This window comes from Leopardus geoffroyi, chromosome B2, assembly GCF_018350155.1.
Source record: "Leopardus geoffroyi isolate Oge1 chromosome B2, O.geoffroyi_Oge1_pat1.0, whole genome shotgun sequence".
In the NCBI taxonomy this organism is placed as follows: domain Eukaryota; kingdom Metazoa; phylum Chordata; class Mammalia; order Carnivora; family Felidae; genus Leopardus; species Leopardus geoffroyi.
The window spans coordinates 102,222,018-102,351,447 of NC_059332.1; the positions used below are offsets into that span (position 1 = coordinate 102,222,018).

Here is a 129,430-nt window from a genome sequence, read left to right on the forward strand (position 1 = left end):
GGTCTTCAGAGGTTAAGGGTTAAGGGATGGGGAGGAAGACAAGAAATGAACAGATGAAACAGAAGAGATTTTTTGAGCAATGAAATCATTCTGTATGATACAGCAATCATAGATACATCACAGCATACATGTGTCAAAACTCATAGAATGTACAACACATGGAGTGAACCCTAATATAAACTGTGGACTTTAATGATAATATATCAGTTTTGGTTAATCAGGGGTAACAAATGAACCACACTAATGCAAGATGTTAATAGGGGAAGAGGGCAAGGGGAGAGGACGTGAAGATGTATAAACTCTGTACTACCTCCACAATTTATCTGCAAACCTGAAGTTGTTCTAACAAATTAAGCCCATTAATTTAATTGAAAAAATATATGTATGTGTATACATACACACACACACACACACACACACACATATAGCTGAGAGAAGAAAATAGCTGCATTCAAATCAGTTAACACTTCTAACTAATTATCTACATGCCCATTCTGCTATTCTATACACACATATACACACTGCGTTCCGGCCACTATAAAAAGTTCTGAGATTAAAACTTCATAAAGGGGGTTCCTGGGTGGCTCAGCCAGTTCAGCGTCTGACTCTTAATTTCGGCTCAGGTCATGATCCCAGGGTCATGGGATCGAGCCCCACGTAGGGCTCCAAGCTCAGCATGGAGCCTGCTTGAGATTCTTTCCCTCTCTCCCTCTCTCTCTGCCCCTCTCCCCTGCTCACACTCCCTCTCTCAAAAAACAAACCAAAAAAAAAAAAAAAAAAAAACCAAACAAATGAACAAACAAAAAACTTCATGAGGACAGGAATATCTGCCATTGGGATTTGTGTCATTGATGTATCCCAAGTGCCTGCTGCAGATAGGCCTCTATAATTAATTAGTAATATAACTTTCAATTAATGAATAAATTAATACAAATATGCAATAGAGAATGGAACTTGGATAATGATCAGAAAGAATCTGGGGTGCCTGGGTGGCTCAGTCAGTTAAGCATCCGACTTTGGCTCAGGTCATGATCTCGCAGTTCATGAGTTTGAGCCCCACATTGGGCTCTGTGCTGACAGCTCAGAACCTGGAGCCTGCTTCAGAGTCTGTGTCTCCCTCTCTCTCTGCCCCTCTCCCATTCACTCTCTGTCTCTGTCTCTCTCTGTCTCTCCCTCTCAAAAATAAACATTAAAAATTTTTTTAACTAAAAAAAAAAAGAAAGAATCCCCAGTGAGTCTAGAAATGACTTTTCAGTAGGACAACAGTGTTAACATCAGTGAAAGAAAAAAGGAGGGATCACACAAACTAGAGTGCATTGGTGAGAGGGTTGTCTATGTGTCTGTGGAAATTAGCAAAATTGGGACCCATGAAAAGAACTTGAGAAGCACTTTATCTATTTAGTCAGGTGGGTGAGGACCAGGATATACACAGATTTGGACTCTGTCACCATAGAGAATTTAATTTCCAAACAAAGTTACTGTGTTGATGGTTAAGATAGGTATATTCCTTACATAGGAACTTTCTATTGAGATATTGCCGTGGTAACAGTTTCTGCTCCATATTTCACATATGAGAGAGTGCTAAAAACAGGTCGGGTGAGACCAGAAAGAAGTAAATGAGGAAAATTTCAGGGAATTTTTATGACTGTGTTGACATTGGCTTGCCTGAATATAAGAAACCCTCTCTTAAGATGCGTAGCTTAGAAGAATTGAATTGTAAATGAAGGAATGTTACTATACAAGTACTAGAAGAAAACACAAAAGAATCTTTAAATAAATAAAGCCCAAGAGCCACAGAGGGGGAGTATGACCAGTTACCCATATCAAATTTAAAATGTTTCTATGATGAATGAGGACACAAAAATATTAAGACATAATCACAAAAAACATTTTCAATTTCAAACATTGGGCTAATATTCATTAGTCAAATAATACAAATAATTTGAAGAGAACAAGTAGATCATTCACAGAAGAAGCAAATCAAAAGTTCAACACATTCTAAAATGTTCACTCATTCCAGTAGTGGAACAATGCCAACAGGGATTATTTTTTAAAAATCTATTAGATGAGTTAAGATTTAAAAATTATTCAATTTCAGTAAAATTTAATTTCAATAAATTAATATTATTCAACTATCCAGGGCTCTAAAGAATGTAGATAAACAGACTTACACGAATATTCTTAATGAAGAATAAATTGTTTCAACTTTTAGAAGTTGAGTAGGCAGGTTTATCAACAATAATGATACCCAGTACTTATTATATGCTATGTATTTTTAAACGTATTCTACATTTATTTATATTTAATCTTTACAGTGACTCTGTAAGGTAGATACTGGTGTATTCTTCCATTTTACAGATAAGAAACTCAAGCCATGGAGATGTCAGATAACTCACTTAGTAAAATGTTCACATACCTATGAAGTAGAGACGCTGGAATTTAAATCCAGATACTCTGGCACCAGAGTTCATGACCTTAACCTCTCTGTAATACCACCGCACAGTGTTTCATATATTGTTTGAAAATGTACCTGGGGATTTTGTTTGTATTCAGAGATGGTAAGGCTAACGAATCAAAAAACAATCATCATTGAAAAGACAGTTTGTTCAAAAAGCAGAATCAGGCCTGTAAGCATAGAAAACAAACTGATGTTTGCTGGAGAGGAGAGGTGTGGGGAGATGGGCAAAATGGGTGAAAGGGAGGGGGAGACACAGACTTCCAGTTATAGAATGAATAAGTCATGAGAATAAAAGGCACAGAATAGAGAATACAGTCAATGTTGCTGTAATAGTGTTGCATGGTGACAGATGGCAACTATACTTGTGGTGAGCCCAGCATAGTGTACAGACTTGTTGAATCACTGTGTTGTACATTTGAAACTAATATGACACTGTGTGTTAACTGCATTCAAATTAAAAATATTAATTTTTTTTTAAAAAAGGTATTTGTTAATGACAGTTCCCAAGAGGAACGGGAAGGCGACACTGGCAGATTCACAGGGAAGCCCCAGGGGCAGTCAAGACGCAGAAGTGAGGGTAAGGTGTGAGCAAGAGACTTTACTGTGGTTCTTGTAATAAGGGATGGCCAAGGCAGGGTAAACAACTTGAGCAGATCTAGGATTAGGGAGTTTGAATACTTTCAGTAGGCTCTGGGCTACAGGATATTTGAGGCAGAGGAATACTGGAATCCTGGAATATAAGAACCAGACAGAGTTCATGTATGGACTCTGGATTTGGTTGATTTGCATATCAAAGGTGTGTTTTCAGGCAAGTTGTATGCTATCTCTTAAAATGAAGTAACCCAAGAAGGGACAGTCTCTCCAGGATCAGCAAGGCCCCAGATGCCAGAGCATCACGAATACAAGAAATAAGAAAATATATGACTACACATGTGTATATATATATATATATATATATATATATATATATATACTCTTTGTTTCAGCAATTTACCATTCAGGAATTGATACTGTGGAAATGCACACAAAAGCAGTGATGTATAAACCACAAATACTCAGTGCAGCACTGCTTGCAACTGTTCAAAGTTTCTATTAACAAACATGGGATTCTGGTGTTTGTGGAGGCTAAGAAGTGAGGCTGTGACTAAGAGAAAGAAGTTGGGGCTCCAACGAAGCACCATTACAGGTATGGGTGTTTCTGGAGAGTTTTAACAACTAAGCAGAAAATGACGACAGTGATTCTTAAACTTCAGTGGGCATTCAAATCACCTGAAGGGCTTATTAAAACCGAATCCAGATCTCTGCTCCCGATCTCTAGAATTTTCTATTCAAAAGTTATGGGCCCCCAAAATGCACATTTTTACCAAGATCCAGGTGATTCCGATACTGCTGGTCTAGAGACCACACTTTGAGATGCACTGCCTAAGAGGAACAGCTGTTGAACCAGGACATCAATTTGGAGAAGGTATTCTAACAGCTCAACTCAACTGACCTTGACAGAGGAGCAATCAACCACACCTGTGAGACTGCATGAGCAAAGCTTGCCACCAGAGGGCAGTGCTATAGGTCTTGGGCACCCTAGATTGGATAGAGATACTATCCTAATTAGACCTGACTTAATTGGATGACACATTTCCAGAATCATTCACTTTTCAAGTAAGGTTGGGTAGCGATTCTTTAACACAGCTGTTTTGAGCAACTGGCTACAAGATAAATATCTGAAGGTCAGTCCTAGGTTTGGAATGCTCAGATGGCCAAGTCACATGAGTTATTGAAGACCCCAAAAGAGGAGTTAAAAACCTCACAGCTTAAAGCCCCGATGCCAGGAATATTATTCTACAAAGACATGTTTCAACTTCTCTATGTGGTCTCTTCAATATTCATTTGTATACATTTCTGTGGAACTTGACTCTGTGAAAGGTAGCACTACATATAACCCATGCCCCTCCCGCCCCCCTTTTGTGGGGTAACGCCATGAGAGTTGCATGAGAAAATATATCATTTTCTCATGAAAAATAATGGGAAATATTTCTTGAATCTTTGTTCCAAACTTTAGCCAAATTCAGTCACGAAGTTCGATTTTACTTTTTTTACTTCCAGAATTATAGACCAAATTGTGAAAGGAATATCAGAAAGTATGTAAAATACCTTGCATATATTTTATAACCTCAAATCATAGCTTCTATCATAAATTTGGTATAGAACTAATCTCAAAAATAGTGTAATCATACTGATCTGAATTATAGAATAGGAACTGTGAGTTTTCTTCAATTATTGTCACTTAAATGTAGCTTTTACAATACCAATTATTTTAAAAAAAATAATAGCAACAAAAGGAATATTATTAATATATGATGTGTTATAAATAAATTCTGGGGCGCCTGGGTGGCGCAGTCGGTTAAGCGTCCGACTTCAGCCAGGTCACGATCTCGCGGTCCGGGAGTTCGAGCCCCGCGTCAGGCTCTGGGCTGATGGCTCAGAGCCTGGAGCCTGTTTCTGATTCTGTGTCTCCCTCTCTCTCTGCCCCTCCCCCGTTCATGCTCTGTCTCTCTCTGTCCCAAAAATAAATAAACGTTGAAAAAAAAAATAAATAAATTCTAAAAATTGAATTAAAATAATACAGTTTCAAAACACTAGAGTCAAATATTATTCCCATTGTGGAATACATTACAAAGTAGAAAAACAAATTTTCTGGTATTATCAAAAGCCAATAACTGTTTTCTGTCGTTCAATACTTAAATCAGAAAGTTGTCCCTTCCTAATCTGAGAAAGTAAGAAATTTTTAGGTAATGACATCACTTCTTTCCGAATATGACATGCCATTTTGTTTGATTTTAGCAATAATCTATAATTTCAGTGACTAGATCTTACATCACAGATTCACATACTATCACTGAGATGGTTGATAAAGGGTGGCAATGGTTGGCTAATAGGGACAAAGAATACAGACCAGTGAATATTCAGGTTAAACAGATTGCATTTACAGTTGAGCAGCACATTTCCCAGCTATTAATACCAAGGACTAATCATAGTTCATACATCCTCACTCTTCACAGCCTGGCAAAAGGCTTTGGCAGCAGAAGGCTGAGTCATTTTTATCTCCCGTTGCCATGGGATCCTATTGCCCTGGAGACCCTTCTACCAGAGCCTGCAGCACCAGCCACAGCGTCACTCACACTGAGAACTCTCCCAGGGCAGGAGCTGAGGTGGCCCACCAGTGATCCCTTTTCAAAATCAGAAAGTGTCATTTCTGCAGTGGTTAAGTGAGTTTTCCTTTTTCCATGAGTAAGCTATTTAGTCTGGTCATTTCTGCTTTTAAGCTAATGCCAGGAGGTGTGTGTGTGTGTGTGTGTGTGCGTGCGCACGCGCCAGTATGTGTATTTTAAGTGTAACTGACTTCTAATGCAGCAATAGGACAAATGAATTACTATATTGACCTACCTCTTCTCTGAGCATAGAATGTTAAGATTTACGCGATTCAGTCACGAGTTCTGCCATTCTGTCCCACGCTAAAAAAAAAAAAAAAAAGAAAAAGAAAAAGAAAAAAGCATAAAATATTTCAACATAATGAATCACCAATAAATACTGAAAACACACATTTAAAATGCATGAAATATGTATATTTTATGTTTTAGGGTTAGGAGTAAATATATCTGTTAGCTAAAATTTCCACGAAATAGCGTTCATCTGTTTCTGTTGTAAGATTGTTCAGGGTCTAGACTGAAATTTAGCTTTTACTTTCAACAAGGAAAATTTTTTTTAGTAAATTAATAATATTATAAGCCTGATAGGTGATGTTTAAACTTCTCAAAAGTACGTATTTTTTCAAATATGCTAGAACAACTTAGAAGGATTGATTTACACTGAAATAACTTGTATGTTCATATCATTTTTATCTGCCTGATAACATTTTATCTGTTTTTGCTAAAGATTCTTCTATAATAATTCATTAACTTAACTGAAAACTTTGTGGTACATAAAAGTTATTCAACAGCATTTTTTCAGAATTTATATTTTATAGTAATTTTTGCAAGAATTAGTCAAACTGAAAGAGACGAATAAGACTCAAAGATGAATATTATGTTTCTCTACAATTCTATGATAAAAGAATGATTTTATGAAAATATAATTTTTTATTCAATTAACATTTATGGAATGTCTACTATACACAAAGGGCATTGGCTGCTGTGACAGAAGCTGGTAAGTACCTATCTACTATTCCTTCTCTGCGTCTCACTGAATAGCAGAACCCTGCTTTCTGTTGCGTGTGGGTGTGACAGTGCGCCAAGCTGAGAAACTACATTTCCCAGCTTCCTTTTCAGATAAAGATGGACACATGAGTGGCCAATAGAGCAAAGCAGAAGGTATAGGTGGGGTGACTTGGTTAGGTGTTAGCCTTTCCACCTTTCACAGTCTTGTTGCCTAGAACACAAATATAAGGGCTGAAGCTCCAGGATAAGAGCCAGCATTCAAAAGGCCGGAAATGAACAAGAGAAGGACACTGGAAGAGTGGTGACTATATTAGCTAGGGGGTTCTCCAGAGAACTAGAACCACCATATTCTGTTGTTAAATATTTAAATGACATATATGCACACACACACACACACACACACACACACACACATATATGTATATATACACATATATAGATATATGCATATAGATATGCATATAGATACGTATATCATATCTATACAATATCTATACAAATGACCATGTATATGCATATAGATATGATTTATCATAAGGAATTGGTTCACATGATTATAAAGTCCCAAGATCTGCAGTCTGCAGCAAACTGAAAACCCAGGAAAGTTGATGTTTCAATTAGAGTCTGAAGACTGGAAAAAAAATGAAAAACAATGTCCTAGTTTGAAGGCAGTCAGGCAGGAGGAGCCCCTGTTACTCAGCCTTTTGCTTCTATTGAAACTTCAATAGCTTGGATTCGGCCTACCCACATTAGGGAGGACAATCTGCTTTACTCAGTCTACCAATTCATATGTTAATCTAATCCAGACACCCTCACAGACACACCCAGAAAAATCTTTGATTAAATATCTGGCCACTCCGTGGCCCAAGCTGACACACAAAATTAATCATCACCGTGACATTTGGCCACCACAGATCTTGGATGGCCTGGACAGCAAGCCTCCAGGCTTCTTTTATGTAAAAGAAGAATAAATCTCTACCTTACTTAACCCATTGTTTTTCAGGTCTCTCTTACAGCCAAATGCAGTATCTAACTGATATGTGATTATAAACACTTCTAAATATGGATTTCCCATAAATATTTTAAATTTTCAAACATTATTATCACATGATAAACTCTCAGCAAATGTGTCCTAAGAGGTATCTAAGATCAGGACATAAAATCTTTCCGAAACCAATTTAGGGGATGATAAACTATAAATGTGACCACACTGAAATGTATAAATATTCTTTCTTATTGAAAACATTGTCTCATTTTCTTTATTTTTTATCCACTTCACCTGGCTAATTCAGATTCATCTTTCATAATTGAGTTTACATGTCGACCCTTCTAGAAAGTCTCCCAAGTTATCCTTTATCAAACTTTATTCTTTCAGTAATGGTTCTTACTGTATTCTACTATATGAGTACGTAGTCATTCCATGAGCCCTAAGAGAACTGGGTTTATGTTTTATGGAGGTTTCTTTTCTTCTAAATAATTTGGTCTTCAAGTGAGGAGAGATGGATTAATCTTGCTTCCAAGTTCATTGCACATTGTCACACTTGGGTCCTTGTAAGACCACCCACCACTTAGTTTTACCTATTTATTTACTCATTTATTTAATTCTTTAATCTCTATATAATATTCCAATTCCTCTTTGCCATCACATAGGCAATCTGTGTAATATGACAACAGACACTCTTGTAAATGCTTCCTGGTTTATGTGCATATGTTTTTAACATTTTTATGAGTGGTCCTTTTATCATACATGTTTTAATTTGGGGATTAAACTTATTCTGTGTTTTGATTTGTTTACTTAACTAAGTTTTTTAAATTCGTCCATGGTGCTATGTGTACATTTAATCAATTATTTCCAACTGGTGCATAATGTTCTCTGGTAGACAGCTGCCACAGTTTACCTATTTGTTCTCCCAAGACATTTACTGTTTGTTTCCAAATCTTGATTACCACAATAATGGAGCAGCAAGCATTCATTTACGAGTCCCCTTTAGATCTTGTAAGAATTTCTTTAGTATGTGTATGTTAATACTGTCTGTGTGCATAGTGCATACATCTATATACACATATGTTAAATACATACATATATGTGTGCGTGCATAAATATAAATATTTCCTAAGAGCTAAATTGCTAGGTCACAGAAAACTCTCATACTTATTTGACAATGTAGTGCAAACATACTCTTTCCAAAATGGCTTAATCTGTCAACCTCTTACTAGTAGAGCATGAGAATATCAATATACTCACAGCTTCTCCAACATTTGACATTACTTACCTCCCAAATTTTGTCTCACTAACAATGTAAAATCATATTTGTTTTTAATTTACATTTCTCCAATTACTAATGCGTTTGAGAATCACTCTATATATTTAGCCTTTTGGAGGTTCCTCTTTTCTACATCATCGTCCATATTTCTACTGGAATTGCTGTCTTTTTGTTGGTAATTATTTTCAGGTGTTTCTGTGTATTCGCCATCCATTCCTAGGTTTAGACATTTGAAACATATTTTCCCAATTTTATATCTGCCCACTAATTATAGTGCCCACTAAGTCCATCACTAAACACGGGGCACCTGGGTGGCTCAATCAGTTGAGTGTCCAAGTCTTGATTTCGGCTCAGGTCACGAACTCGTGGTTTGTGGGATCAAGTCTCACTTCAGGCTCTGTGCTGACAGCATGGAGCCTGCTTGAGATTCTCTTTCTCCTCTCTCTCTGCCCCTCCCCACTGAACTCTCTCAAAATAAATAAACATTAAAAAAAATAAAATAAATCCCTTACTGAACAGAAAATGCTTAATTTTTTGATGTAAAAATAATCAAGGGGCATCTGGGTAGCTCAGTTGGTTGAGCATCCAACTCTTGATTTCAGCTCAGATCAGGATCTCACAGTTCTGTTCATGATTGATTCGTGAGGTCAAGCCCTGTGTAGGCTTCTGCACTGACAAGAGTGGAGCCTTCTTGGGATTCTCTCTCTACCTCTCTTTCTGTTCATCCCTGGCTTCTCTCTTCCTCTGTCTGTCTGTCTCTCTCTCTCTCTCTCTCTCTCTCAAAATAAATACACATTTAAAATAAAAATAATTAAAATTTTCCCCATAGATTAGAATTCATTTTATTTAAGAAGTTCTGCCCCACCCCATCACAAAGATAGCTCTTATATTTTCTTTTATTAGCTTTATAATTTTGCCTTTCATATTTAAGTATTTAATCCATCTGGAGTCTATCACTATATATAGGATTTTTTCTCCATACAGTGAATAATTATCATCCCAACATAATCTACTAGAAAATTAACTCTTTCCCCATTATTTATGATGTCTCTTTATCACATATGCATATACTAGCCTGTTTCTGAGTTTTTTGTGTATATTTCTTTTTTTTAACCTGTTTTTATTCATCATATGGATCTCTATATCCTTGGAACCTAGTGGAATGCTTAGACTTTATTTGTGGAATGAGTGATGATAAGCTACTCATAACAGATCCAAAGCTGTTTATCATCTATGGTACTTATTGTTGCAACTGTGTAATTTAAATGTTGCATAAACAAATGAAATGGGAGAACAAAGAGAATTATTTCCATAAAAACTACTTTGAAAGATTTTGATAAGGAGAATTGTTAAAATAATTCTTGCAAACTAGGTGTGGATTAGGACACTATGAATGACTGGGACAAGGGGGTGGGAATTTTAAAGATACAGAGGAATCCACCACTCAGATGGCTTTAAGCTCCTCTCCATTATAGAGAAACCAAAACTAAAAAACATAGATGATGCCTTATGGACATGGCCTATACAAGACAGATAAATTGGAATTATAAACATAGCATCTATACTCAAAATGAAAATCACCCTTAATCAAAAGATTGACACAATAATGTATATGTATATATTTACATTGAAATAAAATATATTCATGTGTCATTTTAATAATTCCCTGTTTCAACAAAGTTTTCAATTTATCAACCAATTATGGGATCAGATATGAGATCTTCTATAAAGCAACTACCTAAAAATGGTTACAAGTTCTAAATGAGCTGCACATTCAAAATTTGGGGACACATCTAGAAAAACTATTATCTGAGAATATACTTAAATCACTCTGAAACATATTTAAAATCAATACTAAATACTTGAACATATTTAATCACCTGCTTTTCTTAGATTATTAAAAGTAGAGGTAGCACAGTAAAGATTATTTCAAGATGGGGGTTGAGCACATACATCTTTAAATGTTTTTAAAAGGTAAAAATCCACAGCAACAGTGACAAACAGAAAGAATGCCACCAGCTCCTGGGAAATTTTGAGGAATTCCTGAAAGATAGGAAGCAGATGGAGTTAGAATGTCAGGGAAACAAAATTAGAGAAAACAATAGCCCAAAGCACACAGATGAGAAAATTACTGTTAAAAGCAATTGCATATATAAACAACCTCAGAGTCAACAAACAAGAGGGCCTTAGGAAATAATCAGAATAATCAAAGTGCCATAATCTGAATAACTAGCCCAATTTGACCCCTTTTATGCCCACTTATAGTAAGCTACAGATGGTAACTATGATTCTTCCACAAACCCTATCTTTAACTAAACCTCCGAAGAAAATATGGGTTCTTAAAAAGTGAGTTATCTTCCAGGATAGGATTCTTAGCACTGTGATGGGAATAGAGAGAAAAACAGAGCAAAGTCTGAGGAAACATCATCCTCAACTAGGAAGCCAGAAAAAGAAATAAACAAGGAGAGCAATAGACTTCAGCTTCCCATGCTAAAGGACTCTCTAAAATACAGGACTTTCTGGAGTGTATATTTTTGGTATAAAAGATTCCCAGAATAAATATTGGGCCTAGATAAGTAGAGCTGTTCCCCAACTAATTAAAGACCACGGAATGAATAGAGAGCTCCTACACTCTGAAAGAATCTTCGTGATCTGGCAGGACCACTCATCCTTCCATACATTTCTACAGAACCCTATGTTAATCAGATCATATATTCACAAACAATTAAATATTGATTATCACGTGCAAATATGAACAATCAAGATTCACTAAAGATTTGAGGGAAACCAACACCACACCAAAGGAGGCACCATATTCACCAAATAAAAGAACACCCAACACAACCAAGTTGAAAGAACAAACAGAAGACAGCTCATATAAAATGTGTAAGTATAATTAGTAGGGATAGGGATAGGGATAGGGATAGGGATAGGGATAGGGATAATAAAACATCCTCAGAATGTTTTAATTGATAACACATCCATAAGACAAAAAACAGGATTCTATGAAAAAGAAACAATTAGAGATCTTAGAAAAATAAAAATTCAATAAATGAGCTGAGCGGTGTACTGGACACAGCAGAAGATAAAATATATAAGCTGGACTATGTCCCTGAGGGATACTCCTGGAATGTAGAAGGAAAGGACAAAGAGATGACACATGTAAGAAAAGTTGACAAATCCTTGGACTAAGTATATGCATTTTGCCCATTTTAATTTGATCATTACAGCCACCTGATGAAGTAGATTTAATTATTATTTTCAATTTTGCAGATGGGACACAAAAATCTAGATACAGCGTAATGGAGCAAGTCAGTGGCACTGTCCAGTCTAGGCCTTGGGTCCCTCAATCATAGGCCAAGCTCTTCTCCCTGGCTCAATATGTGGGTTATTGTTAAGCTGGGATAACTGGGAAATGCCTGTTTTAATACATTATAATGCTGAAGATATCCAAGAGAGGAGCATGAGCATGGCTGAATCTCAGGCAAAGTCAAGGAGACTGAAGACTCAGAGAAGGCTGTTGGATTTGACCTTCAGGATAAATCTTGAGAAAGGTTTTATCAGGACGGTGGTCCTCAGAAGTCAATATTATTAAATAGGCACCGTGAGAGCTTATGAAGCTGAAGAATTCTGGGCCTCAACTCCAGAAATCACAATCCAGTTCACATGGGTGGCTTTAGAATCTCCATTTGAACAGGCACCCCAGGTAATTGAGAAGCAGGTTCAAAACTGAGAGGAGAGGGTTGAAGATACAGATAGACCAAGATAGCTAGAATCCCCAGGGCAGAGTACCATAATGGAGAGACCACTCTGGACACCTACAGAAAGTTCTCTTCAAATCTTCAACTAAGAACTGAACAACACATGCCTGTGAGGAAATCACTCCAGGCTGGGGAAAGAACCACCAAAACAGTTGGAACAATTTTTGGAGATCACACAAGACCAGGAATCAACCAGAGTGAAGGATTTCCACAGTACATAGGGCATTAAGTAGGGTACTCAGAAGGGTACTGCCTCCATAATGGAGAAAAATTAGCCTGAGCTCAAATGGCATTATTGTCCCATCTAACAACAATAACAAAAACTCTAGCCTTGAATCGTTCAAAATGCTTCCAAGTAACTTCACTGCATCCCCAAGAGGCTCAACAATATTTAACAAAATTCCTTACTCAAAAAGATAAACTCATAATATGTGCATCAAATAAAAAATTATCAGACATGTAAAGAAACAAGCCTTGGGGCGCCTGGGTGGCGCAGTCGGTTAAGCGTCCGACTTCAGCCAGGTCACGATCTCGCGGTCCGTGAGTTCGAGCCCCGCGTCGGGCTCTGGGCTGATGGCTCAGAGCCTGGAGCCTGTTTCCAATTCTGTGTCTCCCTCTCTCTCTGCCCCTCTCCCGTTCATGCTCTGTCTCTCTCTGTCCCAAAAATAAATAAAAAAAAAAAAAAAAAAAAAAGAAACAAGCCTATAAGGAGGAGAAATACTTATTAATGGAAACAGACTCAGAAATTACACAGATGATAAAATTAGTAGACAAGGACATAAAAAGTTATTATAACCATATCCATCTATTCAAAAAAAAGTAGAAGAAAGCATGCACGTACCAAATGAGGAAAGGAAGGTATATAAAAAGAGAACCTCCAGAGATGAAAAGCATAACGTCTGAAGAAAGATAAATAATGAGAAGGATAAGGCCTTCCTCATCGTTGCGTCAGAATCCAGAGTAAATGCCCAGAACACAGTCTAGGTGCAATGATTCTTTTTTTTTTTTTTTTAATTTTTTTTTTCAACGTTTATTTATTTTTGGGACAGAGAGAGACAGAGCATGAACGGGGTGGGGGGGGGGGCGGGCAGACAGAGAGGGAGACACAGAATCGGAAACAGGCTCCAGGCTCTGAGCCATCAGCCCAGAGCCCGACGCGGGGCTCGAACTCACGGACCGCGAGATCGTGACCTGGCTGAAGTCGGACGCTTAACCGACTGCGCCACCCAGGCGCCCCAAGGTGCAATAATTCTTTGATGAATGACTGAATATATAGATTCTTTTCCTCCAATCAATGGTTGGCTTAAGGGGTATGGTTGTGTGTTTACAAATAAGACAATTAGAACTGGGAATAAAATTATAAATCTGAGCACAACTATCACTTTATACAGTTTCCCAACGCCATTTTGGCATGTAAGAGCAACCTTTAAAAACTATTAAGTTATAATCCAAGGAGGAAAAAAGTAGAAATGATGGAAGAAGCAAGAAAATATAACATTCTTTTAAATTCTTCTCCGAAACAGGGGCCAGTTAATGTCAAGGGAAAGTCCCTACGTCCACTCTGGCATTTGGCTAAATCCAGTCCTGCTTTACCTACAGCTGGGTGAGTTTCCTTTCATTTCCTCTGTTCTTCATTCTCCTCACTGGGCCTGTCCTCCCATTAAAGTCACCAGAAAGCAGATGGATGTCCATGGAAGCAAATCCCCAGAGGGTTCCGAGGTCTCCAAAGTTGTTGTTAAGCAGTCTCAGAGTGCAGATGGCAGGGTGCGAAATCTCACAAGCTGCCCAGAGGCCCAGCAGTTGAGTTCAAGCCCTAATGAATAAATCATGCTTCTTCTCTCCATAATCTGGCGTTGGGGTACTGGGCAGCATTTGTCATTCACCTGAGTCCTGACCATCTCGTTATAGAACTGCAGAAATTTCTAATGATGTATTCTCTAGGAACAGCCTATATGCAACACTTGGGGCTTCTTGGGTATATGTACATCTGTGCAAGGAATTCTATACTTGCTCTTGGTGGAATTGCCCTGACAGTGACAGAGCCTCCCACCTGCCCCTTAATAAAAGGGTGCATTTGGCTCAATAATAATTAGCATCAATAATGGGAGAGCTCTTTGCAAGGCCTGAGCCTGGCCTTCCCAGGCTGCAGGTGCAGAATTATCCCCATGACCTTTTGCTCCAGGATCGGTCATTGAGGAGAGGAGCGGAGCCGTCAGGAGGGAATCGCAAGCCTGTTTATCTTCCCTAAGAATCATTGTCTGGCCTCTGCTATTCATGTCAGCAGCAGCATTTTCCTCTTGGGAAACCTACAGGAGAGGCCGAGACGCCTCATCTGCATGCGTGCTTGCTGGAGCCTGGCAAATGGGCACCTGGTTTATTTTCTGGGTATCTTTATGCTCATTCGCAAAGAAAGAAAATCCACTTTATTACAAGGAACAAAAACACAATGGAAAGAACCCAGGTGGCTGAAGGCTGACTGACAGGCAAGGACGTCAGGAATAAGATGCCAGACAAGGGTCCTGTGTTTCCAAACGGCAGACTCTAGCTGCCAGTGTACACATGGAGCCTGCTACCCGTGGAGGGAAACTGCCCCAAAGTAAGGAAACACCAGCCCCCTCCTTGCTCGCATGCTCCAAATTATGGAGGTACGGTAGTCCCCCCTTATCCAGGAGAAATACATTCCAAGACCCCAAAGCAGTGGACACCTGAAACAGCAAATAGTTCTGCACCTTATACCATCTTTTCTCCTATGCAGGTACACCCATGATAAGGTTTAATTTCTAAATCAGGCGCAGTGAGAGATAAGCAACAAAAACGAGTAAGAAAATAAAACAATTACAACAATATACCGTAATAGAAATTTGGGAGTGTGGTCTCTCTCTCTCTCTCTCTGTCTCTCAAAATATCTTACTGTACTGGACTCACCCTTCTTACGACGCCACGGGATGAGAAAATCCCTACGTGATGAGGCGCCGCGAGCGCCGCAGGGTGTGGGGTATCCCTATTGCTAGGCTATATTGACCTTCCGCAGATTCCACAGACGGAGGATCATCTGGTTCTCGCCTGCGACTGCGGTTGACCAAGGGTAACTGAATCTGCGGACAGCGAAACCAAGGATAACGCGCGACTGTTGTCCTACAAGCTACTCTGCGGGAGCTTGTCTTTTCCCTCGTTTGCTTTAGGTTCTGGCTTCATATGGATAATAAAAGAAACAAAAATTCAAAAAGGAACTGTGACCCCCTATCCCTCTGATGAAGTGATTTTCGAATTCTGTAAGATCAAATTCTTGCTGGCTCGTTTTCATTCTTGGTGATAAACAGAACATCTACTGAAACCGTTCTCTGTTTCCCTGATCCCTTGCGGTGCTTTAGAAATAATTTTGTACCTTCGATCACCATGATCTGAGCCCTGTCAGCCCTCCACACAAGCTGCTGGAAGGCAGAACTGGGTCTGGTCCATATTTGCCCCTCCCACAGCCCTTCCAGCATTCCCTGAAATTGGCCAGGAGCTGCAGAGGAAGAGGAAGGACCCAGTATCCAGAAGAACTTGTACCAATCAACCGAAGCTTCAGATTCTAACTGTGGCATTCGGACTGATTAAATCTTCTTCATTTCCTATAGTCACCTTTTCAGTGATTTCCATCATCAGAAACTTCAAAAGCCCTAACAATTCATATTGCCATTTTTTGCTTTATTTTGTTCTGTATCACGGTCTAAAATACTAGTTAGTCCATTCAGTGATCTTGAATATTGTCCATCACCTCTATTAGTATAGAAGCACCATGATGGCAGGGGTTTTTGCCTGTTTTGTTTACTACTTTCTTCCCAGTGGCTAAGCCATGCTTGGCACATACTAAATCCTTAATAAGTATCTATTTAATTAATTAATTAGTTAATTAAACACATCAAATTCCTTGTATATTGTGAGTACTTATAAATTATTTACTTAAAGTGACTTTGTTGAGCAGCGCCTGGGTGGCTCAGTTAGTTAAGCGTCGGACTTCGGCTCAGGTCTGATTTCACCGTTCGGTTTGTGAGTTCGAACCCCGCACCAGGCACTGCACTGATAGCTCGAAGCCCGGAGCCTGCTTCAGATTCTGTGCCTTCTTCTCTGACCCTCTCCTGCTCGCTCTCTCTCTCTCTCAAAAATAAACATTAAAAAAAAATTTTTTCAGTGAATTTGTTGAGTTAAATTAAATTTACCAAAAATGTCTATGTATTTGTAAAAAGTTATTTGATACGTCAAATGTTTAGTCATGTTATGTCTATTAAAACTGTAGTTCCTAAATGTAAAACAAAACAAAACATATCTTTTTCCTTGTTCAAAGATACTCAGAGTGGCATTTGTATCACTAATGGCATAAGAAAGAGAGAAGAAGGGGCGCCTGGGTGGCTCAGTCGGTTAAGCGTCCGACTTCGGCTCAGGTCATGATCTCGCGGTCCGTGGGTTCGAGCCCTGCGTTGGGCTCTGTGCTGACCACTCAGAGCCTGGAGCCTGTTTCAGATTCTGTGTCTCCCTCTCTCTCTGACCCTCCCCCGTTCATGCTCTGTCTCTATCTCAAAAATAAATAAACGTTAAAAAAAAAAATTAAAAAAAAAAAAGAGAGAAGGAGATCAGACTCAAATTAATAGACAAATTGTAAACCTTACTCATTTATTTGTTTGCAAACAAGGCTGAGCACATCATATGAATACACTTTAATTGTGAGGTCTGGGCTTCTAATGATACATAGGTTTGATTATTTCAAACATTCCCCTCCCCCCTGTTTTCACTGCATCTACTGTCATTAGGATAATACTTCATATTACCAAGCCTGAAATATGTAGCTAGATCATGTTTGGCTAATTCCCCTCATGATCTGACTTAAGCCACCTGTTGTAGGCAGAATAATGGCCCTCTAAAATTTCCACATCCTAATCCCTAAAACCTGTGAATGTTACCTTATTTGGCGAAAAACCCTTTATAGGTATGATTATATATATTAAGGACCTTGTGGTGGGAAGATTATAGTGTATTATCCAGGTGGGCCCAAACTGATTACATGGATCTTTAAAAGCAGAGACCTTTTCCAGCTCTGATTAAGGGAAAATGCAACAATGGAAGAGCGGTCATGGAGATTTGAAGGTGGAGATAAGGGGCCTGTAGAGGCTGGAAGAAGCTAAGATACGACTTCTCTCTCTCCTCTAGAAAGAAGCACAGCTGGACTGGCACCTCAATTTTAGCTCAGTAAGAGTCCTGTGAGACTTTTAACCTAGAGAACCATGAAATAATACATTTGTGTTGTTTTAAAACACTAAGTTCGTGGTTGTTACAGTAGACATAGAAAACTAATATGTGGTCTGGTCTCATTTCCCACCATGTCCCTCGATGCATTTTATTCCAAGAGCTACACTATCTACTCATTGTATCAAAAATTGACCATTGAATGGAAAACAGAGACTTCCATAACTTTACTCTTACTGTTCCTTCTATTGGGTATCATGTTTCCATGTTTAAAATCATTGCTCATCATTCATGGCCCAGGTTGAATCATTCCCAAGCCCCAGGTCTAATGTAATCTCTCCTTTCTCACTACTTTCTTGAGTTCTTACAGACTACCTAACAATTTTTTCACTTTGCCTTGTATTATATTTACTTTTTTCCTCTCCACAACCATAGCTCCCAAAGGACAGGGCTCTGTATTTTTCATCTTTGTATCTTTTACAGATCCTGGCTTAGACTCACACACATAATGCCCACTTGACATGTTTTCAATGATTAAGTAACTGCAGAATGAGAGGCGGTCTATTTAGAAAAATTCACCAGGAATAGTTTTATTCAATTCTCACCTGAGTTTGGTGGAGAATAAGTCTTAGATGCACATTAAAAGTTAGAGGGTAAATATGTATTCCCAGGTGTCAGGAAGTAAATTCAATATAGGATCCTGTAAGTGGGTGGAAATGCTTATAGAAAACAGCCTGAATGATTCTGAATTGCTATTAAAAAGAAAAAAAAAATACATAATGTAATCAAAGACTAAAAAACTGAATAAGTAACAACACAGGTGGCTGTATGACACAAATCAAAGAGAAAAGGGCTAGCTTCTAAAGGGCAAATAAATCAGGAAATCTCTTACCAAGGAGAATGATAAAAGACACAAAAGAAGCAAACATATCCAAGAAGAAAGGATGAGAACACAGATAAGACACAAAAATGGCAGATGTCTTCATTATTCACCAGGCTCAGAAAATTCCCTGGGCAAAGAGAACATTTAATTTATTGTTTTCATTCAAAAACATTATGTATGTGCCTAACATTTAAATATATATTGTTAATATTTCCTGGGGATATGAAATTAAAGAATGCACTTCTTGATCTAAAGTTGCTCACAGAATAATAAGGCTAGGGGTAGTATACATGGCATGAGTATGAACATGGAAAAGGGGACCACTAGGGGCGCCTGGGTGGCTCCGTCGGTTAAGTGACTGACTTCAGCTAAGGTCATTATCTCACAGTTCATGAGTTCGAGCCCCACATCAGGCTCTGTGCTGATAGCCCAGAGCCTGGAACTTGCTTCGGATTCTAGGTCTCCCTCTGTCTCTTCCCATTCCCTGCTCATACTCTGTCTCTCTCTGTCTCTCAACAATAAATAAATGTTTGAAAAAAAATTAAAAAAGAAACAGGAAGCACTCAGCACTTAAAAAAAAAGAAAAAGAAAAAGAAAATCCAATAAAAAATGGGCAGGAGGAGACCTGAATAGATATTTTCCCAAGGAAGACATACAGATGGCCAACAGACACATGAAAAGATGCTCAACATCACTTATCATCATAAAAGTGCGAATTAAAATTGCAATGAAGTATCACCTCACATGAGAATGGCTAATATCAAAAAGACAAAAAACAAGTGTTGGAGAAAAGGGAACCCTTGAACACTGTTTGGGAGAATGTAAAATGGTATAGCCACTGTAGGAAACAGTATGGAGCTTCCTCAGAAAATTAAAAATAGAAATACCATACCACTCAGTAATTTCACTACCATTTACCCAAAGAAAACAAAAGCACTAATTAGAAAAGATATAGTGTTCACTGCAGAATTGTTTATAATAACCAAGATACGGAAGCAACTATAATATGTAATCTTGTCTACACTGAGCTAGTTTCCCACAATTCCATTCTGTATAGGTTTCTAGTTAGGGTGGGCCACAGAAAGACTTTTCTGTAAGATTTGAAGGGGAGGAATGAATCAGCATCCATGCCGTAGCTTACACACATGATCCTGATACACTGGCTCACCTCATTGGCATGGAACAGTATCTAGAAGTTTAACTGTTCTACTTTTTCCTGGAGTCAGCTCCTCTGACTCCTAAGTTCTGAGGTTTAGCACTAAAATGAAAGATGCCAATATTTCCAACAACTGACATGCGTTTCAGTCCGTCTTCATGGGTTCCAGATGATGCTCAGGGTTTCCAGATGATCCTTGCTCTGCCTTCTTTACATCTGTATTCCCTTTCTGGTTTCTGGTTTTGTAGACTTCAAATTCCAGTAGTAGACATAAAGGCAGTCTTACAGGGGCACCTGGGTGGCTCAGTTGGTTAAGCGCCGGACTCTGGCTCAGGTCATGATCTCACTGTTCGTGGGTTCAAGCCCCATGTCAGGCTCTGTGCTGACATCTCAGAGCCTGGTGCCTGTTTCAGATTCTGTGTCTCCCTCTCTCTGTCTCTGCCCCTTTCCAGCTCACACTCTGTCTCTCTCTCTCTCTCTCTCTCTCTGTCAAAAATAAATGAACATTAAGAAAAAAAAATTTTTTAAAGAGACAGTCTTACAGAGACTGTTCAACCAACTCACTTATATATGGCTGGGAACCAGACCCCTCTAACATTTAGCATTGTGCGAAAGGCACTGACCAAAACAAGCAGAGAAAAAACTTAGATGTATATAATTTTTAAATTAATAATATACAGGGAATCAAACTCTATTTGTAGATATATGATTACATGCTTAGAAAACACAAGAGAGGGTTATCTGGGTGGCTCAGTGGGTTAAGCATCCAACTTTGGCTCGGGTCATGATCTCACTGTTTGTGAGCTGGAGCCCCACATTGAACTTTCTGCTGTCAGCACAGAGACCACTTCAAAAAAAAAATTAATGTTTATTTATTTTGAGAGAGAGAGAGAGGGAGAGAAAGAGAGAGTGAGCTGGGGAGGGGCAGAGAGATAGGAAGACATGGAATCCAAAGCAGGCTTCAGGCTCTGAGCTGTCAGCACAAAGCCTCAAACCCACGAATCTCAAACCCACAAATCGTGGAATCATGGCCTGAGCCAAAGTCGAATGCTTAACTGACTGAGCCACCGATGTACCCCACATAGAGCCCACTTCAGATCCTTTGTCCTCTCTCTCTCTCTCTGTCCCTCCCCTATCTTAAAAATAAATAAACACTAAAAAAAGAAAACACAAGAGATTATACTCCAGTTTATAAAAGCAGCACAAAAATAAAAAAAATATATCTAAGAATAAACTTAACAAGAAATTCTTAACACCTACATGAAGCAAAATTTTAAAATACTAAAAAATCCTACAGCAGACTTAAGCAAAGAAAGATATGCTGTGTTTTTGCATAGTTTTTTACATCAGAAAGACATTGATTTCCCCAAATTTAATTTCTAAATTTAATATGATTCCAACAAAAATCAACATGGGGGGCAGGGTGTGAATAGACAAGATGATTTTGAAATTTCCATCGAAAATTAGACAAACGAAATTGGTGAGAAAAACTCTGAACACATAGCTGGGACTATACTAAATAAATACTTAAATAGATTATAAAGATTTAACTTTTAAAACAATTTCAGAGTGACACATGGACAAAGAAACACTAATGAAACAAAATAGAAAATCCTGAAATAGACCCAAATGCAAACGGTAATTAATTATATAATAAACGTGGCAATTTACTACTAATAATACTGGGACGGACCTGTCCTGCACATTAGGTTAAATCTCAGTGCTTCAGAATTTGAATGTGAAAAATATTAAATCCTGAGAATACTAGAAAAAAAAACATGAGGAAATGCCTTGATAATCCTAGAGAGGTAAAGGATCTTCTAATTGACTTGAAATAATCCATAAGTCATAAAAAGACACAATTATACATTTGATGTTACAAAATGAAAACTATTACATGGTGAAGGAGGAGGAGGAGGAAAAGGAAAAGGAGGAGAAGAAAAAGCAGCAGCAGCAGCAGAAACAGCCACAAATCTGACACTTCATCATAGACCAAGTGCCTGTCTCCCAAATTTATAAAGACCTTCTAAAAAAGGACAAAAGCAATAATGCAGTAGAAAAATGATCAGAGTACAGTTCACAGCAAAGGAAATACAATGGCTCTTAAACATCAGAAGTTGTTCAACTTCCCCTGCGAAAAGAGACATAAAGGTTAAATCTATACCGTATTACCATTTTTTACCTATCAAAATAGAAAGTATTTAAAAGTTTGAAGAGCACTATTGGAGATGCTATCAGAAGCAAACATCCTCAAACATTATTGATGTGAGGACAAGTGGGCCATTAGTATCCACATTACAAATGTGGGCAGTCTTAGACACAGCAACATCATTTTCAAGAACTGTATTTGTGTATATGGAAATGATGTGCATAGAAAATGACACTGCAGCGTTGTCTGTGATAACCTAAGTTTAGCCACAACCCCAATGGCCATCTGGAGCAAACAGGTTATACTAATCAGGTTACTTCTAATCAACTAAATACAGTTGTAAAATATAAGATGTGGCACCTTTCTGTCATGGTGTGGATATTAAATTAAAAAATTAAATTAAATAAAAAAAAAACCAGGAGTTATAAGACAATGAATATCATGTGCTAAATTTGTACACATTTGAAGGGAAAAATAAGGATATATGAATGTTTTTTAGAATGTTAAGCATTAGGGATGCCTGGGTGGCTCAGTCAGTTAAGCGTCTTACTTCAGCTCAGGTCATGATCTCAGTTCGTGGGTTCGGGCCCCACATCAGGCTCTGTGTTGACAGACAGCTCTGAGCCTGGAGCCTGCTTTGGATTCTGTGTCTCCCTCTCTCTGCCTCTCCCCACCACCCCCCAACTCACACTCTTTCTCTCTCTCTTTCAAAAAGAAACAAAACATAAAAAAAAAAAAATTTTTAATGGTAAGCGTTGGGGCACCTGCGTGGCTCAGTCGGTTAAGTGTCTGACTCTTGGTTTCAGCTCAGGTCATGATCTCATGGTTTGTGGGTTCCAGCCCTGCATCAGTCTCTGCACTGAGAGCACAGAGCCTGCTGGGGATTCTCTCTCTCTTTCCCTCTCTTCCTGCCCTCCCCCCACCCGTGCTGTCCCTGTCTCTCTCAAAATAAATAAAAATAAAATAACTAAATAAATAAAATGGTAAGCATTACATGTTATGGGTTTTCCTTTTTTGCTTACACATTTCACGTATGAATATATTTTGGAAATTTTTGTTTTTTAATACAAAGTACCTTAAATATTTGTACTTATTTATTTTTTTATTAAAAATTTTTTTAATGTTTATTTATTTTTGAGACAGAGAGAGACAGAGCATGAACAGGGGAGGGTCAGAGAGAGAGGGAGACACAGAATCTGAAGCAGGCTCCAGGCTCTGAGCTGTCAGCCCAGAGCCCGACGCGGGGCTCGAACTCACGGACCGTGAGATCGTGACCTGAGCCGAAGTCGGACGCTTAACCGACTGAGCCACCCAGTCCCCTAAATATTTTTAAAAATGACCTATTTTAAAACACCCTATGACCCATTCAGTATATGTGAATGTTTATTGTATGTTTATGCAAAATAAATATTACATACCCCTTGTATATTTATGTAAAATATTGTTTACTTTATAACCCAAAACAGCAGCTCCTTGTGGTAAAGTTACCTATCTCGTACTCTTTTCTACTTTGATCCTGGAACACCTAGCAGAATGTCTGGAACGTATAAAAAAATAACAATATCAATAGTACTGATGTCAATGTTAATGATGATTAAAAGTTGTAAAATGACTGCTATTCCTAATAAGTTATATTTTACAAATGTAACTCAATGTAATCCTTAAAACAATCTTCTTATGAGTCAGGTGCCTGAGGGTTGGTGGGTTAGTTACAGCTTCACAGAGCCTGTGCCCTTCATCCCCACCACCCTTTATCTTGACCTCTTCTAAGCACTCAATAAACATGTGATTTGTTGGATGAGAAAACAAATAAATAATAATTTGCATTGCAAAGGAACAAAATTGAGATGGTGTCACTCAGCCTAGCCCAGTCCTGGGGAGCCATGCAAACGTAAACAATTAAAATGGAACCTTTCCTTAGAGAGCTTGTCAGTCAGAAATCCTTTGTTTGAAAGCAAACTGGCAGGAGAAACAAAAGGGGACAATGGGTTCACACTAACAAAAAAAAATTCAAGGGGTAGGTCAGACACAGCTAGATGGAGGGTCACAAATGCTGTCGTCCTGGCTGGCTCCCTCGCTCCCCCTGTGCTGCCCACTATTTCATGTTCTCTCTGTTTCCATCTGTCTCAAGGCCGCCTTCTCTTAGGTTGACTTAATTCTCAGTCTGACTTAATTTTACCTAAGGGACCATAAATCACTCTATAAAATCTAACTTTTCTTTCCTCTGTTCACTGTTTGGAGGTGAATTAGACTTTCTTGTGACTTCATTTGACATTTTATTTTAGCTTTACGACTTGGGGCCACATGTTTGCAGAGGGAAAATAATATGTCCGTGAATTTCTACAGAACAGTGCCAGGGAGGGCTGTAAAAACAACAAAACCTTACATTCCATATCAGGAACAGAATATTTCAGGGTAATGCAAATTTTTTACCACAATAAAGGGGTGGGGAGAAGAGGTCAATTTAAAAGCAAAACCTGTTTTTCTGAAGAAAACTTGCTGAAGTCATAACTTCTAAATGTCATACCAGCCTTTTCACCTTTCACTTCACCCACTGAGGCCACTGAAGAAGAATTGAACTATATCAGCTACCATCAAAAAGAAAGGGGAGAAGTTTGGATGGCATATGCTTTGGTGACCAGGTCAAAAGTTCTCTCTGTGTGTTACTTGTTTATCTTCTTTGTTGTTAAAAAAAAAAATTACTAGTTTCCAAGCCAAATTGGAATAAGTAGTGGAGAATAATTCCTTACATTATCACAATTTAAAATCAAGGAAGAAACTCTTTAAGAAGAAAGTCCTGATGGTGAAAACTGGCTACTTCCTCCACTGAGTCTATTTACAGTGAATCATCTCTCCCAACATGAAAACTCCATTGCCCCAAACACATTTAGCATGAATCCATTTGGATAAAATTGCTTTGTTTTCTTTCCCTGGAGATGCCTAGGATACTACATCCCACTGTAGGACAGGGAGCGGGCCTGACATAAAAACACAAAGTCATGGGGCGCCTAGGTGGCGCAGTCGGTTAAGCGTCCGACTTCAGCCAGGTCACGATTTCGCGGTCTGTGAGTTCGAGCCCCGCGTCAGGCTCTGGGCTGATGGCTCAGAGCCTGGAGCCTGTTTCCGATTCTGTGTCTCCCTCTCTCTCTGCCCCTCCCCCGTTCATGCTCTGTCTCTCTCTGTCCCAAAAATAAATTAAAAAAACGTTGAAAAAAAAATTAAAAAAAAAAAAAAACACACAAAGTCAGTTAGAAGGATAAATCTATATTTAAAGGAAGAACACTCATAGGGTGACTAACTTGTTTGCCTGGAACCTCCCCCAGTTTCAGTTTTGAGGGTCCTGTGTCCTAAGAAGCCCCTTAGGTCACAGGAAATTATTCTCTATTTTTTAGCCATTTTGGGGTTGAAATTTAAAGCAGAGATTAGAAATTGGTCACATAAACTCCACATTAATACTTAATAATTATTTACCTACTCTGGAGGAGGAACTGTCGACAATTGCACATTAATCTATAAGTGCTCATTTTTCACTCAGCCTTCGGAGCTCCAAAGGGACAATGTAAAAAAGCCTGCTAAAATGACCAAAAGTTAAATATGTCCATAAAATACTAACGTGGCCAACTAATGAGACAAAAAAAATTCCATGAAATGCACAAAGAAGGAAACTAAGCTTTAGCAACTGTGTGGTCTATTGACCAAAATACGAAAGTGCCGTTATAGATTTCTCCAGTGCTCTTCTAGAATTCCTGACTTTAAATGCCAAGGAGCGAACATAATGAGAAATCTGATAGCCTTTTTGTTAGAGAAGGCTCTGCAAGCGGCTCAACAGGTACACTAACTGTTCTCGGCCAACCTGACTTCACATTGTATTGTCTAAATCTTGCCGTTAGGAAGAACTGACTTGTTCTTAATAAGTCATGCTTTGTTTCTTATGGTGTGTTTGGCAGACAAATCCACTTTGACTAGAGAGCAAAGTAAGAGTGGGTGGAATAAGAGAAACCTTTTGTAGGCTACAGGGAACGTGGAGGGGATGGTCTCTGCTACCAATCATCCACGCGCATTTTGCAGTCTCCCCCGTAGTTAGGTGGGAGCCACGTGAGTGAGAGCTCACGGATAAGAATGTGAATGAAAGCCCAGTGCAGGCAGGTTAAGACAGATGTGAATTATTCATTGACTCCTTGGCTGCAAGTAAAGAACTGTGAAATGGAGCCATTTGCAAACGGAAGCAGCTGGAATGCTGAGACATCGATGGAGGGCCACTGAGCCGCTCACACCTGACTTGCATCAGATTACGATGTGAGCAGAAATAAACTGTGTTCGCTCCATAGTGTTATATTGAGCCTCTGAGATTCTGCAGTCTGTGCTACAGACTTGTTGAAATGGTGAAAACTAAGGTTCTCCATAACCGCATCTAAAATTTCCTTTATTCTGAGAGAGAGAGAAGGAGCCGGGGAGAGAGAATCCCAAGCAGGCTCCATGGTCTCAGCGCAGAGCCTAACACAGGGCTTGTACCCATGAGCCGTGGGATCATGAAGTGAGCCAAAATCAAGAGTCGGACGCTTAACCAACTGATCCACCCAGGCACCCCTAAAATTTCCCTTTTGAAAGAAGTCTGAACTCTGTATTGCAAAGTATAGGTGGGCATCTTCTAGCATAATCAACTCAAGAATAAGTGTCATCATCTCTTTCTGCCCTTAGTGAAGGTATCATTTGAAACAATATGTGTGCTCAGAGTGGCTCAATTTGCAATGCAAAGACATTACAAATATTTTTCCTGCAAGAGACAGCTAGTCTGGATCACCATTTATTTTGTCCTTTGTCCCCTCCACTTCTCTAACCCCCTCTTCTAGCTTTTACTTTTTTTTTTTTTTTCAACGTTTATTTATTTTTGGGACAGAGAGAGACAGAGCATGAACGGGGGAGGGGCAGAGAGAGAGGGAGACACAGAATCGGAAACAGGCTCCAGGCTCTGAGCCATCAGCCCAGAGCCCGACGCGGGGCTCGAACTCACGGACCGCGAGATCGTGACCTGGCTGAAGTCGGACGCTTAACCGACTGCGCAACCCAGGCGCCCCTTCTAGCTTTTACTTTAAAAAAAAAAATTTTTTTTTAATGTTTATTCAGTTTTTGAGAGAGACAGAGAGTGAGGGGGGCGGGGAGAGGTAACAGAGAGAGAGGAAGACGCAGAATCCAAAGCAGGCTCCACGATCTGAGTTGTCAGCACAGATCCGGACATGGGGCTCGAACTCATATACCGTGAGATCATGACCTGAGCCAAGTCGGCCGCTTAACCAACTGAGCCATCCAGGCGCCCCAAGCTTTTACTTTTCTATTCAACATCACAGACTGTCATGTTACATTCAAACAATCATGTTGATTATTCATTCACATGAATATAGTAGTACTAAAATAGAAAGAAGAAGCATGGCTCAAATCCAATGCTTTCTGTTTTGGTTTGTTTTGTCGTTGTTTTTACGATAACCCTGTCCTGGGCTATTCCCCCAATCCGCCACTGCAGCTGTAGCGTTGCGAAATGTCGATCCAGAAAACGCAGAATCAAGCCTGTGCCCCACCATTTAACCAGCTGTGCCACTTTAGGAGCGTACTGTCCTCTAAACCTCGGTTTTTTATCTACAAACTGGGAATGCTGATATCTACCTTACAGCTATTTTTAGATCCGTAAATGAGAGAAGAGGGGTGGAAGGGAGTACTGCCGTATCTGGCACGGAGTGCTAAGTCAATACTTAGTAAGTGAACGTTTTTGAATGTATACAAATAGAAAGCATAAAATAACTTTCATCTTAAATGAAAAGAGCTGTGCACAGTGGTATGCTGGTAAGTATTCACAAACGGCTTTCCTGGGGCGGGGTGCCGATCTACAGTGTTTGCGTATTTCCATCGTGCAAACACTCCTGTCTCGGGCAGTGTCAAGCTCCCAATGTGAACTCTTTGTGCAGCAGAGAAGACACGCGCAGTGGCACACCGTCATCGAGGACCTCCACCTTACAGATCCGCTGACACAGATAATCGCAAGAGCAGGGATAACGGTAAGCTGCAGAAAAATAATCAAAAGGCGATAACGTGTCAGTTTTCATTACCTTTGCTTTTAATATAAGTCATCAGGTTTTAAGTTTATAGAATTTGATTTTTATCGTTGCCTACATGCGACTGTCATTTACAAACGTAACACTCAGCTCTCGCGAACTGAAACAAGCCATCGCCAGCACACGCTGTAGGTGTCTACTTAAGTTTGCTTAATTAACCCTTAGTAAACGACACATGGTGTATTCCATTGTGTGAAACTCAGTCTTCCTATGGTGAGGAATCATATGCTACAGCAGGGAAAATGAGCCGAATCCTAGCTCTGAGATGTATAAGCTCTGGGACCTTAGACAAATGACTTAACCTTTCTGAGCTTCATTGTCTTCGTCTTTACAATTGGGCACCAGGACCTAAATATAATACTTAACTCATATTTGTTTTATAAATCAAAATAATTCATGTAAAGAACTTAACATGATGCTTAACACAACATATGAATTCAACGATGTTAATACCATCCTTCTTTTTTTCTCCCTAGTCCTTTTTTTGGTCTTTATAATGTCTAGAGGAGAGATAAATTAATCAAGGGACCAAACAACAATACCCCTTTGGGCCAGATAAAGGAAAGTCCTTGAACCAGGTAACCCTACCCAGATTGTGTCTTTTTGTGTCTTTGTTCTCTGGCCAAGATCAGGTAACTAGAATTACCTACACTTGGTGCTGGAACAGGAGCAATTACTATTTAAGTGAAGCAGTCCTTACATCCATGTGGAGATAAGAAACAACCTTCCCTGAATCTTTTGAAAAGACTGGGTCTTGAATGTGGGTCAAGTGGAGTGTTGTGTCTGGGTTGTCACTGTGTATGAGAAAAAAAGAATTTTGAAAACGCTAACATGTTGAAAGAGAATTAAAGATTCCAACTGAAAACTTTTCACAAATCCATTCCTGACTTCTACTAATTTCAAGACAACAGGTTGATAGTTAACATACAAATATTCCTAAATAAAGAACGAATCATGTAAATGGATGCACTGAGTATATAAAAATCACTCAATAACATTAGCCATCTTTTCTCTTTCATTTACAAAAAGGATGGGAGAGGCTTGCTTTAAAGTTATCCATAAAAGATAATATGAAATCATGACATGTATTGACATCTACCGCATCAGATATTACTAACAATTTCTAGGTTAAGAAAACCTCTGGGCGCGGGTGAGCATCTGACTTCAGCTCAGGTCATGATCTCCTGGTTCATGAGTTCGAACCCCGCATCAGTCTCATTGCTGTCAGCGTAGAGCTCACTTCAGACCCTCTGTCTCTCTCTCTCTCTCTCTGCCCCTCCCCCACTCATACTTTCCCTCTATCAAAAATAAATAAACAAACAAACAAAGAAAATTTAGGGGCACCTAGGTGGCTCAGTTGGTTAAGCAATTGACTTTAGCTTGGGTCATGGTCTCACAGTTTGTGAGTTCGAGCCCTGCGTTGGGCTCTCTGCTGTCAGTGGGGAGCCTGCTTCAGATCCTCTGTCTCTCTCTCTCTCTTTCTCTGCACCTCCCCTGCTTACTCTCTCTCTCTCTGTCAAAAATAAATGAAGATTTAAAAAAAATCATCCTCCAAATATATAATTTCTATCACTGAATTGTGATAAGGCTATGAGGCTGATTATTTCCTTGTGCCTGTGTGAGTTACCTCGTATCTCATGTAAATATTAAATGACAACATGTTTATGTTACTGTGTGGAAGGGCACTGATTACTAACATGAATCATAAGAACAAACTCTCTAGGAGTTTCTGTAAAGAGTGAAAATAAAATGGGACAAAAGACATCTAGAATGGAAAGCATGGTAGATTTAGTGACTGGGCTCTGGAATTCTACTGCCTGCTCTCTGTGTAGCCCCCATGACCTTGGTAAACAATGACCCATCTGATCTTATTGTCCTCAACTGCAGACTAAGAACTAGACTAGCCCCATCCAATTTCTGTGACCCGAGGTTATAATTTCATGAATAGCGTTTACCTAGAAGAAAGGGATGGGATTTTGTCAGTGGGAAGTGGGTGGGTATTTATGAAGGCACCAACTCCACAGAGAGAAAAAATTTAGGACCAATAATAAGTAGACCAGTTATCTTAAGGTAGACCCCTGAAGGAAAAACATTCAAAAAAGTCTGAAGGTAAACCATACAGAATTTCCAAAGCCAGCGTAAGAAAAGAGAACTTAGACTCTAGGTCAATGGTTCTCAATACTCCTGCTCCCCAAAAGCATTTGGAAATCTCTGGAGACAGTTTGTGACAAGTTTTCACAACTAGAAGAGGGAAGGTTGTGATTGGCAGCTAGTGGGTGGAGGCTAGACACACTGCTAAACATCCTAGCGTGCACAGCTCCCAGAGCAGAGAATTATGTGGCCCACAGTGTAGGTAGTGCCACAGTTAGGAAACCTGACTCCAGACAGCAGGGAGCAATTCCAGATTGATGATTCAGTTAGTGGATTGCCTCTCTTTCTGTTCTCAGCTATGCATAATATCGATGCACTTTAATCTAGAGAGTTGAACAATTTATACTCTGTCCTCTGATTTTGCATCATCCATGGTTATGCCTATTTAACTAAAAATAATCACTACAGTGCCAGGGAATTTGCATGACTGATAGCCTTCAAGTTGATGCTTTATAGAATTGTATTTAGCCTTGGAAAGAGAACGGCAATTAGTGGGATGGACCAACCTGTTCTGATTAAATAGAATGTTAATCTAGAAGTGACCTGAAAGTGAACTCTTTTGGAAGCCAGGAATGTGTTTGTACTAATTTGGGATTTTATTTTCAATTTCCCTCTGACATAAGAGATGTTGAAATAGTAAGAGCCAGAAACTGTCTTCATTGAATATCCATCTGGAAGAATAAAATGATAGAAATATTGGAGTAACTCCAGCCTAATTTTGTAAATTCAAGAGTGGAGCTGTGGAATGAACTATTGTTTCTGAAACCCCTGGAACTGGGGAGGTTTTAACTGAATGTAACTTCCTCTCTTCTCTTCTTTACCTGTTCTGTGAAAAAGTATGCCTAGGACAAATCATCCTACCCTCTTGAAGCGGACATACATCTCGCAGGATTTGTGCTTTTCAAAATTGAGTCCAATGTATCATTTTTAAATCCCCCAATTTTCTCTTTCCCACTTCCTTTAGCTTAAAATAGGATCAGGACCATGATTCAAATAGCTATCAAGAAATATGCAAGGATCATACTATGTGCATGACATAAAGCTTTGTCTGCCCTGCAAACATAGAGGCCGCTGGGCATTACTGGACAAAGTGAAATGGAGTAATAAATCTGAGGATATGATGTCTTGTGATTTTGTTTTTTGTTTTGTCTCATGGCATTGAAACCTCAACTATACTCTGATCACTATGAGATTTCTAACCCCGGGCCAGATCTCTCAGCTGAATGCCAGGCTCATCTAGTCACCTGTTTCATTGGCGTGCCTACTTCAGTGGCTACATGATATTGCACACCTCCTGTGGAAAAACCAAATTCCTCATTTTCATCCCCAAACCTGCTCCTCTGGTGGCCTCTGTATTTCAGTTGATGGCAAATCCATCCTGCCAGCCGTTCAACCCCAAATCTCTCGCTGTGGTCATTTAAAAATATATACAGAAATCAATTTTATTCTTGTCACTTCATTCTTATCCTTGCTACCCTAGAGTGACCTTTTCTCTTCTTTTTTTTTTTATTTTTTATTTTTTTTTTCAACGTTTATTTATTTTTGGGACAGAGAGAGACAGAGCATGAACGGGGGAGGGGCAGAGAGAGAGGGAGACACAGAATCGGAAACAGGCTCCAGGCTCTGAGCCATCAGCCCAGAGCCTGACGCGGGGCTCGAACTCACGGACCGCGAGATCGTGACCTGGCTGAAGTCGGACGCTTAACCGACTGCGCCACCCAGGCGCCCCTGACCTTTTCTCTTCTATTGAAATCACTATCTAACTGGTCTCTGTGCTTCCACTCTTACCCCAGGGTCTATGCTCATCAGAGTCACCGGGATAATCTTTTAAAACATAAGCCAGATAAACCCCCCATTGGCATTCCATTTCACTCAGGATAAAAAGAAAACAAAACAAAACAAAACAAAACTTTAAAATGGCCTTTACCAGGAGGCTCACATGTTTTCTATACAAGGTGAGAGAGTACTTTATACTTGGTGGGCCAGATGGTTTCTATCTTAACTAATTAACTCAAAGCAGGAGTGACAAATATAAATGAATGATCATGGCTGTGTTCCAACAAAATTTTATTTACAAAACTAGGCAGTGGGCCCGATTTGGCTAGTTGGCCGTAGTTTGCCAACCTCTGCCTCATAGTCTCATTTCCTGCCTTGTTTGACTCCATAGCATTTGCCACACCTGAGGGGCCACTTACTTGTTTACTTTGTTGCCTCTAATTAGCATACAAGCTCCATGAGGGCAGGCACTTTGTCACTTTTCTTAATGCAGTATTTTCAGTATCTAGAATAATACCAGGGATACCTGCATAGCAGCTATTCAATAAATATGTGTTGGATCAATAAATAAGTGAAGATGAAGATACGGCCGTGCAGATAACGTATCTGCGGCCTGATGTGTCTGTGTACGTGCACAGAAAGAACTAAAATACACAATCTGCTGCACATACGGTGATGCCCACCCTCACAACACTGGCAAATATTTCCCAACACGGCCATCTTAATTTTCTGCTAATGAGTATAGCTAAAATCAGGATAACAGAAGGGTTTTTTATGTTTCTGTAACACCACATTTTTCTTTTCAACGTTTATTTATTTTTGGGACAGAGAGAGACAAAGCATGAACGGGGGAGGGGCAGAGAGAGAGGGAGACACAGAATCGGAAACAGGCTCCAGGCTCCGAGCCATCAGCCCAGAGCCTGACGCGGGGCTCGAACTCCCGGACCGCGAGATCGTGACCTGGCTGAAGTCGGACGCTTAACCGACTGCGCCACCCAGGCGCCCCAACACCACATTTTTCAAAACCAGTCTCCATATCTACGATTTCATTTCACCTCGACAACAGTCCTTAAAGGAGTCGGACAAAAATTTTATTATCCACATTTACCAATGAAACATACAAGGAGAAGAGGTTAAATAACTTTCAAGGGTTGAAGAATTAGTGAGTCCTTCACAGAACCAAGCGGTAAATGAGGTCTAAGCTGGTCTCCGCAGAACACTCACTTTGCCACGGGCATTTTTTTCTTCTTGTGCATCTGATTCTCGGTCGTTAAGGTTTTATGTTTCATAATAAAAGCGGAATGTATTCAGGAAGGGAAAAATGAGAAGAACTTTGTCCCTTGAAATACTTTGCAAAGTTGTGGGAGAAAGCAAAGCCGTTAAATTCACCCATCCCTGAAAATAATAACTCTCTAGGCTTTAACAGGAGAATTATTGGGTGCTAAATGACAATTTGCTAGTAAGAATGAAGAATTAAGGCAATATTTACTGGGAAGGTAGTAAAAACTTTTCAAAAATAATCAAACTTTTCAACTTCTGTGACCTCTGTCTCCCGAGAGACTCTCCCACTGGGTTTTGGCAAGGGTACTCACGGTCTCGAAAACTCTTCTGCATGGTCTTCCAGCTTCTTTCTTAATCAGGGGGTTGGGGAACCAGTGTCTGTTTTCTTAGTGGCAAAGAGGCAGGCAGGGAGGTTTCTGAATTCCTATTCTGAGGTCAACCATATCCTAAGGGAGAAATGGCAATGTGGAACACTCCTTTTTCAGCATGACATTCTGATTTACGACATTTGGTGTTACAGCTTCGTTTCCTTGGGAGATAGTATCAGGGTAGACTCAATACAAACACTCCTTATGTCTTCCAAACTCACAGCTGAAACACATAGTCAAGCTCTTAGCACCTGAAGCGTAATTTATGTATAAAAGAAAATTTCCATAGCCCTTTCAACAGATTTCCGTCTTTGAGGTCCTCCCTTCCATTCGTGATCTCTAACAGCCTGATCAGAAAAATCTTTATAATTAACAAGCTACCAGTCAAAACCTCTTGCTGGCATCCCGAAGAATAAACTCTCATAAACTCTTCTTTATGAAGAATAAACTCCAACTCTCTGTTGGCAAAGGTTCGCTAAGCCCTGGACTGAGCAAGAATCTGGAGCTGCTCTGAGCTCAGCAGGAAGAAGTGGAGAGGTTGTGGAATGGGTAAGCAGGGGGCCACTGGCACTGGTTGGTCATCCCAGAACTCTGCCCTACATTTTCAACCTACGTTCTCATCGCTGCCCTTCAGCTCAAGCTCCCTCACGCTGCCAAAAACATTCCAGAGCCATGCTTCCCCTTCCTAAAAGGTTGTCCATTCTGCTCTTTTCCTAAAATGCAGCCCCCCCTCGTGCCCTAGAGCCCTGCTGGAGTTCTACTCTCTTCTTAGTTACTATAATCTCTCCTGCCTTCAGAGCTCACTGCACATCTTGGTCTGTACCTTTTAACTGATACTTTAACTTTACTTTTTAACTGATATTTTAGCTTAACACTTAGATATTTCACACATGACATGGCAAGGCTAAGGACTTGAATTTATTTGAATCCTGCCATACTGCATTCTATACAGTGGAGGATTAAATATACTTGCCGTGTAGGGGCGTCTGGGTGGCTCAATCGATTAAGTGTCTGACTTTGGCTCAGGTCATGAACTCGTGCTTCGTGAGTTCAAGTCCCGCGTCAGACTCTGTGCTGACAGCTCAGAACCTGGAGCCTGTCTCTCTCTCTCTCTCTCTCTCTCTCTCTCTCTCTCTCTCTCACCCTCCCTCTCTCTCTCTCTCTCTCTGGAAAACAAATAAACATTAAAAATTTTTTGAAAAAAAATATACTTGCTGTGAAAAACTGATGATTCATTAACTTTTTCTTTGAAGTCTTCATATCCTTTGAGTCCTTTGAGCTTGTAGCTGCCCATGAAATAAAATTCAAACTTTTTAGCATGACACAAAGCCCTTCCTGATCTGGAGCTAGCCTGCTCAGCCAGCCTCATTTTGCACTATTCTCCATGCTGGCCCTTCATCTACTCCTAGTTCTGTCCCACAAACACATGCATACACACATGCCTTTGGTTAGAACAGTGCTCACCTACCTTGACATTCCTCAAGTGTGCCTTGTTTTATATCATACATTCTTTTTTTTTTAATGTTTTTATTTATTTTTGAGACAGAGAGAGACAGAGCATGAGCAGGGGAGGCGCAGAGAGAGAGGGAGACACAGAATCCGAAGCAGGCTTCAGGCTCTGAACTGTCAGCACAGAGCCCGACGTGGGGCTCCAACCCATGAACGATGAGATCGTGACCTGAACCGAAGTCGGACGCTTAACCGACTGAGCCACCCAGGCACCCCTCATATATTCTTTGTATTTCATAACTGTATTCTTTTGTTCGCATGGCCCTCTTCTCCCTAATCTACGTGGACCGTCCGTCTATTCATCCTTGAACCTCAGCTCAGTGACAATTGCTCTGTGAAGTTTATTGGACCCCTATTCCCGCCCCATCAAACCTCGAGGTGCCACCACTGTGCCTTGTCCAGTCTTCTACACCTGCATCTATCACAGTTTAATGATAAAAAGGACTCGTTTGTATGCCTTTCTCTCCTGCTAGAGGAGGAGATTCTTGACGCCCGTGTCACATTTGTCATTGTTGGTCAGAAGTGTTTAATTGACATGGAACACCATTTGAAGTCCTGAAGGGAATTTTTTAAATTTCAAACACAGAAGGAAGGGTATTTAAAAATTATTTAGGTGGGTTAGGTATGCATACATTAAGAATACCTTTAGGGGAGCCTGGGTGGTTTAGTCGGTTAAGCGACAAACTCTTGCTTGATTTCAGCTCAGGTCATGAACTCATGTTCAGGAGTTCAAGGCACACGTTGGGCTCCTCCCACTGACAATGCAGAGCTTGCGTGAGATTCTCTCTCTCTCTCCCTCTCTGTCTCTGCCCCTCCTGAGCTCTCTCTGTCTCTCTCAAAATCAATAAATACATTTACCAAAAAAGGAATACTTTTAAACAACTTTGTATCAGTTAGGATCCTCTCAGGAGATAGAAACCATATCAGTACTTTGAGTAGGAAAAAGTGACATAAAGAAATTCGTAAAAGATGGTTAGTTACTAAGAGGAAGCTACTTAAAGAGAACTCCAAAAAGTCCAGACTCTGCAGGTGCAAAAAAAGCAGTTACTACCTCTTGGCTGAGGAAAAGTATATAATAAAGGGATCTAAGACTTAGACGATGGCCTCCCCGAGGCTCAGATTCAGATCTCTTCAAAGAGGATGTGGTCTGAGGGCTCAACCGAAGTTATCACAGAGGTGGCCCACAAGAGGTGCTCAGGAGGAGCCCCTGGTTGAAGAAAGTGTGTCCTGAGAATATGGCTGGAATTGCTAGATGCTCACACTGGATTAACAAATGGAGGGTCGGAACCCGAAGGACAGGGTCTGCCTGCTGCTATCACCTTGCTGTGTCCCTCTAGTACCCTCTATTGGCAAAGCCTAGCTAGCATCATGCCAGCTGCAACGGAAACTTTTTTCAAAAATGTTTGTATTTATTTTTGAGAGACAGAGAGAGGCAGAGCATGAGTGGGGGAGGGGCAGAGCGGGAGGGAGACACAGAATCTGAAAGCAGGCTCCAGGCTCTGAGCTGTCAGCGGGGCTCGAACCCATGAACTGCAAGATCATGACCTGAGCTGAGGTCGGATGCTTAACTGACTGAGCCACCCATGTGCCCCCCAGCTGCAAAGCAAAAATGCTTACAGAGACCATTTGCATTTTCACAAAGCATGGCAGGGAAGGGTGGATTTGGAGCTGAAGGACAATAATTTGATAACTGACATACGTTTCAAACCAAAACTGAATTAGAGAAATTAATATATAAAATAATTGAAAATAAATATAAACATAAATATTAATATAATATGGAAGTGCAGTGGGCAGTTGAGTCCATCATATTTTATTCCTAAAAGAATTCCTTACGTTTAACTGATTACAGGTTTTTAAGTTCCACGAGTGAGACATATTCCTTTTTTTTTTTTTTTAAGTCCTAGTGTCAAAAATAAAAAAGCAGCTTTATGTAACTTGAAATTATGAGTTTGATGAGTTTGGAGTATTTGAAATATCATCAAAATTATCTCAGCCTATTTTAACAGAACCTGCAATAGAAAATATTTTTCACAAAATTGAGTTCCTTCTTTCCTCTGCTTTAGAGAAGTAAGAAAAGACAGAAGGCTGAAAAACAAGAAAGGGAGGTAGAAACACATTAATATGTTTAATTTTTGGCAGATAAGCAATGATAATTTCACTTAATAGAATGAAAGAAGAAAATACATTTATATCATAAAAAAAGACAAATCAAATTTACCTATCAGATATTGCATATAGGACAGAGGATATCAGAGGACCATCAAGTCACAATTTGGGCTGGTTCTCCTGAAACCTGGGAAGTATAAACTATGTCTGTTTTTCTCTAAATTGTTCCATTACCAACATGGATTCAGATATTGCCAATGTGGTTCTACATATTGTGTTTCATTTTCAGGATGTGTAATCTAAAAACATGAAATCAATTATGAAAACAAACATTGTACTCCAGGGTTCAGAAGATAAGAACACTTAGAAATCTATTGAACTGACAAATTGAAAAAGCTTTCTTAATGCAACTCGTACTGAGGACAAAGTTTCTTAAATATAAGTGGAAAAATATTGTCAGACAGATATTTATTTCTAGCTGACACAACGGTGGTATTTGAGACCTGACAGACAATGAAGCCATGGATACTAGAGCATTGGCATGACGGATATCAACTTTTGGTTACATTTTTCCCTACAGACGTTTGCAGCAAGGACCATAACAATCTGTGACGTGACTTAGCCTGGTTGGTTTCTCTTCAGTTTAAAATCAGCACCGTACATCCTTAGTGTGTTCTTTCTTCCCTATCTCCTCCACATCTGAAGATTTCTTTCTTTGATTTGCCTTGGATGACCTCCAGATACAGACCACTGGTTTTTACTAAGGGATCGAGCACAACCCATTAGAAATGCTTATTTTTTTCTGGCAGAAAGGCACCCATGATGCATTGCTTCCTCTCACAGAGCTCACTAATCACAGCACATTTGCCACAGGACTCATCTTGAAAGGACAGGTCACTGAAAGCAAGTTGTTCTTTCTCTTTGGGGAGCATCTGGGAGTAATATTCCTATATGTCAGATCTGTTAGCTCCTGTCACACCCACACCGAGGCACCTGGCCACCAGATTCACACAGCAGCTTGTCAAGTCCTGTCGGTTCACCAACAGTACAGAGGGTCTTTGGATTGGGGTGGCCCGAGAGTGGAATATCTCAGAGAAAATATCTCCTTTTATCCATTTTGACTGAGCAATGATCATCAAAGAAATTTAATCAGCCAACTCTGTTATTTTTCTTAGTGTCTGGTAAATGTGCACCTCATCCCAAACCATTTTGTTGAGCATCTATTGGAAACATGAACTAAATCATATTTCTTAAGACTTTCATGGGCACCCAGGGGTAGTTTTCTCAAAGTAAATACAGACAGCTTCCATTCATCCCTGAGCATGAATATTCTTGCTGTTTTTGATAAGATTCATTACATGATCTGGGAAGGATTATTTATACGCTTAAAGTGCTAGAGATTTTTAAATGAGGCTCAGGTACTTCAGCTATTTCTCGAGAATGCATTGTGGTTTAAATTCAAACCAAGCTGCGCTCATCAACACATGTTTCTTTGATGAATTATTATTTACGTGAACTGACAAAGCAGTGTGATTTTTCCATCAGTCATCAAATCTGCCCTTTCACAGTTGGCAATAAATGTTTATTCTCTTAAGTAAGAAAGATCTAAATAAGCTTGCAACCTGCTGTCTGTTATGATTGCGTGTGTGTGTGTGTGTGTGTGTGTGTGTGTGTGATAATGGTAACTTCTTTTTTTTTTAATCTGATTCAAACATTAGGTAGCTCTTGAATTCAAAGCTAGGAAAGGTAGCTTTCTGCAATTTTACTCCAGTGATAAATACTCACCAAGTCGCCAATGATGCTGGATTGCTTGATCTCAACAGCCACTCCAGACTCAAACACACCAATGGAAATTAAAGAAGATAAGAAAAGAATATCCTGGCCAATGATAGAAATAAGATATAATAGATCACCTCTTGATGAACATGACCAAATGGAATAATCAAGCAGATATGAATAAAAAGGCTTCTTAAAGGGGCAACAATTTAGAAAAGTTGAGGAACTCTGCATTACACCTCACTCAAATTATGACTACTACAACACTGGCTGTTCTCAAGTCTTTTCCTGGTTTACAAACCTCAGTGTTTCCCTACTAAAGACAATTCCCTATTAATTTAAAGAACAAACTCACATTGGCCTAACAGCCAAGCCCCCCTGTGCTCTTGAAACAATTTACCATTTTAGCTTTCTCTTTCAGTTCCATTTTATCACTCTCCTGTTTAAGAAAACTAACCTTGTAGGGCACCTGGATGGCTCAGTCAGTTAAGCATTCGACTCTTGATTTCGACTCAGGTCACGATCTCGTGTTTCTCAAGACTGAGCTTCACATTGAGCTCTGCACTGATAGTGAGGAGCCTGCTTGGAATTCTCTCTCTCCCCCTCGCCAACTTTGCGTGCACACATGTGCGATCTCTCTCTCTCAAAAATAAACTTAAAAAAAAAAAAAAGAAGAAAACTAACCTTGTCACTTTTTAATCACACCCCAAGTGTCTTTGCCCTGTACCTTTGTTTTCACTGTTTCCTCCTACTGAGAAGTTGCTTATTTTTTTTTTTTATTTTCTCCTTTGCCTCTTTCTCCAAATTGTATTATCTTTCGAGGCCTGGTTCAAATGTCACTTACTTCCTCAAGGATCTCCATATTCGCAAGAGTAAGCTAAGAAGTCATCCCCCTCGTCTGAACTTCTAACCAATAATTGATGCTTAGCCCACTTTATCTGGAATTAAAGTTATTTGGGATTCTGTCATATCTACCAATTAAATATAAGTTCCTAGAAAAAGGATTGAGCTTTTCCCTATTCTGTATACCACCCAGATGGCCTAACATAGTACAAACATATGAAATGCCCAGTTTTATCAACTGAAAAAAATATTTTTATCGTTCGTATCTGTTTTTTAGGAGAAAATATTGTACTTTTTGTCACAGCTCAATTCATGGATCAATGTGGGGTTAGTTAGGGTCCTTGGTGAGCTCTTGCTTCTTGCTTCTTCACAAGTGGTGATGACCACAAACTATCAGTTTGGGGAAGATCCACAGATCCCTCTTCTGCATTGGCCCAGAACAATCCCTTTTATCTTTTTCATTAATATTAATTATTAGGTGTGTAATTATGAGTATGTAAAGTAATATACAAGTAGTTAGTTATATCTCAGGAAGTTAGGAAGGATTGTGTATAAATATGTGTCCATGCCCTCGGTTATTCAGGTGTTGTCTATTGTTTCCAGGACCAGCATAGCTTGTGTTAAAACTGGAAAGACAGATGCCTTAGCAAATGCTAATAGGCTCTTTAATGCATGGATGATGACAGTATGGATGATTTCTTGAGTTCCTTTAATGAGAGATATTTTCCTGAATAGTTTCAGTAAGGGGCTAGAATACCAGGGAAGCTTTTTCTGCAACAGATACAGTAAACACCAAGCATCCGGCATTCTGAATCAGCGTGGGATAGTTGGCCAATGACTCAGGAGATAAATAGATCGTTCTGCCATTTAAGAAGTCTAAAGCTTAGTTAGGGAAAAAATATCACTAAAGTCTTTTCAAAATCACATATCTTGTAAATGGCAGAGTTGGAATATGCACGACATCGATCTGATTTTAGAGATGGAAAACTTAGGCCATGCTCTCAACACATAGCCCTCTCCTGCCAATGCCTTCACCATTCCATCATGCTTTTCCTCCAAAAGGCTTCCCTTCTGGGCCAAGTATTAAAGTAGGTACCTTGTTGGTGGGAAAAGTACAAAGGATAAGGATGGGTCCCAACTTCTCAGTATAGTCATCAGCGATGAAAATCCTCTAAGTGCCTATAACCATTAGTCCTAGCTATAAGAAAAGATATATTTTTCATGTTCTTCATTGGTATTACTGTTCCATTAATCCGAGTTGTCAAACCAGGGAATGAATTTTTCAGAAAGGTGGATCGAGCATCATCCCTGGATGCTGGACCAGTGTTCGTTGGTCCTTAATGGTCAGAATGGCTTCAGAATAGAACATCAAGATGAGACCTTCTGCCATCATATTTTGTCACTCATTTTTAATTGGATTAATACCTTTCTTAAATAGGTGATCACACCTATATTTTTAAAGTTCTTTGCATCCTCAATGTAATTTATTTCAGTTGTAATTTATTTATAGCATCCATAAAATTATTTCCAAAATTAAATTGTATCAAAATATATACCTAATGACACAAACGTGCTCATCCACTCCATTCACTGTGCTTCTGGTGTCTTGATTGCAGCCTTCCAGGAGAAACAATGACAGCAACAACAACAACAAAGTACCTCTGTGGGGGCGATGTATATAAATCCCCCCAAAAGCATGCCTTTATTCTTTACTGGTGGAACAAGATCCCCTTCCCAGTTTCCAGTGATGGGGGGGAAAATGAGATCAAATGTGTAATGGTGTTTTTGTTAACAGTATAAGTCATCAGCCCCTCCCCTGTTTCTCAGATTCATATTTGGGAAAGAATGTGATTAATGTCTCCTTCAAGAAGCTCTTAGATATAATCTGAAACTTGAGACCTGAGGGAAATGGAAGAGCAAGAGGAACTTGACATGGGCCATGAGGAAGCATTCCTATTTCACGTCTAACTGATAGCAAAACAATGAGTGTAAAATTTTATATCTATGTAGACACACACAGTAGCTGTTTTATTTGCTTACTTTGTGTAGAACATAGCATATCATATGCATCTGTGCTTAATATATTGAACCTCAAATTATTTGGAATTGAAACCAGAATGTAAACGTTTAGAAGATTAGTTCTCTCCCACCTATAACTGATGCCTTGATTACCCAAAGTAACTGTAAAAGCCTGTATGGATCTTTATGAAAGATCTACTTCTATTATGTACATAGAGATACATCCATTAAATATACCCTCTATATACGCATATGTGTGTGATTTATGCCTACAATTAAAGACAACTCTCAGTGAAGCAAAATAGTTACCACACTACTCCACTTCCTAACCATTCTAGAAAGCAGAATTTAACTTCTAATAATTTTATTCAACTTCACATTATATTTTACTATAAAACTTGTGATATATCTCATTTTACCAACAGAAAATTTGTATAAGTGGGGATTTCTGGTTTTACTCCACAAAACATAGACGAACCCAGATACCAAACAGAGGGGCTGGAAAAATGGCTGGTTTATTGGCATGTTTGCCTGGATGTTATATTCTTAGCCTAACCTCTGTCCACAAAGGATTGGAAAGGACTCACAAAAAAAAAAAAAAAAAAAAAAAAAAAAAGAGCAATAAAAAAGATGAAAGTAAAAAGTGGGATTGTATTTCTAGAAATGTAACTAAGAACAGATATGTAAAACCAAATTGGGATAAATATCATGAATATGGAGGCTCTAAGGAACTATGTAGTTCCATGGTCTAATCTTAATTCCTTAGAGTTTTTTATTTTCTTTTTGGCAGTGGAAGCAAAAAGAGATAAAATGACTTGCATGATCTTTTTGGCTGCAGTGAGTAAAATATTGATGTAAACTTCCCAATGCTTCAATTTTGAAAGAGGTTTCCCCTCTGAGTGTTGCTAATAAAATCTGTAACAGTCAGTGTGATTTGTCAGCTGTGAAATATGTATTTGTGTCCATATATATCTATGAAGGTTTTTATACACACACAGAAGACTTTGGAATATCTAAAACTTCAATTAAAGTGAACTGAAATTTCACATAATGAGGCAAATCTATGTTATCGGATATGGTAAAGGAAATCCTAAACAATTATGTTGTATTGACCTTGGAGGAGCACTGTCTAACTAAAAAGGCGGTGTTCCTCCCACACCAAGGTAAGAGAAGGCTAATGCCATAAAAGCTGGCACAGTTTTACCCACTACCATCCTGGAAAGAGAGAGAGAATATTTGGCCTTAAAATAAAAAGAGATCCATGTTGTTTTGGCCACAATACTGCACCAGGCGCTCTAAGAAATTTTTCTTCATATCGTCCATCTCTCTTGGCTCTGCTTCTGATGTTTCCTTAGCAAACTTAAGAATGGCAGAAAGAGCAGACTCCAGACAGAGGGTAGATTAGGAGTCAGGCTTTTAGAAGGTTGATCAGAGTACGCTGGCCTCACTGAGTCTGATCAACTCCAGAACACGGACAGTCCTGTGAGAATTTTAGTAGAAAACCATCTTGCTTTGGAGACACCCAACCTCATCTTTATTCTCCATAAATAACATTATCATTAGAGAGAAAGAAACAAGTTACTTCATCCCCCCCCAAAAAAAAAAATTCTTAGTGCTAATTCTGAAAATTTTCTCTGGCTAAGATTCTTCACTGTGTATTCTAGCCTAACTAGCAAACATCACCAGAAACAAAGATGGCATGCAAGAACTGTGCAGGTAGTTTCATAGTATCTTTCAATTAAAAACTGAAGATGTGCTATTAGAGCTTGGGAAAAAATAATTCTGAATGGGGTGTAGATAAAGTGGACTGAGTAGAACCACTTTTCAGTTATCCTGCCTGATAAATGGGTGGAACTTTGAGTGGCTTTCAATGGTCCCCCAGATAGTCATTTCTTCACCAGCGCTTTGGGAAAAGGGACTGGAGGCAATTCGGGACTACATTCTCCATAGAGAGTCTGGAGTCTGGAGGCAGAATTTAGAGTCCACAGGGAGAGTTGGAAGTCTATATCCTTAGTTTATTGGTTGAGGGAGCATCCTTCACTTTTGGATTTGGGAGAAGGAGCAATTATTCAGTTTCTAGTCCTTTATGGAAAGAAAAGAAGGAACCAAGACCCCTGCCTCAAAGGAGAACTGTTCAGCGTTTATATACAGCGTGACTTAAAAGATAACTAATGGAAAAGTAAGTACCTATTTTCAAGCAACTGTCTTCAGTCTGTTGTAGGAAATAAGCAAATGGCTGACTGAGCTCCTCAAGATCTCCTCTAAGATGCATTTTACCCAGAAAACTTTCAAAGCAGAAGTTACCATGTAGATGACCTGGGTCTCTCTTTCATTGTGTCTATAGAGACAAAGCCAGGAAATATGGTAATGGCGGGACAATGCATAGATTAAAAGAGTAAAAGCTATTTGACTGAATAAATGTTAGGATTTTACATTAAAATCACCATGTGTTAGGATTGTATTTTATTCACTGATTTTATCAAGCTATATCACTCTGTTACAATGAACAATTCATATTTCACTACAGTGACAGTGGTCATTATAAATTAATTTCAACTTCTTCCAAGTTTCTTGCTCACAGTCTTTATTTGATGCCCAAGGTCCAGTAGAAATGTGAGGATTTAACAATCTGATCACTTATTTCTTAGAAATGGGAAAATAATTTAAAATTATTATTCTTTTGGGGCACCTGTGTGTCTCAGTTGGTTAAGTGGCAGACTTTGGCTCAGGTCATGATCTCCTGGTTCGTGGGTTCACGCCCTACATCAGGCTCTGGGCTGACAGCTTAGAGCCTGGAGACTGTTTCGGATTCTGTGTCTCCCTCTGTCTCTGTTCCTCGCCCACTCACATTCTGTCTGTCTGTCTGTCTCTCTCTCTCTCAAAAATAAATAAATATTTAAAAAATTTTTAATTATTATTCTTCTTATTACATAATTTATCATGTAATTACATAATAATAAGGCATGTTTGTTGTAAATATACATAAAATGTAGATGAAGATAAAATTTTAAATCACCCATAATCACAGCATCCAGAGATAACATTTAGGTTACTTTACCCTCCATTACAAAAACTACGTTGTGTAAAACACATCAAGGAGGAGAAAGAGCGTATTGGTTTAGAACAGTGATCAAGAACCACCTCCCAAAGCTGTGTCTGGATATTCGCTAGCCAGGTGACCTTGAACACACTGCCTAAACTTTCTCTGCTTATATTCTTTCATCACTAAACTCGTCATATATTAGCTATAAATGGAGTCCTCACAGACCTTCTCACAAGGCCAAGTCTTGTATAGCTGATAAAGGAGGTAAAGTGCTTTTTTCTCCATTGTCCCTGTTTTCATCTTATTTGTCCTGCCTTCATTATTTCTTACCGCCCTTCATTCCTCCTTCTCTCTTGATTTTTAAAATTTAAGTTAGTTAGGGGTACATGGATGGCTCAGTCGGTTGAGTCTGACTCTTGGTTTTGGCTCAGGTCATGATCTCACTGTTTGTGAGATTGAGCCCCACCTCTGGCTCTGTGTTGACGGTGCAGAGCCTTCTTGGGATTCTCTCTCCCCCTCTCTTTCTCTCTCTGACCCTCCCCTGCTCTCTCTCAAAGTAAATAAATAAACTTGAAACATTTTTTAAATTAGTTAACTAAGCCTATTTTGTTCACAATAATCACTCTTAAAAGTTTTTTTATGCCCAAACCCTTTGAGCATATAAATGTAAGTTTTAGACTCTCTTTTCAGAAATAATGGTTATAATCATAATTGCATATGGAATCATATACACAGGTATCTACATAACCTTCCAGGCTGTTCGCCAGTCTACCCCGTTCCCCAAAGAAGTTAGAACCTCTATTCAGGCATTCCTTTCTTCCTCTGCCCCAGTAATTTGATTTTCTTGTCTGACATTACTCCCAATAACACTTTGGAAACTTTCCTCCAGCCACGGGCAGGACAGACTTTCCATTTGTTCTTGCAACTCACAGTTACCAGCTGTGGGACTTGTCCATAGGGGTGGGGGTGGAGGGGTGGATGTCCTGGGGGGAATGGGGAGAGTACCTAGCAGCAGCAGCTTCCTATGACCTGCTGGACCCAAGGACGATCAATTTAGTCATCTAAGTACAGTCAGTTTGAAACGTGACAAAAATATTTGTGGATCCCAGCCAGGCATGTGAGGAAAGAAAGAGAAGGAGTACTATAAAACAGTGAGAGAACAGCCCCCAAACCAGCAGAAGTTCTGCTCAATATGGGAAAAACTTTGTGTGGTTCTGGCTACCAGATGCTTGCTGTTTAAAGATCTAGTTCCTGGGCAGCACTCAGAAGCCTGAAATCCTGGGAACTATACTAATAGCCTTTGCAGTCCATCTCAAACCAGGAAGCTTGCAAGAGAGCTCCTGGCCATGCCACGTGAGCTCAGCCTTTTGCTTTGTGCATGCAGCAACCTGATCACTTGCTTAAGGGAGGAAATAGGGTGTTTTTCAACCTTGCCTTGAAATCATGAAATTCCTGTCATAAAAATAAGAAATCGTATATGAAGCCTTGGGGTCAGATCACCCAGTGGTTTCAGGAGTTTTCAATAGAGTTATTATGTTTTGGAGCAACAAGGTAAGAGGAGATTATGGTTTCATACCAGTATTTGAATTTCCTGATATTTGTTTGCTTGTGAAAGACCCTTATCATCACTGAAATGCTTAAAGAATTGAAAGACCTGGTTTTTTTCCCCCAAATCCAATTTTTGAAATAGAAAACTCCAGGATGGAATGAAATAGCCACAGAATTGAAAAGTGTGTTTTATATGTTATTTTTTATCTGGTAAAAAACACTAATCCAAGGGTTCAGTTTTGATCATTCTTCTTTTCATACTCCAGTAACATACTTAAATACTGGAAAATACTCACTTTAGCAGGGAGAGAAAAAAAAAAAAAGATAAAAGATCCTCCGACACATGATAGCCCATGATATTTTCTTCCGTTGTTGGTCACATTGTATTTTTGGCTGGGCCCCAGAAACCGCAACCCTCAATTACAGTTGCTTTCAGACATGTGGAAGAAACACATGCTAAAACAATTAACAAAATTATGACATTTATATTTTTTCCCAGACTGTCAGACCCTGTGATTCTTCACCATGTGATTCTATATGCATCAAAACAATGATCATAAATCAAGCTGACCACATGTACCCTTACTTAGTGCTTTGAAAATGTCAGAAAGTAAGACAGAAGAAAACAGTGTTTCCATGGACTAAGCATGCTCCACTCCCTGTTGGTGGCCAGAGACCCATGTGACAATGGCAGGGAGGCAGAGCATCCAATCGTCTCATCCCAAGGCATCAACCTCAGTGAAAGGCCAACTGCAGTTTGATTACTGGTAGGTCTGAGCTGTCTTATACATCCTGTGTTTATTGCTCTTTCTGTGTTGACGTACTTTAGTGCTTATTGAATAGAATGTGTAGGATAACCTGAAATTGATGACCCTTAGGTAGGAAATGAAAAAGGAAGAGCAGGTTCTCATAGCATAAGACTTATAGCAATGGTAAATGAAACTTCTATCAACCCATATGCAATAAAACATCTTAGAGGCAACCAGAATCGGTGAATTTGTTTATGCCCCTGTCCCCAAATTGATCTCTGGGACTTCGATAGTGGTTTCCCATTGACTTCATATATTTATAATTCCACGAGCATTTGTTAATCACCTACTATGGGTCAAGCACATAGATACTATAGGTATAAAAATGAGTAAGACACAGCCCTTGCTCTCAGGGAGCTCACCATAGCAGAAAAGATAGACATACGTATTAATGATTGTGTTTAATGGGATGTAAGTTATAGGCAAGCTAGCAAAACATTCTATGAAGCACAAATGAGAAACTCTTCATCTGCAAGTCAGAACAGGGCCCATGACCCTGACCACAGTCAAGAAATATGTCTTTGGTAACTGTGCTACATATCTCTTGCTTTTCCCTCTAGATCTGCTCTCTACCTTTTTGCACACTGTTCTTGCCCCAGAAAGTTGACCTCCGAGGACTGGACCAACAGACTTTTTTACCTTCTTGGCTAGCGATAGGCGCATGGGAAGAGAACGAGGTCAAGCTATTCATTCTCCACTACTTCCCTACTCAGTTTCTGTGGATTGGTTGCGTTTTTCTTCCAGAGGCCACAGTTCCTGTTGGGTGCTCCCCTCCACACCCCTCCCCATTCCCAGTTCCCAGATCCACCCTCCCCTTCTCCCTTCTGCTATAAGAGAGGCACTATGCTATCCCTTGATAGATCCGTAAACTCTGCCCACACCTTTTTTTTTTTAAAAAAAAAAGAAAAAATCTGTCTTATTAAACTCTCCCCAATTACCTAGTTTGAGAACATTTTCTGTTTCTTGCCAGAACGGACTACTGTAGTGGCCCTCTTAGCATTTAAGGGATTATATTCTTAGAGAAACCAGCTCAGAAGCATAGAACCAGGGTTTTACTAGTCACTGCATGTCCTAAATTAGCTACCTGTCCAAATAATGCCAGTTCTTGCTCTCAGGAGAACCATCTGACACAGGAACAGACCCCATGTCATCAATTCTGCCATAGGCAAGCCATACCAACAGCCATCACTTCCGGTGGGGCCTCCCAGGCTCCCAGACTGTGGTATTTACACATCGTCCCCTCAAAATTCAATCAGATGTTAATCTAGTGACTGTTGCAAAGGACTTTTGCAGATGTAATTAAGATCCCAAATCAGCTCTCCTTAAAATTGAGATTTTCTGGGTGGACCTGACCTAATCACATGAGCACTTTAAAGCTTATTTGTTCTCTTTATTTTGAGAGAGAGAGAGAGAGCGTAAGTAGGGGAGGGGAAAAGAGAGAGAGAGAGAATCTCAAGCAGGCTCCACACTATCAGCATGTGTGGGCACAGAGCCCAACATGGGGCTCAATCTCACAAACCACGAGATGGTGACCTAATCTGAAATCAAGAATCAGATGGTTAACCAGCTGAGGAACCCAGGCACCCCCGCATGAACTCTTTAAAAGCAGAGTCTTTCCTCCAGCTGGTAGAACAAGAAAGTCAGAGCTCCACGCTTCAGCGGGCCTGGCAGATGGATATTGATTTCTTAGTTACCCTTCAAGGAATCACCATTATATCAGTGAACATAGACTAGTTTATGTCACGGTACCAGAACACCTATTTTCTCAGTGTCTTAGAACGGGACAGATTTACTGATTGGTCATATGGCATGCCAGTCGTGGATGGGGGCTCTGCTCTGCAGCACCATGGGTCCTCATTCCAGGCAGAGCGGAGCGGTCCCTACCTGGAAAGGTGCTCGTGACCACCACAGAAGGGAAAGAGGGGGGCAGTAAAGCACAAAATTACTCTTAAAAGTTTCTGCATGAGGAGACGCTCCTACTCACGATTTCCTTTTGTAAATCACAAGCCTCATTTCAAAGGAGCAGGGAAGTATAACCTCTCCCAGTGAAGGAAAGCAGGCGCTGGTAACTGATCATGCAATCTATCAGAGCCCAGTAAACAATCGATGCTTATAAACTTAAGCAATCTGAGTAACGAAGAAACAGTTAAATGTTTCCACATATCCTTCATTCAACAAATATTTATTCGATTCTTTAAATATTAGGCAGTCTACTAAATACTGTTTAATAAGGCAGATAAATAGATAACATATATTCATCAAGTGCTTGCACTTCGAGGAATACGTTTTATCTGAGAAAAATGCATGGATGAGTTTTCAGAAACCGTAGGTCAGCATCTTGGCATGGAGTGACTGCCTTCTCTGCTCAGTCTTACCAGTCGGAAACAAGGGGTCAGCTCCGTCTGTGATTCTCATCTGGAACGTAGGGTCCTTGCTGGCTGTTGGCAAAAGCCATTTCCTTGTGGTTGTAGGACGGAGGTCCTTGTTTTCCTGCTAGTTATTGGCCAGGAGCCACTTTCAGCTCCTAACGGAGCCCCTTTAGCCCTCTTAGCCCTTGGCTGGGGAGTCCCCAGGAAGGTTCCCAGCTTCTCCTCTGGAAAGCTCCACCTCTTGCACTGGCTACGTTATCTCCATCTCTTTCTGCGCTGTCACCTCTAAAGGTATCCTTTTAAAGTATGGGCTTCTTGTAACTCCTGCCTTATTTCATACACAGCACCGGGCTTAGGATCCTGAAAGGGGGTCTGTACAAAACAAAAGCATGCGTGGGTTTTGTCGAGAATTCTTTTCCACTTCTGGATTATTTTTATTTGCTTTCAAAGCCATGGTTATAGCTTATGGTTTCACCTTCATATGGGTGAAACATTAATTATAACAACACACAAACTTGTATTTAAAAAAAAAAACCTATGTACAAAATGTTAAACAAAGCTCTGGTTTAAAAATGGTGGACCCCAGAAAGTCATTACAAAGTAGCTATCTCTTATCAAGAAGCTCTAAAGGCCTGTGAGTATCACAGTGAGACTCGTTTCAAACACCGGACTTTCACCTTCACATCACACCTTATTGCTTGAACTCCCAATGTTGAATAGTAACTGGTGTCTACAATGCTTTCCCTGCCGCAATGATGGGGAGATCATTTTATGCTCAGTTAACCATTCTTATGCTACATGCTGTAAGGATTCAAAGAGTTTAGTTTTTGCCCTTCACAAACTTCTAAAGTTTTCCAAGCTTAAACTTTCCAAATTGAATTTTTAAAATTCTCTTCTACAATAAACAAGTTAAAAGGTTTAGAGTATGAGGAAAGGCAAAAGACATTGCTTAATGAGAATAACAGCCGTTGAAAATCCATTTCCATCATTGTTCTGAGCGCCAATGTCTACTGTTGAAACTAGTTCACAGGGTTGAGGGAGATGAAAACAGCAATAATCATCCCTGCACAAGCAGTTTCGGACACTCTTCCTTACATAGTAGTCCCCCTCATCTTCGGTTTTGCGTTCTGCAGTTTCCGTTACCGTGGGCAACCTTGGTCCAGAAGCAGATGATTTTCCTTGTAGCTCCAGAAGGTCGGTAGCAGCCTAACGCTGCATCACAATGCCTACATCATTGTCTCCACTCATCATGTAGGCATTTTATCATCTCACATCATCACAGAAGAGTACAGTATAATAAGATATAAGAGAGAGAGAGACCATATTCACATGACTTTTATTACAGTACCTTATTATAATTATTTTATTATGAGTTATTTTTGTTAAGTTCTTACCAATGAAATTAAACGTCATCACAGCTATGTATGCATAGAAAACAAACATAGCATATGTCGGGGTCAGTATTATCCACAGATTCAGGCATGCGCTGGGGGTCTTAGACCACATCTCGCGCCGTTAAGGGGGCACTGCTGTCCTCAAGTAGCCGTTTCCCTGTAAGTCCCACTTTCCTTTCCTCTTAGACCAAAAGGCTCTTATACTTATGAGGACATATTTCCTATATTGTTTTCCTTGATCACCTTCATCCAGTTTAACTTTACTATATTTGTTCCTTCTCAGAGCCCCCTAAAGACTTCCAGTTTCCTCTCAAATCAGATAAAAACTGGCCAGCAGCCATTACAAGGTTCTTTGTCCAATGACCACAGAGCTTCCCTGTCTAAGCAGAAGACAAGTTTCCACTGGGGCCTTCAATGTGGCACCAAGAATAGGGCCCTTGCCCTGTTGCCCCAGGTCGTGGTCCTTCACTTCTCTTATGAAACATGAACTGATTGACATCCCCCAGCATGACATTAAGGATTCCATAATCTTGCCTTTCTATATCAGACTTCTACTCTGTTTCAATCCAGATATCCTGGTCTCTTGCTTTCCCCTCAAAACTCCCATCTGAGTTCACGTGCTTGATTTGTTTCTCTCACCTGGAATACCTTTCATCTCTATCCTTTACTTTTTTCAAAGACCAATTTATCCTCCTTCAAGGCCTAGTTCAAATATCATATTCTCTGTAAAGACTTCCGGGTCTATTTTAACCCCCTGTGACTTCCCCTGCTCTGAACACTCTATAGTTTAATTGACAGCTTCAATCATTATGCAGAATGGAGTCATTTTTGTCTCCCACGAGGCAGGTACTGTGCAGGGAGGGTGAAGGGCTTTGAAGACCCGCAAGGTAGTCCTTGCAAGGCTTGCCTTGGTGTTAGAGACAATGAGACCCACATTCAAGAAGATAAATATCAGTATATTCCCCCAGTAGATGCCACCTTCTGGCATACCACACGATATGCTCAGGCGATCTGTGTCACTCATTTGATGGTGTTTGCAAAAATACACACATGATGACTTCTGGCAAATACTGAGCCGTTAGTTAAGACAGGAACCTCTCCTCAATAATCTGATTTGTGAGGCCAGGAAACCTAATACACGGCTTTGTGGCTCTACGATTTCCAAGGCCAACACAGCACATACAGCATAGGGGCGAGATGGGCAATGCAGACTCTGGAGGCAGAAGATCTGGGCCTGCATTACAGCTGAGCCACACTCACTGTGTGTTCCTTCTTCATCTGTCAAATGGGGGTAATAAATGTACATACCCCACAGAAGTTTTGAGAAAATTAAATGAGCTAATGCAGGTAAAGCACTCTGCATAGTGCCCAGGACGCAGTAAAAGGTCAATACATGTTAGATATTTGTATATAGTACCTATTTTATGTACCCTCAGCACCACTGACACTCTTAGGGCAAACAAACAAACAAAAAACTCTTACACTTAAAACTTAGTCTTCAAGGGGCCCCTGGGTGCCTCAGTCAGTTAAGCGTCCGACCTTGGCTCAGGGCGGGATCTCAAGGGTGGTGAGTTTGAGCCCCACATGGAGCTCTGTGCTGACAGCTCAGAGCCTGCTTTGGATTCTGTGTCTCCTTCTCTCTGTTCCTGCTCACTCTCTGTCTCTCTCTCAAAAATAAAGATTTTCTTAAGTAAAAAAAAAATTTAAGTAAAAAAAATAAACCTAGTCTTCAAAAGATTTTTTTTGAAATTTTTTTAACGTTTATTTATTTTTGAGAGCGAGAGAGAGAGAGAGAGAGAGAGTGGGGGAAAGGCAAAGAGAGAGAGGAAGACACAGAATCTGAGGTAGGTAGGTTCCAGGATCTGAGCTGTCAGCACAGAGCCTGAAGCAGGGCTCGAGCTCACAAACTGCGAGATCATGACCTGAGCCCAAGTCGGACACTTAACCGACTGAGCCACCCAGGCATCCTCAAAAGAATTTTTTTTAAACTCTATTTCTTACTGTGAGGGATCTAGGGCAGGATTCTGGTGTAAGCCATCCCCATGCTGAGCCCTGGGCAGGGAGTTTTCTTCGGGGAACTCAACTCCACTTTTGATTCTGCTGGTGTGAACAAGGAAGAGTTCACACAAGCTGGCTACGTAAACCCTGGGTTGCCGGAGACCTGCCAAGCCACCCTTGTTGTCCTGGTGTTTTTATCATTGCATATCTGTGGCTCTCTCAGACTTGTTCTGGTTTAGACAATCAATTACTCCGCCACCCCAGTGACAGAGATGGCTTTCCAGTCTCTCCTCCAAAGAACAGAGTGTAAGGGCCAAAGCATGCAATGGGGTCAAACCTGGCTTTGCGGCTCATTAGCCACGTTTCCTTGGGCAGTCGCAGACTTGGCTGATGGTAAGTTTTGCTCACGGGGAAAGTAGAAATAAGGATACCCACCCACCCCACCAGGCTGTTGTGACAATTGCATGAATCCACAGGACCTGGCACACAGTAGCTGTCCAAAGATGTGAGTTCTCTTTCCCTTCTTTTCTACCCTGGGTGTGTGCTGTGAACAGAAAACAATCCCAGCAGCGATTTTTTGAGATTACGTTGCATCTGCGGGGGGCCGGGGCCCCTGCTCCATGCACAGGGTTCAGAGGCCCTGGGGAGAGAAAAAGCCCTTGTGGGGTATGTCCCAGGGCTCTCTGGAAAGAGAGACCCTAGGTCTCCTGCTTATAGTCTTCAGCTGTAATCATTCAATTACACCCTTTTATGTTCTATTTTACTGCACCTGAAAGGAGCAGAGATATCTGGATATCTAATAGCTGCATTTACAGGGAGGTGAGCTGCTAAAAATAGCCCCACACTCTGTGGGCTGGTTTCCAGGAAATGCTTGACTTGTTGGAGAACTGCAAAGAGAGTGTATTAATCAAGCCCTTCATCGGAGTCGCTTTCCCATGCTGCTTTTAGAAGGTTGAGGGCTTAGGTCTTGTTTTTACCAAGTGAAATAGAATCTTAAAACAATATAAGCAATTACAAAGGGAGTCGAAGATTGGTACTGGGCCACTTGTGGGGATCCTACAGGAGTGACTTTAGCCAATTATATTTTATTTCCCTCCACATGAGATTGTCTCTAGAATTCCAAGTCCTTGGTAGTGATACATGTTTTCCATTGTTGATCCTCTCATACTTAAGTTGCAGAGGCAGGGATCTATACTTTTTTTTTTTTTTTATGAGAAGCAAATATGGTGAAACTACAACTTCAGAGATGGGTGTTACTTGCTATAGTTCAGGTTATTTAATACAGAAGATGTCCCAGTTTCTTGCGATTCTTACAAAGGGCAGAGACAAAGGCTGATTAGGATAAATTTCCTTTGTCAGAATATTAAAGTCTGGCATTTCCCTTGAGTTTAAATGCTATATTAATAAATGTTGAATATAGTTGAATGCCACTACTTTTTCTTATTTGAATGGAAGTCAGTTATTAAAAGGTCAAACATTACGAACGATTCTTAGGGAACAATATGATGGAAATGAAATGCAATGCACGTATAGTAAACGCTTAAAAAAAAAAGTTTATACGTGCCTTTAGTTAGCATTAAAGAATAAATGATAAAACTGCAAATTGAATTCGTCCTTGCTTTTGAACTTTAATACAATAAATAAAAATACAATACTGCTTCCCTAGCACCGTGTGATACACACGCACACACACACACACTATAACACTGTCTGAAATTAAGAGTATAATTACTCATCTGCTGGAAACACAAAATTAAGGGTTTCCTTTTTGTATTTTTAACTAATTGAACTATTAATTTAGGATATGCTAAGACATTTTGTAAAAAAGTTCCTACTCTACGTTTGACAAAACAAACAGTGGACTTAAGGGGATGTTATGGAAGAGCTAACAAATGTTTTGTCACGAGGAAATAAACACCTTCACGTGTAGTAGACGCGACTATCTTGAAGTGGCAACTGATTCCATCTTACTAGTTCAATTCTGTTTCAGATTGTTTATTTCTGTAAAAGGCGGGAGGGGGTATTCTTGACAAAAATCTTTCAATCAGCTATTAATGAATAGCTGGTGGTCAGGTTCACAGACAAAAGCCTTTTTCTTGACTCAGATGGGTCAGGTTTCCAGATTTTATGCCTGCTCTCATCCCCTGAAGACAAAACAAGAGGAAAACTGTTGGGGGGGCCATACATCACTGCAAGTTTGCAAAGTAGGGGCAGCAATCCAGAGATTTGTTTCAAAGAGGGGATCTAGTTCCAAGTTTGCCGTGAACAATCTTTTTTCAATCTTTGTATATTTAAGGCACAGCATTCTCTTTCTGCCAGAGATGTCACTTTGGGGGCACAGCTGTAAGGGAGCAGTGCTGGGGTGCAGGGCTATTCTGGTCCTAATTTGACCCTAAGTGGCCAAGTGACATCTTCCAAAATTCTGAGTCATTCTTTCTGCCAAATGATGGGTAGACAGGCTTCTTCTGAGGTCCCTTTCTGCTAATCCCACCTATATTTTATTTTCTGCCATGTATACATATTCATTTTTTTTAATTTTTAATGTTTATTTATTTTTGAGAGAGAGAGAGACAGAGACAGAGACAGAGACAGAGACAGAGACAGAGACATAGCGTGAGCGGGGGAGGGGCAGAGAGAGAGGGAGACACGGAGTCTGAAGCAGGCAGGCTCCAGGCTCTGAGCGGTCAGCACAAATCCCGATTCAGACCTTGAACCCACAGACTGAGAGATCATGACCTGAGCTGAGGTTGGACGCTGAACCGACTGAACCATACAGGCGCCCCTATACATATTTATTGAAAATATTTAGATTTATTTGAAAAAAAATATATATATATATGTTCAGGTCAGATAATTATATATTAGTAAGAATTAAGAACCATATTATTTGTGATAATGAAGTTTCAGATTTCAAAACAAACTTCTTAGCTCCTTCTTGGTCTTCTTACAGTTTAATTAAGTCACCTTCTGACACCCTTTTCCTGAGGTTCCAACCTTAATTTTAATTACAAAGGAAGTGGCAATTTGCAGGACCAAACATCAGAAAGTAATATAAATGCTAAAAACAAAAAAAGAGGCGGGCGAGGAAGGAAACCCAGGGTCAAAAACGTGTGCAATTTCTTTTCTTAAGCAACACCATGATGTTTAGTAAATTAAGAAGCAGTTGATACACCCACTGTGCTGTGTGGAGTAGTCTTGAGAGAGGATTAAAGGTCAGATGTCAACCATTTGGCTGTGGTTTTTATGTGCCTTTCACATTCATGGCTCTCCCATAAAAGTAAAATGTTACAAGTTAAATAAGTGTTGCTAACACAGGATATTGACGTTGTAATGATATAGCAGCACAGTGAAGAAGGGGGGGGGGGCGCGGAATTCAGAACTTATTTCACACATTCCTTTCCCAAATAAGATGGAGCTATTTATTTTATCCTTTTAAGAAAGGAGTCGCTTAGAAATGATTTGGGACATATTCTTTTTATTTAGGGAGACAGGTAGGTAGATACGATGAAACTAAGTTTTCATGAAATTGCTGAAACTACGTGTATGTTTGAAATAGAAAATTGTCCTCAATTTTGTTTGTTTGTCTGCAGAAGCATTGCGTTGGGACGGCACTGTGTAGCTGAGCAGGCTGGGGTCTTAATTTCATGTCGTCAGTTATTGTAATAAGAGATGAGCTACTGATATTCACACATGTAATGAAAAAACCTGCCTAAGACCTTTGCTCAGATGATTCCTCCACTGGGGAAAGGCAATGTGGCAGCGCAGTTTCAGCACCCAGAGAACTGGCTTCTGATGTATTGCTGCAAATGGGACTTCTTCATAGTCTCCCTGGTTTCTAAGCACCATGTCTACAAAGCAGGGATAAACAATTACTAAAAACAGAAGACCTGTTCAAAAGCTCCTTGATTTCCCGTGAACGTGTCAACTCATGGCTACAAGGCACTGAAAAATAACCCCGAAGGTCCTGAAAGGCAACAAAACAAAACAAAGCTGCAAAGGAAAAACAAGCCAGCCCTTGGCACCCTCAGGAGGAGTCATCATTGATTTCTCTCTCTCCCACTTCCAACCATGCTCTGGTCCCGGTGTCTTTCCCATTCTCCCCCTCTCGCTGGCCAGTCCAGAGGCTTGTCAGCTCACACCAGGGGACTAATAGCTGTCCCTCCTGCCTCCAGGCTCTCCTCCCTCTCCACCTAGCACTCATTCTTCCTAAAAACAAACTGACGTCATCATTTCCCCAGCTCTCAAGTCTGATGTGATAAAGCTCCGATTCGGTCTGGCACTTAAGACTCTCCCTAATCCAGCCTCATTTGTCCTTTTCAGAAATACGGCCCTCTATTTCCTGACCTACAGAAAGTCTTGGCTCCAAACAAATGATATTCTTCGCCAGCCCCGAATTAGGGCACGATGTTGCAATCTTTTTCACGCAGGTCTCATTCTCCCTCACAGGGTATGGTGCATGGGGTCAGATAGGTCCTCTCCAACCCTTGCAGTCTTCTCGAGCCTCATGTCAGATTCAAATCCCACCACTTCTGTGAAGTCCTCTGTCGCGCCTCTGAGCTCCGTCAGTAAGCCAGGTCTTTATTAGTCATCTTGCCTTCTACATTTACTCTTTTTGTTAATAGTTTTACTTTCCACGGACTCCTGTTTCTTCCCTCAACTAGACCATAAGGTCTTTGAAGAATGGACCCTACACCTCGTCTTTCTCTGTCTCCTGCTCACTTAGTTATCCAAAGCCTGAGTTCAGGACTTCTTGAGTGATATAAAAGCAATTGTGAACTGTGTCCCTACTCCCTTATGTTATGCTTACATTTAAAATCAAATGGTCCAGGGGCGCCTGGGTGGCGCAGTCGGTTAAGCGTCCGACTTCAGCCAGGTCACGATCTCACGGTCCGGGAGTTCGAGCCCCGCGTCAGGCTCAGAGCCTGGAGCCTGTTTCCGATTCTGTGTCTCCCTCTCTCTCTGCCCCTCCCCCGTTCATGCTCTGTCTCTCTCTGTCCCAAAAATAAATAAACGTTGAAAAAAAAAATTTAAAATCAAATGGTCCATCAATTTGAGTATTCTGTATTCCTTGACCAGAGATGTCATCACCTGAAACATTCTCACTTGGTGAAGCGTGAAATGTGTGGAAACTCAAATATACTTGTATTATTCACTCTTAGATGTCAACAGCCTTTCAAATCTTTACATTTAGAAAGATCAATGAAAACTGATAAGCAAGGGTATTAAAGTATTCTCTTAATTTCCATTAAAAATATTAGACAGAGATCTGATCTTCAGTCATAACATTTATCACAACGGTTTTCAGTACCAAAAACATCTCCAAAGATATTTGAGTATCTGTTTCTTCCTTTGTTCCCGTTTTAGCCAGCACTAATTGTTTTTAAGTAATGATTCTACAATCATCAAACATTCTTCCTTGTGATTCAAAATTAAAATTTTATGTGACCTGCAATTTTTTATAGCACAAAACTCTGGCAAAATGTAAGACAAAGCCTAAGTGGCTCTAAGGGTGACATTGTGAGTATGGAAAATGGCCATAATTGTAGTTGATTACGAACTGTCTGTAAAACCTAGTTTTTGTCTTCCTTTTTTTTCCCCTATAATAAAGTGAAAGACCTCTTTCTAGGAAGTCTAAAGGTCTGAAGTTTTAGGAATTAGTTACATACCTGGATCATCCTTTGTTATACTCTATCTTGTTTTTAAATTACATTTCAACCTGGGAGGGGGAGAAAAATAGAAAACCATAATGAGGGAAAGGTTGATGATGTAAGTGGCTTTCCTGGCTTTTCCTCTAGTGAATTTCTGATAGTGCACTCAGGGCCTTTAAAATGATGGGGAACGTTGTCTCTGGAGCTTCCTGGTGAAGTGCCCAGGAAGAAGGATCCATGGCCCCTGGTGGTGCTCCTACCTGAGACTGTCACACTTTCTCCAAGCTAAGCACTGTTTATGCCTCTCAAGGTCCCAGCCTGAGAGCTGGGAGAAGAAGATGCCTGTAGAAGTCTCCCTCCTGTATTGTTTTTAGAGAGCACATTTGCCTGATTTTCTGAACGTTTCTTAATTATCACTGTTTGAGTTAGAATATTTATTTATTTTTTTGAAAAAGGGTCATAAAGTCTGATCCTTTAAAAAAAATTTTTTTAAGTTTATTTATTTTTGAGACAGAGAGAGACAGAGCATGAACGGGGGAGAGGCAGAGAGAGAGAGGGAGACACAGAATCCGAAGCAGGCTTCAGGCTCTGAGCCATCAGCCCAGAGCCCGACGTGGGGCTCAAACTCACAGACCGCGAGATCGTGACCTGAGCCGAAGTCGGACACTGAACCGACTGAGCCACCCAGGCGCCCCTTTTTAAAATTTTTTTAATGTTGATTTATTTTTGAGAGAGAGAGAGTGTGTGTGTGTGTGTGTGTGCGCGCGCGTGAGCAGGGGAGGGGCAGAGAGAGAGGGAGACGCAGAACCCAAAGCAGGCTTCAGGCTCCCAGCTGTTGGCACAGAGCCCGACATGGAGCTCGAACCCACAAACCACGAGATCATGACCTGAGCTGAAGTTGGACGCATAACTGACAGAACCACCCAGACGCCCCTGAGTTAGAATGTTTTAAATAATGGATTTTTAAAATAAATTTCCACTTCACCTGCCTTTTGACACCATCAAGTTTTTTCCTTAAAGCTTTGTTTGCAAATTCCCCGGTAGGTGAGTCTTGAGTCCCGCATGGCACACAGCACCTGGGACAAAGTCTTTTTGGCCAGGCCCCAAGAGGAACTTGGAAATCCATGTCAGCCCCAAGGGGTATGCCCCGAGAATGGGCAGCTGAAAATGTTAGCTTTCAAACAGAGAGACTGACTCCAATATAAAGAGAGCATGCCTGATTTATGTTATTTATCATCATGCTGTTTTGTCAGTCTCAGCCTATTGATAACAGTGCTGTTAGCTAGAAGTGCCTAGGGGGTTAACCTGGACCAGACTATTCGGGGTGATCCCCCACCGGCCCTCCCCCAACTGAAGCCAACGTGGTTGGACCAGTCCTTGAGGTTACGGTGATCGCAGGATGCACCAAAGTGGAAACCTATCAGGGAATTTTGAAGGACAAGATTTATTACCCATGGTTCCTAGAGAGCATACAGCACACCTACAGTATACAGTATACGGGCCACACAGTGAGGTCACAGCAGAGAAAGATAGAGAGAGTGCCAGTCAGGGTCTCCACCTCTACTGGGGTTGAGGGCTTCGCAGATTCACTCTGGGAAAATTTTTAAACATAGAAGCTGGAATTAGGGCATGGAAAGGAATAAGCGGGGTGACTCAGGCGGTCAGTTATCTAGGTTCATGAGAGCTTTCTAAAAGGGGAACCTAGGGTTCCTTATCTGGTTGTGTTGCCAGTGGCCCTGCCACACAGCTGGTAATCACTGATTCAAGATGGAAGACTGTGAAACGGATGCCTCCGCAACCAAAAGCTTAATGTCAGGCACTTACATCACACATGCTAATTCTTCTCTTCTGCTATCATGGTGTGAAAAAAGTCCTTACCCATCATCTGTGTTCCTGAAATCTCCTAAGGAGGGCACAGTAAGTTCTTCAAGCCAGTTGTACAGTTGTAGTTTCAAGCCTGACTCTCTAGAGCGCGGTTATGAGCACCGAAGCAGTACTTCATGTTTCAGGAACATTCGTTCTAGATAACTTGTTGGAAATGATTTTCTTCAGATGTAAATAACTTTGAGACTTCTCCGTGAAGAATATTGTCAGTGTTTAATGTACCAACGGTTTCAGTGGGAACACATCGTTCTTCTGTTAGTTTTCTTGATCCTATAATTTCCTGGGATAAGTCTCATCTAATAAGTGGCTCTCCAGTGAGCCAACTCAAAGTGGTTTCACTAGCCCTAACACTGACCTCACAGAAAAAGTCGAGTGCATGTGAGCTATATTCTCCACGGGGGGAGTCACAGAGTCTATTTGTTTATTAAACTCTTGAGAATTCCAGGGGTGCAGAAATGTGACTGTCCTTATGTAACAGTGTTTCCCAAACTTATTTGGCCAACAAACTTGTTTCTAGTCAGCATCTGGCAGAATTGATATTTCCCAGAACACACTTTGAGAAACAGTGGGTTAGGTGTCTTTCCTTCTTTCCTTAAAAGAGAGAGAGAGACTTGAATTTTTTTCCCTCATGAAGTACAATGGAAATTAATAGCCATTTCACTTGTATCCTACAATAATTTACCATTGTCTAGCTAGCTATGGATTTCTCCCTCATATTTCTAAAGGCCTGGTCTCGGATACTCCAAGTATCCATCTCTCCTTTTAGTCCTGTTTTCAGGGATATGTGTTCAAATGTGACTAACGGTTCCATGCTTTGCCTGGAACTGAGAAGGGAGACATACCACATGGGTTTCCACACACACACATACTCTGTTCCATTCCAACTTTTTCTCTTCCTCCTTACTTGAGGTTTTCTATTGAATCTATAATTGTTGAATTCTTCACAGGGGTATTGTCTTTTTTTCTTAATGTTTATTTATTTTGAGAGAGAGAGAGAGAGAATGTGCACAAATGGGTGGGTGGGGGGCAGAGAGACAGGGAGAGAGAGAATCCTAAGCAGGCTCTGCACTGTCAGCACAGATCTCGACTCGGGGCTCCATCTCATGAACCATGAGATCATGACCTGAGCTGGAATCCAGAGTCAGATGCTTAACCGACTGAGCCACCCAGGCTCCCCGAGGTAGTAGGTGTCCTGATGCTGACTCCACAGGACACAGGCCAGATAAACTTCTCAAACATTCGACAGAATTTCCAATAAGATGATTGAAGCTACACTCTATCAAATATTTAAGGTCCAAGGGGCGCCTGGGTGGCGCAGTCGGTTAAGCGTCCGACTTCAGCCAGGTCACGATCTCGCGGTCTGTGAGTTCGAGCCCCGCGTCGGGCTCTGGGCTGATGGCTCAGAGCCTGGAGCCTGTTTCCGATTCTGTGTCTCCCTCTCTCTCTGCCCCTCCCCCGTTCATGCTCTGTCTCTCTCTGTCCCAAAAATAAATAAACTTAAAAAAAAAAAAATATTTAAGGTCCAAAACAACAGATTAGGAAATAACTTTCCTACACAGAAACCACAGGGGAAGAATTTGGAATCAATGAGGATAAAAAAGAAAAAAAAAAAAAACGCTTGAAAGCAAGAGCTGCAGATTTGAAGGTGTTTTCTTCATGAGCGCGCTCTGCCACTGTCATAATTTCTGGTTACATAAGCCATAGGGCAGAAAGCAGACAAAACTGTTGGTCTGGGTGTCTTAAAAATACTAACTTAACAGTGGAAACTCCTTCTCCTCTGAAAGGAATGTGGAAGACACAGGGGAAGCAGCAGCCGAGTAATGCTTTTAGAACAGAGTGCTAGAAATCCCATGACCTGTGATTTCTTTATATCACCAATGCCAACTTGTAGCCAGAAAATGGTGGGTCCTCCTCTGCAACGCAGAAATCCATAATCCTCTGGCTTCACTTGAATTTTTTTCCTTCTTAATTTTTACTTTTTTATTTGAGAGAGTGAGAGAGACAGAACCAGTGGGGGAGAAAGGCAAAAGGAGACAGAGAGAGAGAGAGAGACAGAGAAATAAAGAGAGCAAATCTTAAGCAGTCTCCACGTTCAGCACGGAGCCCAATGTGGGGCTCTATCCCGCGAGCCTAGGATGATGACCTGAGCCAAAATCAAGAGTTGGACTCTCAACCAACCGAGCCACCCAGGCATCTCTGGTTTACTTGAATTCTTAACAAACTTCCAGTCACTAATTTCTGCGACACCGAAGTTTTGCTTTGAGAGGTATAACAGTCTTCATAACTCATGATCCAAATACTCTGGTAGTTCAATGTATCATAGTTGCAGGTGTGGTCAGGTTGAGTTAAAAGAAATAACCCAAATCTCTCACTCGCATACACACTCCAGTGGAGTCTTTTCGAAGTCTGTTCTGGATGTTTCTGGGAATCGGCAAAGCTGCCTTAAGTATGCCCCTGTAATGGTCTGTAGGCTCTAGCGCATTCTTTCCTTATGCTCTTATACCCCTCACCAAAATGCTACTTTACCACCATTGCTGATGGTGCCCTTGGTGCTCCTGGAAACAGGCCCAGTGCACCCAGTGCTGCCGGCTGTAGTGTCACCAGGGCGTGCTGTCCTCCCCAGAGTGGAGAGATCATCCCATCTCCGAACCACGTCACCCTTAGTCACTGCAAATCCCTTTATCCACTCCTCTCATGATCTCACAGAGACCTTCCCACTTCTTCAGTTTTACTCAAATACCCTGGACGAGGATGTTAAGGGACCTTTCTACCACACAAAGACTCTCGGAATACCTCCACCCTCCCCTTAGGCCAAATAAACCCACAGGGAAATCAACTTGTGGCCACCGACTCCTCACCTCCTCAGACAAATGCAAGTTTAAGTCTCAGTTTCCCTTAGACCCACCCTGGACCCTTCTGGCTCCACGTATAGTTACAAACACAATAGCTCAAGCTAACACACCCACACTCCTTGGGCCACAGATGTGCCCAGTGGGCCATCTGTTTCCCTCCCTGCTCCACTTTAAGCCTGACCTGGATATTCATCTCAACCACATTTTGCTGAAAACGTAAGAAGTTGCTCCAGAGATGGACTTGCCCCTTAGTGGAGGGGTCCTCCCAGAGCTAGGCCCCACGCTCAACCAGGACTTGGAAACTTCAGAGCACATTCAGAGAGATGTCAAAGAATGATTAAATTTTTAAAGGACTCAGAATAATGGAAGAAAGCAAAGGGCTCTGGAGTCACTGGCAGCATCCCACAGGAGACACAGCATGGGTTTTATAATCAGAGAGACCTACATTTAAATCCCAGCTTTGTTTCATAACCGTGACTGTGCACATTTGTTTTGCTTTTCCGGGTCCCAGTTTCCTTGCCTCTGAAATAGAAATTATATGTAGCTTACAGACTGGCTATATTGTCTCATATCTAATAAAAATATGAAAGGCTTAACGGGAAGAAAAGCTTTGTGAAATAGAAGTTCTATTTCTTCTTGTTCACAGTTAAAGGAATGTTGGCCCCCCCAAATTTGGAAGACTCGGGAACTAAAACTGTTGAATTATAGAAACAATAGAAATGACACCACTCTCCTCAAACATAAGCTTGACACTACATAGGAACTCTTGAACCAAAATATCTCTTAGGGTCTTGAAATACAGAAATATTAAGACTGGTCACATCAGCTGTCCTCTATCAAAGAGTTCCTTCCCTCCACCTTCCAGTTCTTTGATGATGTAAATCCATGATTTTCATGAATTAAGAATACCTAATGATCCTGCATTTTAAGGTTAATACATGTCAATTTAAGATAAGCAAGCAAATTTAATTTAAGATTAGCAAGTAAGGTTTTACATAAACAAGTGTTCCTTTTTATACCTGGATTGAATTTTAACTTATATTCACCACTATAGGACAGAAGAAGAGAGAAAAAATATGTGTATATATATATATATATGTATATGTATATGTATATAAAATATGTGTATATATATGTATATGTATATATGTATATGTATATATATGTATATATATATATATATATACACACACACACATATATAATATTTATATTGTATTCTACATAATATGTAATAATATATCACAGTAATCCCATTGTAGTTAATTGATATTTTTCTTGAGCTTCTGTTTCAACTAAATGGGTTTGTTGTACCAAAGGTATTTTTGATTTGCAGGGTATACCTTGTATTTGGAGGACCACACAAAGGAAAAGAAACTCTCATAAAAATTAAGCAGTGTTCTTGTTATATAATTAAAGCTTTTGTCTGAAACATCTCCAGGAGGTAGTAATAAATAGGAATGTCGTTATATTATATGTAAATAAAGAAATTCCACGGAATGAATAATATTGGAAACTAGCAAATTGTGCTGAGCTATGGTAAGAGTTAATAGCACGTATCTTAATGGTTGTCTTAAGAGGTGGCGGCTGTCAGAATAGATCAGTTATACATGCAGCAGGGGCCCCAGGTACTTCTCATTTTACCCTGCGAGAATCAAATAAAGCAATGTACCATAAGTAACATAAGCTCTGGATGCAATCCTATGCACATTCTGTACGCTTAGTCCTTACAGATTAGAGATCATAAAAGAGATGTCTAAGCCAGGAAATATATGCCAGGTATAAATAAATATGATTTAGGATATAAATGGTCTCAATTCAACTGTAAACCCTAGATTTTATAAAATTGTCTCCCCATAAGGGGAGTTTCATGAAGCTAACTCGTTTCAGACATAAGTTTTGAGAAACAAGTTAATGTTTTTTCCCAAGGTCATCAAAAATTTCATGGTTATGATATAAATTTTAAATTTGCAAATTGAAAGAGTCCCCAATCCATAAAGTGCCCATGGCATTTCCAGAAACGCTTTCAAAATTTCTACAGTATAAGTTGAATATGTATTTATGCACTTCCCAATGGATTATTCTCCCTTGTTAACTAGACTGAGAAAGGGCAATAAAATATTCAGCTGCCTACTGCACTCTTTCTGATAGAGAATTCAGCTGTAACAGCTATTCAACCAGCAAATGTCTTATTCAGGGATGACCCTAGAAACTCTCATCCCACTAATCTGCGATAAAAATTTCCCTACTGGAGAACGGCAAATGAATGAAAACTGAAACGTATCAAATTTGTCTAGATAATCAAAGAGCAGATTTGCATTGTCTTTTTCAGAGGAGAGCTTCTATTAACCAAATCACTTTGTTCTGCCTGTACTTTGCATTTTCTCAAGTCACAAGGATTTCCCTTTTGGAAGTTATATTAATTTAGAGCGATAGAGTCCTAAAGAGCGCTGTGTGAAGATGCTAGACGAATCTAGCAGTATTCTCTAATGATTTGAAAAAGCCCATGCAGCTGTGAAAGGGAACTCTTAGAAGAGGGCCAGCATCTTACAGAAAAGCTGTGGAGAGCCGCCCAAAGCACATTCCCAAAACTTGCCCGAGACACTGCGGCAAGTCAGGACCTCATTCCCAATTATGCACCCATAATTGTGTGCACTTATGCACATTATGATCTTGGGTGACACCAAGAGCACAGAGAATAAAAATCACCAGATAACCCTGCCATCTCGTTTAAAAAATTTGTTTCAAGTTTCTCTTTCCAAGATTTTCATTACAGCTGGTAAACTTAAAAGAAAAGAAATGTGACTGGGGTAAGCTTCTTTTTCCTACTGGTTGCTAAAGGGAAAAAGAAACGCAACATACGTGAAAAGAAGAAAGAAGGAACTATTTAATCTGTGTCTGAAAATCAGGCTCGGAAACATCAAGAGACAGATATAAATCTGCAAATGGGCAAATAGAGCTGGGAGTCATTCTTTTTTCTTATAAAAACCGTAGTAAAGAATATAAAAACATTTTATCCTTTAGCCTATTATTTAAAAAAAAAAATTTTTTTTTTTTCAACGTTTATTTATTTTTGGGACAGAGAGAGACAGAGCATGAACCGGGGAGGGGCAGAGAGAGAGGGAGACACAGAATCGGAAACAGGCTCCAGGCTCCGAGCCATCAGCCCAGAGCCTGATGCGGGGCTCGAACTCACTGACCGCGAGATCGTGACCTGGCTGAAGTCGGACGCTTAACCGACTGCGCCACCCAGGCGCCCCTAGCCTATTATTTTAAAATTTAAATGATATGTTGGTTAATTGCTGCTAATTGAATGCGATTCAACTTTGGATCTCACAGTACCTTGCAAAAAAAGAAAAATTTGATGAATATTGAGTTCCAGTCTATTGGAAAAGCTATTTTCTCCCAGCCTCACTGCATCCCCTATGCTTGGTAAACTGTGGATGAAAACCTCTCTCATCATTTATACTCACAGTCATCTCTCCTTGCTTCTGAAGTCATTAGTGTCTTTAACCCTCACTTGTCATGTTTGCATATATTGTTACATTGCTTAATATTTCTTAAGTCTTTTCTTTAAATAATCTCAGGGGTGCCTGAGTGGCTCAGTTGGCTAAGCATCCGACTTCAGCTCAGGTCATGATCTCACAATTTGTGGGTTCGAACCCCACGTCAGGCTGTGTGCTGACAGCTGGGAGCGTGGAGCCTGCTTTGGATTCTGTGTCTCCCTCTCTCTCTGTCCTTCCCCTGCTCATGCTCTCTCTCTCTCTCTCTCTCTCTCTCTCAAAAATAAATAAAACATTACAATAAATAAATAAATAAATAATCTCATTCTCCTTGTAGATACGTTGTCCCTTCCCAAATATATTTCAAGCTTTTCAATATCTGAGAGTCTTGGTATGTCCCAAAGCATATGCCAGGGTGGTGTGTATGTGTGTGTGTGTGTGTGTGTGTGTGTGTGTGTGTGTGTGTGTGTGAGCATGTATCAGGGAAACATTTAAATGCACCCAGGCCATTTCCCAATTCCCCAGAGCTCCAGGAAAAAGGTCAGCCTACTAAGGCACCCTCAGTTTGATCTAAACCAATGCTAATGGTAAGCCCAGTTAAACAACTCCTGACCAGCTCTGGACAGGGACCTTTTTCATATTCAACTTCTAATATCATTTATCAGGCCATGATACCAAGAAAAGTGGAATGAGGAAGGGGTGCTCCAACCTCCCAGCATTCCCATATAGGCCACTTCCCACATGCTCTGTGTCTGGTGGTGGGTGGGCAAGACAGGTAAGGGAATTGAGACCAACCATATTTTCTACTTTTCATGTCTTCCCTCACCACCTTCATCCATTTCCATAACAACGGGGGTATTATATGCCTCTCACTAAAGGTGGAGTTCAGGAATGCACCTGGAAATGTAGATATGGGTTCATTTATTCCATCATCAATTATTCGTGGAGAGCTGCTGTGCCCTGGCCCTTATTCTGGACTAGGACTGCGATGAAGAACAAAATGGGCAAGATTTTTGCTTACGCGGACCTTCCATTCTAGCAAGGAGGGAATGACATGACAGAAAGCAAACGACAAACAAGTGTGTAAGGAAAATGAACAAGCCATAATATTTACAAGGGAAAAAATGCTCCAAATCACATCAAAACATGATGATATAGTAGAGATCAGGGGTGTTAGGGTGGGTGCAAATTTAGGTAGGAGGTCACGTAAGACCTCACTGAGAAACAGACATTTAGACTGACACCAGACTGACCCGAAAGAGCCAGGCCCCCTGGGGCAGAGCACTGGCTGCTCCAGAAAGAGCATGTGCATGACTGAATCTCGTGTTCAAAAATAGACAGCAACCCTGTGTGACTGAAGCATGGTGAGTGATGGGCAGAGTGGTACGAGAAGTTTAAGATGTACGACATGCCAGGGCATGCAAGGCTTTGTAACCCCAGATAATTTGGGATTTTATTCTAAGTGCCGTAGGAATCCGGTGGAGGATTTAGCCCAATTGTGATGTACCTGGAGACTGATTTGGGCTAGAACAGAAGTGTGGAAGCTGGGGACATGCAACCACCACGGCCAAGCCGGCTTGAATTAAAGTGACCATTAGACATGGAGAAGAGGAGATGGCTTCAGGGTATGTTTTGCAGTAATGCTGAAGAATCGGAAGACAAGGAGTAAATGGCAAGGAGAGTCAAGGACAGCTATTGGGGGCTGGGCTGAGCAACCAGGTGGACAGTTATGCCAACTACTGAAATGGAGAACCAGCAGACCTGGGAGAGAGGTGGAGACTTCTATGTTGCTGTGTGAAGTTTGAGACAATTACCATACTTCTGAGTGAAAACTTCAAGTAGGCGGGCGAGATGGTTCAGAGGCACAAGTGGCTTCAATGATCAGCATGTCGATGTTTGGAACGGTAGGTATGGAGGGTACGGAAACATATGACCCCGTTCCCTTGTTTGAGGAGGCATCAGGGCATTGGGGAGATGCTCGTGTCCGTAGCTGAATGTATTATAGATAATTGGTAACTGCTGTAACAGGCCCCCAAGAAGAACTTGAGGAACATGGAAAGGGAATGGCTAATTCCGACTCGTGTCACCAATGATCCCCCACTGCTGTTATTCTGCTCTTCTGTCAAACTTCTCTCCCTCACACTTCACTTCCTTCGGGAGAGACTCCATTACTCTTCCTGGCCCTGGATCATTTTCTAAAGCTAGTGAGGGAACTTGCAATTATTTTTCCATGGTTAATTCCTTAATGCCGTCAACATTTTCCAGAGTTACAGACTGTCTGTGATGGTGTTGGTACATTGGGCTGCTTCCGTGGATCTCCACCTTTCATATTCTAGAGGGTTCAAAAAGCTTTTACAGGTTAACTATGAGAGAACAGGCTCAAAGCAATTCTAGCACTTTTTAGCACAACATCTATGCTATTCCGTTTGAACTGGGTCAAGAACCATATGATCTGTGGTGGTTGAATTCTCAAAGCATCCTGCAGTTCCTGATGGAACATCTTCATACATAATTTCTTTATTGAATGGGTGGCTTATTAGTATTCAGAAAAGTAAGTGGGTGGTGAAACCAAGTAAGTTTATTTAACTTTAATAAAAGTTTACTTTGGTGCAAAACAATTTTCCATTCATCGTGCTTTTCTTAATGGGAGGTTTTAATGTGTCTTAATACGTATTTAACTATAGTCATTATAGCCCATAAAGTCAAGAATCTGTGAACTAACTAGGAAAAATTTACATTGTAAGTGGGATAGGCTTTAGAAGAGCCACAACAAGACAGTGACCAAATAACACAAGGACACACACTCGTACCAAACTGTGCTGTGAATGGTGTTTCTCTGTAAATACTAAACCCTTGGGGCACCTGGATGGCTCAGTCAGTTAAACATCCGACTCCTGGTTTCGGCTCAGGTCATGATCTCGGGGTTCATGAGTTTGAGCCCCACATCGAGCTCTGCACTGACAGCGTGGAGTCTGCTTGTGATTTCTCTCTCCCTCTGTCTCTCTGTCCCTCCTCAGCTTGTTCGCGTGCTTTCTGTCTCTCAAAAAAATAGACATTAAAAAAAATAAAAAAGAAACACGTCTCACAGATAAATAAGTACAGATTCCAATCAAAAACATGCTTTTTAGAGAAATGTGGTCCTTATCAATAGAAAACCACATATTTTAAACGCTCAGCACTACTCCATAGCTCCCTGCCCACATGACCTCCTGTGCCCTTCCCCATTCTCAAAAAGCAGTACCCCATTAGAGCATAGAATATCAGACCTAGAAAGAACTTTAGAGATCATCCAAGTTGGCCAACACCTTCATGTGAATACACACACTTGTTTGACACAAACACATATTGTGAGCCCAGGAAGCTTGGTGATGTATGCATGGTCATATCACTGGGGCAAGAATTCTTCAAGTTCCCAGCCATAAGCTGCTGAAACAAATCCTCAATCGCCCGATCAATCAATGCCTTACTTTCCTTTGTGCAGTTGGTATACAGGTAGAGAAAATAACTTTATTAAATGAATCTACCCTAAGATATGAGTCCCCTTCTTCCAACCTTCACCAGAATTATTTGCTGAATTGTTATTTAATTATTAAATTCATTATCATTAATTATTTAAATTATTATTAAGGAATTATTTACTACTGGGGTGCCTGGGTGGCTCAGTGGGTTGGGTGTCCAATTCTTGATTTCAGCTCAGGTCATGATCCCAGGGTCATGGGATTGAGCCCAGAGTTGGGTTCCTCACTGAGCTTCAAGACTATTTAAGATTCTCTCTCTCTCCCTCTGCCCCCTTTCCCTGCTTGTGCTCTCTCTCTAAAATAAAATAAAACAAAATAAAATAAAATAAAATAAAAATTTTTTAAAGAATTATTACTATAAATACATTTGTAAGGGGTGGTATTTCAACAATGAGACAGTTTAGAGGCAAGGAGTCTTTTCCAGAACAATTTAGATCACATACTTAACACTGTATGTTTGAGACCATAGCAGCTGAAAGGAAAGGAGAATTTCCCTGCTCCCTTCATTCTCCATACAGAAGGAGGGACTGGAGTAAAGTCTGTCCCTGGTCCTCTTCTCCGCCCCCCCCCCCCTCCATTATTTGTTGTTGGTTGCTCAGGCCCAGATGCCTTAGCCTAATTCTTGCTCTTCAGTGATGGTGACAATAACCACCTTAGGGTAAATAAAGGGCTTTGCATACCAGGGGCTTGCCCTGTAACCCATCCCTACGTGACCTATCCCACAAAATTGCCAAGGATGCAAAGAATCTTGGATGCCTGTGCCCTAGGACACAGACCCAGGTATGCCCAGGAGATTCCCAGGAGAGTTTACAGTTTCACTCAGTTCAGCACTGCCTCCCTATTTCTCTAGTTCAATTCTCTCATTAGGAAAAAGAAAATAACAATAGTAATTTTGACAACTCTGTACTTTCCTATAAGATGTACCCTCCAACCCCCTTTCTTTCTCTCTTGGAAAGAGTGTTGCTATGGTTCACTGGGTGAGCGTGGACCCAAGACTGGCTTCCTCAGGGGACTCCTCCAAGTGAGTCCAAGGGAAATCCTGTCCAAGGGAAGCCACCCTCTGTCCCAGCCTCATCCTGTAGAGGAACATGGGCTCTGCCTTTGGGGAGCTTGGGGATAATATGCAATTTTGAAAGGCAAATATGGTGGACTATTTTCTTAGCCTCCAGCAGAACAGGGCTCCACTTTTCATTTATCCCTCAGAGTCTGGTGGCCAGTTCAGAAAACAGAGGCATCTGCTCCCATTAAAAAAAAAAAAAAAAAAAAAAGCGTATTAAGTTCAGCTCTGAAAAGAAAACTTTAAATTTGGAGAAAAACCTTTGTTTAATCACATCAGGTCTATGTCACAAGCTGAAAAATGCCAGGAAATTCCAAGCTAAAGGTAGATACTTCATCTATAACTCATGGCATGGGGCTTATTTTTATTCTTTCATACGCCTGCAAACTGAGGGTGAAGGATTAGAAAAACTGAGTTGTGTGTGTCTTGTTTTGGGTTTGGTTTTGTTTTGGTTTTTTGGTCTTGTCAGTTCATGTCATAAACTTGGCACTACTCTGTGTTTTTTTTTAATTTAATAAGAATATGAGATTATACTGATCCTGCTCTCCAATTTCTCGTTAGTGCTGAACAAGCACTTTTGGCACTCACAACTCAAATTGCTGCCATGTTGCTCTGTGCCTTAGTATGTTTGGCTATGAACTCAAGTGTCTTGACCTACCATCTATCTTAAAGGCCTGAGAAAGAAATCATTTTAGCATTCCTGCTCTTAGCTCATATGTATAAATCTATGATCTATGACATGCCTGCGGCTCTGAAGTTAGCACAAAACTATGAAGAAAAAAAAGAGCAGAGGGGATGGGGTGGGGGTGGGAGGGTGGAAAAAAAAAAAAAAAGCAAGAACAATGAAGACCCATAAGCAGAATAGTATAAAATCTCTTGTTTTGTGCCCAGCCATAGGTTCTGGATCTTACGAATGGGATAAAGAATGTACGTAACTTCAAAAACATGTAACTCTTTCTCTTTTAAATGTGGGAAATGTTCATTTTTCAATCTGAGTGCCTTGGATTTCTGTATTTGTTTAAGAGTTGTGGGGTACGTAACAAAAATACGGAGCCTGCCACAAATAGGCAGTTCACCTTTCCAAGGATTTGAAAGTTTGACCACTACAAATGTCTGGGAATAAAGAAGAAAAAAATGAAACATTAACACCAAGCATATCCTGGTAGTATGATCATGATTATGATTGCCAGTCATTATAACAGAAGAACAAAGCATGCCAGGGAACAGTGATAGAAATATTGCTTTAGTGAAACAGACAATGCTCTGTAATAGATTAAACTTTAGCATCAGTTCTCAACCAAATAGTAAGTATTTATTGTGGGCCAACCAAGGAATGCTTCGTTTACTAGAAATGTAAACGAATGGGACCTACTCTCAGTTAGCTTCTAATCTGGCTTCAGTAGGCCAGTATAGGGCATGGGATAGAGGATAGTGCACACGTAACCACCAAGACTTGAAAATTCATGTGCAAGGATTGATCTTGGGAACCCAGAAACCACTTCTGCAGTGGGTGAATCCATGGCTCTAGACTTGTACAGACTTGAGGTGAAATCTTACTCCAATTCATTCTTTCACCAGTGTTCACTGAGTGCTCACTCGGCAGCCATGTCTGTGGTAGGAACTGACGGTGAAGCAGTGAAAGAGAAAGAGATACCATCCCTACCCTCACGGAGCATAATGAGTGCAGCACTTGGGACCGAAATGATCTTGTCCATGAATCAACCTGCCTGAAGTTCAGTCTCCTCATCAGTAAAGCTGAAGACGTTAATATCTACCACAGATTTATATTAGAAAATAAATAACATATTTACAGAACATCTTTACAGAAGCATCACAATATCCTAGAAAAACCTACTGAGACTGTACCAAAGATTGGTCAATGCCTACTGAAGAGTCCTACAGACATAATAGAGAACAAACTGATCAAATACTTACAGCGCCATAACGAGGAAACAAATTCTGGAGAATAACGGGAAGACATGATGTCTGCAGTGGGAGATAATTAATGGTGGGGCCCTTAGGGGTCAACACTGCTTTTTTTAACTTCAGCAAAGCATTAGATTTATGAAGAAAGACATTTAGAAGTTCATATAACTAAATATACAAACTGGCTTGTTTGTTTTGGATCATTCAGTGTCTGAGAGTGAATTATTCATTCAAGCTTTAATAAATTAGAATTTTTCTATTTGGCAGTTGGCAAAATTTACTTAAGGAAATAAAAGAGATATCCACCAAGTTTGGACTAGCTTATGCATTTTTTTTTTTTCAACTGGCTCAAATCTCAAATCTCCCAGCTTAGATGGTTCAAGTTATTTATTAGTGTGTATCTTTTACTTCACTGATTTATAGTCCATGTGAAAACAAATCTTGAGATTGGTTGGAACTCAAGTATGAAAAAAGCAAGAATTTACCTGCATAGTATCTGGCTCAATGATAGCACTGACTTTGGTAGGAAGGAGAATCTGCTGTGAGAATCAAAGCCAATGGGGTTTTTTCCTCTATCATGAAATAACTTTTCATGACACCCCATTCCCTTTCAAAATGTCACTGCTATATCTCCCCCCGCCCCTGGCTTAAACATACTTTTTTTTTTTTACATTCTCCACTGCAATACGTTTTTGGTGACTTCCCACTTCTGAAAACAATTACAGTTTTGGCCTATTCTTATCTGGATTCAATAGGAAAATGTCATTCTATCAACTACTCCACATAAAAAATAATAGCTCCCAAAAGATGATATGTAGTTGAAGATCCATTAGAATTCAACTTTTTCTTAGAAGAAAAACAGAAGACTATTTATTTGACTCACCCTTCCCATAAAAAAAAAAAAAAAATCATGGCTTTTCACTTTCGTTCTGCTTTCTCATTATATTGTTCAAACATCTCTTCTCAAAAATATGTCTTTGTAATTTGTTTTATTCTACTTACTTCGATGAGCTTGATAGAAAGTAAAAGAACCCAGCGTGATGTCTCTGTTTACTTATGGCTTGCAGAGATCGTGCATGACCCTTGCAAATTTTACAGTAATTGTAGAAATATTTCCTGGTATCTGTCACTACCTAGTTTTTCAGCCTTCTTGGGCTCTTTCAGTGAGCGTTGGCAAATATGCTTGTCCTCCATTTATAATGCCTAATATTGAAGGAGGAAAAAAAAAAAGCACAAAATTTAAATCCCAGAATTGCCCCATCTGTCTTAATCCAAGAATCATCAGTAGAGTTGTTTGCACCCTGGTCCCATCTCTCTAGCTTAACAGAAAATGACATCCTTTCTCTTCAGTTGGAGGTCATATAAAGCATTTTTCCAGACCCTGACACATAACAGGCATGTGAAATAGTAGTTCATCTCTCATCCTTTTTACATATCTTACTGCATCTTTGGTACTTTGTTGTTAGACATCTGCTTAAAATTAAAATTAATTTAATAAAATTACACGTTATCATTTCTTGGTTAAAAATCTCCTATTCAATACATTGCCTTGAATTTGACCTGCGGCTTTGAATTAATTTTCCATTGTTTTCTCATTCATCATTTCTCCATTTACTAGTTTTCTTCATTTACTTTTGCTCTTCTCTTGTCTTCCCATTGCCCCAACATTCCCTAGCTTCTCTTGCTGCCGGCGAAAGTTGTGTGCTGTGAGATTTCAAATCCGGCAACATCTCGTCATCAGCCAGTAAATGCGTGCTTACCACTACAGACTACCTACTGTGTGCCAAGTGCTCTGCTAGACTCTGTTAGGTATAAAATCATACATCAGGTACAGCCTTTACCTTGGACACAACGCATTGGAAAAACAATTTGGACCTCAAGTTGCACGAAGTAAAGTAAAATGAATCCAGAGAGAAATGAGATAACTGAGGCTGAAACACACAAGGAAGAAAGACTTCGTGGGCTGGGCCAGATTTTGATATGCAAAGAAGAAGATGGTAATCAGCTTGTGGACCAAACTGTTTCTGTTCAGTGGTGTGCAAACTCATGTAAACTTTCCATTTTACCACACGCTACAGATTTTTCAAAGCATTCCACACTTATGATCTCATTTGACTCTGTAAAGTAGATAGGAACCATATCGCTCACTTTAAAAATTTGAGTCTCAGTGTAAGGAAGGCACCCTGGTGCCTTCTGGTATTAGATGTAGAATGGTAATAAAATCACAGGCCTTGTGATCCAGGGTTCAGAGAATTTCCCACTATAGCAAATACAATAAAAAATCCCCAATTGCAAGAATTATAGGGGGCCCCTGGTGGCTTGGTTGGTTAAGCGTCCAACTTCTGCTTCCTCTCTCTGCCCCTCCCCAACTTGTGCTCTTTCTCTCTCTCTCAAAGTGAACAAATAAATGAAAACAAAAAAAAAAAAAAAAGAAATTTGGGGTGCCTGGGTGGCTCCGTCAGTTAAGTGTCCATCTTTGACTTAGGTCATGATCTCATGGATCGTGAGTTCGAGCCCCCCATCAGGCTCTGTGCTGACAGTTCAGAGCCTGGAGCCTGCCTTGGATTCTGTGTCTCCTTCTCTCTCTGCCCGTCCCTGCCCCTCCCCTGCTCACACATTGTCTCTCTCTCAAAAATAAATAAACATTAAAAAAAAAGAATTATATAGTAATGGCTTTCCATAGATATGTTCCACAGAAGTAAGGCTTATGGAAAAGAATAAGTATATTTATAAGATCTATCTATAAAATTTCTAGCTACTGATTACAGGGGGATAAAGCCCAAACTCAGCTAAAAGTAAGATCTACATAATTGTTTTAGTTTACATAATCATTTTAAAACTATTTATATATTTTTCTAAGAATAGTTATTAAACTAAGTTTTTTATTTCAAATGTCTAGCTTATTTTTTTAGAGAATATTTTATTTTTTAATATGAAATTTATTGTCAAATTTGTTTCCATACAACAAGCAGTGCTCATTCTAACAGGTGCCCTCCTCAATGCCCATCACCCACTTTCCCCTCCCTCCCACCCCCCATCAACCCTCAGTTTATTCTCAGTTTTTAAGAGTCTCTTATGGTTTGGCTAGCTTATTTATGACCATTCATACATTACAAGTCCTAAAGATGAACAGAAATATTTTAATTGCCTACCAAAAGTAGAGTTCAGGTTCGGCTTCTGACCAGTGGATTTTAAGATGTGATTCCACCTGAAGGATGTTTGAATTCTGTACCTAGCCTTCAACTTTCCCAGTATGGCTGATGAGTAGTAATTAGACAGTACTTTCTTAAAATAACACAAATACCCATTTGTTCTATTCTTTGCTTAAAACGCAATTTAATTATCCACATATTTGAAAATCCTAAAACTTGTTCACAGAGAGAATCTGAAAGATGTTTCCTTCATTTATTGCCTAAACAACTCAATAAAGTATGGAATATGGACAATCACTATTGCTTTTGCTATTGTTTATTATTTACAGCCCACCTATATCATAATCATAGTGACCATTAATTAAACCCTAACCTTGAGCCAAGAACTATGTTACTATTACAGATATTACCTCACTGAATTACCTCAAGAATTTTATTAAGGAATATCATTACCTACATTTTATACAAAAAAAAATTGAGTTTGGGAAGTAACCGAATACAGAAAGATCAATTGCCCTGGTAATTCCATTATTGGGGTACTTCTTCCAAAAGGAAATGTAAACATAACTGTTGTTATGTTATTTCCCCTCTCTGTTACCCTAAACACAAATGTATTAAGTCAGCTCTTTTCCCTGTGCTATCAGAGAGATGTGGTGCTATAAATAAGTAAATAAATGAAACAGCAAATATTCAAATGAGTGTAGAGTTTTTTTTCATGGATACCCACCCATCCCAGTTAATTCCGCTCACCTAGGGATGCTCCTAGAAGCCATGGAAGGACTATGAAAGTGTCTGTTGTGCATGTGACATTTTTTCTATAGCTAATGGAAAGCCCACATTGACTTTATTCACTTATCTATATCCTTAACTGGGTAAATACTGCTAATTCTATGCCAACAGAAAAAGTTCTGAGAATAGCACATACCTCCTCTATGCCACCTTACGGAGCCTCTGCTCCACTCCCCCATCCTGAAACATCTACTCCGTTAGGCTGCAGCGTGGAATCAAAAGAACTGAACAGGCTGTTGGATTTAATCTTTAGTCTTGTATAAACTGCATAATTTCAGTTGCCCTCAGCAAACGTTAATTTACTTATTCATCATTTACTGATATATATTTATTACCTACCACTACTATTACCTACTATCGGTGAACTAACAGATATTTTGTTATTACTGGTGATACTAGTATGACGTAATATGTTCTCTTTCCCAAGACTATTTGGATTTTAACAAGGGAACTGCCTTAACTCACAGTAATGAATATTAGGCATTAACGAATATCTTAGAGGCTACACATGTGGATAGAAGGCCTCACCAGTTGCCTTCAAGTGTTACCTAGAAGCATGGATCTACGAGTTATTCCAGCCTTGATCATCTATCTCAGCATTCATAGATATCTGCTCAGGTATGAATCCCTGTTTTAGAACTATCTTCCCAGACCACCAGCACGTGGGTGTATTTAGCTCCACTCAATTTCAATACGAAGGGTATCTGATTTCTTGATACAAAGACATTCTGAGAGACAAGTTCTGGGAAGAGGTCTTCTTCAAAGTACGTTGTTTATGAAATACTTGTACGTGAACAGTTCTGGGAGTGAGGGGAGAACGGTGAAGAACAAGTGAAAAAGTAAAACAGTTGCTTCCTTGAAAGGAGTCCATGGGTGTTGAGGGAGAGACAGATATTAACACACACTCACAAATACACATAGAACGTGAGAAATAAAGGAGGCAATGGGGAATGATGCTGGGTGTGAATTGGAAATGGAAGGGTCTCACCTCAAGGGTCAGAATGGAAATACCGTTATCATATTTGGAATTACTCCTCTGCACTCACCTCTTCACTCATTTTTCGTGGGGTTGTGGCAGTTGAGAAACATTAATATGCTCATTTTCTTGCATGTCTACATTTTACTACTCAGCCATCTTCCTCCTAGCCTTCATGACCTTCAGTGCTATCAACCGCGCTGAGGGGTTACGTAGGGTCCTGAAAAGCTTCTAAAAGTGAAGCTTATGGACCACATGCCCGAGAGTCACCTAGGACATCCATTGGAAATGTCTTTCTGCTATTCCACTCCAAACACATGAATCACTATGACTCTAAATGAGCATTTTAACATGCTCTCTAGATGTTTCTAATGAACATCGTTTACAAACAGTGCTAAGAGCACCAAACTAGAATCATTAAGCCCTCATTTAGCTCATATCTAAAATTAAGAGTTGGATTACATCACCTCCAACACGTCCACTTGTAACACCCATCACAAATATTTCATGATTCTAGCTTAAACATTTCTGTCCTGTGTAATTCCTTTGAATATTTAGTTATTTTTTTTCTTGTTTATTTTTCCTTCCAGTGTTCCATTCTTCAAAACTTTTATTCCCCCTCACTTAGGATTTCTCTTAACTTACGATTGTGAAAACAACAGAATGATGTGGTTTGCTTTGGACATTTGGACCACCTTATGTGTAACCGATTTCAGGAATATAATGGCAGCACGCTAGATTCTGATGGAAGCCTTACTCCTGAAAAATTCATTTGGTTTACATTCAAAATCATAAATTTTTCAAATGTGGAACAGAAGGAATTTGTGCTTATGCTCTATTTATTACTAACCCACCCCTCTAGGGCTTGTACTTTATTTGCCCTTTAACTAAAATACGGGTCTTGAGCACATAAGTCATAAACAAAGAGATGTTTGAAAACAGGTATCTTAAAATGTCTAATCAGAATTAGCTCTGTTCTTGTTAGGCTACAAGACTGCACATTCCTACCAGACAGGATCCTCAATTTCAACAATTAAAGGTGTTCCAAACGAGTGTTTATTAATTGAGCCATAGCATTACAGTGAAGTCCCTCTGCACTTCCTTTTGTCAAACCTATTGAGGATGCAATGCAGAGCTATTTGGCAGGTGGCCACACTGTAAAGCAGCAGGACGTATTTGGCAGATTTATAAGTTGCCAGACTTTTGCCATTTGGCTTGCTGGTATGTTTTCTAGTTCTTTTTTTTTGTTTGTTTGTTTTTATCCTTTCCTTTTTTTGTCCTTCATATGAAAGCATGGCTTTTCCTCAGCAGAGGATGTACTTAGCATCATGTTAGTTATCAATAATTAAATCAAAACATGACTTTACAACATTTTTGCAAAACACATAGAATTCTTGGAGGAGAATTTTCTCAAGACCACACAGGGTAATCTTCAACGATGCCCCATATTGATCTACAGACATTAATTACAAATGTCCGTGTTGTAGGCACAAAAGCCATTTGCCTTCAAAACATGTCAATTTTACTTTACATAAATGCAAATCATATAATAGTGTCTATGAAAGAAACCAAAATTCCTTTTTCCCTACGAGAAAACCCAGTTTCAGTGAGTTTGACCTGTTCCGTCATTAATATATGTCTTGGCTGAATATGCCCTATGTTGGATTACCAAACTGATTTCTTTGTATATTTAATAGCAAATGAAACAAACACAACAAAACAAAACTCTGGCCTGAAATCTGAGCAACCACGACCCCTGCCTTGGGCCCGATTTTAAAGGACTCTGAATATCACAAGCAGAAAATAAAAATGTATCAGGGAAAACATAAGCACCTACATCACTCAGGACGCAGAGCTCAGCTCCAAAACCAGAGCTACACCTGAAGCCCTAAATACGTACTTTCCACTTAAGCCCCAGGGAAACCCGTCATCACATCGCTTGCCCTGTATCTTCAAAAGTCTGTGAAGTGTGCCGTTGGAGATACTGCTTCTAAGTGGAGAGAAGATTTGGAGGCAAGCACGTTAAGAAAAAAGGACAAAGGAATGAACTTACCAAATCCTTCTTCTCAGCATATATGCAATGAATTTTTTGCAGCCTGAAATATTAGTTCCCAGTAGGGCTGGCAGCATCCTTTTGTATTTCTCTTTGTGTCCCAATTTGTGGTTCTAAGGTACTTGCAGATTAGATTACTATACACAGAAGTGGCCTGTGGTAACTTTTGCAATTATTTAGCAATGTTAAACAGTTCCTATTACCCATAAGTTTGTATACATGTGCTCAGTCAAGTAACATGCCTAAGGCATAATATTGCCCCCTTACATCGGAAACCAGATGGGTACTGAGCGCTAGAATATTTTAACAAATAAATATTTAACAAGTTTCAATTAACTTTTTAAAATAAATGTTTAAAACAGAATTTAAAATATTTAAATAATTTTATTAGTACATTTGATATATGTAAATTAAAATGTGCATTTGCATTTAATTTTAATGAGATACATTTAATATTTTAGAAAAAATATATACTTTCTTAAAATCGTATATAAAAACTACTTTTCATACTTTACATTCACTTAATTTACATCTTGACTGAGACGTATTCAATGAGTATACTTCTAATCCTTTATATCATTACTGTCAACACACAAAAATAACTTAAAAATTTTGATTACAGCAATATAGAGTAGAAATGTTATGAAATAAATAACGTATGTATGTATATAATTATTTTTCAAAAAATCTGATTCATAAATAAAATATGTAAACATGGGCAAAAATGATTAAATTCAGTTGTCTTTCATATCTACTCAACTTTCAATATATAAAAATCATATCTTTGCACAAATTCTCTTTTGGTATGAAAGTATATTTGAAAAAGTAGGAGGGCTGAACAAATTTAGTTAAAAGTTTGATACCTGAGTTTATATCTTTTAAATATTTAGACATATGGTGTATATATAATATATGATTCTATTCTTATCTTGTCTCTCCAGTATTGGGGGAGGTCTGTTTAACAATGTAAATGTTTACCAACAATGGATATGGAGTCTCAGATTAAGACAATGCTTATCCACGTGTCATTCAAAATAAGTACACATACCACAGTAGCTTAAAAATTAAACCGTGGAGAAAAATCACGGTATATAGTAATAGTCCACTTTATTTCTTCAGTACATGTTTTATGGCAAACCCTCAAACAGTAGACTCAAATTATTCCCAATAGACACAGATGCTATTCAAAATCATGAAGTTAGCAGAAAGTCAGGGCATAAAAATTGTTTTCACAGTATTTGTATCTAAAATCCCAATCCCACTTAACTTCAGTTCCACTTTTGGGAATCTTGATAAAGGAAAGGTCAGTTAACTGGTGAATAAAACATCTCTTGGCATGTTCAAACTTCATAGGAGACATTTATTTCTCCATGCTATTATCTATCTTAATTATGCATAGTCATCTTTCTTCTGTTGTATTTGTCATGGCAATTATAACCCCCAAGGCCTTAAGTTATTAAGAATGGAGATTTTAAGGTCAGATTGGAAAAAGAATCAAAGGAAAACATCACCAAGCTTTGTCACCAAAGAATAGCATTCTTACAAAGATATCTCATCATTTCCTTAAAAATGATTGCATTGTCAATGACTTCAGAATCCAACAGTGGGTCCCAAAAGATATAAATTGATACAGGCATACAACCTGAGTTTGATAACTATAAACAAAAGCAATTCTTTTCAGAAATTAAGAATAAATCCTGAAAAACCACAAAAGAACTTAAGTAGCTAAAGCAGTCTTAAAAAAGAAGAAAACTGGAGGTATCACAATTCTGGATTTTAAGATACACTACAAAGGTGTAGTAATCAAGACAGTATGGTATGGGCATGAATATGGACACACAGATCAATGGAACAGAATAGAAAACCCAGAAATAAGCCCACACTTTTTTGGTCAGAATTTATCTTCAACAAAGGAGGCAAGAATATGCAATGGGAAAAAAGACAGTCTTTTCAACAAATAGTGTTGGGAAAGCTGGACAGCCACATGCAAAAGAATGAAACTGAACCTCTTTCTTTCACCATGCACAAAAATAAACTCACGATGGATTAAGGACTTAAATGTGAGATCTGAACCCGTAAAAATCCTAGACAAGAACACAGGCAGTAATTTCTCTGACATCAGCAGTTAACAACATTTTTTCTAGATATGTCTCCTGAGGCTAGGGAAATAAAAGCAAAATTAAACTATTGGGACTTCAACAAAATAAAAAGCCTCTGCACAGTGAAGGAAACAATTGACAAAACTAAAAGGCAACCTCCTGAATGGGAGAAGATATTTGCAAATGACATATCTAATAAAAGGTTAGTATCCAAAATCTATAAAGGACTTCTACAACTCAACACCAAAATCCCCCAAATAATCTGATTAAAAGATGTGTGGAGGACATGAGCAGTCATTTCTCCAAAGAAGACATCCAGATGGCCAACAGACATATGAAAAGATGTTCAACATCCCTCATCGTCAGGGAAATGCAAATCAAAACCATAATGAGATACCACCTCACACCTGTCAGAATGACTAAAATCAAAAACCCAAGAAACAACAAGTGTGGGCATGGATGTAGAGAAAAAGAAACCCCTGTGCACTACTGGTGGGAATGCAAACTAGTGCAGCCACTGTGGAAAACAGCATGGAAAATCCTCAAAAATTAAAAACAGAATTATCATGTTATCCAATAATTCCGCTACTGGTTATTTACCCGAAGAATACAAAAAACACTAATTCAAAAAGATATACGGACCCCTATGTTTACTGCAGTGTTATTGACAATAGCCAAGTTATAGAAGTAGCGCAAGTGTCCACTGATAGATGAATGTGTAAAGAAGTGGTATATATATGCAATGGAGTATTACTCACCCACAAAAAAGAATGAATTCTTGTCATTGATGGATGGATCCAGAGGACATGATGCTAAGTGAAATAAATCAGCCAATAAGAAAGACACATATCACATGATTTCACTCAGGTGTGGAATTTAAGAAACAAAACAAACAAAAAAAGACACCGACCAAAAAACAGATGCTTAAATGTAGAGAGCAAACTGATGGTGAAGGGAGGAGAGGGGGGGAATGGGTGAAATAGGTGATGGGGATTAAGGGTACACTTATCATGTTGACCATTGAGTAATGTATAGAATTGTTGACTCACTATATTGTACACCTGAAACTTTTATAACACCATATGTTAACTACACTAGAATTTAAAATTAAAAAAAAAAGAATAAAATATGTGTGTAAAAACAATAAATCCTGATAAAAATAGAGATCTCATAAAGGCATATTTTAAAATTAGACCCTGAAAATATCTGTAGGCTACCTAAAAACAAGAGAATTGATCACTCAGCTATGAGAAAGAACACACACGCGCAAAGGTTGGTTATTTGAAAATAATCTATTATTATTATTCACTTAATCCAACAAATTATTCTTTTCTTCAGAGATTTTAAAATCCTAAACCAAAGGTAGCGTAATATTCCCGGACTTTATTTTGCTTTGTATATCATTTCAGGCGATCAGAAAGTAAAAGTTTTAAAAGATATTCTCTTCACCTGTTCACAAATGCAATTTTGTTCTGGCCTCTATTTCAAAACACCTATGAATATATCTGACATAGGCAAGAGATTGGTTGTTTTATTTTCTTTATTTGCAAACTCTTTTCTCTAAACCCACTAACAGTGGGTTGTCAGAAAATACTCTTCTTTTGCTAATAATCAGATTTTACTATCATTGGAAAGAATAGGAAATGATGTGAACTTTTTATCTTAACATTTTATCTTAAATATTTTGGAAAATAAAAGAAAACTTCAAATGACATCTTCACAGAGCTGGAAAAATAATGTCATGTGTTTATCTTGGAAATTTTGCTAAGTGTTACATTGTTGAATGGGGACTCTTGATGCCCTTTATAGTTAACAGACAAATAAAGCTACTAGAATCTCTTTATCATTATTACTATTTTAAAAGTCCTCTTCAAATGACAGAATAAAATTTCTATAAATCAAGTAAGCTTTTTTTCAGTACTTCTGTATACTTAAATGAATTTTCATGCCATCATTTATTCTTAAATTTGCTTTGAGAGTTGGTAATTACTGTAATGTACCATAATTCATTCATAGGGGCATTTAAGTTTAGCTTCACCATATATACAAATGTGAAGAAAGCTCTTCGGGAAAGATGAGTCAAAAGAAAACCTTTTACTTCACGGTGTCAATATTTTTTCTTCAAATAGTCTAAATGAGATTAAATTTTTTTTTTTAATGATGAGTGTTTTCCTGTATGTGTATAATATTTATCTTGAGTTTGCTATCTCAATTTTCTTTCTCAAAGAAACACTACTGGAAATCAGTATGAAGGTGGCATGGTAATGACATGTTTTAAAGAACAAGGTAACACACAAAAATTGGCGTGACACTGAGGAAGTGTATTTCTTTGGCAGAATCAGAATGATGCTTTTTTGGGATAACTTTAATATTTGCATTCATTTTTTTGGTTATATACAAAGCCATAATCTACTCACATAGCTCTGCTTATACTGTGTTTGCAATCAGTAAACACTAGTCTTTAAATGATCAATTTGCCGATTTTGTAGACTTCTGCTTTCATTTTGTTTCACCTCAAAGGTTCTTGGCTATATTTTTATATTTAACTGAAAATACCTAATATAGACATCGAATGGCCTGCAAACTATCTAGAACTGAAGAGACATATTTATGTTAGTTCAACATCAGAGTCTCATCCATACTTACAAGATGGAATTACTGTCATAAAGAACAAATTATGTTTCTGGCTTTTATCACACATTAGCCCCCCAAAACAGAAGCAACACATCAAAAAACAGGGTCTTAAATTCCCACATTTTATATTGATATTTATAATTTTAAAACCAATGAATCTACAGAAAAATATGACCCAGTTTACCTTCAGTGGAAATGCAGTGTGGAGGGACTCTTATCCCATGGACTTGAACCACATCAAAAAATCAGGGATAATGGTCTATTAAAAAGCCACGTATCTTCGCTTAAAAACATCATGACTTAAGTGCCCAGAGAACTATTGCTGACAAATTGCAAAGTGACACTGGCCTCCTTATTCTCAAAGCAATCGCTGAGATTACTCACCACTCTGACCAACATCCACTCATCAGAACTCATCAGAAAGCACAGCTGCGTGTAGTTGCAGCAAATCCTGTCCACTAGGCACAGTGATCATTGCAGGGAGATCGCCTTGTCCTTGTGAGGTCCCTGGGTGCTTCTATGCACTCTAAGTTTATGTATTTATTTTTGAGAGAGAGGGAGAGAGAGAGAGAGAGAGAGAGAGAGAGAGAGAGAGAGAGAGAGCATGCGAGAGTGTGAATGGGGGAGGGGCAGAGACAGAGTGGGAGAGAGAGAATCCTAAGCAGACTCCATGCTGTCCGCGCCGAGCTGGACACAGGGCTGGATCCCACGAACCGTGAGATCGTGACCCGAGCTGAAATCAAGAGCTGGTCGCTTGACCAACTCAGCCACACAGACGCCCTTCTATGTGCTCTTTAAATGATTTATCAGCAATTGAAAACCGTTTTCCCATAAAATAAGAGTGCAGTGACTTTAATTACTAAAAACGCTATCTAAAGGAAGACAGGAGCTGGTAACTGTAGACTTGCTATTCAAACTAGAGTCCCCAGGCCAGCAACGTTAGCATCACTCGGGAGCTGTTAGAAATACACAATCTCGGGCCCTGTCCTAGATCTGATGAATCAGAATCTGGGTTTTTACAAGATCCCGAGATGATTCATATGCACGTTAAACTTTGAGAAGGACAGATCTAGAGCAGTTTTCTCAAACTCTGGTGAATGAACTGTTTTTATCAGTGGTTCCTTTACAACCTATAGTATTGTAAACCACAATAAAAACAAATTACTTAAATGATGAAATAAAAGGTCCAAAGGCATACAAACCCCCACAAATATGATTTTTTTTCTATTGTAAACACAGACAAAATAACATTCTATCAAATTATAAGGTGTTTGGTAGTAACTTCACAGATGTACAATATCAAGAGTGTCACCCACTTTATTGAAAATTGTTTCATTATGCAATACATAAGAACAGTCTTTCAAGCTTCTAACTTTTATTTTTGCCTCTCAATTTCATCTGCCCTTGGCAAACAGGTTGCATACTTGATTGTCGTATGCATACAATTATTAAGATCATTCAAAAAACAAAAACAAATATATTAGAAAGACAGGAAAGTCCAGCTGACCAATTTCCATCTTTAAACAGTTGAGACCAAGCTGCTTCTTATTCTGCCGATGTGCAAAGAACGTATTTCATACCTTAAATCTTCTTGACAGAAATTGTCACCCTCTTGCCTCCGCGTGTAATAATGGTAGTTGATAATCAGTTTCCATGTTATCTCATAATAAAGAGAATAATCTCTAATTTAATGCAGCAGGCGCTACATAATTCATAATTTTTACCACATAGCTAGGGGCACTGCTTAGTGTTGCTGTCTTTTTATTTTAATAGTTTCTAACCCAAACTCCTCAACCTAGATGAGTACTCCAGAACATTCCTGTGTCGCAGCTGGCATCAGACCACATCACATACCATCAGACCATGCTCCTGCACAGGAGTCAAACCCCAAGCCAAATCTGTTGATAGGGTAATGCTTATGGTTTTCTTTCATAGAGTTCAGAGCTAGAATTCACTGTCAGCTAGGTCAAAAAGATAATTCTTCCAATGCATCATCATGTTCACTTTGCACATATATGAACAGAACTGCTATGTCAATAATATATGTGCATTTGTCAAGTCAAGTGACGTAAAAAAATATCCTGCTAGTTTTGTTTCTTCTTTGCATGGGTGTTCGGTAGAACCAACCAGCTCCTGAAAACATCAAACTATAACGTCACTGGAAACTGATGCGTAATCTTACTTCTCCTCTGCAGACTTTCCAGTGTTCCTAGCAAAGTTTCTTTGATCCAGTTTTTCACTAGTGCTTCAGCAATTGGATGATTTCTTATTCTTCTCAGCCCAAAGTGCTACTTTACAAAAAGCCTGGAAATTACTAATATTTATATGTAAAATATGAAACATCTGCTTCTGTTGGCTTTTGAAGTTAATAGTCTTACCGTTAGCATCTTTTTTTAAAAACCTGTGCTTTGTGATTTGTGTGTAAATGACTCTTAACTTTTAATGGTGCTTTCACTTCATTAGCCATTACCTCTTAGTTAATAAACAACTGTGATTTTCACACACCACCATCAATTATTGCTACAGAGTAGAACTTGGTATAAGAAGGATCATAATCCCAAGTACAAGCAGGACAAACTCCTTTCTTCTTCCTTTTTTTTTTTTTGAATCTTTGTCACCATCACCAACATTTTGTTTACTTTTATACCCATAGCTATTAACCAAAAATAATTCAATGAACCTTATTTTACCACGTTAGTTAGAAATACAAATAAATAATGTATTTTATGTCTGTTGTGTAACTAATAATATTAAATATAAATTTGATTTTATTAAAGGATAATGATGGAAAAGTACAAGTTATTTTTTTTTAATTTTTTTTTAATGTTTATTTATTTTTGAGACAGAGAGAGACAGAGCATGAGCAGGGGAGGGGAGAAAGGGAGGGAGACACAAGAATCTGAAGCTGGCTCCAGGCTCTGAGCTGTCGGCACAGAGCCCGACGCGGGGCTCGAACTCATGATCCGTGAGATCATGACCTGAGCCGAAGTTGGACACTCCACTGACTGAGCCACCCAGGCACCCCTGAACCTACATTTTTTATATAAATAAATTTAAAACAGGCGCCATGCTTTTAAAAAGTTTCTTTCATTTGTTTAGGTATCTCCACTTTTACTTCATCTATCTACTCAGAATAAGAGAAATCAAAAATAAATTTATCTTTCATTTTATGGTTATACTTTGGGCAAGTATATCTTTAGCAGCAAACTTTACAATGATTTAACCTAAGGCAATGCTCTTCACTGAATAAAACTGATGTGATAAATAATTAATTAATTAAAATAAAATAAAAATAAAACCGATGCCCACCATAAAAAGAAATTAACACACAAAAATACAACTTTATTGACTCATACAATAGGCTAGCTGTAATTTATATGTTACTTTAATATTTAAAAATCATTCATTTGTTTTCTGATTTAGAACCTGGAACAGCTTTTGGACTGGATTTGGGTGTCCCCACCATTTCAGATCATTGTCCAAGAAAGTTTGAGTGCAGTCTTTTTGGTTATGCAAAGGTCCTTATCAAAAAAGAGACTTTCGGGGGTGCCTGGGTGGCTCAGTCGGTTAAGTGACCGACTTCGGCTCAGGTCATGATCTCGCAGTCTGTGAGTTCGAGCCCCGCATCGGGCTCTGTGCTGACAGCTCAGAGCCTGGAGCCTGTTTCAGACTCTGTGTCTCCCTCTCTCTGACCCTCCCCCGTTCATGCTCTGTCTCTCTCTGTCTCAAAAATAAACGTTAAAAAAAAAATTAAAAAAAAAAGAGACTTTCGCAATGGTTCCATAGACCTTAAAACATTTTAAAGGTCTTAAATAAGTAGTTAGTATTTTTTACAGTTGATCTAGTTGATGTTTCTTAAAATAAAAATCAAGTTTTGAATGTCAGGGCAAAGCCGATACTTTTCCCATATTCTCTCACTACCTCAGGTAAAATTTCTCACCTGAAGTTTCTTGATATCTGCTTCATAACTGTCAGAAAACAATTAAGGATTGTTACCCTACTCATTCTTTGTTACTCTAGGGCCATTTGAAACTTGGCTGACAGTTGTCATTGACCTTAACACTTCATTAGAAAAATGAAAGCTTTATAAGCAAGTATGCAATAACCAGTCTGTCTTTTCAAAAGAAACCTTAAAATTGCACCCAAAGAACTATAAAAGCTGGCCTAGGCAGTGCTAATTTGTGAGTATTTACTTGGGGTGAGGAATGCCAAATAGCAAATGAAAGGCATCGTGAGTTGTGGTGTGAATGTTAATCGGTCAGTAAGAAATGAGAGGTGTGGTGAAGTTGAAAGTTGTAGGAAATGACTAACCATAGGCAGCAATCCAGCAAAGTCCTGAAAATCACATGCTCCAAATTCGCTGCCTGTGGCCTCTACTACTTCTGCAGAGCCGCTTCAGACTCTCCAGCACAAGGGTAGAGTAAATCGCGAGAGTCAACAATTGCCGGTGTTGTTTCCAGATTATTTAAATTCTTATGTAACAGCTAACCATGGCTCAGCTCCTTCTTTAACTATAAAAACAATGGAAACATTTTGAAAAGGATATCAGTGGTTTGCATCAACGTTTATAATGGCTAATTTGATGCTCTATCCTGTCAAATTCTTTTATTTCTCTTATATTAATTTGGTCATTTGGATTTTTCCAAATTCTCTCTTTACTCTGTGCTTCCCAGAGTGGAGATCATGGTGTGTCGTATTTGCCTGTACCTTCAGCGTCCCCACAGGGCCTATATAAATAAGGTGCTCAAAAATGCGTGTGGAATTGCTTTCTTTTAAATCCCATTCCGTTCCAAAGATGCAACTCTTTCTATTCTCCAACTGCCTACTCCCTTCTTTATTTTATTTTATTTATTTATTTTTTTTTGGTGCTATTTCCTTCTCTACTCAAAAGGTTGCATTGATGAAAGTTAAAAATAACAAAAACCTACATGCTTTGTGTTTGCAAATAAGCTCACGAATGGAGTTCACATCTTTGATCTATTTCTTTTCTTTGTTCACATCTGTTGTCCATTTTAATAAAAATTCTCTTTCAGGGCTTGAACTGCAACTCTGACCTACCACCATGCTTTTGTCTACTGGTCCTCAGCATGAGGCATCAGGCACCAGAGACATTCATGGGAGGAAAAGATGGAGAGAACATAAACCCCAAGTGCCCTTCTAAAGAATAGATTTAATATTTTGACCGTACTTTTCTTTGGAGTACAAGGATATTCCTTGTACTTAGATACTCAGAACTGTGTTTTGAAGGACTACTTGCATTTTGTCTCACTCAAGGATAGGTAATGTATAAACTTGATAGTCAATGTCTGCGTTTAAAAGCAAACTAACAAAAACCTCTAGATTAAGACATCAATGTGATTAGGTTACAAAATAATTGCCCAAATAATTCACATTCAAGAGGGACATCAATACTATACTAGATTGTGTGGCCTGTATTTTTGTTTGTTTGCATGTGTGTATGAAACCATGAATTATAAAAAAGGAGAGAAATCAGTCAATTGGACATTCAAGCAAAACAATCTGTTTGTGGTTTTATAAAGGACGTAGCCACCTAACCAGTTAAAACTTTTACTCTCCCAATAATTGTTAAAGCATTGTACAAATATATATATTATAAAGAGACTCTGATTGTGTGCTTTGGAAAGTGACTTAGATTTTGTCCTCCAGCCCCCAAGCTTGCTGTTCACTTAGAAGACACGTTTTTGGTTGGATTTGTACCAGGTGCCTTGTGTTTTAATGGAATATATGGTTATATAATTCTCCTTGATAATTGTCCTTATTAATTTATTTCCAAAACAAGAGACAGTGGACCCCAAGGTCTTCGTTAATCTCTGAGATTTTCTTTCTCATTTATCAAAGAATATTAATTCATTTGAATAATATCCCAATCCCTTCCTTTAGTAACAAGAGACTGTTCTAGCAATGTACTATTTGTGAGAAATGGGACAGGGGCGGGAAGAAGAGATCTGTAGGTAAATTGAAGAAGCAGTTTCACAGGGGATTACTTTTTTTTTTTTGGAAGTTTTATGTTCAGGATTTATGTCTAGAGAAATCTAGGGAAGAAGAACCATCAGTTGCTATGGTCTCACTGCATTGCCCAATGTCTTTTAAAGGTACCCTAATGACATAAGAAACCGTATGTCTGTAACACAAAGCAGGATGGGAAGGGACCACAAAGCTGCTCAGTGAAGAAGATAGATAACTGAAGTCGCCTTAGTGTCTTCTCCACTAACTCTCTTGACTCTTTGCCCTCCTAGAGAAGGATGAATTGACCCCATTAAGCATTCCCTATTGGCTCTAGTAGTTACTATTTCAAAGCAAAATTTCTGCGTATAAAATTAGGCTTTTCTGGATTTTTCTCGTCTCAAAAGAGGATCGTGAAAGACACAAGTAAGTGTAATTATTCTACATTCACATTTATTCATATGGTTGGGCATAACATGGGGATGGTGTGAACTTTTCATAGGCTCATTGTCATATGACCATGTTCCCTTTACATGAATACAAGTCCTCGCCTTGACCAGCTGTCTCACCAACGTGTGCCATTAGTCATAGCATCATGAGACACATGTACTGAGGAAAATTCATCTCCATTATCAGAAAAGCAACTCAAAATATACATCTTATTTTTAAAATATACATAGAAGGGGCGCCTGGGTGGCTCAGTTGGTTAAGCGTCCGACTTCGGCTCAGGTCACAATCTCACGGTCCGTGAGTTTGAGCCCCACGTCGGGCTCTGTGCTGACAGCTCAGAGCCTGGAGCCTGTTTCCGATTCTGTGTCTCCCTCTCTCTCTGACCCTCCCCTGTTCATGCTCTGTCTCTCCCTGTCTCAAAAATAAATAAAACGTTAAAAAAAATAATAAAAATAAAATAAAATATACATAGTAAGTCACGTTCTTTTAGAAAATCAATTACACACAAAAAAAACCCACGAAAGCATCAGTTATACATCCTTCTTTTTTTTACTTTCTATCACCCTAGAAATCGCAGAAGTACGTATAGTTGCATCCAGGAAATTGTGAACCTTAATATATCCAATTTAGCATTAATATCATGCGGGACACGTGTTTAGGTTTAAGTGTAGCAATGTTATGTTTCTTCCAGCTGCTATGTATGAATACTTCAAAGTACTTGGCTCTTGACTGATGAAGATTCCATGTCTTATTGATTTGGTTTCTAGAAAAGTAGGGGATTTGTTATTCTCTATGAGCTAGTGGCATTTGAGAAACACATGTGTAAAAGCCTTGCAAAATTTATATACACATGCATGTGGGGGCACTTTTATTGATGTCATATGAAGAAGTGGAATCTCCAGGTTAGTTTTTTTTCTGTAGAATAAGTCATATTGTATAACTCTTTCATTTGCTGCCTATAACATACATGGTGAAAAACTAAAATAAAACCCTCGTTTTAAAAAACCAGATGGAAAATCATGCTGGCTAGATAATACGATGTCTTCTAGAGACACACAAAAGTATAGCAAGATCCTTTCTATTTTTTTGAAATCTTTTTTAGAAAGAAAGGAAATTTGAGAGATTAGGACTATTGAATCTTTTTTTTTTTTTTCTCTTTCTTCCTTTTTGCAAAGGAAAAAGAAAAAGCTTGCCTGAGACAAAATTCTGCCAAATGCTAGTTGCTGAAGGCCCACAGTGAGGTCTAAGCAGAGTTCAAGACTGAAATAAATGTCTAAACACAAGGCAAGCATAGTTTCTTTCACCGCTGCAATGCTCCATGTATTAATCTGAGTGCTGGAGTTCTTTTCTGCATTTTTGGTTTCTGTTTTTATAAAAATAAAAACCCTCAATGTAATGAGAGGAATAATTCCTGAAGCCACTAATGTCTTTCTCGGAGTCAGCACAGATTAGTCTCATTGGCATTGTTTCCTTCACTGTGTGTTTCCACACTCTCTACCCTAAATCTGCAGACTTTAATTTTTTTTTTAATCTTTCACCGTACAGAGTAGAAGTTGCATCATTAAATATTTTGCTGCTTGTTTTTAGAAAGGAATATTTTACAATGCAGTCTCGATCCTCAACTATCTAAGGAGGTAAATATAGCTCCCTAGGAGGAAGGCTACCAGAATTCACAATGTCTTTTGGCATCTTTACCTTTTTGAGTTTATATTCTGACTCATGGTACTTTGGTAGACATACTCATTCATGCTTTCATAGGAAAACTTTCTAGTAGCATCCACTGGATCTTTTATTGCAAATCATTTGTGTGTCTGTAGCATTGATGGCAATAATAGCCAATAGTCACTGACAGTTTACTATGTACCAGGTACTCTCCAGTGCTTTATATAAATTTACCTACCTACTGTTACAGTTAGGTGGTCTCATCAGATCCACAAGGAAACTGAGGCACAAATACCTTGGTTAAATAACTTACTTAAGGTCATTGAGCTGGTAAATGGTGGAGCCAGAATTCTAATCTAGAAAGTCTGGTTTTAGAGCCAGAACACTTAACCGACACCCACTGGGCTGGAATCCATCCACTACTCTTATTATTACCCCATCACTAAGTGCTCCTGGCCTTGACAAATGATGGAAGGACCCATTGAAGCCATTCTAGTACAGTGGTTGGTGAACAATGTTTTTGGGGAGGGTACTCTATACTGACCTATATTGTGTCATTTCTCACATGGGCTAAATACAGAGATCTAGAAACCAGGGAGTAGAAATACGAGTGGCACTTTTTGCACCTGGAAAAGTGACTCCTGGGAAAATCTGACTGACAATCCCAAGACAATAGGCTCTGATAGATTAGAGCTCTGCAATCCAACATGGTAACTAATAGTCACATGTGCCTATTTAAATTCATTTTATTCTATACTTTTAAATGTTTATTGGGGAGGGGAGGGGCAGAGAGAGAGAGAGAGAGAGAGAGAATCCCAAGCAAGCTCCACACTGCCAGCCTAGAGCCCAATGTGGGGCTGAAACTCACAAATCGTGGGATCATGACCCGAGGTGAAATCAAGAGTCAGACGCTTCACTGACTGAGCTACTCAGGTGCTCCTTAAATTCATTTTAATAAAAATTAAATAAGGGTAAAAATTCAGTTCTTCAGATACATTTCAAATGCTCAATAGCCACATGTGGCTAGTGGCTACTTGTTGACAGTAAAGAGACACTTTCATTGTTGTGGAAATTTCTATTACACAACACTAGTTTCGGGTCCAAAGGTTAAAGGAATAGAGAGTCTGGCAGTGACAGCTGACACAAGTGTCCAGAGGTGGCTCTGCCAGGGCCACCTTCTTGGCCGGATCCCAGCTGCGACTGGACGTGAGCTGTTCTTCAGCCTAACCACTACAGGTCGCTATCTGTCTTCCGAGCCTGAATTCGGGAGCCGTCTACACTCCTTCCAACACATTTCTCTTCTGTTTAAGTTAACCACAGTTGTTTTCTGTTAGTTCCTGCAAGAACCTTTCCTGATAGAAGGGCCTTTACTTAATATTTCCTGAAACTGGAAAACCCACACTTCAGGAAATTACAGACATTGGGTCATTACATATTAACATAATTGCTCTTGAATCTCAAGGTTAATTACCCAGAAAAAAGTAGGTTTGGGGATAGAGTTATGTAGACCTGAGATTGGTGTGAGGGTAAATGTCTTTCTCTTCCTTGGCCTAGTGAATCTTGGACCCCAGGACACTTGGACCGTGAATCGTGCCTGCTGTAAGAAAACCAGGGACTATATAGGGTGTGTGTTTTGAGAGCTCCATTGTTTGCAGTCTTCAGGGCCAAACAAATAGCAAATAATCCCAAGTCTTTGATAAATCTTAATGAAAGTTACAGCTGGTGCTATAGAGAATTACATAAAGATTTTGCTCTACGCCTGGGATGGATAACCAAAGGAAGAATTGTAGTCCCAAATTAGTAACCATCAGTGACAGCCAGCTGTGTCCAGCCGAGAGATGGCCACCTTATAAGGACCATCTGGGTTCAAGCCAGTAGCATGGCAGATTGCTAACAGGACCAGAGTGTAAGAACTGGGCTGGAACTGAGGTCACATGTGAAACAACATCCTGGAGGAAACAAACAAACAAACAAACAAATAAAAAACAAACAACAAAACAAAACAAAACAAAACCCTGGGAAGTGTTCTAAAATATAAACTCAATTTCTTACAAGAGCCCATAGGGACTCAAAGTCAGCACAATTTGGGTTTTAATGGAAACATAATTTTACAAATTTTCAGAGGCTGAAAGGGTGAATGGCATTTGAATTATATAAGGGAGAACATTTTTTTGCCATCTGATGTCTTCAACAATAGAATGAACTGACATGTGCCCTAACAAGGTACTTATCACTGGAAGGACTCAGCTAGGAAATTGGGTAAACAACCTTCAGCGGGAAAGATTTCCGTGCAGGTGGAATTTCAAAAGCTTCCTCTCACCTAAAGATTTTATGAACCTCTGTTTCTCACTAGACTAGCCTTTACAAACCAATGTGATTTCAATTGCAAAAGTAGCAAATTTTCCTTAAAGCCCAGGGAAAACCAAGAATATCTATTAAAATACTTGGAATTTTGTGGTTAGGCTTTTCCAGTTTAACTCTCTTAATGCCTCGTACTTTCCATTTTCTTTCTGTTTCCTTTGTGTGTAAAACAAACTGTAATTTTGTGCAAGTTGGGAGCTATTAAATTGCTTTAGTGGAGAGGTAAATGATTCTTAATATTATTAGAATTTTAATCAGAATATGGTGAACAAATCTTGGGGAATCCTAACCTTATTTGCTACAAAGATTAAAACATTTCTCTGTAAAAAAAACAATCATATAAGCCGTCCTGATGTCTTCTGCATATTTATGTTTCCAAGAACATTTCAGTCAGGGGCTGAGCAACTTGGGGAAATAGAATTATGGCTAGGTTTTCCAGGACATTCACATGTGCGACCAACTCTGTGGATATGCTTGGAATCTGTTCCTGGCCCAGGATCAGATACATACATAAACTCCTCATAAACTCATACCACATTTTCATCCTATCTGTTTCCAAGAGTAATTCTTCACAAATGCTAGAAGCCTGCTTTGTGTTTTACTCATTTATTAATGGCCCACATAATCTGTAGTTTTTCATAGCTTTGGAGACTTCAGCACTACCATGATCTCTGCCTATTCTGCTTTTCATATTTGCATTTTCTTTTCTTTTTTAAGTTTACTTATTTTGAGAGAGACAGAGAAAGAGAGAGAGAGAGAAAGTGGGGGAGGGGCGGGGGGAGGATCTGAAGCAGACTCTGTACTGACAGCAGAGAGCCCAACATGGGACTCGAACTCATGAACCGTGAGCTCATGACCTGAGCCGAAGTGAGGCACTTAACTGACTAAGCTACCCAGGCACCCTACATTTGCATTTTCTTTTAAGTTGCCCCCTCTCCCAGCGTATAGTATAAAGAAATATCAAAATAAAAAATGTTACCAACTTTTTTCACAAATTCATGCAGTAAACATGTGTTTTTTAAACCTATTGTCCAACTGAGGAGGGCACCTGTTGGGATGAGCACGGGGTGTTGCATGGAAACCAATCTGACAATAAATTTCATATTTAAAAAAAGAGGAAGAAAAAATAAAACCTATTGTCCATATATATACGTACATGATTTGCCAAATGGTAAGTTACCACCATGTGGTGTTGTTTGTATTGTTGTACATGTTCCTACTCCTATTTGTACGTGTTCCTATTTCTCATGAGTTCTGTACTTTGCCTCAGTAAGTAGATCATAAGGTCTTAGAGGGCAATGTTAATATTCCCTGTATAGGCTAGTAATATTTTGAGCATACTAGATATGTGACGATATTCTCATTTTATTCTTAACTATAAATATTTTTATATGAAACATGGCAAAAACCAACAGCAAGAAAGCATCAGTGAACAATAATAATATTAGCTAACATCTCTTGAGTACTAGGTGGCAGTCACTTTTAACTGCTTTGCATGAATTATTTAATCCTTCCAACACCTCTTTGTTGTAGGTAGTATTATTATTATTTCTCCTTTACTGATGAAAACACTGAGGCACAAATGGTTAAGTAGTGGGCCCAGTGCCACACGATATATAAGTGATGCAGCCAAAAGTTGAACTCTGATCCTGGGCTCCGGAGCCTAGGCTTTCAACCACAAGTGTGTGCTGTCTCTAAAGATGGAGAACAAGTTGGAGGATGTGGAAATTGAAGGATTTGGAAAATGCAATTTTTTCTCACTTTTCATAAAATCGTCCCCCTGGAGGATCAGTAATCAAAGGTGACGAGGAAATCGGAGGTGCGCCTTCCCCTCTAACACCGGCGCCAAATAAACATCCTCTACCCCAGTACGCAAGCAGACAGCTTGTTGGAGTTCAACAATGCAGTATGAAATAACAGTATGAAATAACAGTATGAAAGGCAGTGAAAGAATATAGGCTGCTGAGCCCTGTTTACTGCACCAGAGAGAAGGGAGTTCTATATGCCACAAGAATAGACACAAATGCCCTTTAAACATTTCTTCCCGGTGGTTTTTCCATGACAAATACCTTGCCTCAAAACTTTAAGATTATTTTATGTCTCTGCCTTACCCTGAGATGAAACTATACTGAGATAAAATGATAGATCAATCTTTCACATACACAGTTCTGTGTGTGAATCTGCGGTGTGCTTACTCAGTCATTTATTTCTTCAACAAACTGTTATCTGACTGCCTTCCTATACCGGACATGATTGGGGCTACAAAGACAAACAAGACAAAATTCCTGCTCACGTGGAACTCACAGTTTAACACTGAAGGTAGACAACTGACATACAATTGCATGGAGAGGGAAAAAAAATAATAACAGCCTCTCTTACACGAGTGAAATATAACCCTGTCCCTACAAATGTTCATTCAAACATTTATTAATTCCGCAAGCATCTATAAAAAATATAGTATGCACAGGGTGCTTTGTAAATGATAATTTTCTTCGATAAAGTATGTCCCACAACTGAACATAGCTTCTCAGACATACTTGACCATCATAGAGTAGCATAGAACTGTTGGCCTATCCGGCTCCAAACCCAAAGGTCAGCTTATATTGAACTGTACTTGATACTGGGCCATCATCCCATACTGAGGAATATTATAATAAACACTTCTATAAAATCTGTCCCCAGATTTACAGTAAGTATATTTGCATGAAAGCCTTTCTGGGGAGGCCTGGGAGAAACCCCCTGGTTGCATATAAGAAATAGTGGTGCTTCTTTTAGATATCTAGTCTACTTTGACTACGTGGATATTATGTCCATCATAAGTGATTCTTATCGTAGCTAGCTGATAGAATACATAAGTCATTATTTACGAATCCCTCCTCACCATACCTTATTCAACTACTCGTACTGGTCTACCCAAGCATGTGTAGAGGACCTCATGTCAGGCACATTTTGTGCACAGTTCCTTGTATTTGTTCTGTGTTCAGTTTCCCTTTGCTTCAATTTTTATTTATCTTGCACTTATCTTTTCTTGCAATAATGTACACTTCTTTGTGAATGACTTTTCTCTCTTGTTAAAAGTGAGATTTGGTGGAGAGGTAAGTAACTTGAGATCTAGCTAGCTAGATGACAGATAACAATGAAAGAAAGAGAGAGATGGCAGGTTGTTTAACAGTCTTTGAATTTGATACTTTGCATCTATCACAGCTGATGAAAATGTCACCTGTTTATGGCTTTTAGTCACCGCTGTCCTCTACTCACATGTGTCCTTTAATGCTAACCCACTAGACACCTACACTGCAATAAGTCCCTTTGATTTTCCCTTGTGCACGCCTCTCAGAAACTCCCTTTTCTCTCCAACCCCATTTCCTCTGTCCTTGTCCAGATCCTATGGCTGAGTTAAGGCAGCCATTCTTCCAAATATCCTTGTAGCAAATTCAGATTGGGGCTTCTGCCCCACTTGCAGTGATTCCCACAGCGACTTTTCCATGATACACTCCCTTTCTCCATTGGAGTAAATGGGTCCCGTGCTGTTGTATACGTGTTCTGAATAGTTGCTGCCACTTTCTTGCTTGACCTTACCTCCATGGCCACGGTATTTGACTAGAAGGACTGCGTAACACGTAGAAAGGTATCTGGCTGCAAGGAACCAAAATTGTTTAATAGTAGCTTAAGCAAATAGAGTTTGTTTTTCTCACATAATAAGAATGCTGGAGGTAGGCGGTTGCTCACATTAGTAACGGTGCCTCAAAAAATTAAGAACTATAGTCTTTGCAATTCCCCTGACATTTCCACATACATTGCAATTTGTGGTCACTAGTTGGCTACTACGGCTCAAAGCATTATATCTATTCTAAGGGCAAGAAGAAAAGCAGAAGGAAAATGGATCCCTAACCTGTCCAATCCCTTTCATCAAGAAAGCCAATAGGTTTTTAGAAACTCTTACAGTATAGGAATCTCATTGGAATGGAGTAGGCTTTAAGAATATCTCCAGTGGCAAACAGAAAAAAGAAAAAAACACAGAATGAGATTGTAATGCTTGGCTTAAACTAATGATCAGTTGCGTGATTTTGGGCTCACTATGCCCCTAATAGACTCAGGGTTCTGTCATCAAAAAAGAAGTTGAAACTAGGTATTGGATAGGCAGGTGAGCCCCAAAACTGTCAGCATCCCAACCTGTGGCCTCACTGATTTTTCCACGGGTGAGCACATGACCCAAACCCAACCCACAGAGACCTTACACAAGATTTTTGAAACTCTCTGGCAAGACAGCTATCTATAGTCACAGATTAAGCTGAATAAAGAATGTTCTGAGAAAAGGAAGCTAACATAAATAGAAATAAAACCATGAGATAGAACATTCAACCGACACTCAGGGCACTGATTCTTATAGAGTCATTGTTAAGGCCAGTTTACATCTACCCTTGGGTATAGAATCCAATCAGTTCTCCATTATGTTCAAACTAGATCAAGTTCGATTTCTATGCCTTGCAACCAAAGAAAGACTCTCGACTAACCTACTTCTTGACGTGTTTCCCTGCTTCAGTCAGTGCAGCACTGAGCCTGTAGAGTTGTTTTTATCAAACATAAATCCAGTGACGCCACCAGTTTGAAATCTGTGATGATTTCCTCATCACCTGCAAGATGAAGTTCAAACATTTTGTTATATCAAAAGCTTTTTGTAACCTGCCTTAGAGATAACACACAAATCTATGCTTTGACCATATAAAACTTTAAATACTCTAAAATGTGCCTTCACTTTCATGCCATTATCTCCTTTATCTGAGATGTCTTTCCCCATGTTGTCCAACTAGATAACTCCAATTAATTCCTCACGACCCAACTCAGCATAACCTGCCTCTATAGCTTCCCTTGACCTACATAGGTACATTTACACCCAAACATACATATATCCATCTGCAAAAAGTCTCACTCATGTCCTTTTCTCAGCTCTAATAGTCCCTTTTGCATATCTTTATTACAACAAGGATAGCATTGTAGCATAATTCCTCCCAACTAAGTGTGAGTCCTGCAAGGTCAGGGACTGAGAAAATTCAGTGAGTGTTTGTTTAATTAAAATAAGTGAAATATTTGCACAAGTGGAGGAAGAAAGGAACGCCAAAAATCGTCTGAGTTTTTCTCTCATTTGGCTTATAGTCAATTAAATTCCTCCGTGTTTTTTTCTTGAACTGTTATTATAGTCACCTCCCATCTTGTAATAATGTTACTGATAATTTATATTTTTATGATCATGTCTGTGCATAATAATATGTTTACGCACAATAAACCTGGTATTGTGTTTTAGCTTAGTTTTACAGATGTAAAATATTTTGATGATTTGATTCTATAATTGGAAATTATCTTCCCATACTTACGTAAAGCATTTAGAATTATCACTTCTATATTTCCACAACATGTATTTGATAATATGTGGAGAAGGGTAGAATTTAGAATTGTGCGGGGCATCTAGTAGGACCTTTATACAAAGTTGACATTGATCTATTGACCAACAGTCTTTGAGCCTAATTATTATAATTTTTTAATTGAGGTATAATTGACATAATCCCAATTTTTTTAAATCTTACCATGAATCTATCTAAACAGAGTTTCATCCAAGTCATAGTTCTTTTTTTTTTTTTCTTTCCCCAAGCCATGGTTCTTAACTTTGTTCTCAAGAAACCAGTAATTTTGGAATGAGATTGAAAATACGTACATAAATGTACTTATTTTAGAGATGAAGAAATGTAGCTTCAGAAAAGCTATGTGACTCATGAAAGTTTATAGAACTGATAAATAGGAGAGTTGCATCAGTTTTCTGACAATCCAATGATTGTTTAATTATACAATAACCACCTCAATGCAAACTCTATCAAATGTCCTACTGAAACAAAACACTGTACCTGTAGCATTTTTTTCTATCTACCACTCCACGAAGCTCATTTAAATAGGAAATGGTATTTCTTTGGTATGATTTGTTTTCAATGAACCCATGGAATTTATGAACAATCACGGCTTCTTTTTCTCCATGCTCACCAACCATCTGTTAATAATCTAGTTTAATCCTGAATGTCTCTTCTAGTTATCTAGGACGCCTCTAGTCAGAGTGTTTGCTCAGCTTCTTATAACCCTCAAAACTGTAAGACTTGTGTAGATTTTTTGTGCTTGGAAACACTTTTGTTCAGGAGCTACATGATCCAAGGAGGCTGAATATGACTAAGGAGATACCAGTGAACAAGCTTAACAACCACAATTCTTTTTCCTTTTTTAATCTGGAAAATATTCCCTTCTCAGCTATCGTCCTGAGTGGCTTCAGAATTACTATATAAAAAGGGCTTGCGGGCAAAAATCCATTTTGGAAGAGGAGGACTACATGTTTGTCGTGAATTTGCATGCAGAACAAGTTTACTGTTTTTGCATGCAAATGTTTTGATTTAGATTGTTAAGCATTTGGTATGTTTGGAGGGTATGTTATGGAGATTGGGGTAGGGAACTAAAACACTGCCCCCAGCCACCTTTGGTGTTGTCACTGGATCCTGGCCAGTTACTTCACATGCCTGAATTCCTATCTCATCCAAGTGACATGCTTGCTTTGCAGTCAATAAGACCAAGGACTGAACAGAAGCCTGCTAATTGTCCAGACCACTCATGTCTGGTTGCCAATTGGCAGTTTCCCCTGGAACAGTAGTACATTGCTCAGTGAGAGAAGTCATTGTGGACCAACCTGAGACATTTCCATCCCCCAAGGGGAGCACAGCAGAGGGACTCAAAGACTTTGCCAACCAGAAGTCTGAAGACTTAATTTCTCCAGGGAGGAGCAGCCTGCTGTTCAAGCCAATAAAATCACAAACCAAGAAATCCAGACTATAAAATACCTCTTCATAAAATTCACACTGTGTTGGAGGTAAGGATTAGATCTATCTTGAAATCTCCTCATTTTGGTTGCCGATGAACGGAAGAAGAAGAAGAGGGAGAGGATGAGGAACGTGAACAAGAGCAAAAACAAGGGGAAAGAAGAAGAGGAGAAGTGGAATGAGGAAGGGGAGGAGGAAGGGAAGAAGAAGGAGGAAGGGGAGGAGGAGAAGGGAGAGAAGGAGGAAGGGAGGAGGAGGAGAAGGGACAGGGGAGGAGGGGGTAAGCCACATAGTTATTGTACATTGCATAGACACACACACCCTTACACATGTACCTACAACCTTGATTTAGCGAGGAAACCAACGTAAATATAGGACCCTTGTTTCTCAGCTGTCAGGGCAATGGGGCCAAAGATTATCGCTCAGTCTGAACCAATCTCCTAAACTTAAAAGCTTAAAGGCATTTCCTTCGTTTGTTATTGTCAGGGCCAACTCGGGGCGGGGCAAGGCCCTAGGCAAGTATTGTTCTGTGTGCACATTCATAATGAGATCAAGTTAACATAATATTTCGAATGCTGGAATTCCTTTCTTTTGGAAAGGAATGTAAATACAATGTCACCTCTAAGATGGGGACAGTGAAGACCTAGGAAGGGGAAAGACTCAAGGTCTGATTTCGTCTGATCTTGGTGATGTTAGGATGAGGTTAAGGTTAGACTGCATTGTCTGCATGTGGATCAATGGTATTTGTCTCTTGGTAAACCAATTCCCTTCTGCTTTAGAAGCAGTCTCTCAAACACCAATGTTGGAGTGCCCCTAAAATGGTAATTTCATACTCTCTAGGGGCCATCCCAGACATGACCTTTAAAACCCAATTAAAATAGCCAGCCATTTCCACATTTTTCCAGGACTCAGAAATTATGTTGTTTAATTAAATTTATCAGTAGCTAAAGGGAACGGTACCCCAGTCATCGTTTACTTGTTTCTAATAAAATTTATAGTTAATTATTTTAACTTTTTTCTTCTTTTTTCTTTAATTTCTGAAACTGTTAATATAGTGGAAGGCTATCAAACTCAAGTTTGTGTTGGAATAGTTTAGAATATTCTATTGCCTGGATAATTACTAACAAGAATGTTATTAGCCTGCATTGAAGGGAAGCTGTTTCCCCAGTGTTAAGTCGGGACTATTTTCAGAGCTTTCCTTAATGTGGAAACTAAAGAATTAGCAGCAAGACCTTAGAGAAGCCTTTCAATTCTCAAAACATCTTTTTAAATTTTTTTTGTTTTTTGTCTACCCTGTAGGTTTGCCCACAGAGTTAAACATTTGGAAAAACATTTTGCAAAGAAAAATGTGAAATGCATGTTCATGGGAAATGGTACTTAAGAGCTACTCTTTAAGAGTGAGATGTTTATCGAAATAAGGGAGCCTAATTGTCAAAAATGATGGGAAACAAATGTGAAAAGTCCTGTGTTTGGAACGCAGGCTACACGGAACACTTAAAAAATCAAATGCTGTGTTTCAAAAGAAGAGGCATAGTTTTAGAAGTTGCCATCTTTTGGAAAAAGTGTTCAGTTTAGGGATGAAAAAAAAAAAAGAACATGGCTGCCAAGGGACGTGGAATAAGAAAAAAAGAACATCGGTGCCAAAGTTCTCTTCTCTGAAACATTGGGTCACCACTTGAATATCAGTCTACCAGACTGATATTCTATAATGTTCAGTGACATCCCAGACCAGCCCTGCTGAAGACATATACTAAAGAGGCTGATAAGTGAGAGCTGCTGGAGATAGGACAAAATTCTCTGCGAAGATGAGACGTATAGCACTGCTTGTCTAAATTCTCCATATTTGCAGGGGTTTATTATTAGTTTCCAGAGCATCTAGACTAGAGTTTCTCAAACTAGTGCTATTGACACTTGAGGAAGCTAATTCTTCGTTGAGAGAAGACCGTCCTGTGCATTGTAGGATGTTTAGCAGCAACCAGCCACCCTGGCCTCTATCCACAAGATGCCAGTAGCAGCTCCCACCCTGCAGTGACAACCAGAAATGTCTCCAGGCATTTCCAAATGTCCCTGAGAGGGAGGAGGTGTAGGAAATTGCCCCTGATTAATATCTGCTGCTCTAGAGGATAAAACATTGATTAGGATTCTCAGTCTGTATTGTGTATTTGCAAGTGCATTCAGCAAAGATGTAAAATTCATGAGGACAGAATAACCCTGGTCCCCACCAAAAAGGTCAGTAAGTGGAGGATCCCTCTATTCTTGTCAGGTAATAAGGATTGCTTCTGGTCCTTCCACAGAGTTTGGTTCCAGCTGTATCCTTTGTCACCGGTACGACCAAGAACTTGTTATCTGACCTTTCAGCAAGGCTTCGTTTTCCTCAGTGCAAAATGGGGTCCGTATCTGCCTCAAAGGATCGTTAGAAGGATCAAACAAAAAGCTTATCTTAATACTCCCACTGGACGTCACCTAGCCAATCACCGTCTATTATTGCCTGGCACAATTCATATTCAGGTTCAATGAAGCAGATCGGTCAACTTTTCATTATTTTAACCACTAACCCAATCAGCATTGACAGATCTCATTAACTGGAACACGTTTGAAGAATCATACAGGAAGACCTACAAATAATTAGAGCTCTTTCCAGCTTGTATTTGGACTTGCCTTTAGTTACCCTCATGATGCATGGGTATCAGTCACTTGCTGTTGTGCCATCAGCCCACAGTTTTTGTTTTCAGTGGGAGTGCCCAGGAAAATAGTTAACATCAACTTAACTGCAGTTTGGCAAACCACAGAGTTGTTTCAATAAACACCCAGTGTGCTGAGCTGTGTGCACTTAGGGATGGGTGAATGTGGACCAAGAAGATCCTATTTGGGGGTCCACCTCATCATAAGGCAGGCACAGTCTTCCCCTGAAATCATGGAGCAGTTGCAATTACTCAAAGCTTCACCTTAAATAGAAATACACCTGCCAGAGGAGAGAGGATGGGAAGGACTCACAGCAGGTCGGAGCAGACCACGATTCAAGTGACAGGAGGAAACAGGCCCTTCTGCGGTGGTCCCTGCTCATTTTTGCTGAAATTTTCCCAAAGACCGTGCTGCTCAGGATTGTGCAAGAGGACCAATGATTACTATGAGAAGCAAAATATTCTTCTTTACAAAAGCTTTCCAGAGGGATTAGAATGTTTATGACACTTGGAGACTAGCCAAGCCAGTGTAAATTCCAGCACAGCATGGAGAAGTGATCAAGTTTACAACCTGTGGTCTATACATTGGGCAAGCATGCCAGATAGCTCCCCGAGAGTGGCATTACCTGGAAAGCTCTTTGGAGGAGTCTACAAGGGACAGATGATTCCTCGTCTACAGTCACCTCTCTAGGGGAGAATCCCTGCTTTAACCAGCTGTGCAACCTCAGGAAACCTCCCCCAGAAAGATGTCTGAGGGCTTCACCTTGGAGTGCAGCTAACCCAAGAAGTAACTGCTATCCACCCCACTCTTTCCAGCCTCATCTCCGGCTCCAGAAGTTGGTGCCTACTCACCTGGGTGGACAAAACCCTTATAGCAGCAAGAAACAGAAATACAGCTCCCATCAGCATAGGCCAAGTACAAATTTATTGACTCAATGAAAGAAAAGAGTTGACTCGGGAAAAGAAGACTCTCAATCAAACGAGAGAATACAAGCCCAAGCTCCTCCCTCACGGTGTGAGTGCGCAGTGAGCATTTCTCTGAAGAAGGAGACTGCTGTTCTGGGCATCCAGAACCATAGATGTCTACCCCTACATTCAGTAACTTCCCACAAGGAATCTTGATGCATAGCAGTATCGGTGCTTTGGATCAGGCCCACTGCCTGCTCTGGTAAATAAAGTTTTATTGCATACAGCCAAGTGCATTCATTTACGCATGATCTATGGCTGTTTTTGCCCTGCAATGACAGACTTAAATAGTTTGCTATAAAGATCATGGTGTCGACAAAGCCTGGGTCTACTGGCTGACTCTTCCCAGAAAAAATGTGCTCACTCCTGCTCTAACTAATTCTCTCAGAGATTATCTCGACTTAAAATCTGGCTTGAGTAAATCCAAAATGGTTACAGGTTTGACAAACCTTTCCAGTCCCTAAATGTTTTCTTTGAAAGAAAATTGGTTGTGTATTTATTCCTGTACATTCCCTGAGACATCTACTTGTTTATACCCCCTATTTTGAATGGCTAAAACCATGAGGCTACACGTTTACATTTTTAAACTTGTTTTGTGTTTGGTAGGTTTGATCATGTATGAACCCCAAATAAATAGGCTTCCCATCACCCTAAGTAGGTAAGAGTCATGTGTATTATTGTTAGAATTCCCCACTTCAACTCTTTTTTTTCCCTTTAAATAATCAACTAATCTCAAATGATAAACAGATTTAAAAAAAAGGTCCTTTCATACATTTAAATCTCTTGCAAAATCCATAAAGTCTGGACAAGATTTGACTGAAACAAATGTTTTTATTCTTGCTGATTTAATTATTACTGATTAAAATAGATCTTATTTTTCCCTGGGACTTGTCTACAACTCAAGATTTCAAAAGGGACTGGTCCTAAAGATGCCGCAAGGGACTTCCTTTTAGTCTACGTTTTCTCTCTCTAATTGCTAAAATTGCCTGGCAATCAAACTGGACTATTAGTTCATGAGAATTCTTATGGGTTTTGTAACGAACTCGATAGTCCATGCCCCATTTCTTCTTACTTGTCCTCATATTCTATGACTTAATGAGAAAACAGAGGGAGGTAAAAAAAAAAAATAATAATAATAATACAAAATAAAATAATAAATTAAATTATATAGGAAGAACATTCTATCCTTTTTTGCCTGTAAAAATTTTCTTGATGCTATAGTTTAGGTGATTAATGATTTTTGTACAATGGTAAAACTTAACTTGAAAAAGCTACTTCAAAAACAACCAAGTAACGAGCAAACACATTTGTTGAGGGCCTGCTATATTCAAGCAAAGCACTGTTTGGGATAGTGGTGGTTATAAGAATGTCTAACACAACATCATCCCTCAACGAGCTCCCAATCTACAAGGAAGATAAACAGACAGATACACCCCAAATCACACTTTGATGGAGGAAAGGAAAAGTGCTATGGGAACGCAGTGACAAGAACAATTAATTCAAGGTAGGAAGGAGGAAGGTGCTTAGAAAATGTTCCCCGGGGAACACGCATTGGAATTCAATCTTACAACCTCTGATATGTGTGTGAAAGGGTGTGATGAGAGCTCTGGTTTACTGTACTTCGAGGAGAGATAATACCATGAACAAAGGCAAAGAGATGTGTGTTCCCCTTTCAATCACCTACCGTATTGCATTGGAAATTACTTGTTCATGGGTCTGCCTCTGCCACCAAATTTTCAGTCCCTAAGAAGGGGCCACATCTTCTCTATCACCTGTGAGGCTAGACCTTCCCATCTAGGTGCCCCTTGAATTCAGCAATCCTGAATCGACCCTGTGATTCAATCTGTTTCTTATTTGACTCATTTCAGTTGTAATTCACGTTTCCCAAAATTCAAACTTAAAAAAAAAACACTGTAAATTCTAATCCCTGCTTAAATCTCATCAGTTTACAGGGACCCTATATTTATCCTCTCGGTTCCTCAGTTTCCTAATCTACCAATTGGGAAGGGGGGCAGGGTACACTGCAGAGGAAGAGTAATAACACATTACAAAGATCACGATAAATGAGACAGTACCTATCATGATAACATACCTAACTCCACGTTAGACGCAGTAGCTAATTAATTTGCCTTCATTTCTTTTCTCTTAAAATGAAGGGCAGTAAATCGGTTTTCCACATGCTCAATAGTAACATAGAATTTTCTAAAACTGTCCCAGGGACCTCTTTCCCCTGTGAGCCCTTTTAAAAGTATTCCATAGTTGAATGCATTTGGAGACGTTGGTACCATAGCCCCCTCCTGACCGGTTACAGGGCACATGAGCATATTAAAGGCTCAAGTAAATCTTACAGTAAACAAGTCTGTTTAGCTTTATTTATTCCAATGTCCTTCAAACTTATTTGATCACAGACTTCTTCCCCATGATACTTGATACATGACAGCATTCATCAAGACGTACTTTATGAACTCAGGTCTAAAGAGGACATTCTTGGCTCACCACCGTCATTCTACCGCCCACGTCCCAAATATTCTTGCCCTTATTCACATGTTATTGCATAAGGAGACATCTCAGGAAGGTAATTTTTTTGATTGTTCGTTTGTTTTGTTTGTTTTTTGGCTCCGAATAGCTAGCTGTTTTCCTAAGTCATGTGTCCTGTTTTCTTAAGCATGACTTAAATAGTCCTCCTTCCACTAATATTGAGCGTTTTTTAAACCAAAGCAAAGTAATTAAGGACCATGTAATTTTAAGGTTTATAGTTTCTCTCTCTCTCTCTTAAATCTGCACTATTTGGGTTTATGTATTTATTTTTAATGCAAAGATTTTAAAAAGCTCCAGGAAAACCTCCTTAATGACCCACACCACCCATGGCTATCTGGGCTTCTCATTTCGACCCCCTGCCACTGTCACTGAAACCGACCCAACACTGTTATCATTTGTCATTCAGCACTCGCTAATGTGTCTATGTGAGGTTCAGCCCTCTTTCACCAGTGTTTCCCTTTTTAGTTATTTTACTTTCACTATTATCCACTAGTCCCAGCCCGAGGATATTTTCATCTTGCAAAAAAAAAAAAATATATGCATAATAATGATGCCTCTCCTCTTGCATTGTGAAATCAGAAAATTAGAAATATCTCTTTCATAAGCTCAAAACTCTAGGTTAAAAAAATGCCAGAAAGCTTTTATGAAAAGTAGCAAAAAAAAAAAAAAAAAAAAAAAAAAAAAAGTAAATTAGCCCCAAATGTACAAATGTATGCTTGAAAGTTTGGAAAATACTTTAGCCTTCTCATTTCCCTGCTAGTGTTCCACACAGGATTCTAAGTCCCCCAGCACGGAGGTAACATCCAACTTATCTTTTTACCCCCAGGACTTAGGGTAGTGTCTTGTGCACGGGGTATTTGTTCCCAAATATTATTTACTGAACTGAACTTCATTTTTTATTATTTTTCGTTAATGTTTATTTATTTTTGAAAGAGAGAGAGAGTAGGGGAGGGGAAGAGAGAGAGGGAGACACAGAACCTGAAGCGGGTTCCAGGCTCGGAACTATCAGCACAGAACCCGACAGGAGGCCCGAACTCACGGACCACGAGATCATGACCTGAGCCGAAGTCGGATGCACCAACCGACTGAGCCACCCAGGCGCCCCTGAAGAGCAATGAATTCTAATTTTATATCAACTCTCTGAGTCCTTACATGAGCAGAATCTGAGTAAATCAGTAGGAAAAAAAAAAAAAAAAAAAAAAAACCAAAGTGGCCCATATGCCCTGAAACTCAAATCATTTTTAATACTTAAACACCCAAAGAAAAAGACAAAGAACGTTTACCTTTGTGTTAGAAATTCTCTGCGGGGGCACCCGGGTGGCTCAGCCGGTTGAGCGGCCGACTTCAGCTCAGGTCACGATCTCGTGGTCCGTGAGTTCGAGCCCCGCATTGGGCTCTGTGCTGACAGCTCAGAACCTGGAGCCTGTTTCGGATTCTGTGTCTCCCTCTCTCTCTGCCCCTCCCCCGTTCATGCTCTGTCTCTCTCTGTCTCAAAAATAAATAAACGTTAAAAAAAAATTAAAAAAAAAAAAAAGAAATTCTCTCCGTTTGAGGAATAACATCTTGATTATCCAGAACTTACAACTGGGTGTTAGCTTGCTCTTCTCGGCTTCAGGACAAAAGGGTGGGAAAGCAAGAAAGAAAAGACAGGAGGAGAGAGGAAGATGGAGAAAGAGGGAAGAAGGGAGGGAAGTAGGGAGGGGGAATGAGGAAGCCAAGAACAAAGGAATGAAGGAAGGAAAGGAAGGGGCTGGGATCCAGGTTGCTTATTTACTTCAAACAACTTTGACAGTTTGTTTCCGAGCGAGTCTAAGTTAGGTTGAACTCCCATCGGTCTTCCTCAAGCTTCAGTATTGCATAGTCACCTTCAAAAGGGAAAATTTTGATGGTGAACTTACCTTTACCCTTAATCCATTATCAACAAAATTCAACAGGGAATGCCAAAATAAAATAAGTAGAGGAAATAATATCAATGAAGTTGTCAATCTTGCACTTACATTTGCTTCTGCATTAATTGCTACTGAACTTTTACAAGTTTCCTTGTCAAACACAAGCAAGAAAGATCCGCAGGGGACATTTCCTCACAGTCTGAACCTCGTGAATACGGTGCTGACTGCCTCTGCTGCTCTTTTCACTTGAACGTCTGTCCTATTTGCCAAGGGAAGGCCCGAAACTCCCATTCCTTCTCTCTAATCAGTTATGGTAAAACCATCTTTTGCCTGGCATTCCATGATATCATTTTGCCTCCACATAGCCAAAAGAGTTTATTTACGTAATAAGTCACCTGCTATTATTTTCTTCATTACTCTGTAACAATGAGTGCTCGATTTCACTTTTATGGTGTCCAATCAAAATCTCAATTTCTTGACTAATTTAAGAACATTTCTGTCATTATGGCAGAATGCCATAGCTGGCAAAAGAGAGATGTCTTGGGGCGCCTGGGTGGCTCAGTCGGTTGAGTGTCCGACTTCGGCTCAGGTCATGATCTCACAGCTTGTGAGTTTGAGCCCCCCATCAGGCTCTGTGCTGACAGCTCGGAGCCTGGAGCTTCTTCAGATTCTGTGTCTCCCTCTCTCTCTGCCCCTCCCCAACTCGCATTCTGTCTCTGTCTCTCTCAAAAATAAATAAACATTTAAAAAATAATAATAATAATAAAGAGGGATGTCTTGGTGGGTCAGTCGGTTTAGGTACCCAACTCTTGCTTTTGGCTCAGGTCATGATCTCAGGGTTTGTGGTTTTGAGCCCCACATCAGGCTCTGTGCTAACGGTGCAGAGCCTGCTTGGGATTCTCTCTCTCTCCCTCTCTCTCTGCCCCTCCCCTGCTCATACTCTCTCTCTGTCTCTCTCAAAATAAATAAAAAATAATTTTAAAAGATTACTTAAAAAACTAGCAAATGAAATTCATCTTAATGACTACTTTGACACAATGCTGTTTTGACATTAGACTGGACAAAGAACATTAAGAATTAAATATTGGGGCACCTGGGTGGCTCAGTCGGTTGGGCATCCAACTTCAGCTCAGGTCATGATCTCACAGCTCGTGAGTTCAAGCCCCACATCGGGCTCTGCGCTGACAGTTCAGAGCCTGGAGCCTGCTTTGGATTCTGTGTCTCCCTCTCTCTCTCTACCCTCCTCCGCTCATGCTCTGTCTCTGTCTCAAAAATAAATAAACATTAAAAAAAAATTTTTTTTAAAGAATTAAATATTAAGTCCTTAGATGATCCTTCAGCATTGATACTAGGAACCCAAATGGAGACCCTGAATCTATACAGCAGTGTTTAGGTTATCTGGCCCACAATACATGTACGTTGTTTAATTCAGTGAAGTGAAAATACAAAATAAAAAAAAAAAGTTCTCATAGAATTTGTACACACTGAATAAAACAGAATATTCCAATTTGGAAAAAAAAATACTTTTATAGATCTACTGTCTTGAACATTAAATTTATCTTTAAAATAATGATCGTTATATTTTTGGACATTTCAATTATCAGAGCAACTCTTGATTAAACTGGCTTTATTTTCCAAGATAGAGTTTGGGGGTAGGAGGTTGGTTTATTTTTAAGTTTTTATCAAATAATTTAATTAAAGATGTTTTCCCCCTTAAAATGTTGCTTAATTTTTTTTTTGATTCTTTAAGTTTATTTATTTATTTTGAGAGAGAGAGAGAGAGTGGGAGGATCAGAGAGAGGAAGAGAGAGAGTCCTAAGCAGACCCTGCAGTGTCAGTGTAGATCCTGATGCAAGGCTTCAACCATTGAACCATGAGATCATGACCTGAGCCAAAACCAAGAATTGGAGGCTTAACCCACTGAGCCACCCAGACTCTTCAAAATATTGTTTCATCTGAAATTTTAGTTTATCAACACTCTCCACTTGTCAAGAGTTTTGTTTTCTTTTTTCCCCTAGTGGTTTCCAGTTGCCAAGACTTGTAATTCAGTTTCTAAGTAGTAAGAGCATCCATCCAAGACCTGATAACAAGAGAGCTCATTGTAACATGTGTAACATTTTCTGTAATTATTTTGTTCTTCTTGTAATAGTTTTTTTTTTTAATCAGTTTGTAACTAATAGAATTTCTTTCTCTCCTTCTTTTTTTTTTTTTTTTTTGGTGACTAAAAATTTTCCTTTAAAAGTCATATTCCTTAAGGGTTTTATATTGCTGAACATTTCCTTTTTGTTTCCAACTTGGATGTTTCAGTTGGTGGTGTAATCATTCTTTAAGGAAACTATCACTTTATCTAAACATGTCATCATTCAAAATGTCCCTGTCGTTTCAATCCACAAAGGACTGAAAGTAGAACAAAATATCAATATGCAGTGAAAGAACTATGTGAGTATTTGGAATCTGGTTTTCCTTTGCAGAAAAAGCAAGTCTGCTATCCAGAACACCACCCAGATAGTATCAAATCACATTAACTAACCATGTGGACCCATTCCAAAAAACCAATTTCAAAGTTACTGGGTTTTCTGACTTTGAACAAGATAATGTCATTTCTATTGAAACGATTCACTGAAATTCAAATTTAATGCAGCCTGGACTATGGTCATTACCCATAACTACCTAGAGTTATCTTGCCTTATGAGATCTAGCATAATTTCTGTTTTTCTCTGATATGACCAACTTTCCTTTCTGGGATGTTAATTTATAGGAAATGGCATATTTAGAAATAAATATGAAAGTATCCTTGAGGCATGAAAAACTTGCTCCTCTTGAGGGTTTTCTGGCTTGGTGGTACTGGGTTGGTTTGTTTTCTTCTTATTCCCAGAGTTAACACAAATCAGCAGTTTGTAACGCCCTAATTGCAACCAAGACCGAAAACTTATTGCCAATAATACCAATAAAGCAACTTGAAGAAAATCATTAAGTACTAGGCTAGCTATTAATGATGATGATAATCATAATAATGATATTTTATGCCTCTGTAGTGCCTTTACTCTGAGCATCTCAGAGGACTTTATGGATAAATGCTTTGATCTTACCCAAATAAATCTGATTTTTCATTTATATGCACTTCTGTAAAGTTGCTTCAAATCTCAACATTAATCAAAAACACGGAATCTCTCAATTTTAACATTTCAACACTTAGCTTATTTAAAGAATACCTGCGCACTTTTTTGATGTTCTAGAAACAGCTTGCTTCCTGGGAATTGATTATAGGAGTTATCGGAGTTAAACATCTATTATTGTAAGAGGTACCAGAATAAATATAGATATTTGCATCTCTGCTAGGTCAGGAATAGAAATTCTAATGACTTAGAAAAGCAAATCTTGGGTAAATTTGTCTGATCTCAGTAAAATGTAGGCATTTCATTGTTGCTGTTTTCCCAACTTGAATATCTGAGTAGGAGAATTCTTTGTATTTTTTAAAACACACACACACACACACACACACACACACACACACACACACACACAAACTCCTTGGGTTTAATGGTGGTCTGCCATATTGTAAGATACTCCAGAAGTGAGAGTACTCTATGAATAATATTTCTTCCTTTGCTCTATGTGGATCTTTCCTGATAGAAAAGGGCAGCTTTGACCAAAGGGTACATTTTGCTCTGTGGTAAAAGCATAAAGTAGCTAATGGTCTCCTGATAGAATCTATACTCAACTTCCCCAGGTTCACTCATGAGCAATCCCAAACATTTGGCTTGGTCATTTAGCCAATGTTACATAAACAACAACAAACCCCAGTACCCAGTAGGATTACTAAAAGCACTGAAAGAGTTAAAGACTGAGGAAGTTCCTAACATGATGCCAGGCATCTATGACTGCTTATGAAGCAGGGGCATGATCCCACTGAAAATTAAATTAAAACAAAACAAAACGGAACAGAAAACAAACTGAAATAATAACAGAAAATGCAATTGCTATCTTACGACCAGGTCTCTTAACCTGGAGTCCATGAATAGCCACCTCTCTAGACACCTAATAAGCAAAATTGGAGATAAATCTGTATACATGGGAATTCTTCCAGAGTCTATCCCTGTCATCAGAGATTCCGAAGAGTCCCTGACCCAACAGAGTTCAGATACCACTGCCTTACAGTGATAATAGTGTTGTCAATAGCAGTGACAGCATGACAGGAAAACCTTCTCCCTCCTTCCCTACCCACCACACCCTCACACATTCACTACAGGGGAGAAAAAAAGTTTTATAAATTGGAATACTTGATAATTGAGTGACTGAGGCTGATACTTTCCTGGTGTTTTTATTTGTAAATGAAAGTGTGAAGTCCATGAACCCTGCACTACTGGTCTCCCATTATCTGGACACACTAGCTTGATTGATGTGTTTTCTTTCTCCTTTTCTTCCTCTTCTACTCTTCTTATCTGTATATCCCCTTCCACTAATTTCTGGATACACAGAAGTCAAAATGTTGACATGCAGCTCGATGGTGACGCACAGTGTTTGTGAATCCCAGTGCCTGGGGTTTGTGGAGTAGCTTTTAGTTTTAAAGCATTCGCTGTGAGGTAGGGTATGATTCATTTGCATTTTGCAGATCAGAAAATGGAGCTCTGAGTGGTTAAATGAGTTGTCCAATTGTAGTCAGCTAGTACAAGACAGAGTCAGGGCCCAACCCTGCTGTTGGGCCAATTCAAAATCTTTATTCCTCCAACTGAGACCACTTTTCCCAAAGGGATACAGCCTGGCTGTCTTCCCCCACAATACTCCATAAAAAAGCGTTTCAAAATCAAATGCATCCTAATTAACATGGCTCTGAATTGGAAGATATAGAAGGTCTGAAAGACAACAACAACAACAACAACAAAACAACCGTTCAACTTTCTTACCCCACACGTGACCGGAAGACCCCACGTAAAACAAAAGTACCAAATGATGCTGAACTACACCAGTCTGTGTCTTTGAAAGTAACCCCTCACAATGGAGAGTTGGGGCAGGCAATAACTTTTTACCCCATTTTCCCTAACTACCAACCCAAAACGTGTATTCTGAATGAATTAGCCGCCACATGGAGGAGTTTTCTCTCATCTACCTGCTTTAGCTTATCAAAGTGTTTAGACCACATCACTCTGGACCCAAACCCCCTCCTTAGTGTCAGTCCTCTCCTTGATGCTGATCTCCCCAAGACTATTTTTCTACTACAACCAAACCTACTATATTTTTTGCCAAATCCATCTGTCTAAATTACAGGCCAGGTGACATTAGCCCCCTGCTCAAAAACGCTTTATTGATGGTGACCCTACTACAGAATACTATTGAGGGCTTCTATAATCTGGACTCAAGCCACCTTTTCAATTTTGTCTTTCTATCCTGCCACACTGAAGATGGCAATTCATCATCATGTACCCCCCAGGCACATGTGTTCATTCAACGACTAGTTGTTGAATACCTACTGTGTACATGGACTCTGTTAAGCTCCAGGAATATCACAGGCGTGTGGTTCCTGACCTCATAGAGCTCATGGCTAAGTGGAGAAGACAGGCAATAAACAAGAAAATAACTGAACTGTGGGAAGGATTTCTAAGGAAAAAAACATGATTCCTGAATACACAAATGGGGATGGGGCTTGTGGAAGAGAGAAAAGGATCTAGTCAAATAAGATAGTTGGGGACTACAATAGCTGAAGGTACAACATTCAAATAAGAGGAAGTCATCCCTGCAAACGAACCTTCCAGATTGAGGGACCAGCATGTATGAAGAGCCTAAGATTGGAAAAAGCTTGCAGAATGGGCAAGAGGCCTGTCTGAATGGAGAACAAGGGACCGGACTATAGCCTCCAATGAAGCAAAGTCTACATCATGGAGGTCCTTAGACCCACGGAGAGAATTCGTTTTTTTACCCAGTGTAATAGTTTTAAGCAGAGAAGTGCCACAATCGGATTAATATTTTTTTAAAAATCAAAGAGACATTGATAACCAAGATAAACCTCTGTCTTCAAAGGGAACTGAAAATAGAATAGTAATCATGCTGAAAAGCAGAAGTACGGAAGTATAGGGAAAAAAAATGATACAGGCTGTTGTACGAGTATGTGTTTACTTCAGGTTTTCTGCTAACAAAAAATGAGACTAGAAAATTTTCGAAGATCCATTTTAGGCTTGAAACAATCTAAAGCCTATCCAGCCTGGAAGTATGATCTTGCATATTCTGTATGGAGACAAGGTGAAAGTCAGAGCTTTTAGGCACAACTTCAACTCTTTGGGCCCAAATCTATTGTAGAGGTCTGGGGGTAGAGGCAGGAATAGATTGTAAATACATTATACAGAATACATTACAAACCAAGCTCAGCCTGAATTTCAGAGCATGCAAACTCATGGTATTCCTAAGTAAATTCCATATATAAAGTTAGCTAACACCTAAGGACATCTACCATCTAAGAAAAGTCAGCAGAACCCCCTTAAATATCAAAAAGAGGAAGCCCACAGCATTCCCACCAATTTTGAGTAAAATCTGCCCGAGCTAGGATCAAATCCTTTATATGTTTACAGCCTGTCTCACATTAGAGGTGCTTTTTTCTCTTTTTCAAGTCTGATGTAATCTTTCTTTCTTTCTTCTTTCTTTTCTTTCTTTCTTTTTCTTTTTTTTTTTTTTTCTTTTTTTTTTTTTTTTTTTTTTGACAAAACTGTGGAGTAAACCCTAGGAAAAACGTGCTATCGAAGCACGTTAACACCTAAGCAGGCGGTAGCATTGCCCCCTGAAGAATCTGGCCTTGTTTGCAGACCACTGAGGCCCTTTGAGGTTGCACATCGGCTTGCTCGCAGTTGGGCCTGAATTGTCACACCGCTGAAGACACAGCACGAGGTGTCTAACCCTTCTCTGGGACTGCTGTGCGGGCCGATGTCAACACCACTGGCCTTGCTGCCTGGATTCTACATGATTTTCACTACCGGCCCTCCAGTTCCTGTGGCTCTGAATCAATAACTTTTTGTTACTGAAGCTTCCCTTAAAAACACATGAGCAAGGTTACAACGAGAGAGTGTACTTTTTCTGTGTCCCAGAATGTCCTTGTTCCTCTGGTAGACCATGGATCCGGGACGTGGCTGTGAATGTTGGCGTGTGTGGAAACGGAAAAAGCAAACCTTCCCCACAACAGCTTAACGTGAATTACAAAATGCATGAATCCAGAGCCCCGGCTTATCATTTGTGGCCAGTTCCAAATCTGCTTGAGGGGGGTCCCAGCAGCAGGCCCCCCAGCACCGTCCCCAAGGGAGTCACCTGCGATATAGTGATTAAGCGGTGTTTCTGGGGCTTTCTTCATGATGCTGACAGAGGATGTGACCCCCACTTAACTTCCTAACCTTTTCTTTTGATCAGATTCCCAGGTAGCTATAGCAATTCCAAACTGCAGCCCGTTGAGTTTGAAGATACTACGAATAAGCCTCCGCAGCTGTGGCAGTATTGAAAGAAATTATTTCTTACCAGGCACGATAGGCTGCTTGGAACAGCCTCATAAGGCTTGACTAACAGTCTGGAGGCTGTGTTGGTGCAATACAGCTCTCGGTATAAAATAACACCCACCCAACACAATTTGCTTAGAATCTTGCTCAATGACTACTTGAGGCAGAAGTCATTAAAGTGACTCTGAGGACGGGGCACCTGGGTGGCTCAGTCGGTTCAGCGTCCAACCTCAGCTCAGGTCATGATCTCACAGTTCGTGGGTTCGAGCCCCGCATCGGGCTCTGTGCTGACAGCTCAGAGCCTGGAGCCTGTTTCCGATTCTGTGTCTCCCTCTCTCTCTCTGACCCTCACCCATTCATGCTCTGTCTCTCTCTGTCTCAAAAGTAAATAAACAATTTTAAAAAAATTTAAAAAAAAAAGCGACTCTGAGGAAATCCATTTAAAAACTGATGCCACCTTTTTAGGACATGGTAAAGAATTTTCTCTAGCTTTGAAAGAGTTGGACTCCTTTCAGTGCTATCGTCTCTGCCTGATATACCAAGCGGCTCGCGGTGGGTCAGGGAGCTCGAGGCGGCACCTGCTATACGCGCTGCTTAGGAGCAATCCATCCGAGGAGACCATACTTCCCAGAGCAGTGATGTTGCTGCTCCTACGTATAAAAACCACAAAGCAACATCAGAGGCTTATCTTCCTTAGAAAAGCACATAAAGATGGGCTGTGCTGTTTTCTAAGTGGAAAAAACAAACAGAACCATGGAAACGCAACGTTATCGAGAGCTAATGGGATTAGGAAAACAGATACCTTAAGTAATCAAGATGAATTCATTAATTTCAAAAATGTCCTTTGTTGAACATTGGTGAGCCTGTGTTTTAAGAATGTAATACTTCGGTTCTTTCGTACGGATACTTGGCGGAATATAAGGCTTTATATTTCCAACATGCTTTCTCTGGAGCCTGGCTGCTTAGGCGGAATCCTGGCCCTGTCACTTTTTAGTTGTTAAACTCAAGTCCCAAAGTTCACTATATTTGAGTTTCTTCTATGAGCTTGGGGGCAATTTTAAGAATCTCATAGAACTGATGGGAAGGTTAAATAAGTTAATGTACATAGAAAGCTAGAATGCTATGTGGCCCACCATAGGAAGAGCCGAACAATTTTAAAGTTCCTCTTGCTGCTATGCATTGCCATCATCATCATCATCTTCTTCTTCTTCTGCTTCTTTTTCTTCTTCGTCATCTTCTTCATCATCATCATCATCATCATCACCATCTCTGTCTTCTTGGTGAATTCCCACAACAAAACAGTAAGGAGCTATGGGCAACGTGTTCTAATATAAAAATAAAATAAAATAAGGCCCTTGAGGGAATGAATAACTATATGAATAAATATTTAAATATTTAATTTTTTTATTTTTAAAAAGTGCTTTTTCACTGATTTATTTTTTAAGTATAATTTATTGTCAAGTTAGCTGACATGCAGTGTATACAGTGTGCTCTTGGTTTCTGGAGTAGATTCCCAGGATTCGTCGCTTACATACAATATCCAGTGCTCATCCCAACAACTGCCCTCCTCCATGCCCGTCATCCATTTCCCCCTCTCCCCCGCCCCTCCCATCAACCCTCAGTTTGCTCTCTGTATTCAAGAGAGGTTTGCCTCCCTGTCTGTTTGAAACTACTTTTTCCCCTTCCCTTCCCGCATAGTCTTCCGTTAAGTTTCTCAAATTCCACATGAGTGAAAACATATATCTGTCTTTCTCTGACTGACTTATTTCACTCAGCCTAATACCTTCCAGTTCCATCCATGTTGTTGCAAATGGCCAGATTTCATTCTTTTTTGTTGCCAAGAAGTATTCCGTTCTGTGTATAAACCACGTCTTCTTTATCCATTCTTCAGTTGGTGGACATTTGGGCTCTTTCCAAAATCTGGCTATTGTTGAAACATTGGGGTACATGTGCTCTATGAATCAGCACTCCTGTGTCCTTTGGATAAATTTCTAGTAGTGCTATTGCTGGGTCATAGGGTTGTTCTATTTTTAATTTTTTTTGAGGAACCTCCATACTGTTTTCCAGAGCAGCTGCATTAGTTTGCATTCCTACCAACAGTGCAAGAGGGTTCCCATTTCTCCACATCCTCGCCAACATTGATTGCTTCCTGAGTTGTGACTTTTAGCAACTCTGACCAGTGTGAGGTGGTATCTCAACGTGGTTTTGATGATGATGCGATGTTGAGCATGTGTCTGTTAACCCTCTGTATGTCTTCTTTGGAAAAGTGTCTGTTCATGTCTTCTGCTCATTTCTCCACTGGATTACTTGTTTTGGGGGTGTCGAGTTTGATTAAGTTCTTTATAGATTTTGTATATACTAATCCTTTATCTGATATGTCACTTGCAAATATCTTCTCCCATTCCATCAGTTGCCTTTTAGTTTTGTTGATTGTTTCCTTTGCAGTGCAGAAGTTTTTTATCTTGATGGGGTCCCAATAGTTCACTTTTCCTTTTATTTCCCTTGCCTTCGGAGATGTGTCGAGTCAGAAGCTGCTGTGGCTGAGATCAAAAAGGTTGTTGCCTGTTTTCTCCTCTAGAATTTTGATGGTTTCCTGTCTCACATTTAGGCCTTTCATCCATTTTGAGTTTATGTTTGTGTATGGTGTAGGAAAGTGGTCCAGGTTCATTCTTCTGCATGTTGCTGTCCAGTTCTCCCAGCACTATTTGCTAAAGAGACTGTCTTTTTTTTTCCATTGGATACTCTTTCTTGCTTTGTCAAAGATTAGTTGGTCATACATTTGTGGGTCTATTTCTGGGTTCTCTATTCTATTCCATTGGTCTGTGTGTCTTTTTGTGTCAATACCATACTGTCTTGATGATTACAGCTTTGGAGTAGAGGCTAAAGTCCGGGATCATGATGCCTCCTGCCTTGGTTTTCTTTTTCAACATTTCTTTGTCTATTTGGGGTCTTTTGTGGTTCCATACAAATTTTAGGATTGTTTGTTCTAGCTCTGAGAAGATAAATGTTTTTTTTTTTTAAATAAGACTTCCCAGGGGTGCCTGGGTGGCTCAGTCGGTTGAACATCCAACTTCAGCTCAGGTCACGATCCCGTGGTCCATGAGTTCGAGCCCTGCGTTGGACTCTGTGCTGACAGCTCAGAGCCTGGAACCTGCTTCAGATTCTGTGTCTCCCTCTCTCTCTGCCCCTCCCCCCACTCATGCTCTGTCTCTGTCTCTGTCTCTCTCTCTGTCAAAAATAAACATTAAAAAAATCAGACTTTCCAGGGGTGCCTGAGTGGTTGAGTCGGTTAAGTCTCTGACTCTTGATTTTGGCTCAGGTCCTGATCTCATGGTTCATGAGTTGGAGCCCTGCATCGGGCTCCAAGCTGGCAGTGGGAGCCTGCTTGAAATTCACTCTCTCTTGCTCTCTGTCTCTGCCCCTCTGGTTCTCTCTCTCTCTCTCTTTCTCACTCTCTCAAAATAAATAAACTTTAAAAAGTAAAAAATAAAAATTAAATTAAATTAAATTAAATTAAATTAAATTAAATACTTTCCAACTAATAACAGCAGAGCCATGACTAGAATTCTCAGCCCTTTCCAATGACAGCACCACTCAGAACCTGCTCCAGAGAGTGGACACCAACCACCTCAGTGTGCGTTTACTATAGCCCTGTACCATTTTCTTGAATCATTGGTTGCAAATTCCACACCCCCTGCAAGGTGTCTATTTTCTTCTCACCGTCTCTTGAAGGCATTAGGTGTTGTAGGATAAAGTCACAGCCAGTAATTTCTCCCGATCCCTGGATATGTATCCCTAGATCTTATACTCATATTCACCTCTTATAAATTACAAAGCAGTTGATACACAGATTGCTTCCATTCTCTCTCTCAAAAAGTAAATTTCTTCCTATTCGCTGGGGATGACTCCTCCTCCTCTTCTTCTGTCTCTCTTCCTCCTTCCCTCCCTCCCTCTAAATTTCTATAGATTTCTGTTTCATCAGTTATTCTCCTTTTCTAAAGTATCCTCAGATTATTTCTGCTCCCTCCTCCATCTTTTTTACTTTAAAGAAGAAAAGATCTTCCCTCTCATGTCAAATCTTCACTTTCCATTGTGACTTTTCATTAAGGGTCCGTAGTCTCTCTCTGCTCACTCCCATATCCTATAATCCAGCGCATATGTTTGTCAAGCTTATTGGGATTTCTTGCTCGAAAGTCACCGGGAAGCCACTTACTATTGTATCTAGCGCCCTTTTCTCAGCCCTCACTCCCTTCCTCACTCAAGAAGTGACACCCAGGTAGGGTGGGGGTATCTCTCTCTGCACACTCTCCCTTGGAGCTCATTGCCTCAATGCCATTCTCATTGTCCTCACAACCTTCCCTCAGGCTTCTCTGTTGTCTTTGTTTTCTTACCTGACTTTTAATTTTTTTCAATTAAAAAATGTCTGTCTTCAAGCCCTAGTCACCGTCCCTCCTTTATTTACTTACCTGTATTATGGATCTATTAAATTCCATCTTCTCACTAAAAGCTCTTCACCTTCTAATGATTTCCCTATTTCATGTATTGGTCATGGGTGACTCTCAAGAGATTGGAAGTAAAAATGGCCTGGGATTCAATCTGAGCTTTGCCATTTACTGTATCATTCGGGGAGAAGCTTCTTAACTTCTCGGAACTTCAGCACATCCTCCATAACATGGGCTTGAGATGAGGAAATTATAAGTGCATACAGTGTCATCCTGTAAAGGGGATCATGGGAAGTTACCCCCTGCCCACTCCGGAGTCCCACCCCACCACACACATCCCTTCCTCGCTTGAGGATTCCAGCACTGAAATCAGTACCAGACTTGAGTCCTTCCCAAGCCCCATCTCCCAGACCCAGTTTGTCAAGTCCACCTGCTTAACCCTCCTTCCTGTGGGTTTTCTTTCCACCTCCAGAACACAGCCTCATGGTTCACTGCTGGCTTGTCAACACAGTCTTCTCTCTAGTTCCACCACCTCCAGTTTCTCCCAACTTTCAATCCACCCTGGACAATGGCACCAGATAATAAATATTCCAACACACTGCTCAAAACAATTACTTTCCTAGGGTGCCTGGGTGGCTCAGTCAGTTAAGCGACTGACTCTTGATTTTGGCTCAGGTCGTGATCTCACGGTTTGTGAGTTTGAGCCCCACATCGGGCTCCACGCTGACAGCAAGGAGCCTGATTGGGATTCTCTCTCTCCCCCTGTCTCTGTGTTCTTCTGCTGCTTGTGCTCACTCTGTCTCTGTCTCTCTCTCAAAAACAAATAAATATTAAAAAATTATTACTTTCCCAAGGCAACTCACCTAATGAGTAGGACACAGATTTGAGGCCAATCTACTCCTGAGTCTGTATTCATAACCACAAGCCTGTGCTATCTCCGTATCAATGCTTGGACTTGAAATTCAAAATCCTTCATGATCTGACCCCCTCTACCTATTCAAGCTTTCCTTCTGCCAGACCTATATATCAGTATTTGATTTACTTGCACTTCCTAACATAAGCTTTCTTTATCCTTCAGGATTCTTTCAGCTATGAGTAACAAAATACTAACTCAAGTGGCTTAAACAGTAAGGGGATTTATTATCTCATGTAACAAGTCCAGAGCTGAAATAATTCCAGAAGCATTTAATATCACATTTGAACAATAATCCTAAGACCCAGATTTCCTCCATCTTCCCTCCACTTTGCTCTATTCAACATGATCTCATGTGAACTCCCTCGGTGGTTCCAAGATGGTACCTCAGTTCTAGAAAGCACGTACAGGTACAACCATATCCAATAAAAGTAAAGACAGCAGCTATATGGTGCACCATGATTTGAGTGAAGAATCTTTTCCCATACACCACACCTGTACCCCAGCCTTTCCCACCAGACTTCCCTTGACATTTCATTGGCCAAAGCCTTATCACCATCACCGAATAATTTGTAAACAAACCACCATGAAGCCAGATACATTTAGAGGCTTCCAACATTTGTGAGATATGTCCACAGTGAAAATTACATTGTCCATCCCAACTCACTACATGCATAAACACATTTCATAATTCATATCTAAAATGCAAACGAAAGTTTTACAAAATAAAATACATCCTTACTATGTGATGCGTTCAGATATTTTCTATTTTATTTTATTCTCTATACTACTCTACTCCTTTAATCAAAAACAAACAAACAAACAAACAAAAAACCCACTAAATTGGTTTTGCAGCTCCCTACTAGACTGACTGTTACCTCCACTTCAAAAAACACTGGCTTCTACTAATGAGAATTTACTCAAGTATTGTCAGAGAGAGGTGAACTCAAGAATATCATTGAGTCAGTATGGTGAAAGGGGAAATGACTCTTTTTTTTTTTTTAATTTTTTTTTCAATGTTTATTTATTTTTGGGACAGAGAGAGACAGAGCATGAACGGGGGAGGGGCAGAGAGAGAGGGAGACACAGAATCGGAAACAGGCTCCAGGCTCTGAGCCATCAGCCCAGAGCCCGACGCGGGGCTCGAACTCACGGACCGCGAGATCGTGACCTGGCTGAAGTCGGACGCTTAACCGACTGCGCCACCCAGGCGCCCCGGGAAATGAGTCTTTTAAAGACAGCCAATACTTTCTCATTTTTGTGTGTCTTAGATTATATATTTATCATTTGCCCACACATACAACACCTCTCACTCAACATTCATTTGCTAACATTGGGATGTTTCAAACTTGGGCTGCTTCAACGCACTGCTGAAAAGGCTGGGGTTTTTATTTAGAATTTTGAAAAACTGACATCCCGCGGTAGTTTGTAAGTCACAGAAAATAAATCAAGCATTTTTTTTTTTTAATTTCAAGATCTAGTTTCTTTTGATGATACAAGGAGGGTAAAAGGTCATGGGAGTTCAATTAATTTACTTTAAAATGCTCCTTTTAAATGATGTCCAAGGAATAAATCACCAAAGATTAATCTGGAAAAACCGAGTCTCTCCCTCTTGTTTGGGATGTCTTAAGATCTGAGAACAGCTGGCCCCATCTCTGTTCTCTCTTCTCCTGATTCATCTTGCCCGTGATCCCAGGGAGAGGTCACCCTGGGGCCCTAAATAATATGAGCCTGCACACAGAGACTGCCACTTTCTCCTTGCAACTACCTTACCCTTAAGAACCCTGCCAAGCTCAGCAAAGGCTTTAAAGGAACTGGGCTTTGTACCCAGGTCTGCTTTTCACTCACTGTGCCTGGCTCTTCACACATCTATGATCATTTATATCTTTACAGTAACACCTTGGTGTGTCCAAGGTTCCTGAGCATCTGTTAGGTATAAAGCATGGTGCAAGGCTACAGGGAACCCCACATGGATAAGCCATGATGCCTATTCTTAAGTGACTTGGAATCGAACACAGGGCCTAATCCTGCAAACAGCTATCTAAACAGGAATTTAATAGTGGAGGTTTCCAAGAAGGGATATTCGCTAACATTTGGGGAGTGCCAAGAGCCAGATACGGAGTTAGGCCATTTATTTAAACTACCCTCATCAAAAAGCTATGCCTCTTTTGCAGTATTATCATCTCTGTTTTGCAGATGAGGAAACTGAGGCTCAGAGAATCCTAGTAACTTTTCCAGTGGCACATGATTAGTAAACAGTGAAGCCCAAGGGCAGAGATCCTTTAGATTCCAACGTTTAGTGTTTTCTCTGGCATTTTCTCTGAGTCCACAGGCAAAAGAGAATTTTACCCAGAGGAAAGGAAGGCATAGTTGAAATGTGCTTTGAAAAAGAAAGATGTGTTTCCCAGTGATAGGGGGCAGTGCGGGGTGCTGGGTACAGAAGGCAAGGCTTCAATGAGTTTTGCAGGCTGGCAAGGGCAGGTTGGGTTCAGGGGATGCTAAACAGTGCACGTTGGTTGCTATGTGAGGTGTGAGAGACCTCCCAAAAGAAAGCAAATCTAGAAAAGTTGCTAAATTCAATTCCCCCAGTTTTTATAATCCAGTAGATATTTCCAAAGGAGGAAGGGCCTTCTGCAGCTTAACTATTTAGATTGTAAGTCAGGGGGCTGGGGGGCATACTGGAAGGGCCATACAGAACAGGAACCAGATGTTGTATTCCTTCACAATGCTCAGAACAAGAGCTCGGTGCTTTGCAGCTAGGAGGTAAACTGCACTTTACCTCAAATGAATGAATGACAGACAAACAAAGGAGGTTTTCCTGCTCTCTCTTGCCATGTTGCTTAAGAAGTGGGTCAGGGTGGGGTGCCTGGGTGGCCCAATCGGCTAAGCATTGGACTTCAGCTCAGGTCATGATCTCATGGTTTGTGAGTTCGAGCCCCACGTTGGGCTCTGTGCTGACAGCTCAGAGCCTGGAGCCTGCCTCAGATTCTGTGTCTCCGTCTCTCTCTGCCTCTCCCCCGCTCACACTCTGTCTCTGAAAAATAAAGAAACATTTAAAAAAAAAAAAAAGAAAGAGAAGAAACGGGTCAGGGTGTGCTGTTGGACAATGGGGACAGGGACAGGGACTGACAGAGCAGAACTCAGGGCAAGCTTGACTCGTCCCTCTATACCAGCCTCCAGATGAGTGAGCTAAACAATATGGCCTTTCACTGCTTCTCTGGTTTGGCAGAAGTGATGTGCTGGAGGGCAGAAAGTATTCAAGAGAGAACAGACAGGAGGTAGAAGAGGCAAACGTCCTACAGGATTGGCAGTAGGATCTCCATAGCCAATAACCCCCTGGCTCCTGCTACCATACCTCCGAGCCACATTTTTTTTACACAACAGCCTGGTATTTTCCTTTGGATGAAGGAAGAAAGAAACCTAAAATTCTGGCTGTGGGTTACTTACTGCCTTGTGGGTTAGGTGACAAGGAGGTGACACTGGTGTGGAAATTTAGCAGCACGGTGCCCCACAGTCGGGAAGCAGCTTTGTGCCCAAGCTCGGTTTCGAAGACTTGGCAAGTTGTTAATATATAAATTCCAAGCAGGAAGAGGCTCCAATGTGTGGCAGAACAGTTTTGCAAGTTTAGTTTGCTCGGCTTTACAGCCAGATAAAAATGGGCCCCCTTGAAGCCACAGTCACAACCTGAGCAAGTGAAGCCCAAACTGTGAGGACAGTGAGGCGAAAAGGGACACAAAGGGGACACAAGAGATGGAGGGAACGTCAAACTTAGAGATACACCTGCTTCTGATACGGTGAAGGCCCTGAATGCTTAATAAATGGTCATGGTAATGGCAATAGCAGGAGTTACAGTCACATTAAACAGGAAGTTGCTGGTGCCAGTTTCTGTTAATAATGCTCAGTGACACCTCCCATTGGCCTTTATCTGCCAGTCACGATGCAGGATGAAGGCACGCTGGCTACATTTAAGGTAGCAGAGGTTAGGGGGAAAATCTCAGAGATTTTCACGCTAGTGTTACCCAATAATTAGAAATACAGATATCGGATGCCGTGGCCTTGGATGAGTGTCACAAGGTTTGTGACTCTGATCTCATGAATAGGATGACTCCAGGTGCACCACAGTAAGTATTCTGGGTTTAATTCCGCAGCGATGTCCTTTTAAGAAGTATTACAATCTGGGGGCACCTGGGTGGCTCAGTCAGTTAAGCATCTGACTTCAGCCCAAGTCATGATCTTGTGGTTTGTGAGCTGGTGCCCTGCCTCGGGTGAACTGAGCCCAGCTTGGGGTGATCCCGGCTTCTCTCTCTCTCTCTCTCTCTCTCTCTCTCTGCCTTTTGCTCACTTGTGCCCTCTCTCTCTCTCTCTCTCAAAAAAGAAAAGGCACAGTAAATCTGGAAGAGCATGGCAATAGCCAGTATACGACCCTTGTGTTGAGTTACCATGTAGCCGAAACTGTCACATGCTCACCTGCGGAGAAGTAAAATGTCAATTTCTTTTTTTTTTTTTTTCAACGTTTTATTTTTATTTTTGGGACAGAGAGAGACAGAGCATGAATGGGGGAGGGGCAGAGAGAGAGGGAGACACAGAATCGGAAACAGGCTCCAGGCTCTGAGCCATCAGCCCAGAGCCTGACGCGGGGCTCCAACTCACGGACCGCGAGATCGTGACCTGGCTGAAGTCGGACGCCCAACCGACTGCGCCACCCAGGCGCCCCTAAAATGTCAATTTCAACCTGCAGTGAGGGAAAACGTTCAGTTCGTAAAGGTCAGATAGGGTCTTCCAAGGTTGTTAAGGTGAACGTATATTACTTTATTAAGATACAGCCCGTATTAATTGACACATTTGTTCATAAAGCAGGAGATATTTTCATTTACATCAAAACAATGAAACTAACATTAAAAACTGTTTTGAAATCAAAAGAATCCAGTGTCAGAGGCTAAGTGCACCAATGTGGTCCATAAACACTTATGCCCTTTCTATCTTCTCCTTTTCTCATGTCATCTTCAAGATGATGTTGATCTTTAAGCTGTAGACCTACACTAAACTCTGGGGAACACAGCACAACAGTCTCCCCCCTCCCCACCCTCCCCACCCCCGCCCTTTGTCTCTTTCTCCCTCTACCTGACATCATAACTAGCACACAACCCCCCTGCCTCACTCCTGCCCCCGCCCTTTGTCTGTGTCTTTCTCCCTCTACCTGACATCATAACTACGCACACAAATGCATTCCCAGGCGTAGTCAAATTAAACATAACAAGAAAGCAGATTTCTCGAAAAGTCTAAATTCTAAGATGAAGAATTTGATACGCTTCCAACTTAGGTCCATAGGAAAAGGTTTGAGTTCTTTCAATTTTGTTTTGCTTCTGGACAGGGAAAGTTCAGGATATTTATTATACGTTGGATGAAACTCACTGTTACTCACTTGCAAATCTAGTAACACTAGATTGAGGCATTTGCTGGGTGGCTCAGTGGGTGAAGCATCCGACTCTTGACCTCGGCTCAGGTCGTGAACTTCCAGTTCGTGGGATTGAGCCCTGCCTCAGGCCCTGGGCTGACAGTGCGGAGCCTGCTTGGGATTCTCTCTCTCCCCCTCTCTCTGCCCCTCCCCTGCTCTCTCTCTCTCTCTCACATTAAACAAACATTTAAAAATAAATAAAACGAGATGGAATTTTTCTCTCGTAGGCTGAGCTGATGCCAAGCTGCAATGCCTGGCTTCTGGACTGTGGTTTGTAGGACATGTTATCTTAACAGAAGGCCGGTAAATGTAGAAACAGAGGATGCTATTTGAAGTCTTTGTAGTGTCTAAACTTTGAAAGGGATACTCTTCTGGATGAATTGGCTGATCTGCCTTACTTCACAGGTAAGGAAACTCCAGCCTCAAATACTTTTTTTTTTTTTTGAGACAGAGAGAAAGAGCATACACTCGAGTTGGGGAAAAGCAGAGGGAGAGAGAG

At 39.8% G+C, this 129,430-nt stretch overlaps 1 protein-coding gene and 1 long non-coding RNA gene across 2 annotated transcripts in view; both read left to right on the forward strand.

The window, feature by feature from the left end:
• LOC123609941 overlaps positions 1-16,612 on the forward strand; it is a 28,146-nt gene extending 11,534 nt beyond the window's left edge. The window contains exons 2-5 of the mRNA XM_045500932.1: positions 2,942-3,035; positions 5,316-5,721; positions 14,218-14,297; positions 15,726-16,612. Of these exons, the coding sequence (XP_045356888.1) occupies positions 2,942-3,035; positions 5,316-5,721; positions 14,218-14,297; positions 15,726-15,787 (642 nt within the window). The 3' untranslated portion in view covers positions 15,788-16,612. The remainder of the gene's footprint in view (positions 1-2,941; positions 3,036-5,315; positions 5,722-14,217; positions 14,298-15,725) is intronic.
• A 33,436-nt stretch (positions 16,613-50,048) lies between these two features.
• On the forward strand, positions 50,049-110,472 carry LOC123608880. The gene is made up of 4 exons (XR_006717490.1): positions 50,049-50,184; positions 89,530-89,534; positions 93,620-93,623; positions 110,299-110,472. It is a non-coding gene; the product is annotated as an uncharacterized LOC123608880 (long non-coding RNA).
• The last annotated feature ends 18,958 nt before the right edge of the window (positions 110,473-129,430 follow it).